This window comes from Myripristis murdjan, chromosome 9 (assembly GCF_902150065.1).
Source record: "Myripristis murdjan chromosome 9, fMyrMur1.1, whole genome shotgun sequence".
Lineage (NCBI taxonomy): Eukaryota > Metazoa > Chordata > Actinopteri > Holocentriformes > Holocentridae > Myripristis > Myripristis murdjan.
The window spans coordinates 28,154,248-28,294,752 of NC_043988.1; the positions used below are offsets into that span (position 1 = coordinate 28,154,248).

General features: G+C 41.3%; 13 protein-coding genes across 18 annotated transcripts in view; 4 read left to right on the forward strand and 9 right to left on the reverse strand.

Annotated features, from left to right (window-relative positions):
* The window catches only part of scarb2a (scavenger receptor class B, member 2a), a 14,378-nt gene extending 13,749 nt beyond the window's left edge, over positions 1–629 (reverse strand). For both annotated transcript variants that reach the window (XM_030060175.1, XM_030060176.1), the window contains exon 1: positions 108–629. In XM_030060175.1, coding sequence (XP_029916035.1) covers positions 108–230 — 123 coding nt within the window. In that variant the 5' untranslated portion in view covers positions 231–629. The remainder of the gene's footprint in view (positions 1–107) is intronic.
* Positions 630–18,907: 18,278 nt separating this feature from the next.
* LOC115365251 (coiled-coil domain-containing protein 158-like) lies at positions 18,908–33,096 on the reverse strand. Of its 3 annotated transcripts, none has more exons than XM_030060159.1 (23): positions 32,706–33,096; positions 32,468–32,528; positions 32,194–32,333; positions 31,804–31,991; positions 31,527–31,636; positions 31,105–31,210; positions 30,930–31,000; positions 30,145–30,226; positions 29,627–29,746; positions 29,097–29,294; positions 26,002–26,217; positions 25,652–25,888; positions 24,792–24,960; positions 24,179–24,331; positions 23,547–23,659; positions 22,168–22,326; positions 21,722–21,814; positions 21,371–21,493; positions 20,709–20,872; positions 20,292–20,360; positions 20,014–20,078; positions 19,655–19,819; positions 18,908–19,033 (listed from the first exon to the last, which is right to left on the reverse strand). In XM_030060159.1, the coding sequence occupies exons 1-22, from the start codon at positions 32,818–32,820 to the stop codon at positions 19,698–19,700; spliced, it is 2,874 nt and encodes a 957-aa protein (XP_029916019.1). In that variant the 5' UTR covers positions 32,821–33,096; the 3' UTR covers positions 18,908–19,033; positions 19,655–19,697. The 3 variants fall into 3 exon arrangements, with proteins under 3 accessions (XP_029916019.1, XP_029916018.1, XP_029916021.1); XM_030060158.1 differs by having other exon boundaries at positions 31,105–31,432; XM_030060161.1 differs by lacking the exons at positions 32,194–32,333; positions 32,468–32,528; positions 32,706–33,096 and having other exon boundaries at positions 31,105–31,373; positions 31,804–31,939.
* A 4-nt stretch (positions 33,097–33,100) lies between these two features.
* LOC115365268 (cyclin-G2-like) lies at positions 33,101–37,866 on the forward strand. Its single transcript, XM_030060189.1, has 8 exons — positions 33,101–33,317; positions 33,928–34,051; positions 34,173–34,310; positions 34,470–34,720; positions 34,865–34,943; positions 35,040–35,138; positions 35,737–35,939; positions 36,983–37,866. Exons 2-8 carry the CDS (start codon positions 33,929–33,931, stop codon positions 37,092–37,094), a joined length of 1,005 nt encoding a protein of 334 aa, XP_029916049.1. The 5' UTR covers positions 33,101–33,317; position 33,928; the 3' UTR covers positions 37,095–37,866.
* Positions 37,867–38,164: 298 nt separating this feature from the next.
* On the forward strand, positions 38,165–44,961 carry st8sia3 (ST8 alpha-N-acetyl-neuraminide alpha-2,8-sialyltransferase 3). The gene is made up of 4 exons (XM_030060188.1): positions 38,165–38,534; positions 38,875–38,997; positions 40,177–40,734; positions 41,814–44,961. Exons 1-4 carry the CDS (start codon positions 38,377–38,379, stop codon positions 42,094–42,096), a joined length of 1,122 nt encoding a protein of 373 aa, XP_029916048.1. The 5' UTR covers positions 38,165–38,376; the 3' UTR covers positions 42,097–44,961.
* Positions 44,962–45,480: 519 nt separating this feature from the next.
* Positions 45,481–49,148, reverse strand: LOC115365273 (ras-related protein Rab-27B-like). The gene is made up of 6 exons (XM_030060194.1): positions 49,055–49,148; positions 47,781–47,958; positions 47,342–47,427; positions 47,061–47,164; positions 46,479–46,602; positions 45,481–45,699 (listed from the first exon to the last, which is right to left on the reverse strand). Exons 2-6 carry the CDS (start codon positions 47,931–47,933, stop codon positions 45,507–45,509), a joined length of 660 nt encoding a protein of 219 aa, XP_029916054.1. The 5' UTR covers positions 47,934–47,958; positions 49,055–49,148; the 3' UTR covers positions 45,481–45,506.
* Positions 48,903–56,959, reverse strand: poli (polymerase (DNA directed) iota). 2 transcript variants are annotated; one of them, XM_030060167.1, is made up of 10 exons: positions 56,719–56,959; positions 56,352–56,483; positions 55,884–56,048; positions 55,557–55,703; positions 55,070–55,306; positions 54,556–54,734; positions 53,720–53,811; positions 53,495–53,628; positions 50,939–51,153; positions 48,903–50,677 (listed from the first exon to the last, which is right to left on the reverse strand). In XM_030060167.1, exons 1-10 carry the CDS (start codon positions 56,798–56,800, stop codon positions 49,841–49,843), a joined length of 2,220 nt encoding a protein of 739 aa, XP_029916027.1. In that variant the 5' UTR covers positions 56,801–56,959; the 3' UTR covers positions 48,903–49,840. The 2 variants fall into 2 exon arrangements, with proteins under 2 accessions (XP_029916027.1, XP_029916028.1); XM_030060168.1 differs by having other exon boundaries at positions 50,545–50,677; positions 50,980–51,153.
* Positions 56,960–57,199: 240 nt separating this feature from the next.
* On the forward strand, positions 57,200–65,132 carry LOC115365250 (RNA exonuclease 1 homolog). The gene is made up of 16 exons (XM_030060157.1): positions 57,200–57,415; positions 58,088–59,595; positions 59,685–59,780; positions 59,904–60,141; positions 60,556–60,896; positions 60,980–61,123; positions 61,232–61,346; positions 61,479–61,550; positions 61,657–61,797; positions 61,980–62,093; positions 62,303–62,376; positions 62,485–62,589; positions 63,127–63,242; positions 63,468–63,606; positions 64,669–64,789; positions 65,016–65,132. The coding sequence occupies exons 1-16, from the start codon at positions 57,262–57,264 to the stop codon at positions 65,105–65,107; spliced, it is 3,570 nt and encodes a 1,189-aa protein (XP_029916017.1). The 5' UTR covers positions 57,200–57,261; the 3' UTR covers positions 65,108–65,132.
* A 758-nt stretch (positions 65,133–65,890) lies between these two features.
* LOC115365261 (UDP-glucuronosyltransferase 2C1) lies at positions 65,891–70,071 on the reverse strand. Its single transcript, XM_030060177.1, has 6 exons — positions 69,354–70,071; positions 68,532–68,680; positions 68,271–68,402; positions 67,380–67,467; positions 66,984–67,203; positions 65,891–66,178 (listed from the first exon to the last, which is right to left on the reverse strand). Exons 1-6 carry the CDS (start codon positions 70,069–70,071, stop codon positions 65,893–65,895), a joined length of 1,593 nt encoding a protein of 530 aa, XP_029916037.1. The 3' UTR covers positions 65,891–65,892.
* A 7,636-nt stretch (positions 70,072–77,707) lies between these two features.
* tal2 (T-cell acute lymphocytic leukemia 2) lies at positions 77,708–78,046 on the reverse strand. Its single transcript, XM_030060199.1, has one exon. The coding sequence runs from the start codon at positions 78,044–78,046 to the stop codon at positions 77,708–77,710; it is 339 nt and encodes a 112-aa protein (XP_029916059.1).
* Positions 78,047–82,800: 4,754 nt separating this feature from the next.
* Positions 82,801–99,324, reverse strand: shoc1 (shortage in chiasmata 1). The gene is made up of 27 exons (XM_030059696.1): positions 99,301–99,324; positions 98,744–98,819; positions 98,502–98,631; positions 98,078–98,168; positions 97,758–97,951; positions 97,146–97,308; positions 96,488–96,593; positions 96,256–96,397; positions 95,588–95,708; positions 94,955–95,049; positions 94,544–94,801; positions 93,749–93,976; positions 92,806–93,009; positions 92,085–92,273; positions 91,746–91,838; positions 90,726–90,898; positions 90,392–90,464; positions 89,680–89,749; positions 88,988–89,163; positions 88,790–88,895; positions 88,244–88,355; positions 87,248–87,372; positions 87,062–87,149; positions 85,533–85,664; positions 84,494–84,643; positions 83,011–83,809; positions 82,801–82,886 (listed from the first exon to the last, which is right to left on the reverse strand). Coding segments are annotated over exons 1-27 (4,182 nt in total). The 5' UTR covers positions 99,303–99,324.
* Positions 99,325–102,359: 3,035 nt separating this feature from the next.
* Positions 102,360–110,006, reverse strand: krt1-c5 (keratin, type 1, gene c5). 2 transcript variants are annotated; one of them, XM_030060186.1, is made up of 8 exons: positions 109,608–110,006; positions 108,649–108,731; positions 107,691–107,847; positions 106,173–106,337; positions 105,913–106,038; positions 103,755–103,972; positions 103,417–103,445; positions 102,360–102,615 (listed from the first exon to the last, which is right to left on the reverse strand). In XM_030060186.1, exons 1-8 carry the CDS (start codon positions 110,004–110,006, stop codon positions 102,500–102,502), a joined length of 1,293 nt encoding a protein of 430 aa, XP_029916046.1. In that variant the 3' UTR covers positions 102,360–102,499. The 2 variants fall into 2 exon arrangements, with proteins under 2 accessions (XP_029916046.1, XP_029916047.1); XM_030060187.1 differs by having other exon boundaries at positions 103,755–103,967; positions 105,908–106,038.
* A 9,339-nt stretch (positions 110,007–119,345) lies between these two features.
* lhx6b (LIM homeobox 6b) lies at positions 119,346–133,426 on the reverse strand. The gene is made up of 8 exons (XM_030059697.1): positions 133,193–133,426; positions 125,196–125,333; positions 124,407–124,528; positions 122,209–122,429; positions 121,299–121,399; positions 121,110–121,205; positions 120,477–120,648; positions 119,346–119,591 (listed from the first exon to the last, which is right to left on the reverse strand). The coding sequence occupies exons 1-8, from the start codon at positions 133,424–133,426 to the stop codon at positions 119,509–119,511; spliced, it is 1,167 nt and encodes a 388-aa protein (XP_029915557.1). The 3' UTR covers positions 119,346–119,508.
* Positions 133,427–138,787: 5,361 nt separating this feature from the next.
* Positions 138,788–140,505, forward strand: part of ptgs1 (prostaglandin-endoperoxide synthase 1) — a 10,514-nt gene continuing 8,796 nt past the window's right edge. The window contains exons 1-2 of the mRNA XM_030059698.1: positions 138,788–138,794; positions 138,922–138,996. Coding sequence (XP_029915558.1) covers positions 138,788–138,794; positions 138,922–138,996 — 82 coding nt within the window. The remainder of the gene's footprint in view (positions 138,795–138,921; positions 138,997–140,505) is intronic.

Here is a 140,505-nt window from a genome sequence, read left to right on the forward strand (position 1 = left end):
TGTAATTCAAGGTTGAACATACATGTAAAATATATATATATTTTTAAACATGAGGTGTCCGACTGAAGTGATGAGGTGTGAGGATACACCCTTGAGGAGTCACTCACCTTTTTTAGCCGGCTGTCTATCATTGTTTGGAAGACTTGAGCCACAACCAGGGCGATCCCCACGATGAGGAGGTGAGCGCAGACGATTCCGGTGGCGTAGATGGCACAGGATCTCCGAGTCATGATGCCGGTGGGACGAGCTGTACTATGTGCTCAACAACTTCACTCAAGTACTCCCTAAATACCTCAAACTAATAAAAAAAAGACGGCGAGAACAGGACGTCAAAACCCCGGATAGATTTTCCTCCTTAAGCAGCTGCAGGTAGTTTCTCTTCCCCTCTGAAACGAGAAGGCTCGGCGTGGTCTCTCTCTCCCCCTCCGCGCTGTGGAAAGAAACCAAACAAACACAAAAAAATACTAATAATAATACTCTACAAAAACCTTGGCACTTTTCACGCCGCTGTAATTGTGGCAGCTGAAATCTGACGAGAGGAGGGGGAGGAAGGAGTTAGCTGTCCAGAGGCGGACGAGAAATAGCAGCTCTCAGCAACTGGGAACGGGCAAAGAAGCGCTGCGCTCTCCCCTCCCTCTCCACATTATAATGAACCCGGTCATGCGAACAGCGTCGTTTTGGGGCTGCATGGGCGGTGGGTGTGTATCTGAGAGTAGCGTGCTTGTAGCTGATGTCACCGCTTCAAACTCACAATAATAAAACAAGGTAAAAACAAATAGAATTAAGCGATCGATACACGCCAATCTTTGTGTGCTTTGGGGGGAAATTTATTTGTTTACTTATTCTTTATTAAACACACACACACACTTTGGTATTCATAAATATTGCTTCCTTGACATTACACACAGGCGCGCCACACATCACTTTACCTCTACTTTTATGTGAATTTACTGGCATTTATGAGATGCAACGGGACAGATAATTGTGAATAATAATTATGAATGAAATAGCAAAGGGGATGATCATTCACGTGGATGTGCCGGTGATATTTCCCCCTACCAGGCCACTTTGTGAACTGAGTAAAAAAAAAAAAAAAGCATGTGTTGATGGGACATGTAAGGGAATTATTTTTATTTTTCACATTGTTCTTGTAAAATTCACCCCTCCCCAAAAATAAAAGCGCCACTGTCCCGGTGGGTGCTCGCTCCGGACAGGCGCAGCCCCGTTACCTTATATATGAATTCCGCTATCTCACCTCATCAAGGCTCCTTAAATAAGCGCAGCGTGGACATGAATAATGCGCCATTCAGGGGACCAACGATAGTTGACGCGAGTCTTTTGTTCAGGGAATGGAGGCTCTGATTGGCTGCCGGCCTCCCGGACCACCATCTCGAGACCACCCCCACCGGCCTCTGATTGGCCAGACGCGGTTGAGTGTGATGTTGAATTTGATCGACTGATTTCGAGGCGTGGCTCCTATAAAGGGGGAACGACGGCGTCACGGAGTGGATGTTGAGGCAGGACTGCGGCGGACTGCACACAATTATCTACATGTGTAGGCTAGTAAGGAATAAAAGAAAAAAAAAAAAAAGAAAAAGAAAAAGGTGGCTGAAACTATGAGCTCCACTCCAGATCATCATGAAGGAAGCAGGCAGCGATGTTAAGAAAAATAAAATGTGTTTTCAGAAAAGTGTTGCTTCATAACTCTGTGTTCATTTTATTTACACAAATTTGTCACTAGATTATGTGATAAAAGAGTATAAATGTGTTCCAATAAGGGTTATGTCGTCCTCAAAAAGTGGGCACACCCTTTTCCTCGAAGAAAAAGGTGAATAAAATGAGTGTAAGTGGGGTAAACTCTCCATCTCCACTTTGGATCTGTCTGAATAATTCATATAGTTCATAAAACGCTGCTAAGTGTTATAGGAAGTGGACATTATAGTGAATATCAGTCTGTATGCAGCAGGATTTGAGTGTTAATTCTACACATTGTACTGTACTTTGATATAGGCTGCAGAGTATAGTGTGATTCTGGGGAGGGTCCGCTTCAAAACCGTTGCTTAGAGACAGAACTGTCATTTCATATCATCAAAAAAACACTGTCAAGGTTCAGGAAATGCGGCAGGAAACGGTGCCACCACTATTACGTAGCAAAGAGAAACAAAAATGGTAATCTGAGTGACTTCGCAACTACACCCACAACCCGCTTGCATCTGCCAAACAAACTTTCAAAATCTTTTCAAATCTCTACTGCCACACGGTCTCCTCGAACAAATCGGTCCATCTCAAACTCACCAGCAGGATTTTTTTTCAGTGCAGTGAAATGCTGTGGTATCAGAAAAGGTCAAAGGTGACATTGCAGAGTTTCTCCAGGCCTTTTGGAGACTGTGGCACTCAAAACATCCAGCGGGTGTAGGACTGAAATAGGACACCGGGATGGTGATTTTACACCACATTGTGAGCCACCGCCATTATTATTTACAGACAACACCTGCTGCTTTGCTCAAGGACGTGTATTTGTCCAGACGTCTCGTGGATCAGATACCAGGGATAGACAGAGGGCTGAGAGTGCTGATTAAATCGGTTTCCACTTTCCAGCTCCACTCGGTTGTCCACCTACTGGTTTTGAACAATCTTATACCTTCAGTGCTGAATCTGAATCAGGCGTGGGGATGCTATACTATCTAGTCAAGTTGTCATCTGTTTCTCATTGGCTTGATTTTTTATGTGGCTGGCTTTGTGGCCGACAGGTTGGCCTACATCCTGCTAAAATGGTTCAGTTCGAAAGGGTGAGCACGGTCATGCCGTAGCCTTTTGCCTGCAGACGTTTGCATAATCCATTCATAAAATAAAGTAAAGTAGGACAAAAGAGTGCAATTTTTTCCTCGGGGAAGCGATATACATCGTATCGTTTGATGTTGCTTACTGGAAAGGAACTGGCCGTGCTGGACTCTGACATTAATGTAATTGCGTGTTACCTCATTGTACTAAGCACTATGGCAATCCCAGGGGATGGAGGATGCAGGAGGGGGGCGGCATCTGTTCAAACAAGAGAAGTAAAAAATGCTAAAGAAAATCATCAGGGGGGAAGGATAACAGTCAAGTAATGCAGCAACATTGTTTCTGCCAAAGAAAGGGTGGGAGGGCGTAAGGGGGTAAAACGGTTCAACCTTTGTAATGGTCTCTTTTTATGTTTGGTCAGTGGAGCGACACTGATTTTTTTTTTTTTTTTTTTTTTTTTTTTGGAGCTGCTGGAAGCTGAAGACACCAAGCTTTGAAGGCCCACACAAAGCTATTTGATGACTTGAGATCAACTTTTTTGATGCGAATAAAATATCTTTATAGACTACATCCTAAAAGGGGTCCACTGTGAGAAGAAGGCAACCATTCATACATGCCACAACAAGGAGACTTTTATCCACAGGGTAAATAATTTTGAACAAGTTCTTCTGACCCATCTGGGTGTCTGTTGTCCCCACAGATCATTCATTGTGTTCCAACACATTTCATCCCCCACCAAAAAATTGTACCAATAGCCTTTGGTTTGCACTTTGGAGACATGATCCAAGTGCAACTGTGGCACAACAGCGAGCACATTTATTTGAGAACAATGTTCAGTCATGAGTTAGCAAATGAAATTATTCTGTGAATGTTAACATACATTCTGTGCAGTCAGCACTTTTGAGTCCTCCGGTGGAAAATGGGTCACGTGAATGGGAAATGTGGGCATTGACACTCGCTTTGTGATGTAAGTGTGATAAGTTTGATTTAAGGTCGCAATAAAAAATGCATTTCGAGAGCATTTTGCTTCCATAAAGTGATGGATTTCCTGTTGAAACCGGTTATTGGGGTGGAACTCAATGTGGAGAAGGATCATTCACAAGTGTACAGGAATGAGATATCAGTTCAGGGGAGGAAAGCAGTTTTATTTGATGGAGTGGTGGAGCAGGAGGTTGTTAAAATCTGAGATAGGTTTATTGGTAGGCATTTTTATATATGCCTGCTGGTACACAGAATATATATATATAATTTTAGGTGTATTTTCAGCATGTATTGTCAAATAGTTGATGCTTAGAAGAGGCTTAAAAAGTCATTTTTCATTTCAGTGGGCCTTTAAGGTCACCGTTCACACCTAATAAGAGGTCACTTGTGAGTTAACTAGTTGCTCACTAGTCTTTAGCTTGTTCGCACTTTGGCAGGAATGCCGCAGGGTGTGAGCTGCTATCCAATAAAAAAAAGTAGCTTGATAACAGACACTACTCTTGCACAATTTGCATAAAATTGTTAATGTCTTTCAGGCTGACACAGCTCTGAACGAATACCATTACCAACGCCCTTTCCAGTTCTTTCTTGCTTACAAAACCTCCTTGAAATTAGATCATCATGTGTTACACATTGCACCAGATTTTAACTGTAAAATGCAACAAGGACACCAAGGCCCAGGTTTGGTTAATAATATTATAATATAAAGCTTATTTAAAAGCATCAGGAAACCATTCTTTGAACGAAGCAAGTCTGAGTCATGTTTGTTTGCAATGGGGCTGCACCAGCTTGTACACAACTATGATAGGAATTAGTGTCCTGGCTCTTTAGTTGCTAGGTTTAGGAGAGAGCTGACTAGTTTCTCCCTTAAACCCAATGCTGCACTCTGCTCTAAAATCATTTGAAAACCTTGTAACTCCAAATTTGGTGATATGTCGTGCTTTAACTTAAGTGGAAATATGATACAGTTCTCCGTGCGCTGGGAAATCTGCATTACCATCTGCATGCTCATGAAGCAAATATCAATGCAATTTTTTTTTTTTTTTTTTCTGTGGAGCTGCAAGGTTTTCAACCAGCGGTGGCAACATGACGCTCAGCTTTAAGACTGAAAAGTCTGAAAACCAACTAGCCTATCATCCTACACACCAGTCACGTTCCCTCATTAGCCGGTCTAATCCGCAGCTCCCTCCTTGTATCAATACAACAGGAATAACATTAACACTTTGTGTAAACAGTGGTCCACATGGGTCAGGAGGGTCCTCCACCCCACAGGGGCTGCACCACAGTGGAGCCTGGTACCGAGTGTTCGTCACGGCGCCTTCGAGGCCAAGACAAGCTTTGTAAAGCCTGCGACTGATATACAAGCACAGCCGTGGGAGTGGAGACTTGTGAGGCGTGCCAGGCCTTTTCAGCAGAGGTGATTAATGCAACCTGAACCATTAAGTACCATAGGAGGTGTACACTGTACTGAATTTATTTTTGTGTTAGTCCATTCCGAGCTCTCCTTGGAGATAATCATAGAGGTTGGAAGAACTTGCCTTTTTGCAGCAGACAAAAGGATAGTTAGGTAATGTAATTATTTTAAATGTGCTATAAGAGCTTGAGCCAACCAGGAGAAATCGGGACAACTGTTCTCTTTTATTTATAATCATAATATTAGCACAGCACTGTGTAAAGAACAGCCAAGGCACTTTGTTTTACAGATACTATTAATGCTCTCTCTTGGTATTTCCAGTTTATTTACACAACAGCAGTTAAGTGATGGACTGGCCATACCGTTCCTTTGCCCACCTAGGTGGGGTCCATTTCCCACCATTGAACTGGGGTGTTTTGTAACAGGAGACAGCAACTCATTGTTCCAGCAAGTAAGCAAAGTGTTAATGTCCAAATGCAAGGAAGAGCGGATGTCTCACCATATGCTGATGGCAGACCAAAAAATAACCTCATTGATCTGCAAGTCAACAAGTTTTCTTTTGAAACTATGAAAAGTTCAAATTAAAAATGAGCCCCAGACATTGCAATTACTGTGGTGGCCTCAGTTGACCCTGTTGTTCCCAGCCTTGAGAGATGAGTTATGCAACAATGTGTGCATTGTTGATTGTGCATTTAGGACAGTAAATCATGCATACAATTTTTAGGAGATTCAAGTAAAAAGAAGGAAATCTGTCTCCTAACATTCGGAGTGGATGCACCCTATAAGCTTGAATAAAGAAATAATGAATAAAGAAATGTTTTCGCCCTGGCCAAAATTTAAAGGTTAATTTTAGTTTGTCTTTTATTAGTTTAACCTTTATTTCACTTCAGTTGCAGAGAGAAATCCTTACTGACTGAAAATAAGAGATCACAGTCACTAAAACACATAGAGTAAATTGAAATTAAACAAAAGTAATAGTCAAAATCATTCTATTTAGGTTTGGTCAAAGTCTTGCTTCTTCACAGACATTATTTTTTTTAAATTCCTAATGAGCTTTTGTGGGAGTTTTTCCTTGTTCATTGAAGGTCAAAGGTTGGGGAGCATCCTTTTTTGTTTCCTGACTCTGAAACTCTGAAACACACTGAGAATGTAAGTGTGATTAGGGGCCATACAATATCATTGATAAAACTCATCTATTGTCTATACGGAGATATTTTTAAGTATCTGATGTACTGGGGAAAAATGTACATCAGAGACTTAACAGCCTTGAAATAGAGAAAAACCTTGATAGTGGCACACCATTATTACATCCTGCACAGACAGTGTGCCAGCTTTGTACATCCTCCCTGCTTTATTGTGTTCTACAGTTCCTCAACATCCTAAAGAGTGTGAAAGCCCTAAAAATGCAGTAGGCCTCTTTTACATTGAAAATCAGCATGCTGCCAAAACCTCTGGTTTTACTGTAAACAAAAACATTTCCTGTAGAGCATGCCAGTTTCCCTCCATTGTCCTTGCGTTGTCAATTGCAAGTAGAAAGTCTCTGGAGGAAAATTAATATTGTCCTGTTGCTTTGGCTGCCCCCTTGTTTGTGCATGTGTGGAAATAAGCAATTGTTGGAACGCGCACTATCAAATAGAAGAAAATATACAGATTAATCTGATTACAAAATATAATAAGCAGGACAAATTAAAAATAGAACATAAGACCAGGAAAGTTATTTCTTGTTTACTGTTAGAGTTTGAGATTCATAAGTCTTAATTTGGCACTTCAAACATTATTAGAGTCTGTCACAATGCACTGAAGTTTGCATGTGCAAACTATTTGTATGCCTTGGAAGTATGAGCAATAGCCTTAAGATGCGTTTACCCATCTTAATATTTACTCCCCAAAAGGGGCTGAGCTTCAGAGAGTCAGGCCATCCTCGTGCAACCATTTGGAAAGCTCTTTGTAGACAATGAACATTTTGATAGGTGTCATATTTCAATTTTTCCAAATCAGGATACGTGCCACGGAAATCCGTTTGAAGGGGAGGAAAAAAAGCTTAGCAAAGCTAAGAGCACACAGAGTTGTTGGTGTTTGCTCACCATGATCAAGAGGGTGGATAAGAAAATGTGTTGAGCCACACATGCAAAAATGATAACCATCAGCTGGTGTTGTACTCCTTCTGAGCAATGCCCTACATACTGTGGTTGCCAGGTATAAACCTTTTTTTTCCCTCAAAATGTTAACTTTTCAGAGGCTAAGACAAGTGGTTCAGTACTCTTCACTTTATCCAATGAGAGCTGAAAACCCTGTGTGCCACACCAGTGCCAAATGTTGGTAGAACTTTCTCAACCCATGGTGCTTCATATAATACTTCAGATTAAAGTTAAAACATGAATATGTGAGTTATTCAGACAAATGTTCTAATTTGCATGAGTGGTGTGAGTGTGTGTGTATGTATATGCATTTGTGTGTGTGGGTGGGGTGGGGGTGGTTTAGGAACTTGCACCAACAGGCCTAAGCAGACACTTTCCCAGCAAATGCTCCAGCTGACACTTGACACTGATAGTCTTTACAGGTCATTATTTGGACAAAGGTATGTGGGAGAAAGCCTCAGTCTAGCACTTTTCTCTCTCTCTCTCTCTCTCTTTTTTGAGGTGGGGGGGTCACATGAGTGAAATTTCATCTACATTCTACAGTTGGAATTTCCTCAGAGAAATGGTGCCACATTGACGTAATGTGGCCATGACAACATGAGCCATTCATCGGGCCTTGTGGCTGCTGCAGCATGTTTTTCACCTAACCCAGTCCTGTGACACAGCACGAGGAGTCCATAGGCAAGAGGAGACATGGAGAAAAGTGCGGGCCTCAACGCAGCCAGGACAGCAAACAAACACAAGCCAGGCCTGCATTTACAGTCAACATCAACACGAGCGCCGACCTATAGCTCCTTCTGCAAACTGTAGTCGCTTTCATTGCTGTCTTCTACTGAATGTGGGATGCCTACACGTTACAGTTACAACCTTAATATGCACAATGAATACGCAAGGCAAGAAATCAAAATTAATATCGTAAAATATACGAATGAAAAAAAATAAAATAAAACTATGATTAAGTTTGAAATGTAAAAATCATGTCATACAGTTATCCATATTGTGATGTGCTGATTAAGAGTCTTCAGGGGACTTGTCCTTGAATGAATCTCACAAAGCTGTCCCTTGATAATCATCATCATCATCATCACCATAATTCTTTCATTTTTTCCCCCCACAAGTTGTGAGGCATGGAGTTTCTTCATCCTTGTTTTCAAAAGAATAGCAAAATGAATATGAATATGAATAAAAAATAAATAAATAAATAAATAAATAAAAATACTTCATTCTTTCTGGAATACCATCAACACAAATTCTCACTGGGAGATGTAATTGCTTTCAACTACTTCTTTCAAAGAGCTGATCACACAACTATTACTTGGCGATTTTAATTACTCCATGAACAAGCAAATGATGTAATTATGCAAAAGTTTTATGCAGAACAAATATTAACCCGAAGCTGTCTCAGCTCTGAAATGGATATTTAAATTGTACTGTTTTCATGGCAGCGTGTAAGCTGGCTGTGCACTTGGCAAGCAAACTGAAACATCACATTAGACAGTTCACTGACCACATTCAAACTATTTTCTGAGTTAGTTTGTTGCTATAAATAGGAATCAACAGTGATGAAAGAATGAAACAGTAGCCTCTCTGTCCCAGCAGTGTTTTCCTTGGCGTGTTTGAACAGCGGGAGAGTCTGGGGACCTGAACTACGGCTAATTAGCTTATTCATCAGTCCTGACTGGGCTATATGTGGACAAAAACAGTCAACAAGCACCATGCCATGCATTAGAAGCTGCCATGAATTGCTCTAATCAGTCTGCTTTTTTTTTTTTTTCCTCAGACATTATACTGCCGATAAGGTAATTTAAGGCAGTTATGATTCACACAGTTTCAGATGGAAACTACAGTTCAGTTAAATCAAAGAAGTGAAAGACCTGATCGAAACCACATAGATCAGTGTTAATTCCATTATTTCCTGAGACAGATGGAAAGGAATAGATGATGGTGGCTGCATTGCCCTGGCACTCACTTAATTCCCAAATCCACTGATAGTCTAACAAGGAGAGCCCTCTAGTGCTCAAAACTCAACAATGGCACACACACACACACACACACACACACACACACACACACAGAGGGAGAGAGAGAGAGGGAGAGAGAATTAGTGAGGGGGCGTCGTCCTGTTTGTGGGCATGTAAAGCCACTTGAGACAGGAAACAGTGATATTGAGCTTTAAATAAACTTGAACTTGAACTCAGAGAGAGAGAGACAGAGAGAGAGAGAGAGAGAGAGACAGACAGACAGACAGAGAGAGAGAGAGAGAGAGAGAGGTGGAGGCAGAGAAGGCAAGTTGAGGTTAAGTGGGTAGGCCTACACCACAAAAATCTATCACAAAGTAACTGAATTCACCAAAAATCACAGTTTGATGATATGTAACCAGGTAGGAGAATCAAAGGGTGTATTTTTCTTTTGGACCCACAACAGACAGGAAAGATGTAAAGGAAATAAAGATGGTTTATAGTTCCTGACAAACTTAACCTATAAATAATAGTCACAAAATGTATAATTTGAGCTCGTAACCTTATGCTCAAGAATATACTGTTGTGTTATCAAACACAGGGTATCCAACTTGTTATAATGGCATTCATTAAGCTCTAAATAGGGTGTGGCGAACCACAATTTAAATCAAAAACACATACATCGCCTCAAAACACTTACTTCACAGCTTGTAATAAAGCAAGAGGCAGACTGGCCTGTGTTGTATTATAACAACGAGCCAGAGAAGACAGAGAGAGAGAGAGAGAGAGAGAGAGAGAGAGAGAGAGAGAGAGAGAGAGAGAGAGAGAGAGAGAGAGAGGGGTGGTAAGTAGTCACAAGTATGCACAAATTATAAATGATACAAGGTGAGAATGACCTCAGTATGCAAATGGGTAGTTCTAGTCCACAGTTTGGCTTGCGTCCTGTTTTAAAGTAGTCTAGTATCAACACACCACCATGGCTGCAGAACAACAAATTCAGATATAAATTCAAAGTTGTTAAGACGCTGTTCAAATACTTCTCCCAGCTGAAGAAAATTCAGTTATTATCATCATTATTACTGACTAAAAATTCAAGATCGGCTGCTCCTAAAACCTCCTCTCTACTTGCTTTAAAATCAACTCTATACCACACCGATCTATATAAAACTGTTTATATATAGATCAGTGGTAAAGCGTGACCTTATGTGGCTTCCTGTTTCAAAAACTACAAGTACCATGACCCTCTGCTGTTGCCATAGTGACTCAACAACAAACACCTTGGGACAGCAGCCAGGCTTTTGCTGGTTACTAAACAGACATTACGTAGCACAATAAATGTAACTTTACAGATTAAAGGGATGCTTTTGTTTCCTGTTGCTTTTTTTAAGGACCGTTCTGTATGAGTGATATAAAAAAAAGAAAGAAAGAAAGAAAATATAACAAGGAGCCATGGAGAGAAAAAACGGACAGCCCATTTTCCCTTGGTGAGTTGAGTCTAAAACCTCTCTCTGGGTCAGGAATGTTTTCAGATTAGATCTACATTTTTTTTTTTTGAGTCCAGTTGACACATTTGAATATTCCTGTCGCCCCTCTCCTTCCACGCTCCATAATGAGCGCTGTCTGCAGAGATTTGCACTGCATGTAAGTGTGAGGTGAGGTCCATTTAGTGCTCAGAGCGGGCCGCTTCATTTTAATTGAGCCAGCTCCTGAATGCCGGGCGCATCAAGATGCAGACCAGACTGTGTGCGTCTGGCAGGGGACCTTGCCAAGAAAATTAAGTGGAATTTAATAAATTATGTTATGGATGATTTTAAATCAGTCAGCCCTGGTAGGCCAAAGAGGCGGGGTCCAGCCAGGAAACACAATGTCAGGAAAACACAAGGCAGGATATATGGTTATTTCATTTCCTCACTCTATGTTTTTTTTTGTCTTTTTTTTTTTTTTTCAAAGAAAGTCAGGAGGATTGGCTATATTGTAGGACACTAAAGAAAGCTCCATAACATCACACATAGTGTTTACATGCGTTAGATTTTGAATTTGTGCCTCCAGATATTTACAATGTATAGTCAAAACTCAGTCATTCAGAGTGGATTAGGCTTTTTGTGTGACATAATGATATTTGTTAATACATGCTATGTAGCATGTGTAGCTGTATCAACAAAGATGATGCGATATGGCATGGGGAAATATCAGCTTTCTACAAGATGACAGGTGAAATCATCCTCTTCTTAAAACAAACTGTGCTTAAAGTCAAGTTCACATCTAACAAACATAGAAAAATAGCATCCCATAGGCTGTGATGATATGAATTAGTGAGGAAGACCTAGAGGTTCAAGCTTTGATTAAACTCACCGCATCAGTTTTCTTTTACAGTAAAGACACAGATGAGGTGTATCAAATATCATCTTTCAAGTTTTATTTTCACTGATAACGCCGTTGTCTATTTATCTTTTGTACAACCTGAACTGAACCAGACGGAGGAGAAGAGGACACAGACAAAGAAAGATGAGGAGGGTTAGAGAGATAATATGAGGCAAGAGAGGAATTCAGCGGGAGAGGGAGGGAGAGACAGACTGCACTCTACAATAGATCACTGTAGTCTGCTGCTCAAAGAGTTTACACTGGTGCCTCATTTAGACTAATGTATGTTCAAGTCAAAGTGCAGCAGATGGATGCATTTTGAAAAGGGAGGATAGGATGCCCCCGGACCCCACTACCACGGTTCTTCCTCTTTGAACTAAATGCTGTAAACCCTGTGAGTTTACAGCCAAACAAAGAAGCAGAGAGAGAGAGAGAGCGAGCGAGCGAGAGAGAGAGAGAGAGAGAGAGAGAGAGAGAGAGAGAGAGAGCTGTGGGAACATGGGAGGCAGAATAACCCGAAATCCAGGTTTCTTGAATACAATTACGCATGCTAATAAGAAACTTGAAACAATTATCGAACGTCTTGAATAATTTCAGTGCTGTGAAGCCAGACGAACCACGGATACAAAACGGAGACACGTGGACGGACCATTTTGTGAATCTTGGCTTGAAAATTCAAAGAAATTGTCATAATCAATGGCAAAAGATACCCAAGACGAATTAAAGACATCTAAAATCCATTACCAACCAAAATCAGTCGGGTGAAAAACATCAATTCCTTGAGCCTAACAAAGCTTGCCGCCACATCAGAAACAAGACATTAAAGCATGTGTGAACTTAATGAGGCAATTCTAAGCTCTTCAACACGGCACTGAACTCGAAATGCTGCCCTGATAAATGGAGTGCATGGCTCATATAGCCTTAAAAGCAGAAACAAGTTTGACTCATGGGGAATTTGCATTAACAGCAACAAGGGGAAACTATTCTGTTTCACTCTACACTCACAAACGCCAAGGTGAAATTTCCAAGTGAACCAATCGAACAACACAAACACTTTAATCAACAAACCTGCTCACCAAAAGACAGAAGACAGACAAAAGACAAACTTGCTTGTTCCACTGATAGTAGAAAGACCCCTGCGTCTGGACGGCCACCACGGATTGATTTATAGAGCCGTCCAGAGTGGCACTTGTGGTAGAGGGTATGATTTAATCAAAGCTATGAACATCTAAAAGACACATCCTGTCAGAATTGTTTAAAAAAATGTTCAACTGTGTTTCACATCTACGCGATATGCATTGGATGGTCAGTTACTGAAATCTCACATGTATTGTTTGCTGATGACCTTACTAGACAGTCAAAAATCAAGGCATAACCTCAGAATGTTAGAGGACCAGTGCAGATATCAAAAATAGAAAGCAAATATTCTAAAAAAAAGAAAAAGAAAGAAAAATAAAAAGAAAAGAAAAAGCTTTACCTCAAGGGGAAAGTCAACAATACCACCACAGAACACACCCAAAAACATTTTTTTATTTAAGGCTGAGCACATTATCACGAGAGGCTTCAGGGCTGTTGGAAAAAGCAAGGAGCGGATTTGGATGAAAATTCCACTCTGAAAATCTGAAAACGTGGTCCAAGCGAATGTTTAACATCTACAGCATGGTGGGAATCATTTGTCTCGGTCATCGATGTTTAGCTGAATTTTGGTCTTCCCTGGTAGTTAATGAGTCACACTAAATGCCAAGAAAACAGGTCAGATGTAGCTCTTTAACTACCATCGGACGTAATCATAAGATATTTATTTTCTTCCATATTTCATATGTTAGTCATTAGATACTCCAGCGGATACCTTTTCCTTTCAGCCACAGCAACCACGCTGTCACTTGTGCTAGCACCAAAGATACACCAGCACTAACAAGCACAGCAGAGCACAGCTCACCAGCCAAACTCACACACACACTGCTTCCAAAAATTACTATTGGACTGTTAAACCAAAATGTGTTGCATAAAAGAGACAGACAAATCCAGACACTCATTTGATTCTAAGCACTTATTTGATACTGAAGGCATGCAAGAGGAGCTGCTAAGTCTCACATAGAGATAACACAGTCTCCTAGAAAAATTAGGATGGACACAACACACTCCACACGCTTTACGTTTATCTCTTGGGAACAGAAAAATCTGTGGTGGCATGGCCGCTTTAATCTCCAAGGGAATAAATAACAAGGTTTGCTCCTGCCAGACCTCAGCGCACACTGTACTATGACCTTACGAAACATAATGTGACATTGCGAGCAAGGGTCATCTTACAAAAACATGAAGTATCTAGACAAACATTAATATACACAACTAAGACAAAGGGAAACTGCTTTTAGAGTGCTCAAATGTAACGTAGTAGCAGTGGTGGACAGTAACGGAGTAAATTTACTTGAGTACTGTACTTAAGTACAGACTCTTTCTTTGATACTTATTACTCTTTGACTCACAACAACTCAAAACAAGACCGCGACAATGGCGGCAGCAGGAGAATAAAGTAAAGCAGTGATTTCTCAACCAGTGGTCCAGGGACCACCATTGGTCTCTGAGGGGGTTCCAGTTGGTCCCAAGCTAAATGATGGAGAGTTAGTTGGACCGGCGGTACGGGTCCATTTGGTTAAATTTTTCACTTAAGAGTTAAATGATTGTAAAACATCTGCATTACTTAATTAAAGAATTGTTATTTTTATCAACGTTTGCCTGTAATCTCCTATGGTACCACATCAATACAATAAATGCCGAATAAATAATGGACCTTGATATAAAAAGGTTAAACCACTGCTGTAAAGGAATTTCTTCACTGCTCCCCTCAGTGAGGGGGAGATAGAAAATGCCTTGCCTGATGTGTGTGTGGGGGTGTTTAATAAAACGTGAAAATGACAATTACTGTCCTCTTATGATCTCATTCATTTTATTTGTTTTTATAGGTGTTTCTGCAGGCTTTGTATAACATTGTGGTTCTACACGCAAGCGCATTAGTGCAGGTGGTTTCAAAGAGTTAATTCTCTGAAACAAGAGTTACAAGGTCCTATAAATTGAAAAAATTACAGTTATTCATTGATGTGAAAAATAAGAAATTTACTCTTACTTTTACTTTAAGTAAATTTAAAAGCATGTACTCTTGGATACTTAAGTACCTTTAAAAGCAAGTACTTTTTTACTCTTACTTGAGTAACATGTCGACTGAGCTACTTTTACTTGTAACAGAGTAAATTTTGACCAGTAGTAGTTTTACTCTTACTCAAGTACTGGGGTCGAGTACTCTGTCCATCTCTGCATAGTAGTGTTTATCTTTTAAACTTAAACTTAAAAGTCAAATCAGAGACAAGGATCACAAATTAAACCTTACATGCAATACAACTGTTTCACATTTTTAATATGCAACAATGTCTAATTATCCCGACAAAATAAAAAAAATAAAAACAAGTGATAACATGAAGGGAAAGTGTGTGCAATGATGGATATCTAATCCACACCAGCAAGATAAACCAAATTTGTAAACAAGAAAATGGCTCCTATTTTGAAACAGCATGAACAGACAAAACTCAAAGTAGAGCGATGTTGCTACGTGGCCCCAAATTACAGGATATAAACTGTCTGATCATTTTCTCGCCACCAGAGATATGACGCAGATACTGATCCTCACCAAGTACAAGCTCAGTGACTACCAATTGGCAGTAGATAAAGGAAGATATAAAAAGACAGGGCAACCCATCGAGGAGTGTATATGTGGTCACTGCCTGGTGGGGGAGGCTGAGACAGAGATGCACTTCCTCCTCTAGTGTGAAAACTACTCCTCAGTAAGAGGAGTGTTTTTCACCTAATTAACACCACCTTTCACTGTAATGATGAAGAATTTCAAATCTCACAGGGTGAAGGAGTCACAGCCCCTCTTGCAGCCAGATATAGCTCTGACTGCCACACAATAAAGGAAGATAATAAGATGACTTTAGTTTTTCTGCTTTTACTCTTATAAATAACAAATCTACCCATGTCAAACACAAATACTAAGTGCATACACTTTGTCTTCTGATGTGTTGCAAAGAGTGTTAAGTTGATTAAGTAAGGTTGAGTTTCAGTTCATTTATAATAGTATCTGTTCCTGTGTTTGAGGTGGTCAATACTATGGTATCGCTAGGCTATAATGTTCCTTATTTATCATTATCTTCTCTTGTAATGTATTGTTATAATAGGTTGACTCGCCTTCTTCTCTCCAAAATCCTCAGGTACAAAGAGAGGTTGCAAAACAAGTATCTAAAAGACCCAACAAACAAGCCGCCTTTGGACAGCAGTAGCTGGCATCTCCTAAATGCGGGCCTTGATGACTTAAGAGACGGCGGTCCAGTCCTGTCTGGGTCTCACAGGGGGGTCTCACCGATCATCTTCCGTGACACGCCGAAACGCACCTCCCGTCAAGCGCCCAAAAAACTGTTCTCTAAAGAGCAGGTTTGCTTCTCGAAGCAGATGATCCAAACGCAGATCCGCAGACAACATGTGGCTGCTGTGGAGGAAGAACTCAAGCACCATCCTCTGGCCTTGTACCCGTACTATAAGGATTACATGAACCCAGAGGTAAGTGGAATCCAGCATCACGAGAGATGACAGATATCTGGGTTATGAAGGGATTAGGCCGTTTGCCCATATATGAAACCCACTGTGACAGAACATTGACACCACCACCTCCAGTCACCAGTTTAGGTATAATAACTCCAGTGGCAAAAGTTAAAGGACCATACCAGTGTTTTTGAATGTTTGGCCCATTTGCCACTATTTGCCTACATTCTACATTGCAACAGACCATTTTGCAAATCGTGCAGGGATACTAAAGATTTCACAACATACATGTATCATCAAGGACCCTCCATTTTCAAATATGAAGTTTTGGTTGAAACAGCTACCTCATAATGTTCTGCTTCTGCGGCTAGCGAAATTGTTGCCATTCATAAACCGTGGAGCTAATAATTCGCTGTGTAAGGCAAACGTTTCCCCAGAGACTATTTCCAGCAAATGGACTGTTTAACTCCACCCAATTTTAAGCAACATCAAAACACAACAGCAATGCTGCTTTTAAGAAAACTAATGACGCTGACTTTACTGAGGTGATGGAATACTGGTGTGAAGTAAGTTCAAAGCCTCTGAAAGTTCATTTTCATAACCTATTAAAATGAATGGAAACCGATGGCTGGATAAAACGTAGGAAAATGATACCGGTGTTCTAAAATATGATGACTTGCTTTGGGAAAAGATTATGCTGAACATGCAAAATCACTTGCATGGTCCTTTTAAGTGGAACCAGATGATATGAGCGACCTGAATGGATGATTTGCCTAAAAGAAGCATAATGCATGCATTTAATCACTTGTTACAAAATATTCACGTGTTCTCATCTTTTCTCCCACAGTTATTTGATAAGGTGATATCTGTGTTGGACCCAGATATGTGCGTAAACAGTGCGTCTGCAGTTCCTACGCCTGCAGCAGAGCATGTGGAGGAGGAAGATCAGGAAAACTACTCAGAGCCAAGTAAGGAGGAAGTGGAACGAGTGGACCGAGCAGAACTGGGAACGTCTGCCACTGAAATGCAAGTACACTGGTAATGTGACTGCTGGTATGAAAAGCATCTACATTATTAAGGCCGGTTATTCATGCCATTGGCTGTATGATATTAAAATCAAGGAAATGAATATGTACTTTTGTAGGTGAAAAGGCTACATAATATTGCTTAAAATTGTTTGACAGCAACCCTGAAATTAAAAAGCCAAGTCCAAGGAATCCTTATAGAAGGATGCAAATAAGTGAGAATTTTACCAAGGAAGAGCAGAGGGCCAGTGTGAAACAACTGAGCTCCGTTTTCCAAGAAGACGACATCAAAAAGGTGACCAACCTTTTTGGAGACTGGTTTGCCTCATTGGTAAGAGCACATGATTTCAACTTGAACTGGAGTATGAGCCACTAAATCGGCTGTAATGAGATATATACTTTAGATTAATGACATAAAGGACCTGGGATTGACTCCTGCAGGGTGAAGAGACCAACATTGTTGAATCCATCATACTGGGTCATTTTGTCAGTGACGCTGAGGTGACAGCATTGCTGAGTCTTCCCTGTCAAGAAGGAAAAGCTGGCAATTTAGAGTCTGATGAGCGAAGGAACAATGCCACAACCTCAAGCAAGCAGGACAATGATGTCTTGAGAGTTGAGTCAAATACAGTCAAATTAGAGCATGTTAAAAAAATCTGAGAACCAAATACTATTACTGATTAACTGATAATACACATTTAATCATACATTTTTTTTTATCTAAAGTGCGCCCAACTTTTGGCTTGAATAGCTGTAATGTAAAACTTTTGATTGCTGTTAATCAGAGGAGACCAGAATCCCAGAAAACAATATATGGAGCGTGGGACCTGCATCCTAAAACTTGGAGGAAGAAACGGCACCCGGAGAACTCTTTGCAAGACCCAAACGAGGCGCTCGAGTTTCAAATCAGAACAAGTGAGAAGGTGAGGGCTACCATCTGGTGCAACATCTTAAGGCTGTCCCTGTGCTTTTATATATATATATTATATATTTATACATACATTTTAAAGGTGTGAAACAGTTTGGTTTGCTCAACAGGATGGAGAGCTGAAAGAGACATACGTGACCCAAGCTTTCAGGCAGTACATCATCAGCAATGGGCTGAGGATGCCACGGGTAAGAGGCAACAAGATGTGTTTAAGTGTAGGCTTGATTAGGCTTCAAAATATTACTCTATGGAGTCACTGTGCTCCCAATGTATCTCACACAAATGTAAGTAAAACAAAAATAAAATAGGACAAGTATGTCTAGCCAAAGTTTGTTTCTTACAGGAAGCCTTTTTCACGTTGCAGTTTCTGAGAAATCTCTTCTGAAGAGGAACAAGAAGCTCAGAAGAGGGTCTGACGCATTTGGCTCTGTTTCAGCATGGAAGGGAAGCATAGTCAATTAATAAGGACTCAGTGTAAGAAAAGGAACAAGCAGGTTTTATGATTTCATGAAGTGTCTAAAGTAAACCTGAATAGGAAATGTAGATGCTGCTGTGTGTACTGTTGATTCTGATGTATACTATCTGTATCAGGTTTGTTATGATGTTCATAAGTATCAGGCATGCATTTACGGTATCTTTCACAATGATCGGTAATTCAGGCCTCTTAAATGTCTTTTGTTTGGCATCCCTGACAGGAAATAACAACTCAGAAAACATTCGGAAACATGTGACTTTTATTTAAATAATCCATTCATAAATATTCACATTCATTCAGTTTAGGTTCTTGTTCTAGAACTTTTCACTGCTGTCCAGCTTTGTCATCTTACCCTCCTTAGCCTTTGTAACACAGGGGCTCTCTGAAAGAAAAATTAAACAAATTAATTCTGTGGCATGGGTTTACAAACAATAACATTAACACAATTTCATGTTCCTTTATTTTGTAACACTTTGAAGGAGTGGGCATAACAGAGAAATTGTACTGCTAACATACTGTAACTTTATTCTGACTGGACCAGTATGTTCTTCTGGGAAACTAATGCGTATACAACACATTGGTTTCTTTTGCCAAGAAATAATGTCGTTCAGCACTTAAAGAACTTGTTATGAAGACGATACAATATCTTTCTGTCCTATAAATCAATATTCATTAGCTGTAAATACTGAACAAATATAGCACGGAAGCTGTTCAGCCTTTCTTTCTGTCTGGCTATGTTACTTCAGCCTCCAGACTAGCCACTGAACAAACAGTTTAAAGCCAACAAATGAGTTGGCTCACGCTGATTAGATTAGATCTATTACAATCTCTTGGTAAACAGAGGATGTCAGGCATTTTATTAGGTCAAACTTTCATCTCATATTAGTGTATCAGTTTCCTTTAATAATGTTGATTTAACTCAAAAACAATATCAACATGCCAAGGACTGTTGTAAACTGTGTAATAAAGTGATACTCTGAATATACAGTATGTATAAACTTACAGACAGACATATAGTTGAGGGAGGAGGCAGCCTCAGGCCTGTGCTAGAGCTGTTTGCTGTTGGGGTCAGAGGTCAGAAGCGAGTACACAGGTGACCTGCGGTCCAGTGAAACTGGCTGTGGGGAGGTGTGCCTTGTTGGATTTGCTGGAGTAGACACAACGTGCCCTAGAATGTCATATTGTCTATGTTACACAGTTGAATATTTAGATTCGTGGAAATATACATTTTTCAATGTTGTATGAATCTATCTTATGGTGGATAACAGATGAGCGCCACTTTCATGAAAGGAGCAACTATAAAAATATGTGAGAAATACAGCAACTAGAAGACTGAGAAAAAAAAACAAAAAAAAAACTCACTCTCACTGAAGGTGTTGCTGAAATTGTTTCGATTAGGCTCAGCTGTCCTCAGGAGCTGCAGGTCACTGAACACAGGGTATACACATCCAGACATGCATGAGAACACAACTGACAATCTCTACTATCTGACGCCTTGAATGTTGCATGTTAACGTGGTGTGAGAGAGAAGTGGATGTAGAGATGGTCAGACCTAACCCATCGAGTGGCTTTGAGTCATGTTCAAAGCATTTGAACAAACACAAGAGACTAAGGCCATTAGGTTGGATTGCTCTCCCTACCTGCGGTAGGTCTCATTTGTCAATTTGGGACCAGCTGTTACTTCTTTTGCCGTGTCAGTCCTGTTGTAGCTGCAGAGGAAGTATTCAAAAACACTGTGAGACATTACACAAGAGCATATGACATTTCATAAGTCCATAGCTGAAGACTTGACTTTCAAACTGTGAGATCAAAAGCTGAAATGAGCACAAGCTCTGCGTACGCCCATGCTCATTCTTTGTTCATTACGTAACAATGTGAGCGGTGAACCTCAGTATGGTTGCAGAAGCCAATTACGGGGACTCACCCTTCAATACTTTACTCAATTCGAAAGGGGAAATTTGTTTGCCGAGTAGCATCACATGAGTTTCATGTGTTGCCTAACTTAGTGTAAGTACTAAGCTAATCCTTCCAGTGTGTGGGAATGGAGCCAGACGTACAGTGTGGTCCTTTGCATTCTCTCTGGTGCAGACCTCCTCCTGGGGAAGCTACTGTTGCTGGTCTTGCTGCTGCTGTGTGGTCTGTGGTTTTCCAAAATCACTCCCCGCAGCTCTTTGACAAGAGACCTCAGCTCAAGGGTTGCACTCTCCTGCAACCGCTGTGACTTCAGCAGCCAAAGGAGGAGAAAGATGTATCAACGCACTGCTGAGGTGATAAGGGAAATGGTTGTGATGAATAGATGGTCTGATCAGCTTGTATCCTGACAGAGAAACACAGGGAATTTTGGGGATTTGGAGTCTACAAAACAAAAGCTATCTAACACAACCTGTTTAGTGTGTTTTTGTGAGAACTGGCATATGATCTTACCTGCCCATGCTGTAAATCAGTGGAATAACACAAACCTGTATCACCACTGCTACACTATTAAATCTCACCATGCCCTGTCAAAACAAACCGCCACTTCACCTCCAGAGTTGAAATGATCTACAGCCGAGTATCTCTCCCTGCCACAGGAATGTGATGCAGAGTATGTTTCTGATTTAGAGACCAAGCAGATGTGCTGAGCTTATATCTCTGCAGCCAAATAAACACTGATACAGATGTGTGCTGGTAGGCTGGAGTCATGGGAGCTACACAGAATATAGGGAGTTGCTGAATGTACCTTTGTCAGAGTGTTGGAGGCCTGCTGGGAGGAGAGTGGAGCAGAGAAGGCTGAAGGGATGGTTGGCGCCAGGGCAGAGTGGGTACCACCCACAGCAGTACACCATTTCTGACCTTGGAGTTCCTATAGAACAGGCCGAGTAGTTACATTTTATTAAATAGGAGTTAACTACTGGACATGTAGAATGAAATAAAGCTAGACCAAGAAGCTCTGCATAAGACATTTAAATTAAATATAAGCACTTTTTTACATAAACACAATTTGTTGGGTAGATAAACCTAAGTCATTCCTACTTATGGTCCTGAACTTCTGGGTGAAGGAGTACAGGGGTACCCTTGTGGTGAATTATACCTTCAGGTCCAGGGCATGTTGGAGTTTGAGGCGGAAAAACTCCTGCTCTTGCAGCTGGATGAAATCCTGACAGTCTGCAAAGCTCTCAGTCATCTAGAGGAGAGATACATGACACAAAACCTTACAAATAGAGACAGTAGCAAGATACTTTTTTTACTTAAATATATTAACTCTCTCTCGCTGAAAAGTCATTTACGTGTTTTATAATATTTAATCACTTTTTAAGACTTTCTGACAAAATATTGTATTAGTTTGCCATAAATTCTTTTCTGTTCCATCAATTTCCAAGGAACATTTTTCCATAAAAATTTATATATAATGCTTCAGAATGAAACCCTTCATATGCTTTCTGTCTCCCATCATCCTCAACAGGGTCCTTTAAGACAAATACTCAATCTCCCCTGGTTGATATGGTGATTAAAACACAGTGTGTGTGTTAGCGCCACCTTGTGGAGAGTAGCCTCCAGCTTGCTGATTGTGTCCCTGTGATGTTTCTCCTTGGAGCGAAGAGCCTCCAATTCCATGGTGAGCTGTCTCTTCTCCTCCTGGACAGAGGCAACCTCCTGGACCTGACGTCTGTTCTCCAGGTCCTGGTAGTGCTTCTCCTGGACAGGGAGAGACAGTGGATGGATGAACACAGTGGCGGGGCTTGAAAATATATCAGAAATACACTTAATTATTTTGTACCATTGTGTAATGTCTCAAAATAACTCATTGGAAAGAAACAAAGACATCCCAGCCCCTCTTGTTCTTTGAGATGGATAAAGCAAAATATTCAAAAGTAAGTGAAAGCATAAAATCATTTTTATTGCTGTTTTGAAATCACCTGAATTGTGTTGAAACAAATCCCTGTGTTCTAGTTACTGCATAAACTATACCTGAGGCAGAGGTAAGGCACAAGTCAAGCATATGAAAATTATTCAAACAATATCATCGCTATAATTTCAGTATTCAGATTTTATAGGGTTTTTTTTTTTTTTATAATTGCTCAGAGGAATTAGGATCTGCATGACGAATGACTTCACTAGGGTGATGATACATAACATTGCACTCTGCAGAGAAATTTCTAGGCCATCACCCTAACCACCTCAAGGAGCCCAATTCACATGTCAAAAGAAAGATATACTAACCCACAAAGAGTGACTATAATTAGCATCAGGCTATACTGTTCTTAACATATAAACTCTGTTATAGACATATCTAAATGTTTCAGGGTTAGGTATGTGAGTGCAGGTATGTCACTGTTGCATTCACCATCACAGATGCAGTGAATTAGGCCCATGACACCCCCACTGTACAGGCCCCTGGCCAGTGTTGAGGAAAGTTACTGTTAAAAGTAATAATTTGCTTTGTTATTTACCTTAAACAGAAATTAGATACGTTACAAAGTTACTCTACTAACAGTAGCTTGAACTTCTTACATTAGCCACTTCAGGAACATGCCATAGAGATATGCCATGTTCTGCCAGGTTGCCAAGTGTGCTGTGGATCACCATTTCGAAATGGAAGAGGGCAAGACTATTGCTCTATTTTTAAAACAACAAGTAAATTCAATTGATATCAAGAAGTTATACTACATTTTTTCCCAGTTGTTGCATGTGGTCTGCAAAAACTGTCTTAAGATTTTCAGTCTTCTGTACTAACAAAAAATGAAATTATAAGAAAGAAAAGTAAAACAACATTATACAAGTATCTAATAATGTATTACAAGAACTGATGACGTAATTAGTTACCACAAAAAACGTCATCACACCTGCATTCAGATGACTCAGATGAGAGAGTTAGTGCCAGAGCTATACAAACCCTGTTGGTTTGAGTTTTTCACCTGGTAGAGCTTCTCCATTGTCTCCTCTAACTGTTGGATTCTGCCCTGCAGGGAGTCGATCTGATCCCTCCTGGCAGTGATCTGCTTCTGCATGCCCATGGCTACTTGGAGGCCTGAGATGGAGACACACCAAACCAGGAGAGAGAGAGACAAAGAGAGAGACAGAGAGAGAAAAAGAGAGAGAGACAGAGAGAAGGCAGCTGAACAAGTCAAACAGACCATCCTCTGTTTCAGATGAATTCACAGAACATAAATCAAGCAGTGCTGATCATCTTGGGCTTACATTCAAGGACAGGTGTTTACAGTTACACAGCTCAGATCAAATCTTGAAAAAATGGAATAAAGCAGAACAGGATATAAAGGAAATGCAATTCATTAAGTTTTCATTAATTTCCACTAATAAATCTGTTCTCCACAGTTACGTTTTGCTGGAATTTCGCCTTTCACAGATTTCATTACTTTCCAATGTAATTCACTGTTATCTGTCAACCTAATCAGTCCAATGAATAGGCTTATCTGATAGACAACAGATTCCTCTGCTCCACACCCAGCAGATGTTTCTTTGAAAAATTAGGTTTTTAATTAAAAGGGTCAACAGGGTAAATGGTGACATGTACATCTGAATGTCTGACCATGTCCGTCGGCTCCTTCTAGGGTCCGAAGGGTGCCTCTGGCCAGATCCAGCTCTGCGTGAATGTTCTTCAGCTGGCTGCGCAGCTTCAGCACCACACCCTCATGCTCCTCATTCTTACTGCTGTGGAGCCTTTGCAGCTCCTCATGCTCCTCTAAAGACATGTTTATACACACACACACACACACACACACACACACACACACACACACACACACACACACACACACACACACACACACACACACACACACACACACACACACACACACACACACACACACACACACACACACACACACACACACACACACACACACAGATTACATCCGCAGAGAGGAGCACACATAAAATGAACACAAGCACGAACAACAGGGCTTGGTTGACAGGGAAAACAAACCAAACATGGGTCTTTGTTTTCTCGACGCAGTAGAGCAAGGAGTTCATTGTATTTGGAAAAAAAAAAAAACAAAAGAGATCTGGCCTCTTTCTAAGAACAGCAGTGTGGTGGGCTGATATCTGTTCAATGAAAGGACTGGCTATAGCGTTCCACTGCTGAGAGAAGATCAAAGTCTCAGAAGCCATGTAAGCCATGTAAGTTAAGCTCAACGTACTGGTGAGGGTAAGAAGCTGCATGTGCTGCTCCTCCAGCTGGGTGGTGAGCTGCTGTTTCTCCAGGGTTGCCTCCTGGACGCAGTGCCTCTGCTTGGCCACGGAGGCCTGCAGCTGGTCCCGCTCCTGCTCCAAAGCTGCCAGGCCTGACTCGCACCGCTCCAGCTCACTCTGAGTAGCCAATGGCACAGGAGAGAGAGACAAGAGGGAGGAAGAGTTATTATGTAAAGAAGCTCTAAGTGTTAGTGTCAGTGATTCTTCAAGGTGTAATGTTTGGCTTTAGAGTACTTGAAAAGAAAAGGCTTTTCTACTCTGCCTCAAAGTAAATGTGAAAACACGGAGACCAACTCATCCACAGTGAGTTTGCATTTAAAGCAAAACGCATCAAAAGTAACAACAAATTTGTCTACTCTACCAGGCACTTTGGAAAGTAACCAACTATCATTTGGACATTCTTTTACAGAATATATCTAAAAACTTGGCAAGTGAGGCCGATACCAATATGCAATATCTTCCAACTTATAATAGACAATACTGATGCTGACACAAATATGCATTTTATAAAGTGTAGCACAACTGCAGGTTTAAAACTTGACCTTGACCAAAAGACCATGTTAGTTTTACTCTGCTGCTGATATTACAGTTATATATTGTGACACTCCTAGAAAAAAGGTCACAAGAATGACAATTCCACAATTAGTCAGATGTCGACAGTAAAGATAACATTGTACTAATACACACTGAGTGGCCACTTTATTACTGTAGATAGATAGATAGTGACTGTAATAAAACAGTGAAAGTAGCAGGGAAACATTGGAATAAACAAGTAGATGAAAAAAATGTTCCCTGCCCTACTCCTAACCTTGAGCTGCTGAATCTCCAGCTTGTGCTGGTTTAGCTGGTTGCTCAGGTGACTCTTCTCATGTTGGAGGCTGTTGATGGTGCGGCTGTGCTGCACTGTCAACTGGTGATTGCTCTCCAACTCCAACCTCAGGATCTCCACCGTCTTCTCTCTGTCATCCACCTTCAATCTGAGCATCTTAACCTCTGCGTGCAGCATCTGGCACTGGGCCAGGGCCTCCTCCAACCTTCCACAGGCCTGGGAAATTTGTTCGATTTGAATTCAATCAGGGTTCACGGGGGAAAAAAAATCAAAACAGGCAGATGGTTACAGGATCATCTTTCATCTCACATTTAGTGCTCCAGTGTTACCTGCTGGGCTTCTTGCTGCCTGAACTGTAGCTCCCCCTCCTTCTCCTCCAGCAGTTCCAGGGTTTTCTTGCCCTCCTGGACCCTCTGCTCCAGCAGATCTTGCAGGCGGGCTTCCCCCTCTCCAGCTCTGTGGAGCTGCTCCCTGGCTGCCTCCAGCTGCTCCCTCAGGGCCTTTATTTCCTCCCTGAGCTCCCACTGCTGCCGCTCATCACACCTCTGGAGGATTAGGCAGGAACCACAGAGGGCTGATTGTACTTAAGTCTACAAAACTGTCCCTTGGCAGCATCATTACCCTGGCAGGATTGACTGAGCGTGTATGCTCTTTTTTGAGGAATATCCTACTTGATGCCCAGTTAACCTACCTACACAAAGCACAATAACTAATGCTTTCACAAAGCCACACCTGGGACCTGTGGGTGCAAGCACAGGCTTCTACTGTTAGCACCAAGCAAAGCGTGATCAAGCATTCAGAGTTGAATGGCCTTGCTCAAAGGCGGCTTGGCAGTACTTGCTGAAGGAGAACAGACCTGTATCATTGGCTGGATCCAAATGTCAACAGGCTAGCCTAGCAGATTCAGTACTTGCAAACTTTGGTCTTCCATAGTGTGACATTGAGTGTAGTGCTTACCATCATTGTGCTAAGCTAGGTGACAACAGACACTGACTGGAACAGATTACAGACCTAACACATTAACACCATGGATACTAACAACATGAGAACTTGTAGATCTAACAGCCTTCATGTTTGATATGAATAATAACATAACAAATAATTTTTCCCTCAGTTCAATGGAGACTGTTTGTTCATCTGACCCTGCAGGTTGCAACATACAAGTCCCATACCAAAAAATTATTAAGCCTTTTATACACTATATTACCAAAAGTATTCGCTCACCCATTCAAATGATCAGAATCAGGTGTCCTAATCACTTGGCCTGGCCACAGGTGTATAAAATCAAGCACTCAGGCATGCAGACTGTGAAACAAGACATTTGTGAAAGAATGGGCCGCTCTCAGGAGCTCAGTGAATTCCAGCGTGGAACTGTCATAGGATGCCACCTGTGCAACAAATCCAGTCGTGAAATTTCATCAATCCTAAATATTCCACAGTCAACTGTCAGCTCTATTATAACAAAATGGAAGCGTTTGGGAACAACAGCAACTCAGCCACGAAGTGGTAGGCCACGTAAAGTGACGGAGAGGGGTCAGCGGATGCTGAAGCGCATAGTGCAAAGAGGTCGCCGACTTTCTGCACAGTCAATTGCTACAGAGCTACAAACTTCATGTGACCTTCAGATTAGCCCAAGTACAGTACGCAGAGAGCTTCATGGAATGGGTTTCCATGGCCGAGCAGCTGCAGCCAAGCCACACATCACCAAGTGCAATGCAAAGCGTCGGATGCAATGGTGTAAAGCACGCCGCCACTGGCCTCTAGAGCAGTGGAGACGCATTCTCTGGAGTGATGAATCACGCTTTTCCATCTGGCAATCTGATGGACGAGTCTGGGTTTGGAGGTTGCCAGGAGAACGGTACATTTCAGACTGCATTGTGCCGACTGTGAAATTTGGTGGAGGAGGAATTTTGGTGTGGGGTTGTTTTTCAGGAGCTGGGCTTGGCCCCTTAGTTCCAGTGAAAGGAACTTTGAATGCTTCAGGATACCAAAACATTTTGGACAATTCCATGCTCCCAACCTTGTGGGAACAGTTTGGAGCGGGCCCCTTCCTTGTCCAACATGACTGTGCACCAGTGCACAAAGCAAGGTCCATAAAGACATGGATGACAGAGTCTGGTGTGGATGAACTTGACTGGCCTGCACAGAGTCCTGACCTGAACCCGATAGAACACCTTTGGGATGAATTAGAGCGGAGACTGAGAGCCAGGCCTTCTCGACCAACATCAGTGTGTGATCTCACCAATGCGCTTTTGGAAGAATGGTCAAAAATTCCTATAAACACTCTCCTCAACCTTGTGGACAGTCTTCCCAGAAGAGTTGAAGCTGTAATAGCTGCAAAAGGTGGACCGACATCATATTGAACTCTATGGGTTAGGAATGGGATGGCACTTCAGTTCATAGTATGAGTAAAGGCAGGTGAGCGAATACTTTTGGTAATATAGTGTATATGTATGGAAGACCTTCTTTGGTGCATTTTCCTTATTTTTTTTGCATTTCTTGCTTGTTGTACCGTCACTTCCTTTTTGCTATGAATCCTAGGTAATCCCTGGAGATGGGCGATCTTTGATCCCACAACCCATACACATAAGCGGTTTTGAAAATTAATGAGAAGGAATGAATGTTATCTTTAACTGAATGCCAATACCAACATTGTGACAATATTGTGGGAATGGCTATAGACCTTTTTCACAGCCACCATTTTGACATAAATAGCAAGGTAAACACAGGTGTTAGTAATGACAGTCATTAGTCATTAGAAACACCTGTGTTTACCTTACTATTCATGTCTAAATGCTGTTGCTTTGAAAAGGCCTATTGGTGCTATAACAAAGTATCACTGCTAATGTGGATATGGTGACCAAGCAGGTAGAGGCAAGTAAAACAGCTAGGACAGTCTAATAAGTTCAGAAAATGTTTCGCCTTTATTGTACTGTAGCCTGTAATGTAATGTAGACAAAATGACACTTAAGCTATATCAGGATATTATGATATCCAGTATCAATGACGATCTCTAGTCTCATATTGCAGTATCGATATAAAATTGATATATTTCCCAGCCCTAGTAATCCCACTAGTGACTTCTGCAGCACAGTGGACTCTCTGGAAGGCCACATAAGCCCCCTTGTGGAATTGTAGAATTGGACAGGCCTTGCACCCTTAGACTTCACAGGAACACGCCTGTTAAGTTGGCTACTCTGCAAGTGCAGGTGAAGTCTGGACATGTGGATCCAGCCACTCACTCTGCTCACTCAGATTTATTCAGGAATTCCAAGAGCAACCTTATTGCCACAAGACTGTTTCCTTAACCCACCTGGCACAGATGTCTCGATTTACACTAAATGGGGGGTAAAACAGTAATCCATTTAGCATGGAAAACGCAGTGACAGTATAGTGTCTCTGCCAGTGTAGTCCATCCCCTTACCATAGCCTGTAACTGAGCCTGGCAGTCCTCTTTGACTCTTCCCACCAGTGTGTCCAGCTGCTGGAGTGCCAGGTTATGTTCCTCCTGCTCTTTACGTAGTGACTCCACAGTGATGCCCAGGCTGGTGATACGCTCTTGAAGCTGCTGCTTCTGCTCCCTCTCTTTGGCCAGATAATCACGAGCCTCACACATCTTCAACTAAAAGGAGGATAACACCACTTAACACACCACAACAGATTTTATGTTTGTAGTATTTGACTGACATGTAAACACTGATTACAAAAATAATCTGTCTGAGTAACAGAAATTTTGTAAAATGTGACACTTCTGTTGCAAGTTTAAATGCTGTAATGAGACATAAAGTCAAGAGGACTTGGCTTAATCCATGTCTGTGTATTAGCTGTATGATTATATTAATGCTGGTAACTTTGAATGAGAGAAATCAGGGAGCACAAAAGCATGGTCCGCTTGTAACTCTGGCAACAAAGAGTGACAAGCTTCTGGTTCCATGTGAAGTGTTGCCATGGTACCATGAGCAGGCCAAAGTGGGACTCCAGCTCCTCCACCTGAAGCAAAGATTGGTCTTTCCCTCTTTGAGTCTCCTCAACCTCAGACTGTGCCTCGGCAACTTGCTGGTCCAGGCAACCAACCTGCAACACCACAAAACAGGTGTTCAACCCCAGAAAACACGACAACCTAAAGTTCTCAACAAATCACAGAAAGAAAAGCCTGTTGTAGTTTTATGGCAAGGTGGCATGCTACAATGTGGAGTTTCCCTTTCATTACACTTTAAAGTCATTAAAGAATTAACAGTCATGGCTGCAATTAAATTTAGGCAGTGACTGGTAAGTCTGTCTACTTTTCGCCCTTTTTTCCCTTACTTCTACACCCTTTGGCAGAAAACTAGCCATTGTTCAATCTGCGATTACTGGGTGATAAAATAGGGACAGTAGCTGGATAACATCAGAATTTTCCAGCTTTTGTGGCACATGTACAAAAAGGGTAGCTTTCTTCCATGCTCATAATAATATTGTGTATTTATCCTTACCTTTGTTTTATGGATGGATAGGGCTGACTCAAGTTTTTTGACCTGATGCTGGGGCAATGACGCCTGTCTCTCTGCTTGTTGTCTGGCCAATGACATTTCAGTTTGTGGAATGACATTTTGTGATACACATACACACAATTAAGATATTCAACATTTCCTGATAACTAACTGCACAGGGATTGCTGACACTTAGATATTAATGGTCATGGCTGATGACTGAAAAACAGTACTAAATACAATACCAACTGAGAGTACATTATCTCTGCAGTAATTGTAAATCCTGGAGAGGAATATTGCTTGTGAACAATACTTAATTTATTAGCTCCAGTTTGGCACTTAAAATAACATTACTGCGTTTGGAGAAGCTACTTTTGTTGGTCAGTGTCGCCACCTCTTGGCCATACGTGGCAATGCACAGTTTTATTCTGGGATACAGAATTATACAGCACATGTAAGACTGTTGCTTACCTTGTGCAAAACTGCAAAGCATTTACCTGTAGCAGCTACATGTAATTATGTAGCAATAGTCCAAGTTTGGTTCCTGACCTGCCCAAAACAGGATGACCTAACAGTCCATAATTGGTGGGTTACAGGTGCAAACCCATGCCAGGGCGTTTCCAACACTTTTGAAGTGTCCTTAAGCAAGACTGTACGATTACTTGCTCTAGGAGTATCACAAAGATATCCTACTTAGAACTGTATTATTAGTGTAAAAAAAATACAGAATACTTAGTAACAAAGACTTTTATTATCAGAATTTGCAAGGACTAAAAGTAGTTATTTACCTGTCTCTATGTTTCTTTAACATTAATTCGGCTTTTTCTTGGCATTCTTCACTCCCCAACTGTTCCGCTACCTGATTTAAAAAAGGGCGGACAATTTAAGGAAGTCCACAATGTGAAGAACACCTGGGGAATTCTAAACTGTAAAAAATTTCCATAAGTGACTTCTGTTGCTTACCAATATCAATCTCCCCTGTGGCTTGGTTGTCTTGTTGAGATCCTCCACTGCCCTTGCAGAAAAGTCAGCCGGTGGCAGCTGCCTTGGTCCAGCAGCAGCATCAAGGCTAGTGATGGAGTTGTGTCCACACAGTTTATCATGAGAGACTAATGTGGGGTACATTTCTTTTATTGTCCGCTCCATTGCCTCTACTTTCCTACTGAGAAATATGGCCTCATGCTCTGTCTCCTGCAGCTTCTGGTCCCCAGACCGCTTGGTGATCTGAAGCTCTTCCAAAATACACAGCATTTGTTCCATCTGATCAACATGTTTCGTTGAATCCTTCATTCTTCAAATCAAAATATTTGTGGGTGAAAGTGGCTTTTTTGTGTTTCTTCTAAAATTATATGATAAAATGTTCAACATATTTAGCATGGCTTTACCTGAGTTCACAAAGTGCATCCCTCTCCATTTGGACTTCTTTTATCTTGGTCTGCAGCTCCAGGATGGTTTGTTGTAAGTGGGCCTTCTGTTGCTCATGTTGATCATATAACTGTATTTGAGTAGGTTAATAACATACTTGTCAGCAATACCTGCTCAGTTCCATGACCTGACAGTGAGTTTTACAGAAGATATCAATAATCAGCACACCCCAGCTTAAATTACCAAGACACGGGTATTGACAAAAACAATCAAACAAACAAAAGAAACGGTATGAACCTCATTCAGCTGCTTTTGCACGTCAGACACCTGCTGTGAGCAGTCCTCTGTCATATTTTCCAGACCCTTCTTTGGAGGACAACTGATACCCCTTTGGGCCACCTCTGGACTCAAAGCACCCAGATCAAAGGGGAGAGGCTGGATCCCTGCTTGGTGGAAGCCTGATTGAGTGTTTGAAGGTGAGCCACCTGCAAAAAAACAGTTATATCAGGTAGTGACACATACTTTGCTAAGGGTTTTTTTTTTTAATTTACCATATCATAATGTAGGCACTGTGAAGCTCTTTAAAATTGTACCTAATTGTAACTTAATTTTGTCCAGATTGTTTTTTATTTATCTGGGTGCTGTTAAATTAGCAAATCATTACTGGAGGACCCAGTTTGCACTCACCAGAGGTGGTGGGACAGTGCTGTGGAGATGTGCTGCTGATGCTGTATGCACATGCCATCCTCCCCAAGGCTTGTTTGGTTGCATTTTCCACCTCTTCTTGAAGCCTCTGGGTTTCTCTTGTGCGTCTATCAAGCTCCACGCTGTAAATAAATAAAGAATAATAGCAGAAAGAGATAGAATATCATCCTTGCACTAAAGCAGCTGCTAAGAATGTTGGATATACCAAACTGGCACATTAGGCCACTTTGACAAGGCATGAAATGAGTTTATGTACCTCAACTCATCCAGGCTCAGGCTACTGAATTTCAGGCGAGGGAAGACGGCGTCACGCGTCTCTGTAACGTGAAGTAACGTTAGCTAAGTTACGTTAAAATTGATTTGACCATACAATGAAACACAACTGAGACTCTTCGAACCACATCCAACATGAGAATGGGCGGCTGATACAGCTAGTCACCCAACGCTAACCAGATAACTTAACTTGGTCTCAACCCAACAAAAAGCTAGCTTACCCGTTATTTCTGTCGTTGGTATAACGTCCTCACCGTCTTCCAAATCAGTACGTTTAGCGTCGTTGTTGTGGTCTGAGAGGTCATTACTCGTAGAAACAACCGGTGGTACTGACATTATAGGTCACATTAGTCGTCTATCGTTAGCCTTGGAGGAGCGCACTACTGCTAAAACTTTCATCACCATGGAAACAGCTGCTGCCGTTCCTTGGATGCAGTCGAAGCGATAAATCTTTGTAGCCTGTTGCTAGTTAGATATCTGACTACCCCGTCACTGTGCCAGATACAGTTACTTTATTTATCCTGAATATAATACACACATTTATTCAAGCAGTCGTATTCATTTCAGAAGTATAAACTGGAGTCCCCGCCTTTTCTCTTCAGACTATGCGGCTGACGTTTTACAGCGGTGCATGATGGTCATTGTAGTTTGAGCGCAGGGCAGTGGTTGTTTGTTTACTCAGCGGGTCGAAGCGGACCCTCCTCTGTTGTGCTGTGTGCGGCAGCTACAGAGCTTGTACTCAGTTTTAATCTATCCATCCATCAATTTGTAAATATGAAGTACTGAGTATCTGTTATATTATCGTCGTGTACGCCGCCGCCTTCTGGGGCAAGGTAAGAAAACGGTTTCAAATCTCTTATGTTAACGCTAGCTAGCTTGCTAACGCTATTTGTGTGTATGGCAACCGTTGTTAGTAATGGCTGTTGTTGACCTAACGATACGTTCTTTGTATTTTGACTGTTTGAACAATCTTAAAGTGTAAATTTAAGACTGAACCTTTTTTTCTGAAATTTCAAATGCTGGCCCTGTTTGGCCAGAACAGTTGACCTAGTTTTTATTGCTCAGCAGACTCTGACCCCTTAACGGTGTCTTTAAAATTTTGTGTCCAGTTAACCCAGTTAGTAAATGATTAATTTGTTTTAGCTGGTGTCTCTTCGCTCCAGCTGTTGTCTGTTGATTTTGGTGTGTTATTCGGTTAAATACATTATGTTCAAAGTAATAACTTGGCATAATCATATATGATCAGGGAAATGTAGGTATTTTAGGGGTGGGTTACTTCACATGATACTGTACACCCAGTGGGTGTGGTTTAAGGGACACCAAAAGTGATATGCTCTGGTTCCTCTCGTTCCACTTCAACATAAGGAAACGGTTTTAGGCTTGGACTTGGACTTCCTGCACTTGAATGTCAACACTGAACTGTTGGAATATGTTGTTTTTCAGGATGAGGGACCTTCAGAGCATTGACAGCTTGCTCTTGCAAGAGCTGAGGTCATGTTGTGCTCTAGAGTACAACTTTCTTCCCAGGGAAACTGGCCTGAAGATGATTGAGTCTGCTCCCACAGAGGTAGTCCACTGACCTACTTTTGCGTTTTTGGCTGTCTGTGCAGGCGGCAAGCACATATGGTTTTGCAGTATGTATATTATTTTCAGGGTTTCCTAACTAAGCAGTAATCTTGTATTTTTAGAATTACAATGGAGTATCAGCAAAATGCAGAGATGCCAAGGTGGAGGAATTGTGGGGTCTCACCAACTTCTTTGGCTACAGCACCCAGACTTTTGTTCAAGCTGTCAGTCTTCTGGACAGATTCCTCACCGTTATGAAGGTATGATTAAATAAAACATCCACATAGGTTGTGTATTTTCAGCTAACTCGTATATTGTACAAATTAGCATTTTTATTATATTCCATTCATCCAATGACCTCTTTTGACACCGATTCATGGGATGTTGACTCACTTATCACTAATGTGGTATCTTAACAGGTGCAGCCCAAACACTTGCCCTGCATTGGAGTCTGCTGTCTCCACATTGCAGCCAAAATGGTTGAGGAGGAGTGCAATATCTCACCCACCCATGAACTCATTCGCATCAGCCAAAGCAAGTTCACTGTCTCTGACCTCTGTCGTATGGAGAAGATCATCTCAGAGAAGCTCAGCCTGGAGCCCAAAGCCGTCACAGCCTTAACCTTTATACACCTCTACCACTCAGCCTTCACATCCCTGTCCATCGAAAGGTAAATGGTTGATTTTCTTTTACTTATATTAAAAAATGTTATGACTGATGCATTTATCCCAGTTCGCATGGCATGGGTCAAATAGATTCTGCTTTGTGAGAAATATACTGGAGGATCACATGAAGATTCCCTCTATATTTTAAGGGAGGAGATCCCAAGCATTGGGAGACTGGAAGCCCAGCTAAAAGCCTGCTTATGCCGCCTTGTTTTCTCTAAGGCAAAAGTAAGGATTGCTCTAAAAGTAAGGATTTTGCAGCATAGCAACACTGACTTTCAAAAAACCCAAGACTCATGAGTGTATTGTTTTTTTCTCCCTCAGCCATCAGTGCTGGCATTGTCCCTCATTGCTCAGGAGTTTGAAGCCCTTCGGTCCATCAACATGTTGAAGATTATACAGCAATTCCAAAGACACCTAAAGGTAATAATAGTGATGTGATCACTTTCTCATTATGTGTGTTATTGTCACCAGTATTCTAAGAATAACGATCAAGTCCTCCCATCTTTCTCATGGCTTATTATCATTTAATGAGGCTCATATGTGTATCAGGTTTTTGTTTACAGTACACATTGGCTGGCAGATTCCAAAAATTCACCTTGTTATTTTCACTATTTTAGCATTCCCTCAGGGTGTTAGAGTGGAGTGGAATTTCTTAATGATGGCTGGTTCTCTGTCAAAGTGGCTGGTAGAACAAGTACATTTTTTAGCTGCAGCTAAAGTTTACCCACATTTGGCCAGTGTAAATCTCCCACTTTTGCACTAATGTGGTAAAAATAACTCATTTTACTCCTCCAGATTTAGAATTTGTCTCACTTATTTGCTTGTTTTTCTAAATCCCTATGTATAAATTAAACTGCTTTACATGGCATGATGGTACTGCCCCTTTAGCCAGCCATGTGCAGAGGCAGTGTGCAGAAACAACAACACTTGACACAGTAGTGACGGCATATCTTAAGACTATATTTGTCCTCTCCTTCACCGGCCTCTCAGATGTTTTTCCTGTTATTTTTCTTCACAGATCAGTGACAGCGAGCTGCTTCACTGGAGAGACCTTGTGGCCAAGTGCATGACTGAGTACTGCTCAAGTGAATGTAATAAACCAGACAACAAAAAGCTCGTTTGGATTGTGTCCAGGCGAACAGCACAGAACCTGCAGGCCAATCACTTCAGTGTTCCTGGCCTTCCTACCATTCCAGAGGGGAGCTGGGATGAGAGCGAGAGGTCAGTGGTCCATCTCCGTCCTTCTCATACTGAACTTGAAGAGCTTTAAAACACTGTGATTCTGAAACACTGACAGAATGACCACTCCTGATCCTGAGTGACATTGTACCTGTAGAAATAAATTAACTTCACAGGCCATATGGTTTGTGACACACAGAATTCACCAACTGCGTTTACTGATTCAGTAGTAATATATATTTCAAGAATATAATTGGACTTCAGTGTCTGGTTGCATGCCAGTGTCACCGGTAGAGTACACTGCCTTACACAGCCAAAATTTACCACTATTTGGATGAGTGTATGGCATCTTGTTTATTCCATTGCCTCATTTGATTTCACTTTGATTGTATTAATAGTATGTTTGAAGCTTAGTTAACTATCTTTTTTTTTTTTAAGTAAGAATGTACCCTAAAATGCTAAACATAGCTGTTGGCCATGTGGCTTGCATTTATGGGCCCATTTTGGTTTTGGTTGGCATGTAATTCTTATTCCTTTCTTATTTTTGTGAAATAGCAAAGACAAGCTTAGGCAATGTGACATCCTGTTGAGGTTGGTCCAGTACAGCTACAGTGTCAATAGCAGAAAATATTCAGCTATCTATGGGTTGGCATCAGATTTTGGTGTCACTTCCTCAGAATCAAAGCACGGGACCTTCTTTGTAGACTCACAACTTTGCAGCAATATTCAACAATCATACAGGGAAAAATCCATCATAGAAGAGGCAGACACTCATTTCTGTATTGAACAGTAGCGTCAGTAGACCATAATGCTATGCAGTCACGAAAAATGTTGCATTTTGAGTAAGGGGTGAAAGTCATTCTGGGAAATGAAGGCAGTCATTAACTGAGGTAGAACAATATTTAAGGCTCATTGAGGGAAAGTTGAAGCAGAAAATGGTAAATTCATCAAAAAAGATCCCAGGAATGCATTGAAAATGACAGATTGATGATGTATATCATGCAAGAGTATCTGAGGGGACATTTTCCCTTAAGTTAACTGTATCACAGGGCTTGATGGTTAATGATTTTATTTCTTTCTCTCAGTGAGGACTCCTGTGAGGACATGAGCTGCGAAGAGGACAGCCCATGTGGCTCTCCAGGCAGTGATGGAGAAGGAGCGTTTTTCCCCTGCGTCCTCCACAAAGCCAGAAAGTGATGCGCCCCTCGCTGTCTGTAGTGATGGACGTGCAGCTGTCCCCTCAGTTGTAACAGCTCTAATGTGGTCCCCATTTTTCAGAGCAAACTGTTTCCTTTTACTTAACCATATCATATGCACCGTAAGGATGCTAGGCAACAGGTCTGGGTCATCAAGTGCCTGTGTTAATCCAGTTTACTGTTTGCGCTTTCTTTTTCAAAACCTCATTGTAATCACATAAAAATGAAAATTGCAATATTCTGGCAGCTTGATGGCAATACGTCTGAATGTCTTTTTTTTTTTTTTTTTTTTTAAAGATGATCAGTGTGTCAGTCTGTGTTCAAGCTTGACACATTCCTGGAAACTTACTAAAGCACAAAGGAAACAGTTCTCTTATAGATGTCAGTCATAAGGTACACCAACTGTTAAATACTAGCATATCCTCAGTCTTTTTTTATCTAACAGTTTTTATACTTAAGGTGATACATATTGTGCAAATTTGTGTAATACCTACAAAATCTTAATGCGACGTAATACGAGATTGTAGTGTGACTTTACAGGACTGTATATGCATGAAGACATCGATGGAAGTATGTGATTGTGAATGGACATTGTTCATGTTATGCCAGATAGCTTACTGTAAAAATATTTTCAAAAAGTGTAAAAAAATGTACATAACATGTTAAAAAAAAGAGGAAAAAAATATATGTTTTGTGAATACTATATATGTTGTGTTGTGTATCAACATAATGTAACAAATGAATATCCCTCCAAATAAAAACCTCCCTTTTTATATGCCAGTGTGATTAATTTAGCATTTCATAGACTATTTAATTATTTAAGTATTTAATTATGCCAACGTCTTTGCGTTGCATGGGGAATTATGGATTATGGATATGGATTTTCAACCCATTCATTTTATTATTAGACAAGCGTTTCTTGATACCGAGGGCTGAATAGTGGGTTTGCTGGGCAGATAGGAGTGTATGGGGTTTGGTAGGGGAGGAGGGGCGTTTGCTGACAGAGTGCGTTAACACACATTTCTGATCCATCTCCTTGATTAAACTGGCTGCCGAGAGAGGAATTGCAGTGTGAGTGTGAAGCCAGGGGCTGGGCAGGGATGAGAGCGGCCGGAGACGCGGCATCACCATGCAGCCGACTATCATCTCGTCTTGCCGTCCATTTTACACCACATAGAATTATGAAATCTGCCGTCAGCTCGTGCCCATTTTTGCAGACAGCGACCTTCCCATCCCAGCGATGACAATATAGGCCGACTGTAGGGAATGAAAACGCTCCCAAGATGGTCCGCGTCACAAACGCCCTGGGTTTAGTTATTCTCAGCGTCGCTCTCTTCATATTGTCGCTCATCAGTTACGTGTCGCTAAGGAAGGACAGCTTCTTCACCTCTTCTAAATATGACATGGGAGGTCCGAGAATCATGTTCCATGCAGGATTTCGGTGAGTAAGCTCAACAGTGATTGCATCGTCTATAGCTGATTTGATATGCTGTGTGTAAATATAAGTGTGCCACATTCGGCCTGTGCGCCTTGCTGCAACAGAGGAGCCTGGCCTAGTGCGCATTTATCAAATCTAAACATGAGATTTCCCCTTATATTTGGCGCTACGTTGAATCGACAGTCTGCCATCAGCCTCCTTTCAATCAAACCGGAGAGCTGTCCGAGGTGCTGATATTGCTTTGTAGTCTGGGGTGCTGGCAGTGACCTAAATGTTGACATCATGTCATATGGCTTGTGTTGGTCAGCACACTTTACATAAGAGCACTGTGGTTGTCTCTCAGGTCTCAGTTTGCCATGAATTTCCTGAACCCGTCCTTCATCCCGTTAAGCAATGTGCTGAATGAAGAGCTTCAAGGGAAACCCTCTAAATGGAAATTCAACAGGACTGCATTTTATCAGCAAAGGTAAGATAATGCTCTTGTAGCCGTTTTCCATTTTGAGCCCCACTCTCCTAAAGGGTTTGCGTCCTTGAAGAATATCTCTCATCCTCAGGATATGACATATGCAGCCTTTCTGCAGGGTTCAAAGCCTATGAAATGCACAGTTAGGGCACAGCTATTCTTCTCTCAGCCTTCCCAGCATCACATCCTCGGTCTTGGCAAGCATCTGCCTTGCTCAAGTGTCTTTGAGCAAGGCACTAAATCCAGGGACTCTGCCCTGCTGCTGACCCGACTCTGACTTCATTAAGGGGGGAGACAGACAAAGGGAATTTCTCTATGAATATAATGAATATTGAATATAATCACAAAATATAATTATCAAGTATCCCATGTAGTATTAAATCTTAAAGGGAACATTTCTCCCTCAGATAGCATCCGTCTGTGATGTTTAATGCATCTGAATAGTTAATTTCTAATGCAGTGATGTTTCCTAGGAATAGTTGCCACCAGGGTAGCAACTATTCCTCCTGGGGTCCACATATAAAACATAACAAAAACACATAACAAACATGCATACGATTAAACATCATCCTACCTCGCACCCCTAAATCCCCAACCCTCCCCACACTAATTACCCTCAAAATTTCATCTCATAAATTAATTAATAAAGTGCAGTTACACCACAATACACTACATGGTGTAATACACCAATGTGGTGTACCCACTTTCCCTCAAACTGCCTCTACTTCTACATCAATTAGCGACTTCCCATAATTCCCACAATGCCTTTTATCAAACCTCAGAGACTTTCTCATGCAAGAAAAAAGCAAGTTGCTTGTTGCTTTGTTGCATTGAGGTCTACTGAGGTAATTGCCGGGGGAGAAACTGTTATCGTTGCTTCTTCTATGGTGTATTTCTCCCTGTATGAATGTTGAACATCAATGAAGTCTTGAAAGAGAGCTGTTGCTCTTTGATTCTGAGCTGTTGTCACAAAAAAACTCATATTTATTGTTAAGGTTTTAGATAGCTGAGGAATCTCTAACTCTATTGCAGCTGTGCTGCAAATATCTCCACATGACATCACATCTATTTTTGGCCAGTTATCAAACAACAAAATGGATCCAGTAATGTGAGGTAAGTCAGCAGTAGCTGTTGTTTTAAGCATTTCAGTGTTTTATGGTAGAATTTCCCCTTATCTTCCAGAAAGGAGATCTTCAGCTACATTGACATCGCCAACAACTTCTCCCTTACCAAGAATAGTGTCCGCGTGGGCCAGCTGATGCACTTTGACTACTCCAGCCACAAATATGTCTTCTCCATCAGCAACAACTTTAAGTCTCTGCTCCCAGACACCTCTCCTATTCTCAACAGGCATTACAATGTGTGCGCCGTGGTAGGCAACAGCGGCATCCTTACAGGCAGCCATTGTGGCTCTGAAATTGATCAGGCCGACTTTGTCTTCCGCTGCAACTTCGCACCAACTGAGATCTACTCTAAGGATGTGGGCAGGAAGACCAACATGACCACCTTTAACCCCAGTATCTTGGAGAGGTATTACAACAACTTGCTGACAATTCAAGACAGGAATAACTTCTTCCTCAACCTGAAGAAGCTGGAGGGAGCCATCCTGTGGATCCCTGCCTTCTTCCTCCACACCTCAGCCACAGTGACCAGAACCCTGGTGGACTTCTTTGTGGAGCACAAGGGCCAGCTGAAGGTTGAACTGGCCTGGCCAGGCAACATCATGCAGGATGTCAATAAGTAAGAATGAGGGATATAATGCCGACATGATTCTTAGTTTAGTTTTGGTATAAAATAATAATAAAAAAAAAATAGAGTCCAAACATTGCTTGCGTGCTGCTCAAAAACTTTATCACAATAACATTTGGCGCCCATGTTTACTGTCCTCTGTGGAAGGCACTGATCCATGCTCAAAAGATAAATGTAGTGAAGTTTTTAGGAGCATTAATGTGCACCATCTATTTTTCATTTTGTACAATCTTTCTGCCCTGCACCTGCACAGCTTGTTTGTGTGTGCTCTGCATTTTCTAACTGCATAGTTTAGTCTGTGTACAACTGGACTGGATGATAGAGTCTAATGTGCAACAAAACTCAACATGGTGGAAAACACTAAAATAACAGAAATGCATCATAGCAAGGTAAATTTATAAGAAATTCAAATACACCCGATGAAGAAAATGACAGTATATCATAAGTGGTATTGCAGTAGTAAAAAAAGGTTGCATTTCCAATGGGACAGATGGTGGAAAAGGTGCTCAAAACCTTTATGCAAGTAAAGTCGGCAATAGTAAAAGACCCACATTCAAAATGTTACTTAACTGTAGAAGTATTAGAGGTATAATGTATTCAAAAATGCAAAAGTGATTGTGAATAGTGTTAAATCACTTATGTATTAACCTGTATTTTAATTTTGAGGTATTTTAATGTTGTAGCTCTAAATGCTCCACACATTGTTGGCTAGTTTTACACTAACAATAATGCATCAGATTTGATGTTTTGCATGTATACGTTTATTTTGCAAGGTGACTAGTTACAGCCATCAGATAAATGTAGTAGAGTATAAAGAACAATATTTCCTTCGTGAGGTAAAAGTATTAAGTCTCACAAAATGGAAACACTCAAGTAAAGTGCCACTGTCTCAAAACAGGACAGTGGTTGACTAAATATGCTTATTTTCTGTCCATCTCTGTTCACAGTATTCTGCTCACAGTGTTACTCACTACCCAGAATGTTTTTATAGGGAATCCTGAGGTATTAACATTTTTTCATAGACTTCACATGGGCTTAGTTTCTGATTTTGATTCTTATCTGCCCTGCAGATACTGGAAGACTAAAAACCTGGCTCCCAAGCGGCTCAGCACTGGAATCCTCATGTACACTTTGGCCTCGGCCATGTGTGAGGAGATCCACCTCTACGGCTTCTGGCCCTTTGGCTGGGACCCCAACACAGGCAAAGAGCTGCCCTACCACTACTATGACAAGAAAGGGACCAAATTCACCACCAAGTGGCAGGAGACCCACCAGCTGCCCAGCGAGTTCAAGCTGCTCTATAAGATGCACGGGGAAGGCGTGACCAAACTCAGCCTGTCACACTGCACTTAGACATTCTGCTGGCGCCAGGCGTCGGGTGCGGACGGTTAACAGGTGACTCCAGAGACCGTGATCCAAATACATCAGCTCAGCTCAAACTTTTGTTGTGACGCAGACCTGCAATGCATGATAAGGCATTTCATGACACCCTCATTCTAGAAACGCACACACACACGACGCCAACACTGCATCTAGCCTCAATCACATGGTCATTCGCACGAAGCTGTCGGGGTTACACGGGATGTAAATTATGGACTTATCACAGCTGTGTTGTTACTCCTTTGGTAATGTTGTGTTCGATACTACAGATTAGACGTGCTGCTCACTTGCCTCCCATTGTTGTCCTTTGCATGGCTGCCGGTAGTGGCTGAAGAGCTTGAATAGAACAAACATCGTCTATCCTAACTGGAGTCCACAGGAGATTCAACTGTAATAATAAAATCTTCCCAATTCCGTTTGTGAGAGAGAACACAGTATTGATTGAGGTATAATGTTACCATTAAGCCTTTTACAAAGATATACTGATTCTGTACACTTTAATCACTGCCTAATCTCAGGGAGGGAGTTAGATCAGTGTTTTTTGCAATCAGATTCAGTGCCTCAGTAGAGGTGCAAATCCTGTTTTCAGTCCTTTTTTTCCCACTGGGTGTGTCAGTCTGCACTGCTCTGGAAGACGGCATTTGTTTACAATGCTGTGCCCTACACCTGTATGTCTTTTATTGCCCTGAGGAGGGTGCGCTTCAAATTTTAAGATTCTTCAGATTTGGAAAATATTATCAACATTCCTACAACAAGCCATAGATGCATCTTATTTTTGGTGGAAGTATAGTATCTTATCATTGTAATAGAGAGTTTTAGAAAAAGGTATAGGCCTAAATGAGTTTCTGAGACTATAAGACATATAAAAATATATTCAAAAACACTGCAAGGAAATACAGTTTATCTTACATTTTGGACACTCAGCATAAAAAAAAAAAAATATTTCAACTATACTAACTGGATGACAAATTGTTGTTCACTACTCTTATACTCTTATTCAACCACAAAAAATGACAGATTGTATCCAGTACATTAGTTATCACAGAGCTTTTGTTGACAAAGGGAAAATTTATTTATTAATCACATAACCATATCATAGCCAATACTTGACATAACTCCCAGAAACTCACTCTACATAACTATATCACTTCTAATATTACTTAAATCAGAGAAATTAACTGTTTATCTATTGCATCTTGTTTAAAGAGCATGATCCATTATTTAAATGGCAATGCATGCGAGAAGCACTAACAAATCTTTCAGGCTAGTTTTATACAACCTTTTTGAAGATTGTTTTGAGGGTAAAACTGAGTTCTTTGCTATTGTTTATATCTCTGATGATATTCCTTAGAATATCACTAGTGACTTTATATGAGAGATGTTTCAAGGAAAACAAATGAAAAAAAATATCTATTCCTATATTCCACATGGGACCAAATCTCTATTGCTCATTTTGTCTCAAACAAAACAGAAAAGAACAGACTTTATTTTTGTATCTGTAGATTTATCTCGGCTTCTCCAACAAAAGGCAAGCCTATCATGCCAAACTGAACTTGGGCTGGGCTCGTGGGTTGGGTTGGTGACGAAGGATGACTGGGCCCAAACAGTGATAGCCAGCCACATGACGGCCTCATGACTTGCAGCACGTGTTCATGCTGAATTTTAAGCTTAGAGGAGAGTTTTAACACACACACACACACACACACACACACACACACAGAGGGGTGCAGTCATTTCAGAAGAGGCGCGGCTTTGTGCTTGTTCAGCTTTAGCATGGTAGGGATATGAATCCTTGTCGCTCGTCATATCGTCTCACACACCTTTCTCCATCTGTGCTGGCAAACACAATGCACCCATCAACAGGAAAACCATGAAAAAAAAAAAAAAAACAACAAAAAAAATCTGACGTTAGTATTAATGGTTGAATTTTAGGCTATCTAGTTAACTGTCATGAATGTGTATATTTGAGAGTAAATTCTGTAGTCACACATAGAATGTTTTGTAAGTACACCAAAGAGCACCTGAACTGTTCAAAAGGAAGAAATGTTCATTTAACTGAATGTGGAGTAATTTTTTTTCGATTTTGGATGCTGTGTGACGACTAACATATTATTGTAGACGAAATAACGTTGTTCTTTAATTTGATATAGGATGTCAAAACTGTTGTATTACAAAGGGGAATTAGCTACTACGTGGTAATCCTTATTAAACATGTAAACTTTTTCAGCTTCATCCAAGGTATTGTGGTGGAAATGTACTGTCTGTGACCCCATGAATGTCTTCCTATCAATCGTTTTGTTCTTTGGCAAACACATCTTGGCACTGAATGCTGGACGATACATATCCCCTCTGAAAATGTTGTCTTTGGTTCTCAAAATCGATGCGTAGAACGTTTTGTAGATGAAAATGACACTAATGGGATCTGTGCAGATTGTAGTTCCATTCAGAATAACAATAGAACGTTTTGTGCATTATGCTTTTCCATGACAAGTGGAAGTCATTATTTAATCATAAAACGACTTTATTCAAAATGCAGCGTACAGCATCTGCTCTGAGAACCCTTTAACATTCTTGTATATTCTTCAGTCTGCATGGTAATATTGATCCATAATCCATAAAAAAAGCCTAGCTGCTTATGTACATGTCGTATAAAAGTCAGAACTCATGTAAGGGACTTTGCTATCTTGGTTGTTCTAACAAAAATTATCGTCCATATAAGAAATGTAACCATGACTTCAGTGTTTTTCGATTATACTCCATGATAAATATACGTTATGTGCCTGCATTTTCCTTCCATCAATGCCTCAATGTGTCAAATAAAACAGTATTTTTCTCTGATATGGCCATTTTGAAATTATAATGCATCTTTTTTTCTGGTGGTGTATTAAAGAACAGATACCAGTTGTTATGACAGGATCTCCCATGCATTTCAAGTTAGGGTTTCCAGATTTCTTTTTCTTTCCAAAAAAGAAAAAGAAAAAGAAAAAGAAATAAAATTAAATTTGCTACACCACACTGACATAAACTTGAATATGGGCAATTGAAATACACAGGTTGTGAATAAATAGCATTACAGTGCAGCAAATGAGGTTATACTCTTTATCACATGCTTTGACATTAATGTTTGTTAGGATACGTATCCTTTAACACTTAATGGACCAGTTTTCCAAAGCTGTATTCCTCTCAAATGTAGATCATATTTTTTTTTTGTTAATTTCAGCATCTCAAATAATCTTCTGCCTTGGACTGAGCAAGCTCCACCCACCAGGCACCCCAGACAGGCTCCAGCAAACACTAGAATCTCAAAATACAGTGCTGACCCCCCCCCCCCCCAAAAAAAAAAACAAAAACAAAAACATAGAAATGAAAAACATGTCCGCCTATCAGCAGGCACATCTCCTCTGGACTGGGGCCTCCGTCGCCACCTCATGGCTGGTGACGGGGCTGCCGTTGGGTTCGCAGCTTTGCGCCCCGTCCGAGCTCTGCTCCATCCTCTTCATCACCAGGTGGAGCAGGGTGGTCACCGCCTTGTCCACATCCACACCCGTCGCCGCACTCGTCTCAAAGTAGGGGATCCTGAAGAGCAGGAGGGGAGGAGGAGAGAGACGTTTAGAAAAGACGAACTACAAACTAGGGCTGGGCATTAAATCAATATCATCATATATTGTGTTTAAAACAGGTCATATCAGGATAAAATTATGATTGTAATATCATGAAAACTAATACTTACTTCTAGATGAATGATAAAAAACATATATAAACTCAAATTTCTTTTGCATATTTGAGGAAGTATTATTTCAGTCACACAGTTTTGATTTGATATCACACTTGACATCACCAGGCAACACATAAAGAATATCAGATGGTTTATTTATCATGTTTATTTCATACAAAAGAGAAGATGTTGTTTGACATATAGATATTGAAAAGATGTACCCGTGATTATCATGATAAATTACTTCTTCTGGATTGCCCAGCTCTAACATAATCTCATATTCTTTGTGACTGTGTGTTAAGTCTTGACCAGCCACAAAAGAAGCTCCATGTTCATTAGGAGAGTCAGCAGCAGCTCAGTGTCACCATCTTCTGGTGAAATGGTGAGAAAAGCTAAGTAATACAAAGGCAAACCTGTTTGGAGCAATGTGTGAGGCGAGTCCTGGCTATTTGTGTGGAATGACTCAGCCGAGGGAAATCAGTGCAAAGTCACACTAGTCATCTGCTTTCAGTCTGAAATACATCCACATGTGCTCGTAAAAAACCAAACGGGCCTATATTCATCTTCACAAGTTTCACATAGGCTCACACTTTGCCCACAGCATCTCACCCAGCAGTAATAACAGTAATTTATGCCTCACCCATATCTGTCTGCCAGATCTTTGGCTTGTCTGCCGTGGACGTCCCTCAGGTCCTGGAGGTCTGCTTTAGTGCCCACCAAGATTATGTCTGGGCTGTCACAATATGCATTGGCCTGTAGCTGACCTGCACCGACAAAGAGACAATCATTTACTCCCCTGTAATGCAAATGAATATGTATGACAGGACAAACTGACAAATTTAAACCTGTGTTTGCCAGTTAGGACACCAACCAAGAAACTGGGTGCAAATGTCAAGGTGTTGTAAAAAAAAAAAAAAAAAAAAAAAAGAGCATCTGTCTTTTTTGAGCCATCCCTGTATAAATAAGATAAAAATAAATAAATAAATAAATAAATAACTGTATTCCCATGCCTAAGCTGACAGTAGAAACTTAGCATCTTGTGGCATTAACAAGATAGATAACATTTTGAAAGGCATTTTCATAGTAAACTCTTGGATGATGACAGTCTGAAGCTGTCATAAAAGAGCATGTATGCTCATATCAGCCAGTTTGATGGAGCAGTCTGGCTGAGGCCAGGTCCCTGATCTAAAACACAGCAGGCTGCTAAAATGATGCCACATACTCATCCAGTTCCTGACGTTGAGGAAGCTTTGCTGATTGGTCAAGTCAAACATCAGCAGAAAGCCCATGGCATCTCTGAAGAAAGCTGTAGTGAGACTCCTGAATCTAAAAAAGAAAGGGAAAAAAAACAGCGCACAGCTATTATTGCACAACACCACTGTTTTTTTTTTTTTCCAAGTCCATCATAATACTAGTGGATATTATGGACAAAAATGAACAAGAGGATTTCAATGTGGAAATTAAACTGAATATTCATCTGTATTTGTTCATAAGGTGTGATACCTCTCCTGTCCTGCTGTGTCCCACAGCTGTAGATGGACTCTGAAATTTTTCTCGGTGGTCCCATCAGCGTCCGTCCCCGTGTACATCTGAACCAAACCACAGAGAATAACGCATCAGTGGTACACCCAAACCCAGAAAACATAAATTTAAAACACACACACATTGTATCAATGTTAAAATATCAATACTTCTTCTTAATAGTAGACGCTTTTAAGGCCTTACATGGGTTTTGTGCAAACACATTTAAGAGGTTAAATATGTACATATCCATTCTCTTTACACATTTAAGAGGTTAAATATGTAAAATAATGAATAATATAGTGTAATAAATTTAAAATAATAGTCTTCATCAAGTCTTTGAGGCAAGATATTACACTGGGTTGACTGGGTTGACTTTGTCTACATGAATGCTGTGGTATTTTCACATTGCATCACTCACCACCCTCTTTTCCCTGAAGTCAATCCCCACTGTGCTGGTGAACTTGCGGTTGAACTTGTTGTCGGTGTACCTGTAGAGGAAGGTGGTCTTTCCCACCCCCGAGTCCCCCAGTGCCAGCAGCTTGATCAGATAGTCATAGTCCCCATCAGCCATTGTGCAGCTGGGTGCTCAACCTGCCCTGGAGTTGAAGTCACAGTAAATGCTATGCCGATTTGATGCATCATGTACCAAAGTCGAAGCTGGAAAACGTTGCTGCAGGGCCGCTCATAAATGCTCTCTTTGTTCCTACAGTGCACAATTACCCCTTAACCCCGTACTGTGCTTTACAGTAAGTGCTTATATGGTGAATACACTTGGAGGAGAAAAAAAAAAAAAGGTGAAACACTTCCATCTAGGAGGCACAGCTGAAATTCTCACTGTGAGGGTGCGGGAACATCACACAGGCTTAGCGAGACGTCATAACTCCCCAGTCATTAGAAGCTGATCAGAGAGGGGCTAGCACATGACTGGAGCTGGCTTCCACATGAGCAGTCAAATGCCTCTCGAGAGTTTTCTCCGACTGCTGAGCAAAACATTGCCTGTTCCGCAGACAGAACTCCTTTTATTGACTATGGGCTATGGCCAGACAGCTCAACACAGCGTGACGCCACTCAGGTCAATGCACTGCCTCAGTTACACTTGCATCTTGTGAAAGGCATTTAACGATGGCATGGAAAATACAAAAATCGGTTCGGAAGAAATCGTTCATGTCCCTTATGGGCAAGGAGAATCTTAAAGAATGTCAGTCTTCATTCATTCTTTAACACCGTTAGTCAGGAAATAAATTCTGTCATGCAAGTCAGATTCTATTACTACAGCGATGACAGGATATGGGATACTCAGATGAAATGTGGTGTCATTCCCCAAGTGCCTGATTAAAGGTATTGGATTCTATACAATCAGCAGAGCTAGGACAGGGAGGGGAGAGGCTGAGTAAACAGGATGACAAAACTCCTTAACTTGCACTAAGTAATACATGCATCCGACACCATCACTTCCATTCTCTTGAGTAAAAAATAACAAAAAAAAAACAAACAAAAACACAGACTTGAATCTCTCGCAAGCAATCAAATTTAGACCACCTCTAAACATAACCCCACGCAGGAGAATCTTTTTTTATTTTGTAAAGCAAACGTGGACCCAGCATCCAAATGATAAAAGGACATCAAACATGATTAAATCAGCAGTGCCACAGCTCCCCTGAGCAAACAAGAAATAATAACCATCTACCTTACCAATTTAGCCGGAAGAAGTGCCAACTTCCATTCAGAAGGAGCTGAACTCGCCCTGGTTAAGTAAAATAGTCACTATCATGATGCGATTGGACATACTATAGCCTAAACCTTTCCCCTTCTCACATGTGATCCAGGGAGGAGTTTCAGACTAAGGAGAACCAAACAGGGCTGTGTGTTCACAGACCTTGAATTCTCTGGTATTTCTCATGAGGAAAGAGGCTCTTTGAAAACTGGATTGGGTCCCTGTCGACAAATAATGTGTGCCTCTGTGGATTTCAGTGGAAATCGTCCAACTGGGAGCCGGCCCCTTTTCAGAGGCTCAGGGAAGTAATCCTGCTCCCCAAAACATTGTTCCACAAAAAGAAAACGGCAAACAACAGCTTAAGGGTAATTTTAGATCTTATTAAGACGAGGGGATACTTAATGCCATTAGCCAGTGTAAAATATTGTAATCATAATGTCTTGTTCAACTGTTCAACAGCAAACATTGGGATTATGAGGAATGACATAATAAGGCCAACTGGAGAACTGAAAATTTTTGGGGAGACGGACTCCGTAAATAATGTTCAGTACATGTGCAAAATCATGCAGCTTTTTAGTAGTCAATTCAGTATACAGTTTCATAACAAAATCTTTTTTAATTTCCAAAAAAAAGGCAACAAGATTGAGAGATGACAGAGAGAGAATAATAAGAACAACAGACCAAAATAAGAGTTTTCGTCCACATTTTTCACAGTCTTAAACTGTCTTGAGCTCTACTTTGCATTCAGTTCACAGTGGGAGACTCTAATTGGGTTTGAAGTACTTCAGCAAGTTGTTTGCCTGGCTGCTTTTTCCTGCAGCCTTTCTGTCTTTCGTCACTGAGCCCCTGCCCTGTTTCCAAGAGGAGGGGGTCTTCAAGACCGGCCTCTGCTGCTTCCATGTGGACATGAGCTCCCTCTGGACATCAAGCGGAAGCTCGGAGAACACTTTAGGGTCCACGTCTGCCGGGAACTCACAGTCAGAAGACCACGTTCTCCTCTCTTCCATAACTGTGTCTCCTGCTGCTGTTTTCAGGCCCGCGGGCAACTGGAGATTCACGGTGGTTTCTCTGTCAGACGGATCCACACTACTTACAGCGTCTTTTTTGTCTTTGAGATTATGTGAGTCACTGAATGACCATAAAGCAGTCTTGGAGGCGGGCGGACATTGCTGAGGGGGATTCTTAGATATGCGGGGGCCATCAAAGGCTGCTACTGTGGCAGCCTGGCTTGTGGAAGGTGTGAGGGGGCTTGAGAGGGAGTTTGCATAAGCGTGAGATAACAGTTCCCTCTGGATCTCCTCAGGAAGGTGCCTGAACACGTCCGGGTCCACGTTGGGGGGCAGCTTAGGTGTGTTATTGGTTTCATCGGGGTGTAATCCTGATGTGCAGCTGGACATTTTCTGAGGATGTGGAGCCGCTGCAGAAACAACAGGGCTCTCTTTTGTGGGCAGGCCAAGCAGACCTCTCTTAGCACTGGGAGGGTTTCCTGGGGATGCTGACATTTGTGGAGTATCTTGTGTAACCATACCCTGTGTGCTACTGTGCTCCATGTCACATCCAAATCGATGATCCATGAAGCGACCGCTTTCAAAGAAATCATCCTATTGGAGAATAAAAAGGGAGGCGTATGAATGATTCCCAGAATGTTTGAACAGCTCAAACCAAATAATAAAAATAACTAATTTATGCATCTTTGAAGGGAAAATCATTAGTCATCATGCAGCAGGGCTTTAGAACATTCCGTGCAAAATTCAAAGTATAATTTAAAAGAATGTTAAAAAAAAAAAATGGAATGAAACAGTATCTGAAAGGTGATGACCAGCCACATTATATTAAATTACTTGACAGTTAGACAGAGTTACCTGATTTTGTGCGGAGCTCTGTGTTTTTTTGGGAGACGTGCCTTGTTTGAAGAAGGAGGTTATGGAGCCCTTGCTGCCGGCTGAAGCCGCCCTGGACTGCAGGTTAGCGAAGCAAACGTTTATGAGCGTGAGGTGGAAGGCTGTGTTGGAGTCCACCATCTTGTGGAAGAGCTTCATGGCCATGCTGACCAGCTGGACCAGGGCATCACCGCTGCCTAAGGAAGACAGTACATTCATACATTAATTGTGAATTCAGAACATGCAAACTCTAGGGATGACGATAGCTTATCCGAATCCTTAACCCTCCTGTTATGTTCAAATTTTACTAACATCCCTTATGTTTGGGGTCAATTTGACCCCAGCAGTTTAAACCTCAACAAAATTATTATAATTAAAATTGTTACCAAAGTTTATGTGTCAGGTACTTTATGTTTCTTTGTTGACTACCTAAATAGTCCTTTGAATAAAACATAACTCCCCCCCACCCCCACTTATACATCCAGTATTCCTGTTACGCGACTATGGAAAAATATGCAAATCACCATAAAATCTCACTGATTTACCTAAAATTGGAAAGAAATATCTTTTTGGTGTTTTAATGGCTATATATTATTTCTAAGAACAGATTTTTGTTATTTATAACATTTGGAAAGAAAATCAATTTCTATTATCAAGGATAGTAACATGTCTTATGTTCGGGGTCAATTTGACCCCAGGAAAAAGAAACACAACTTCTGAGTGAGTAACCCAATGTAGACCTACAAATGGGTCACATCCAAGTCTTTCCAGCTGTCCCCATACACACACCTCCCCTCTAAGTTTGTCATCACAAGTATATCCCCACCTGATGGTGTTACAAAGAGCTCAAATGCTGATTTTATGTCTTGGACATGGCTGACAGTGTATCTGCTGGGGCCTGGAACCATTTTGATGACATTAGCAGCACCAAGTCTACCCTATTGTTCATGTGGGGAGAGGGACCATGATACCTCTCCATTTTTGGAAGGTAACGTGTCTGCTGCTGGTTGAGAGACAACAGGAGGGTCAGAACTGAGGGTTTCATTCTCATCAGAGGATGCCTCATAACCAGGGTCCTCCTCAACATGATCCTCTGTCTCAGACACGTTCTCCTCTGTGTCACTTTCACTGTCAAAGAGCTGTGACAAAACCTCACTGGCAGAAAACCTTTGCTTCGCGTTCATATTCAACTGAGAGAGAGCAACATGTGATAGTACACAGCGCAACAAGAGAAATTATTTAGAAGGCTGCTGTGCAAGATTCTATATGTTTGCCCCCCCCCCCATGTGGTGGGAACTATCAATGTCCTCATGGGAACCATATTTCCCCACCCTCATAGTGCGGGAAATATCAAAGTTCTTGTAGGTATTATGTTTTCCCCTCCCCAATATCTCCCCCCATATCCACCAATGTCAGTGGTTCCCGTACTACTTCAGGTATGGTTATGTTAGGTTAGGGCCCTAAAGCAGAGGGAAGTTTTTTGAAGATTATCAAATTGCATGTTACAGTGACCTCATTTTCATCCAAAACAACCAAAAAAAATTGTGTAAAACGGTGTTTTATACAGCTAAAACAGCCTGGGGTCAAATTGACCCCAAACACCACCGATGCGTACAAAATGCGTACAGGACACTGAAAACATATCATCATGTTAATTTCATGTTTACCTGGTAGTATCCACTAAATTAGGAAAAGTCATAAAATATGAAGCAAAAAAAATTATGTTAAGTATGTATTTAGAGACGTTAAAAACTGAATGGGGTCAAATTGACCCCAAACATAATAGGAGGGTTAATTAATTATTATTATTATTATTATTATTATTATTATTATTTTTTCACTTTGAGCGGAACTGCATTCCTTGAGACAGTAAAAAAGCAGTGTAACAGTGTCCCACTCTCATTCATATTCAAGGACTTATCAATTACTTTAAAAAGTCTGTCTTAGTGAAATTCACGTACTCAAAATTGGCATGTTTTGGGGTAACACTGCTCTTGTCACTGATGGTCCTCTAAGACCTGCTGGTTTTCTGTCCTACCAGGCAGGTGAATACATTCCCAAAGCATCTTAGATGTAATTCAGTCCATCATCAGATGGCTACATTTAAAACCAGCAAGGCTCTGAGTGCAGGGATTGAAATCCACATGACCTTGAACAAAATTCTACATCACAGAAGTGTAAATATTTTCTCATGATCTGGTCAAATCAATGAATCCTGGTGAAATCAAGCTAACTGCCACGATATCAAATATCCACCATCCATATTCCTCAGTATGTGATCATGCTAGGACAGAGGACATCCAGACAGTTGGAGCATACTGATCAATTTGGGTGCCGCATTACAATAAACAAATCAAGTGGGCCAATTTCAAGGCCCTCCATTCAGAGAGAGACCGCCTTCATTTATTTTCGAAAAGGCTTAAGTCCATATTTTATTTTTCTCAAATCCACAAAAGATAAAACCTCCACATATACAGACTTAGACTCAATGGACTGTGCCTACATGACAGGCAGCAACATTATACTTTACAAGCCTACCGGAGGTGATCTTATGGCCGATGTGGTTGGGGATGGGACACTGGCGGCTCTCCCGACTGAACCACTTGTTGGTCGCCGAGTATCTTCGAATGGTCAGTCTGAAGGTTTGCGGCTGCCTGCCATCTTTGTGCATCCTGGTTTCCCAGCAAATTCAAACTGGTTAGATTTGCTGGCTCGTGTCAAAAAGACGGCAGTGACAGATCGGAGTCTGTAAAACTGGCCCACCTGTCCACTAGACTGCTCAACAGGTCTTGAATCTTCTGCAGAACATCTTTAGTGGAGGACATTTTCTTGAAAGAGTCTTCATCGCTGAGAGACTGAAACATAGTGGAAATAACATGAAAGACAAAAATGTCATGAACAATTACTTTACCAGATGCAGATATTTCAGTTTTTTAAATGTAATACTTGTCTGATAATCTGTTTTAGAAGAAAAGTTTAAAAAAAGCAAGTGACATAGCTACATTATTATTATAGTAGTATTCTCATTGTGATGCCTTATATTTCTGTATGTGTCTCTGTTCTAATTAAATAACTTACTCAGCACTCGTTTGAAGATGTGACTTAACTGACTTAACCCTGCCAATTCTGTAGTGTAATTCAAACAGACAGGGGGGCTGTGGCATTTGGGGATCAGGTGTGGATATGTGCAGCAAGAGGCATTTCATTTTATCAGTGATGTCATTTACATGCAAAAATATTCTGTTTTTTTTCCCTTATTCTGAAAAAGACAATATTCCTACTAAGCTGTTTACATGGTTGCTTTGATTTTATTTATTTATGGCTAGAGTTAAAACAAATCCAAAGGATGACATGTAAAAGTGAATGCACTTATTTCCAACATGGTCCTTAAAGATGTAAACACATAAGACAACATTTAACAGGACACAACCTCTAAACACATATAAACACACACAACATCTCAACATCCGGAAACATAACATTCATTAAATCAAAATGAATGAAATGAATATCTGACTAATATTTCTGTTAACAGTAATAGTAGTAATAATTTCCGTTATAGTAATAGATTAATAAATTCCCCTGCAGTGCTGCCCTACCTGTGGAGCCCCAGTTGGTGTGACTGGAGTATCATCTCTGCCCAGGGCCAGATTCCTCAGGCGCTGAGCGCTGGACGCTCCAAACTCTTTCACCAAATCCGCCAGTGGGAAGAGCTGCAGGTCCTGCACACTGACCACTCCCAGGGCTTGAAGCCTCTTAGCGGTTTGGTGTCCCACTCCTGAGAAAAACACAATTGAACCACAAGTTTAGAGGGAGGGATAACTGCTATAAATGCAAAGTGTAGGTTAAATATTGTTAAACTAAAAAAAAATGTAAACAAAAAGGGAAGGGGACAGAAACTCGTTGAAATAACTGAGGGAAATGACTTAAGCATCACTGGAAAATAAGTGGAAAGTCTATCATTTAAAAGTGTCATTTTTATTTAAACTAAACCTAAATCAGTGTAAAGGACTTTAAGCTTTAAGGCAAACACACAAAAGTAGTCACTGCTGTTTGCTTTTATATCGCAGGATCCATACATCACCTGGTGAAGAACTGTCAGAGTTTCTTTACCTGGTACTTTACGGATCCCGCTTAGACTGCTCATGATTTCGCTGATGTCCTCCGACAGCAGGGTGGTCTGCTGATTGGGTTTGAAGCTGCCTGACACCAGTTTGGCCAGCAGTTTACTGGTAGCGATGCCAGCACAGCCTGTCAGGCCCAGTCTGCTGTTGATGGCCTCTCTCAGCTCTGCTGCGATGTGTGAGCCTAAAGCCAACCGCGGGTGATCGCCGGCTTTGGCATCTGCACCTGAGCACCCAAAACACAACAAAAACACTTTAACAGATAAGATGTTTTTCACTGAATCTGAGATGAACAGACACTGGACATCTTTCAAAAAAAAAAAAAAAAAAAACCCAATGCAATGATGGACATTTCCTGCAGTGGGAAACTGAAAGCCCAATGCAAATGCGTCACAATTTTAGCCTCTTTGCTCGTTTCACAAGCCATTTCCCGGTTTCCACGAGCCAGATGCACGGCTAGAACCACAGTGACTTACTCAGACGGTTGTACACGTGGCCTTTAAATGAACAGCTGCTCGATTCTGGCGTCTCTTTCAGCCTTTTCTCTACCATCTCTGTGACGTCCACAAAGTTCTCATCAAATCCCAGCCTCTCTACGAGTGGACAGCTGGACATCAGCAGCTCTGGATGGAGGACAAGACGAGGCACATAAAGGTCAGCGGCTGCTTCTCTCACAAAACTAGAAAGGTTGATTTTGTAGTCTGTAGTTTCGTGTACCCGATATATAACAGTAGTCAATTAATTCACATTTATCTAAACAGACGGTGCTGCAGGATGCCCCGCTTTGATGTATTTGATCCTACCTGTGACTTTGTAGGACATTTCCCTGTAGTGTGTCAGGTCCTCTCCTTTCACCAGCACCAGCTGAGGGCATTTCTCCTTTGCATCCGTCACTGACATCAGCTTGGTGACACCGTGCTCCCTTGCCACATAGTTACACGTGACTATGATGTACTTCTGCTGAATACCTAACGGATTAGAGAAGAGTTGCAAAGATTAGTGCCAACACATACAAGAACCACCTTTTTTTTTTTTTTTTAGGGGTTCAGTGATTCCCATCAGTGATGTTTGTGTCGCCTTGCCAAGCAAACATGGGACAAATTCAGATTCAAGACACAACTTGTAAAATAATCACATCATTTTCCTGCCCATACATGAAAGGTCTTCAGAAGGTGCAACCATCTCTGCCCCTTCTTACAGATCTTGTCCATATTTTCCTCAACTTTGCAACAGATTAGATTGGATGAAACAAATGAATTACACCAGTTTACCTAAGGGGACACTCCTCAGAGCTGGGTTTCTGATCATTTCCACCTGGGCATAGAAGCAGTCCAAGTCGAGATGCAGGATGACTCTTTGTGCAGGTGTTGGTGGTGGTGTCTTACTGAAGGTGGACCCTGAAACTGAAAACAATATCAGAATTAATTAGTATCAAGCAGACACACTAATTAAATGCACTGACTGACATATTATGTGGGCCATGCTGGGTTTGTTTGACTTTATTTTGTTATGTTTAGCCCTGGATTTGTGTTTTCTCCTCTTTGCTGTGTAAATGCAGCGTCGTTTATGCACTTTGTTCTGCTCTTCGTGTTTTTTACTACTCATCGGCAGAGGTAAATAAGGGTCCTGTTTGTTTACCGGAGGCTGTGACTTCAGAGTCCGTGAAGCTGCTCCTCCACTCCGTTTCGTCCTCGTCGACTTCCTCGTCGCTGTTCTCCATGCTAACACGGCAACACACAGATTTTACGTCTTAACACACACTACTGACACGATACTGTTGACGCTGTCTGTGTTTGGGTGCTGCTGTAGGAAAACATGTGTAAAGCTAGACGCTGTCCTGCAACCCTGCAACTGCGCTTTCCTGGTTGACGCTGGCTCGGTTTTGTGAAACACTGCCACCTGTCGCTTGGAGGGCTTACTGCAACACGACAAAACACCGGTGAACTTGTGGAGTGTTGAATTAAAATTCCCGTACACAGCTATTAAAAAGTTAAACAGTTTACCTTAGCTGAGAAAAATGCTTTAACATTTTAATTTTTTAATTAATTAATTTTAAATAATTACCACATTTCTTGCGCGCACCCTGACTCGGGGCTATAAAGGTGAGCTTGACGTCAGGTTCATTTGAAGCGTCTCCACCTGGTAATTAGCGCTGCGCATGAACATTGCGGCTGTTTGCTGATGTTACCGTCGTCCGGCCTGTTTGCTGCTGTGAGTTGTCCTTACCTAAAGCGTGGGTTTTGTGAGCGGCCTCACTGTTTGTACAAACATGCCAACAGAGTGCGGAGCGGCGTGTTTGGTGCCTCGAACAAATCACCGGTAGCTGATTTTGCAGGTCAGTGCTCAGTCCTACGTTCAGGTGTGCATTTGTGGTTTTGTCAGACTCCAAATGAAGGGGTACTTTTGGGCCATAACTCAAAATGTGCGCATTTCATTCAGTGGTTCACCAGATTACGCGTGATTTTTTTTTTTTTATGTTTACCAAACAACATTTTTACCACTTTTTTGACTGATAAAATAGACCCTACGCCTCTAGCATTGCCTACATCTTTGTATCAAAATGTTGGGATAGAAAATAAATGGAAAACTGACATACTTGACGTTTGTTAATGTGCCTTTTTTTTTTTTTTTTTTTTTTTTTAAATCACAACTGGTGTAAATTTGTTTGGAGATGGGGATAGACAAGTTTCTCTTAGTGTAGAGGGATGAAAAAGGATGAAATTTGCTATGGAGCCCTTTCATGCGTGCCTTAAACTTTAAGGCTTAAAGAAATTACACCACCTTCATTTTGTGATAATTGTTTGCCCTTAAGCTCAAGACTTCAGTTTAGCAATGTCTTACTGTATTTGTCATTGGCCAGAGATCCAAAATTTATTGGTGAATTTCACAGGAGTGACTTGTGTGTCTTGCCCAATGCTAAATAGAGACCCATGCCTTTGTTTAGCACAACATAGTTGTGTAGGCTTCTACTCTAAGCTGCTATTTCATGTTTTATTTCTATGAACAGGGGTCCAAAATGACTATGACTTTACTGTCGGTGGACTGCTGATGACTGCTGAGACCAAAGACGACTGCCTCCAGGAAATCGAGCGGATCAACAAGGAAATAGAAACTGTAAAGCACGAAGTGGAGAGACAGCAGAGGACTCTGTCACGTTACAAGACAGTGCAGGACGACAGTAGGAGCACTGTGTCCGAGCTCGCTGTCTCTGAGCCTGAGACAGCAGCTAAAGGCGGCTATTATTATAAGCCTTCTAGTTTACCTAAACCTTACTCCCAAGCAAAGAAGTACGTGGTTGACAACTCCAAACCAAGGACTGACTTGGAATATGACCCTCTGTCCAACTTCTCTGCTTACTTATGGTCTTACAACTCAACGCGTAAAGACCAGAAAGCTAAAAGTGGACAAAGTGTGAGAAGAGCAGGGGACGCTCTGTGTATCGATCCAAATAAGACGTTGGTACATCAGGCCCCGCTCAGCAGGTCTCCCTCTCCAGAAGTGCTTGATGACTCGAAAGAGGAGGGGGTCCTCGTCATCGACCTTCCTCCCTCGCCAGACAAACAGAGAGGCCGAGCTCAGCAACCCTGTGGTGCAGATAGCAAAACCGAGGATATAGAAGAAGATCTTATTTTAGTTGATTCTCCACCTGCAAACCCAGAGGTGTTCAAAGGCAAATTTGCAACTATTGAAGCAGATAAAGCTGTTAATACTACATGTAGTGCGGAAAATGCTCAGGCGCCCTCTGTTTTCTCTGTGAGCCAGGAATGTGAACATAGCTCAGTCAGTGGAAGTGTGTTTGCTGACTTATCCAGGCGTTTTGAAGACGTGAGAAGTGAACATCTGAAGATAGGTTGTCCCCGGGCTGCTGACTGTGTTGTAGATAGCAGCCCTGAGCCTGGGAGTCTCCCTCAGATGTCAGACTCCCTCCAAGATTACAATCAAACAGATCTGGTGGTGGTGGAGGAGGAGGTAAGCTCCTTTTTGGCTGGACTGCCTCAGTGCGAGCTGCCCTGTGGTGTTGAGACAATGAATCCAATGTGGCGACATAATGTTTCCCAAAAAGCCACGTTTCCTTATGAGAATGCAGGCGCTAACTTGTCAGAAGCCTCCAGCCAAGCCCAGTATCTGCCTGGGTCTCGAATGCAAAATACACCTTCAGTGCTGCCATACGGCCAGAAAATGCTAAGCCGGATGCAAGCTGCTGATGACTATGCTTCACCTGCAAGCCACCTGCAGCACGAAGCAGCAACTTCAGGTGGCAGCCAGTGGGAGGATCAGCATGTTGGAGCTTCTGCCAAATCACACTCGACTGGAGCGGAATCGCTCCCAAGTGAAAAGGTTTCTGTGAAGGCAGGCAATCAAGACGTTATCATCATAAGCTCCAGCTCGGACGAGGAAGAGTTCAACTACTCTGAAATGGAGCTGTCGGACAGTGACCCGATGGAGGAATGCTACAGGATCTTCATGGAGTCAAAAGAGGAGCAGCAGGGAGCTGCAGAGCCGGCTGCTGCACCAGTGAGTATGCTGTAACACTCCAGCACTGAGTTGAAAAGTCTTGAACTGCAGAATACAGACTGGAACTTTTACCTTTCCATGTGATTCAGGTGGGAGAAGTTGATGTGGTGATGCCAGAGGTAAAAGTCACACCCAAAGCTTTGCCAGGAGAGAAGAGGGTGGCTCATGTAGCCAAACGTGCAAAGGTAAATAGATGGTGAATGATGGCTTTTAATATACATGACACTTCATATTTCAAATTAGAAATGTAATTACTTTCAAGCCTTATCTGACTTTTTGTTTTGTTTTTGACTTCCCTCATTTGACAGTTAGGGGAGAGCAGCAGGCCGCAGCCCCAGGTGCTGGTACCCCTGCGGGGCCCAGCAGCACCAGGATCAGCCTCCCAGCTCTCTGTCACCTCCAGAACGCAGCAGAGAGCCTCCACGCTGGCAGCCTCTGTGAACGGAGCCCAGACCTTCATCTCCTCCACCTCTCAGAACAAACCAGAGATCCTGACTCCTTTTCCATCGCAAACCACAGCGATTAAGCCCATCCCTGTGGAAAACAGTAAGTGGTTGGTCCAAATGAACTTAATTATGGCATTGGTTGGAGATTAAACAGTGCAATATATATTATCTCAATAGATTCTGCTGGAGATTTGTTACTAGGAAAACAGCACTATCTGAAACTATATTTTAAAAAAGTAAACCAAAACAACAGTGAAGTGCTGCTGGTATAAAAGCAAGACTTTTTTCTCTCTTGTTTGAAGAGGAGGTTTTTTCTTTGTTTTTTCTTTGTTTTTTCTAGTAATAAATCTTCTGTATGGATAATTAGGCATACGTGTCCCTAATGAGCAGCTGTCCTGCCTTCTTATATTGAAGATCCTATATTTTTTTTATAATGCATTTTTTTTAACTGGATTTCTGATCTTGGTGCATGTTGGCGGTTGTGCAGCAGAATTCAGTGTTTTTCCTTCCCTAGGCTATATGAACTGCTTGCCAGTGGGAACTGCTGTGATCGAAGTGGGCAAAAACTTGCACTTGATCCTGCCCGAGGGCACCTACCCCCTGCCCGTCACCTCCACTGCCAGCCCTGTTACTTCAGTCCTGACCCCGATCGTTCCCGTGCACATGAGCCCAGTCACCCCGATACATGCATACCATGCAGACCCGGTCATCCCTGTGCACAGATACCGCCCAGCCCCTCCTGCACCTATTCCTGCTCGGGGGCGTAAATCCTTATCGTCCTCTGTCTTTGCATCATCACATTCAAATCCAGCTGCTCCCCCGACTCCACAAGCTGCTGTTCACGTTCCTGCTAAGGTAGGAAGCAAACAAAACTTTGATATGGCAATTTTTAAAACAAAAACTTGAAGTACATATTTTTCTGGCTTTGTCGTTGTTAGCCCATCTCTACTAAACGTAGAATGAAGCAGCGTCCTGAGGAGGCCAAAGACAAAGTGCCGCATGACGTCCGTCAGCGCTACATCAACATGTTCACCGAGGAGTTCCTGAAAACATCGGCCTCTGTTAACGATGCTTTTGAAAAGGTGGGAGCTAGAGCCAGCCATCCTCCATCCGCTCAAACATCAACACCTTGACTGACAAATAAGGCGCTGGCTATTCAGTTTCCCACCCTGTTATGTTATTGTCAATAGGCGCTCGCTGAGGAGAAGACGCTGTACAATCGCAGTGTCAACAAAATCAAATACCTGAGCGTTGCGGTGAATGCACTGAAGAGGCTGAAGAACCAAAACGCTGCTGCTGCTAAGGGTGAGTTTTTTTTTTTTTGTGGTTTTAAATGCAGGAAAACTCACTTTTTCTTTGCCAAACGTATGTGATGCTGATGTTAGGCATTGCTCAACTGAAAGTATCTTAAGGTACACTCAAATTGCTCCTGTGCAGGTGAAAATGAAGTCGGCAGTCTAAGAGCCAAAGGCAGGATTCCACTCAACTTGAAAAAGCTTAAAGGACATGGTGAGCTCAGTACTTCCAAACACACCTCTAATTTTAATCAAATGAATATCGAAGCCTTTTTTGTTTAATGATGGTGCTGTTTTTCTGGTTTTCTTTACTCTGGCAGGCGATGTGGCATTGTGCCAGAGCTTAAAGGAATATGTTTTGACTGAGGAAATGTTGATTGAGAGCAACTTTCCCCTCCAGCACCCAGAGAAGCCGGGCAGTGCTGCTCTTTTTGCCGACAATAAGAAAGGCACCGCTGACCGTAAGCAAATGTGTAAAGGATTTACCATGAAAGCCACAGTAGATGGGCTCTAAAAATAAATAAATAAATGCATGCTTTCATAGTTGAACAAATAATTCTATGCTTGCATCATATCACTAGAGGGCGTACTTAACCTTTTGCTGCACTTGGAGTAAGGGTTTCCTTTTTGTGTTTGGTGAAAGCCCTCAAGAGGATCTGCTGTCGGTGTGGTGCTACATACGCTGTGAGCCAAACTGGCAAACACACACGCAGGGAGGAGTGCACTTACCACTATGGGAAAGGAGTTGAGAATAGAGGTGAGTGCGCTATACTTTTGATGTATTTTGACTTTGATGTACAAAATAACTAGAACTAGAGGAATTCTGAGGCACACAAGAGGGAAATTACTTTAAAAAGCCTTTAAAATTGAGGCCTTCATCAGGGCAAGTACAAAATGGTCACCCTAGGACTGTTGTTTTTTTTTTTTTTTTTTTGTAAAACACTATATATTTTTACATATTTGCAGTCCCAGGTGGGGTGGAGACCCGCTACAGCTGCTGTGAGGGAGTCATGGGAGCACCTGGATGCCAAGTCTTCAAGGTAGAAATAAGAAGAGTGAGAGGTTTCCATAACTTGTTTTTTTTTTTTTTTTTTTAACTTATGACCTAACAGAACTACATTGTGCGAGTGTGTTTCTCTCCTCTGCAGCTGCATGTGCATGATGCCGTCAGCCTGGATGGGTTCGTGTCCACCCAGCCCAGACCCCCGTCAGATCACAGCTGTCCCGGGGTTTACTCTGTGGACTGTGAAATGGTGACGTCACCCCTATATGGGCACACATTTAAAGTCTCTTTCTCAAGACAAGCACCAAATCACAAATAATGTCCCCACACCCTGCATTAGTTATTGTTATTTGTGTTTTCAAAATTCCCCGTGTTTCACACCCTCAAGTTGACATTCATTAGGCCACAGACTCTAAGTTGGAGATATGTTGCTGATTTGGGGATAAAGCAAGTTTAGATGTCATGCATATGCTGAGAAACAGATTCATAGTGGTGAGATTAAAACAGTAATTGCTAACATTTTTATTTTTTGTATCACTTGATTGTGAATTAAATTATTGCAGAAATTAAGTTCAAGAGCCGTATCAGGCCAAGCGTTTGAAAACTGATACATAATCACCAAAATGACTGATACAAAACTAAACTTCATTCTTAGTTGACAAAAAGACAACAACACACCAGACTCTTTTATTCTGAAGATCCTGAAAAATGAACCTGGAGTCTGAAATATAACAACAGCTATTTTTCTGTTTTGAAAATGTGTGCTGTCCTTCTTTATACCTCGTAGTGCTACACTACTCAGGGTCTGGAGCTGTCCAGAGTGACTGTGGTCAACTCCAGTCTGCAGGTCGTCTACGACACCTTTGTCAGACCGGACAACGAGGTCATCGACTACAACACCAGGTACATTTCGATGCTGTCCTTTCCCCTCTTGGTGTTAACCTGTGGTCGAATATGGAAACAAACTGCGATTGTGCTTCATCCCTCGTTGGGAAAAGTCAGATTTTGCAAACCCAAATGACAACCCACCCTCTTTTGTTTAAGAATGGAAGGTGCAATGAAGCCTTGTATGTGTTTGAAAAGACTTTAGTGCCCTGCTGATGGCCAGAGTGGCATTCACCCATTTAGGTTTTCAGGCATCAGTGAGGAGGATATGGAAGGCATCAGCACCTCCATCAGAGAGGTTCAAGAGACCCTGCTGAGCTTCATCAGCGCTGACACCATTCTGATCGGACACGGCCTGGAGACAGACCTCTGTGCCCTGAAGGTGACATTGAACAAGTTTACTTTGTGGTTACATCTCAGCATTACATTGTGTCATAGATATTTATATTAAAATGTAATATTTCCCTGTGGCCTATCTTTGGCACCCCTGTGGGTACTAGATAAGATAGTTAAGGTTTCACTTTCCCCTTACTGGCTGGTCAATATGGACAAAATCAAATATCTATTACTATTTTTGACCAAACGGCTTGTGACAGTATTGTAGGGCTGTTTATGCTTCTGTAAGATATTCACACACAGGTTTTTGCTGAAGAGTCATGAGTAATGTGGATTTGAACACCAAGCATGTAGAGACAAATTACAGCCAGAACAGTCTAACAAGTTCAGAAAATTGAATCCCTTTACTGTAGTGTAATGCAGCCTTGAAAACCAGGAAAAGACGCCGCACATGCCATATCATATTACTTCATCCAAAATCTCATACAATATCTCGCCTCATATCACAGTATCTATAATACTGATATATTGTCCAGCCCTATCATGGCCAATGGGGTCATGTCATCAGTAGTAATGGAAAAGTGGATTTATTTATTTGTTTGTTTTGCAGTGACATGAAAAGCATTCACACATTTAACTTTTTGGAATGCCCACATTCAAAATAATCTGTCATTATGAGTTTAAATTTACCATGAACATACTGGAGCAGATATTGCTACAAAAACATTAATTCACTCAGGCGACTAAGAGAGAGATATCAGTCTGTTTTACATAACCATATTCACAGTAAATACAGTAGACTGGGGCGACGTGACTCAGGAGGTAGGTTGGTCGCCTGGTTCGATCCCCGGCTCCTGCAGAGAGCGTGTTGAAGTGTTTTTGAGCAAGACACTGAACCTCTAACCGCCCCTGATGGGCAGCTTGGCACCTTGCACGGTAGCCTCTGCCATCAGTGTGTGAATGTGAGGCAAACACTGTAAAGTGCCTTGAGTGGCTGGTATATAAAAGTGTATTTAGTGTCTATTTACTGTTTAAATTCAACATGAACATGTCATAAAAAGGCTGCTCCCGCTGACTAGAGCCTTAGATGTTGTCCTGTTCACTGTAGTTGCTCCACGGGACAGTGGTGGACACCTCGGTGGTCTTCCCCCACCACCTGGGCCCCCCTCACAAGCTGAGCCTCAACAGCCTCACCGCCAGCTACCTCAGGAGGATCATCCAGGAGAGTGGTGGGTCACGGACAACTACAACCACCACACAAGTGTTTATTATTATTATTTTAATGTTCATGAGGTTTAAAGCTCTATTATCGGTCTTTTGAAATAAAATCTTACCAAATAAAGGAATAAATGACAGTTGATCTAGAAAATCTGATTGTAACCGTAAAGAGAGTAATAGTAATGATTTTAATGCTGTTGTCTGTGCGTGTGTCTAATACATTAATGTCCCTCACAGTTTGTGGCCAGGACACTGCAGAAGACGCTGCTGCCTGCATGGAGCTCATGTTATGGAGGGTTAAAGAAGATCGCAAAGCCAAGAAAATGTGATTGGAATAAAATAAAAATAATTGTCGTCTGCGGTGTTCATACATGATAAAAAAAGAAATGTTCTGTATTCATGTTTGAATATTATATTTTTGCATGAAGCTGCTTCTTGCTGGCTCAGTAGTTAAGGAAGACATGGGAGAGCTGTATTTTGTTTGTTTACTTGATCTGTTGACTGAATAATTTGCCTTTGTTGAGTTTTGATTTGCAGTCCATTCTTGCATGCCTTCTACATGAATATTTTTGGTTGCACTGTATTGTGTGGTGGGAAAACTATGGTTAGTCGTCTATGTTTTCAAAGTAAAAGTGCAGAATGAAATCCTTTTGTCTGCCTTTTTATTTCAACCAACCAGTGACTGCCTTTCATCTTCAGTCTGTCAGGTGAACTGACATGCACAGGTGTGTGCAATTATGCAAATTAAGAAATCTTAAGTGTGCACCTGTTGGCAGCTGCAATCACTGCATGAGATGATGTAAAGAAATCAGGAGGAAAAATAACAAATCCCTTTGTCCAAAAAGCTGAAGTGTTATATTTGCCTGTAGAGATGCACAATAAATGTTCACTCAGATTTATAGTACAAAGTGTAGTGCATAGGGTGCATAGTGCTCAACAAGTCTTTTTTAAATGGTGTGCAAAGTAATCCTTGTAGCACCTCTTTCTTGCATGTTACAGTGGAATCTACACAGACTGGAGTTTTTGGAGAACACTATAAAATGCTTTTCTTTTCTTTTTTTTTATTATTATTTTTTTTATTAATTAAAACAGTTTTTTGATACCAAGCCTCAGATCACTCTGCCTTGGTCTTTGTCTTTCCCTTCCTGCAGCAGCACCTCCGGATGCAGAAGCTGCAGGTCTTGATGAAGAGTACGGTGATGAACAGAGTGACTGCGAGGAGGAACGCGAAGACATCCAGGCTGTGGTACTGGTACCAGGTGAGCTCGTGGGTCTGGACCCTGAGGTGCTTGGCTCCTTTGTTCCTCATGGTGAACTCAACCCAGAACACGGCTTCATCAAGAGGCTTGATGGGTCTGTCGTGGTGGATCCTGGACAGCCGCATGGCGTTCTCCTTGTACCTGTAACCGTGGTTTTGTTGTGGTGAAAATAGGAATAGAATTACATGCAAGACATTGAGCATTTCAAATTCTGAGGCTTGCTTGTTTCTTTTCTAAGTAACAATTCCATAATGCAAAATCACTCTGCTAAAACTAAGCTCCTTCATTTCAAAATGGTACTTAAAGGCATCACATTATTAGCAGTAAAATGAAAAGTAAGAAACATAAAAGTACTCGTGAGGAATGTCTCAGAGTGTTGAATAATTGCGTTAACCTTTAAGAAGTATTTTAATGTTGTAGCTCTAACTGTTCTGTGTCCTGTTGGTTTGATTCAACTCCAACAATGCATCATATTTTATGTTAAGTATTGTAAAGCTCATTCTGTAAAGTTACTAGGAACTGTGGCTGTCAGATGGATATCGTGCAGAAAAAGCATACACGCTGACCAAATGGAAATACTCAAGTTAAATGTCAGTGCTTCAAAACTGGACTTAATTACACTCCTTGAGTGAATGTAAATGTGTAAACCTCCACCTCAAACATCTCAGTGACATATTATAATTAGGAAAAATGCCATCCAGACTTGCTGTAATCTCTCAGTGGCCTTGGAGTGTCATGGTGACTTAACTGTCAAATATGTTTACTATTTACTGTAACTGAGGCACCCTGGCTTTGCGTTTGGCCCAGGACCTTTGCTGCATGCCGGCCCACAAAATTTCTTGTTTGTTTCGACTGTGAACTCTATTGTGAAGGCAAGGTGCCTAATATAATGTTATGTCATCACTTAATGGCCCATAACAGATTTAATTAATCTAAGCCAACTCACGAGGGCTCATTGATGACAGCCTTGAGTGCTTTTACAAGATCCTCGGTCTCCATGAAGTTGAACTCCATGATAAGTGCAGCCCCCTTAGCCTTCATATGGACCATGTTGTCCGGCTGGTCGGCGAACATGGGGATGCCCACCATGGGAACACCGTGGTAGATGGCTTCGTAGATCCCGTTTGTGCCACCGTGGGTGATGAAGGCTCGGGTCTTGGGGTGACCTGATAGAGCCAGAAAGATACAGATATTAAGATGAGAGGTGATTTACCTTTTGTGAGCCCCTGCTTTTCTGTGGTCTTTCCCAATAATGAAAAAACATGTAGCAGGATGGAAAAGTAATGATCAGTGGGACTATTTTGAAGGCCCGTTCATTCGTTTTTAAGAAAGCTTCATGTACCCAGCAGGTCATTCTGAGGGATCCAGTCGTAAAGTTTGGTGTTGGCACCCAGAGTCTTTGGTTTTTCTCCACTATATCTCCACAGCACCTATTAACAAGGAGGAAACACATTTAGATTTCTCATAGTGCAGCTGTACACACTATTGCCTTGGACCTCATGTTTGCTGAACTGCTTCCCTGCTCTGGCTCCATCCCCAGGAGGGCATATTTGCATAAATCAAAATTTGCTCTTTCTTTTGCCATTATTTATTTGAAGATACCAGGAATAGCCCGGTAAATTGTAGGTTAAGACATACTACAACTTTGACTTACAACTTGCAAATTTCTAACATGCTCTAATAATTTGCAACATCGAAGAAACAACTGTCTGCAGAGTCACTGTATGACAGATACAGCATAAATACATGAAATGGAGCATCGACAGTGGTTTCATCTGTAAGGTCGGCTAGAAAGAAATTCTAGCCGTAGTGAGCTGTCGTAGAACAATAACAATGAACCATGAAAAGAAAAATGACCTCTTCCCCTTATTAGGTAATTTGACTTAGCAATAAATGCTTCATCTTTAATCCCATAACTTTACTTACTGTAAAATAGTGTATCTCCATCCAAAACACCATCAGACATTTTGAACATTTCTAAACTATCCTCTAAAAACACTGTCTTCCTCTCCCCAAAGGATTTATCCAATTACTTTACAGATTTGAATAATCCCACCCCAGTTTCCCAGAAAAATGTTACATCATGGAAGCAAGATCCACTCAAAATGCTGTTTCGTTGTGATTTCAACTCAAATCCAGAGCCGGAGGTTAGCCCTACTCCTCAGATATATAAGCTGTATACTTTAGGTCATTTAAAGCCCATTCGTTTGGCCTTTGAAGGCTGACATCTGACCTTCTGTGGGATCTGAGCGAGGGCAGACGCAATCATGTCCCGTCTCTCGGCGGTCATGTTCGTGACCATGGTCCCCAGGGTGAAGACCACGATGCCGGCATCTCCAGAGCTCTGCACAAACTCCTCCAAATCCTGGAAGAAGAACAGAGTCATACCAGCGCAAACCAGCCAGCACTTTCTTTATTCACCTTATTGACTTGTCCTTTTTGGTTGTGTAGCTCTAGGTGTAATAAAAGAGTGGTACAAGTTATTCCTGCCTACCTCTGGTAAAGGTTTGGCAGGTTTGCAGTGGATCCCACCAACAAACTTGAAATTGGGGAGGAAAGGACGGGGAAAATCAAAGTCCCAGTAGGTTCGGATCAACCAAATCTCTGCCTTGCCCATCAGCTCACAGGCACTGGTGGGCTTCCCTGGCATAATGCAGAACAAACAGATGACAAGTACGAGATGCCAGTTACAATGGGTAATGATAAAGTAGCTGAGAAAACTGATTTTCTCTCTTTAACTATTGACCACAAACAACAAATTGTTGATAGAAGTTATGTCATCAAAAGGCCTAAATTGGACAGTAAAGATGGGAATTGGCATGAATCTCCCAATATGATGTAAGTCACTATACTTATGGTGGTGAATATAGATTTAAAAAAAAAAATGGACAATGGAAAACAGCTGAGTCAAGACAATTACCATGTGTACATCAGTCAAATTTACTGCTTTTAACTTTTATTGCAGGTCTACAGTACACGTAAAACCTGGCGAGCACTGCAAAAAATGTGATGTTTTTCCCTGAGTCATCTTTTCCTAACATGGGTCATATGAGCTTTTATGTTGGTCCCGCCACAATACTTTGATTTTTTTTTTTTTTTGTGGCACATTTTGCACATAGCAATACTCAAGTCTGACTCATCTTTACCTTCTAAATATTAAAATAAAAATGTTAATTTTTTTTTTCAGGGTCAGCATGGTGATATAAAAATAGCCAAGCAAAAAAAAAAAAAAAAAATGTGATTTGTAAGTGATTCAGATTGGACAGTAAGCGCCCCCTTTAAAACTTACTGCTAAGCATGACGCTGGTTTGCTCACCTATGAAATCGCTGAAGAATTTATCTGTCTCTTGCCAAACATGATAGGCAAACATGTCCTGAGAGGCGTAGAAAAGGAAGTTCCACAGTCGGTCCATGAAGTCCATCTTGTCGGTCAGTTTGCTCATGGCACCGGGGACGTAGGAGGGCGGGGCGGGGAGTTGACCGCACAGCCTCTCCCAGGTGTGAGCAATGGAGAAGCGCAGCGTGTACACCAGGGGAAGGTCCAGCACCTCCGCCACCAGCTCACTCCCAGGGTAGATGGGGTCGGCCAGCATGAGGTCGAACTTCCCCTCCCTCAGCCTCGCCATGGTGTCAGACCTCACCATGCTGTCCAAGTGCTGCAGAGTGAACTTAACTTCTTTCTTGGCAATTTCCAGGAATTTGATGTGGATTTGGATGTAGCTCAAATAATCCATCTCGTATATGGAGAAGTGTATGAACTCTTCTATGATCTCCTCCCAGACTTCAAGCGGGACGGAGCTGTTGAAGGGCTCGTAGTGGAAGCGGGAAGGCTCGCTGGCGTTCATGAATAAGGACGAGCTTGGAACCAGCACGGTGACCTGGTGTCCCCTGTCGATCAGCGCCTCCAGCACGGGCTTCAGGTTAATCCAGTGGCTGCCCTCAGTGAACCAAACCAAAATGTTGCCACCGTTTCCATTCCCTGCCATAGAAAGCACCAGCAGCACACACACACACAGGCACCGTCCCGGCTTCATGGTGTCTGTATGCCAGGGAAAGTCCTGTTGTGGCTTGAACGTTTCTGAAGAGCGCTAATATACAATAAATTATTAACTCTATAAATCTGATTTCACGTTTGTAGTTGCTCTTTGTGCTTATCATTCCATGAAAGAGTCCCACCCCTTAGTGCTGGAGGGTTAAAGGTAAAGGCTGTAAAATAAACAGCATGAATATCCAAGGTTCAAGGTCAACTTTATTGTCCCCAAGGGGCAATTTGTTCCACAGACAGCAGTAAAAAACAATGAAACACAGTGTAATACGACAACAATCATACATAAAAAGTCATACATAAACACAACAATATATAATAATATAATTCAGATAAAATATCTGAATTGTGTGGAGTTGCACCAACACCAAATCTGTCAGTGCTGTAAATATTGCCTTCAGAGCAAAAATAATGCAGTATGGTAGCTCATGAAAGGTGCAGTAAAATAAATGAACGAGTAATGATTTGAGATAAATAAACTTTGATACACTTACATAACCTCAAGATGTTGCGAGTACAAGCTTGAGCACACATTTCCCTGCATACTATTGAGAGGTGTGTTTGCTGGAGAGAGAGAGAGCGGCATACTTGTGATCTCTAAGGGTGGGCTCGTGGTTGGTGGAGGTACAGAGAAGTGCTGCAGCTCTGTCATTTCTCGCAACCTCTGTATGCCAAGTTCACACCAGACAACTTGTTGACTTGAATCAGGAATCTAAGTCATTGTGGTTTTTCACAAATGATTTTTCACCAGGAGGAATCCAAAAACTGTTTTGTCCTGAAAACACACACGCAGAGGTGGCATGGGAAATCAGTGGGTGTGGGAATGACTTGGGATATGCAGACAAATCAAAACACAGTTCGCGGCCTGCTTGTATTGTTGATCTGCAAGGACGACAAGGTTACACGAGTCAGATAGACAGGCCGGTGCAAGCCCATTTTAGAAACAATCAGAATCAGAAATACTTTCTTGACCCTAAAAGGACTTAAAAGTCTGCTCTGGCATGAACTGGGAGCCAATGAAGGGAAGCCAGGACAGGCCCTCATCTGATCAGGTTTGTGGCAGCAGCATTTTGGACTCAGCTGAAGACTTTTGGCGCTAGAGGCAGGCAGACATTACAGTAGTCGAGGACATGACAAATGCATGAATAATAGTCTCTGCATCAGCTAAACTTAGCATGGGCCTAATTTTGGTGACGTTGCGGAGGTGATAAAAAGCAGTCTTGTTGGTGTTTTTTATGTGCGTGACTTGCGAGAGGCTGGGGTCAAAGATGACACCAAAGTGAGAAATGAGGCAGTTGTCAAAGTTTTGGGTAAGATCACTAAAAACATGCTTATGCATAATGGGACCAGCATTTCAGTCTTCCCAGTGTTACACACCAGGAAATTTGAGGGCATCCAAGCTTTAATAGCACACAGACACGCCTCAAGGTTAGCCAATGCAGAGCAGTCATTGTGCTTGATGGGGATAAAAATCTGAGAGCCAGTGTCAGATTTAAGTGACAGATTTGAAAAGATTAAGCATTACTGGTCTGAGAAGTGAAGAAAGCTCTATATAAAGTTTAACAGCTAAGGTCTCAAGGTGACAAGAGGCTGTAAGCGAGTAGTAGCTGTGGAGAGGGCACGTTTATAATCTACCAGGCTGGCATGCCAGGCGTGGTACCAGGCGTGCATTCCATGCCTGTTTCAGCACATGGGTTTCATGATTAAACCAAGGAGTTGAGTTTTTTTTTTTTTTTTTTTTTTTATATCTACAGTACAGGCCAAAAGTTTGGACACACCTTCTCATTCAATGCGTTTTCTTTATTTTCATGACTATTTACATTGTAGATTCTCACTGAAGGAATCAAAACTATGAATGAACACATGTGGAGTTATGTACTTAACAAAAAAAGGTGAAATAACTGAAAACATGTTTTATATTCTAGTTTCTTCAAAATAGCCACCCTTTGCTCTGATTACTGCTTTGCACACTCTTGGCATTCTCTCGATGAGCTTCAAGAGGTAGTCACCTGAAATGGTGTTCACTTCACAGGTGTGCCTTATCAGGGTTAATTAGTGGAATTTCTTGCTTTATCAATGGGGTTGGGACCATCAGTTGTGTTGTGCAGAAGTCATGTTACTACACAGCCGGCAGCCCTATTGGACAACTGTTAAAATTCATATTATGGCAAGAATCAATCAGCTAACTAAAGAAAAACGAGTGGCCATCATTACTTTAAGAAATGAAGGTCAGTCAGTCAATTGCAAAAACTTTAAATGTGTCCCCAAGTGGAGTTGCAAAAACCAACAAGCGCTACAACGAAACTGGCACACATGAGGACCGACCCAGGAAAGGAAGACCAAGAGTCACCTCTGCTTCTGAGGACAAGTTCATCCGAGTCACCAGCCTCAGAAATCGCAAGTTAACAGCAGCTCAGATCAGAGACCAGATAAATGCCACACAGAGTTCTAGCAGCAGACCCATCTCTAGAACAACTGTTAAGAGGAGACTGCGCCAATCAGGCCTTCATGGTCAAATAGCTGCTAGGAAACCACTGCTAAGGAGAGGCAACAAGCAGAAGAGATTTGTTTGGGCCAAGAAACACAAGGAATGGACATTAGACCAGTGGAAATCTGTGCTTTGGTCTGATGAGTCCAAATTTGAGATCTTTGGTTCCAACCGCCGTGTCTTTGTGAGACGCAGAAAAGGTGAACGGATGGATTCCACATGCCTGGTTCCCACTGTGAAGCATGGAGGAGGAGGTGTGATGGTGTGGGGGTGTTTTGCTGGTGACACTGTTGGGGATTTATTCAAAATTGAAGGCACACTGAACCAGCATGGCTACCACAGCATCCTGCAGTGACATGCCATCCCATCCGGTTTGCGTTTAGTTGGACGATCATTTATTTTTCAACAGGACAATGACCCCAAACACACCTCCAGACTGTGTAAGGGCTATTTGATCAAGAAGGAGAGTGATGGAGTGCTGCGGCAGATGACCTGGCCTCCACAGTCACCGGACCTGAACCCAATCCAGATGGTTTGGGGTGAGCTGGACTGCAGAGTGAAGGCAAAGGGGCCAACAAGTGCTAAACACCTCTGGGAACTCCTTCAAGACTGTTGGAAAACCATTTCAGGTGACTACCTCTTGAAGCTCATCGACAGAATGCCAAGAGTGTGCAAAGCAGTAATCAGAGCAAAGGGTGGCTATTTTGAAGAAACTAGAATATAAAACATGTTTTCAGTTATTTCACCTTTTTTTGTTAAGTACATAACTCCACATGTGTTCATTCATAGTTTTGATTCCTTCAGTTAGAATCTACAATGTAAATAGTCATGAAAATAAAGAAAACGCATTGAACGAGAAGGTGTGTCCAAACTTTTGGCCTGTACTGTATAATTAGTGGTGCTACTATATCCAATGCATTTCAGAGCGTCCGACAAGACCCAGGCTGATCAGTGAAAGAGGTGAGGGCAGTAGGAAGCAGGGCAGTGAGTGCAGCAGCTGTAGAGGCATTACTGCGACGACGGCTATGAGTCAAGACAAGAGATGGAGAGAGACCGAGATAGAGATATGATAATACTGGGTTCAGGGATGACAGCAGAGGAACCACGCGTCCTGCGCTCCCGTAGAAATGCATTGTCGATGCATTGATGAGAGTCCCGGCCTGCATCTTTGAACAGTTCACACGCAGCGCTGCAGCACTGATTTTTTGCGAATGCCGAGCCGATTTGCCTCTGATCCGGGGCTTCCGTCGGCGAGCTCCAAAAACCATCGGCGAGCGGAAAATCAGGGCTAAAATCGTGTGGCGTGAACTAGGCATTACACATTTACTTATGATTCAAAGTGCAAATACATTTAGCTTGGAATGCACATCTCAAAAGCACCAGTACCCTTATAAATTTTTCCCAGTTCTGCTTTTCAGAGAAGTGTCTACCAACAGAATGAGGCAGCTGATTTCAGCAAGGGACCGGGGCCACAGGGGTCAACGCTGTGTGAATACTCGGGGTCTATCAGCCTTTAGGAGCCAGTGGTATTGTGGCTGTGTCGTTCCTGGGTGTCACCTCCGACGGCAGGGACGTCTAAATCTTAGTCTTGGCACTTTGGCCCCCTCATTAACATTGTAGATTCCTTTTGACATCGGACTCAGGAGCGTCTGGAAAAACAATAAGCATTTGAATACTGAATTCAATGCCCTGTCGAGGGAGTCAGTCGCCATTCATGCGACGTTAACCATGCACGGTGTCCAAAGACCTCCCCCGGTGGTGCACGAAATGTGAGAGACAGGATGTAAACAAACTTTTGTTGTACACTGAGAGCTGATGAGTGAAACGAGTGTGTGCCGGTTGCATACAGCAATGCAGAATCTTTGCATAAGCCTTAAAGATGCCCAAGAATATAGAGTACGATCTGACTTTCTGAGGAATTCAGCCTTTCTCTTCTTTCTCTCTCTCTCTCTCTCTCTCTCTATTCCCAGAGCTGATCTTTCTCGTCGGTGCTTCCTCTCCCTCTTCCCTCTTCCTTCCTCCTCTCTCTTGCTCTTTCTCCACCACAGGGTAAGGGTTACAGCGTGTTGCTTTTTGAAGTAGATATTTGCATAATCAGATTAAAATACGGGATTGTCAGTGGGCTCCCCCATCAGAAAGTGCTCCAGAGGAGAGAGGGTGCTGTCCAGCCCAACAATAGAGGACTCCCCTCCTCTCCCACCCGTCCGACCGGCCTGCACCTGCATCCCACCCACCCAGGCTGCAGGTCGGCTCCGACAGTCTACGCACGGAGGGAATGACTGCGGCGATGGAGGGCGCAGAGAGGGAGAGAAAACACGAAGGAGGGGTTGGAGTGCAGGACGGGAGTGGGAGGGCAGGGGTTGAGCTGAAATATTTAAACATGCAGAGTGTGAATTGGCTTTAAGGGGATAAAGAGCTCAGGGCCTATCGGTTGGCACCCAGCTCCAGAAATTCTTTTTCATGGGCGCCTCAGCCGGGAAAACGAGGGGCTGCCTGCACTGATCTGGCCCATTGTGATAACAGATTCAGACAGTGTGCTAGACGCTGATAAGGAAATGTGCTCTCAATAGACGATTACCCACGTACTTGGGAGAGAATAGTCAATCAGGCAAATATACTTGGCTGAGGAGATGAGAAGCGTACAGATTTGTTGTTATTTTGAATGCAGAGTTTCATAATCCTGCTGGAAGTTGAGGTCAAAGTAATGCTCGCACTGTGATTGGGTGGTTTCTGTAAATAAGGTGTATCAGCAAAATGACAAACGGGCGACGATGCATTTCACAGCTTGACAAGATGCTTGCCAAAGCTGTCACATGCCACCATATCCAATTTCAAATGTCAATTATTTGAACATTAGCAAGCCCAAATTACACTGACACGTTCACTCAAATACAAGCAATATCCATATTACCATATTCTTCTTTTCATCGTGCCAGACTACCATTAAGTCGAGCATGGCATGTTGCGTTTTGAGTTTGGGTTATTGCAATTCACCATGAAATTGCACAAGGGGTAAATACCTCCCAAATACAGATCGTAGGAGAAGCAGTGGGTTGTACAGTGGTGTCATTCTCCAAAGTACAATATGATTAGTTTTGTGTGTGTGTGCAGGATTACAAGGAGTCACCTGTCCGCTCCCACAGGCCTCCAGTGTGTCCAGCTGCCCTTTGCTCCGTTTACACACCATTAGCCCGTTTAATAGCCGGGGTGAAAGCACCCGAAACCGTAAACCAGCTCTCTGTTTACTCTTCAGCTCAGTTAGTTGCACAAAATGGGGCACATTTCCACAGCCACAATAGGCGATTAGGCATATAAATGTGTGACCTCGGTGTAAACGGCTCTTTGCTGATGACATCACTGCCTGCGGGGAAACTGATGCAAACAAAACACGGTCGCCATTTCCTCCTGCTGATTTTGGCACAATGGTTGGTTTGCAATTGCTCCTAATGCAGTATACGGCATTTCCTGCTGTATATATCCATTTTATTGCAAAGTAAAGTACATTCATAAATCTAGTTTTAAAATGTACACGGGTTAGGAGAATCCAATAGAAGTTATTTGTTTTGGTTTCTCAAAGCCATTGTCTGATGTTTGTGCACATTTTTGATTTGTGTTTCCTCAGTAAAAACTTTTAAAGGAATGATGTTCATACTATTAGTGTATCCAGTATCTGTTTACTGTTATGAAATGACATTTTCAACCAGCACGAACGCACAGCTCCGTTTGCCTTTTTGGTGCCGGTGGTCAGTGTTTGACTCCAGATCGACCTTTGACCCCCGGGTCACAAGTTAAGCTGTTCCTTTCTGCTCCCCTCTCTCTGTCCTCTGGTCAGTGGACAGAGTGCAGAGGTCGGCCTTGTGTCCACACCGTCATCACAGCACTTCTAATGGCCGAGTATCACTGGGCCCATTGAGCAGATACAAAGAGAGTCTACACACAGGCAGCAGCTGCACTCTTCACCTCCGCTCTCTTGTTTCTCATATGGGGTGAAATAATTTCATTACAGAGTCTGAATTAAGAGGGGGAATCAGGCACTAAAGGTTTTATACTGTAATAAATGTATAATGGGTAGAGTGACTTTGTTTTCATGAAAAAAATTGCTTGAGAAAATGGTTTATTAACAAATCATTTATTAAATAAATAGTTCAAATAAATAACATATATTCACAGGCAAACAAAAATAACTTACAAAAGAGGTATTAGAAGATAATTAGAACAATAGTCTTGACAGTAGACAATCAATTCATAATCTTTGGCTATATGACATGCTTATTGTACAAAAAGAGCAACTTAATATACATTTAAATGAGGAGATAATATTGCCCTATGAAGCGTACAATTATTCAAAGAGGATTGTCTGTGTTGCTTGGCCGAATTCTGTGTATCACAAATGGATAATCAAGGAATTACTGAAAACTGTTAGATTAAAGGGGCGAGACACAGTGTGTTAAATGGTACTTTAGAAAAATGTTTTCCCCTAACAGATTGGTGTAAATGAAAATAACCTTAATAAGTAAGGATAAATAAGAAAGGTTAGATTTAGTCTCCTCTGAATGAACAACAACAGCATGTCGACTTAAAAAAAAAAAAAAAAAAAAAAAAGTGCCCCTGGCTATTTCAGAGCGATTGCAGTCCGTGGTGAATTGGGTGAGCCGTTATCTATTCAAATGCCTTGGTGAAACTATTGCTTGAAATGAGAAATTCCTTAATCCCCTTCCAATTTCATCAGTGGCAAAACGCCCTCTTATTGCAAAACGAAATTAGTTCCAGCCGGGCCAGCAACACGGAATATTAACATGAAGACATGAAGGGAATACTGTACATCCAACTTTTACACATCCATGCAGACTACAAATTATTTTTCACCTGCAAATAAATATTTCAACACTGATCGGCGTGGCAGCCGCATCCACATTGTCAGCCGAGAGTGCACCGTTGAATCCATAAACATCACACAATGCTGTATCCTCTGCACTGACACGGCTCAGAGCCACGTGACTCAGGCAACGGTGATACAAATGCAGAGACAAAATGGGAGTCTTGGGACGGGACGGACAAGTTTTCACCCCAGGACGTGGGTAAGAGTGAGAGGGTCCACTCCAGGAATCGGCAGGTTTTTTTTTTTTTTGGCTCTGGTCTACCAGGCCTCAGAGCTGTCACAGCTGGATCCAGGGGACGGGGCCTCGGTGTCACTAGTCAGGCCCCAGGGGTGGGGAGAGGAGTGCAGGCGCTCCACGTTGCCCCTGAGGAAGGTGAGCAGCGCCGTGGGGGAGTGCGAGGCGGGCTGGCCGCTCTGGCTCTCCAGCAGCTGCACCAGGAAGTTGATGTAGCGCATGGCCAGACGCAGGATCTCGTTCTTGCTCAGCTTCTTCTCCGGAGGGTGGGTGGGGATGAGCTTGCGGAGCTCGGCGAAGGCAGTGTTGACGTTGTGCTGGCGCCAGCGCTCCCTGGTGTTGGTGAACACCTTCCTGGTCATGGTGCTTCGGTGGCTGACTGTGGACATAAAGCACAGTGTCAGTGTCTGTGATAGGGAGCCTCAGGTGTGAGCACCACAATGAGAAATACTGTTATGATTTTTGTGTGTGTGTGTGTGTGTGTGTGTAATGCACCTTTGCACTTGCATTACCTCGGCTTTTAACTTTTAAAATCTCTTTATTATTACTATCTTATGTCAAGTTACTTAGGTCTTTAAAGCTGTTTGTCATTATGTTCTTGGTGTGGCTGAAAATTTCCACTGGTGTCGATAAATTAATAATTAAGCTGTATCTCATATAATTTCATTTCATATGAAGCTGATAAAATCCTACAACTGAACTGTTCCTGTTTTTGTATTTTTAGTCTTCTGCAATCTACAATTACAATTAATTATTTTGTCATGTATTTCTTTATTCTTTCATATTTTCTCCCTGTACTACAATTCCCCATCATGATGTATTTTGCCACTTGCCAAACAAGATTTTTTCTAACTGGCATGCCTGGTTAAATAAAGGTTGTAGAAAAGAAAATTAGCATTGTTAACATTTAGATCTTCCCTCACTGTAAAGCCAGGGCTGTGTGCACATCGACATTTATCTCTGCTAAACATTACATTGCAAATGAAGGAGACAAATTAGTGACATTTGCCCTGATTTACATGCCCTTGTAAAATAACCATATTTTACATTGCCTCAAAGCAGAAATAAAAACACAACTCACACCTATCTCTTGGTATAAAACTCTCAAAAACTGCCAAACGACAAAAAATTCTCACCTGTGTGTGTGGGAGTGTGTGTGCAAATGAGCAGAAATATCAGTAGCAGAGTGTGTGCCCTCTCCAGCTCATCAGTGTCCACTGCTGCGGTCGTCCAGGAGTGTGTGTATGTGTCCACTCAGGCTCGTCTTCTCATGCTCGCTGAGAGATCCTTGTGTGTGTGTGAGAGAGGGAAGGAGAGAGTGAGAGAGAGACGGGGGAGAGAGGGGGGAAGACTGGTGCATGCTCGCATCTCACATTTTATAGCAGGGTGAACCCTATTGTGTGACGTGTGCTGTCGTTGAGCCTCTGCGCTCTGTTGCATTGTGTGAGGTTGGTGTTAACTCGAGAGTGATTGTTAACACCAGACCAAGGTGTCCCCCCCCACCACCACCACCCCACGCTGCTCAGCAGAATGTATTTCTACACAAAGAAATAATCTAGGTGGCTCGGATGCTGCAGATAAATTGCCAGCCGAAATGATTTTCCTGCGTAATTCTGCTTCTTTGGAGGTATTCGGGATATTTCAGCAGCTCTCACCATCTCAAACAGCCTTTTAAGTGACTATTTGTGCAGCTTTTATGATTCATTGCTGGTTTAATCCTTGAAGGTTAGCATTAAAGGTGACAAATAAATTCCCATTGAGGTGAAACTGAGACGTTCACCTCTCTGATCCTTCCCTTACTGCGTTGGACACTTGTTCCTTTCTACGCCTCTGACATTAGCCAGGAATAACCCCCCTCCCCATGGTAAAGACCTTGATATCGCTGGCTGCAGTACTATTGAATTCAGCCTGATTGGACCACAAAAGGTAAAAATACCATATCCAGATTGACAGTCGAACAATATGGGTTTTGTTATGACTATGGTAATCTTGTTGAGCCATTCCAAGGGCCACACATAAATTACAGGCAAAATGGGGAGAGCACAGGGTCCTGAGTTGCAGGCGACCTCTCTCTAACCACTCCTCGCCACTCCCCACCTCTCTTCCTCCCTCCCTCCCTCTCTGCCTCCCACTTTCAACCTTGGTTCAGATCAAAAAAATCCAACGTCTAGTTTAACCAATTGTCACTGTTCTTTTTACACCCTTCAAGTGTTGTTTCAAAGACGCAGCCTTCCATAAAAGTCTCTCTGTGTGGAGTAGGAATTTACATAATCCGATTAGGGGCTGGGATTAGCCCCGGGCCTGGAGAACAGGCCCGATGGGGGCTGTTTCTGAATCGGCCATTCATGGGCCTTGCTGCACGTCCAAGGGGCTGCACCTGCAGGCCAGGCGCCATGGCTCTGTGGCTCCATCAGGCCTCCACTGCAGGCATCAGGCCCGCAGACACAAACTCACTGCAGGGTGTTTCAGACAGTTGCCCAGGTGAAAATGACAGCTCACCTGCTTTGATTTCTCTGTTGTGGCAGTGGGGATTTAGTAAGTCATTCTAAACAATGAACATTATAAAGCCCCATTTAGACATATCAAATTTAGCAAGGCTTTTGATATACAGGCAAGTTGTGAGTGTCTGTGTGACAGGAAGAGCCTGTCAAAAAGCATCAACAAAACAAAATGACGCTCATCTGTTTAAGCCAGCCTCATAGAGAATAGAGAAAGTCTGGAGGCAAAAAGCTTGGATGTCATTGGTAGTTTTTAAATTAGTAATTAATAAATTAATAACATCATTATGTCAGTATATCTGGGCAATATATGGACACAGAGCTGGTGCAATAGCTTTCCTGGGTTATAAACTGTGTATGGAGCTAAATGTGATTTCTCCTTTTCTTACAATACACAGTCTGCTGTAGGCTTTCTATTCAGGATGGGAATCGTTGGCTTAACATCAGTTCAATTTGATTCACAATGTCTTAGCTGTTAATTTTAAGATTTTTTAAGAACAATTTTTATTTTTTTGGAATCATTTGATTAAATTTGACTTAGTGAATCACAACTGCAGCAAATGATTCAATTTAGCACTTTTAGCCATAATTTTATTTCCATTGCTAAAGATCTGCAATAATATATGATGCCCTTTTGTTCTGAAATGTCAAAAACAAAGTTGTAATTTATAGTAGTCTTTTGTTTTTTAAAACTCATAAATGATTCAAAGCTTTTCATATTGATTCAGGCCAAAGCCAGAACAATTCATTCTGCTCATTTATTTAAGAAGGTTCATGCCCAGTCAGCAGAATTTATAATCAGTGCATTAAATGAATAATTTACACCTTTATGTTCTCCTATTGCTTATTGGGCCAAATGTTAGCTGGTATTTGTGTGCTGTTGATTGGTCAGGTGATTGTACAGGGCATCTTCTGTTTTAATGAGCTTTTCTAATGAGCTTTTCTCATGTTTTTATTGTGAACATTTGTTTTGATGATGATGCATCCATGTTTTGGCTAAAAAAAAAAAATCTCTATCAGGGTCACAGGAATAGTCCTCCATTGGGAAACACACAGGTGACATACAGTTGACTGCTGCCTGTGATTACAGATAACAGCAGTGTGACCTTTTAAGTGCAGTAGCCAGAGGCAGATTCAGCTCCAAGGATGGCTTAGGTTTAAACAGCCTGTTAATTCCCACAATATGTCTTCTGTTCTTTTCAATCTGTGGCTTAAGTTTATGGCATGGAGGCAGTTTCTGACCCAGCACACTGCTGTTTACCTAGCCTCCATGTGGGGACTCCTTTAACAGTCTTACTCACTGCTTTTGTTCCTGTGCCATTTAAAGACAACCCGTTTTGTTTTTTTGTTTGGCCAGTGCTTGTTAAATGGCACAGAGGCCAGAGAGAGAGAAGATGTGGCACAAAAAAAAAAAAAGGCTAGGGGGGTTACTGATGGTGGCTAGCCAGCATCGGATACGGATGGCCAGAAGAGGGGAGGCAGGGAGTCGATGTCCCCGGGGCTGCCTTTGTCTGGGGATCATTCCTGAGGGAGCGGCCTTCACTCTGCTGGCTCGTGAAGATAAGCACTCTCTCCACATGCTGAGAGACGCCGATAAGGGGATTGCTTCACTAAAAAAAAAAAAAAAAAAAAAAAAAAAAAAGTACCATTTGAGCTGCTAAAATGAGAGACTTTATCAGCATAGCTGGGAAAACCCCACTCTCATTCCCCCAACCCCAAATCACAATTATAATTTGTTTTTCAATATTCAGCATGCTCTTCATGAAAAAAAGTGCACAGCAGTTATCTTCAAGTTTAATCTGACCTTGTTGGTAGAACAACTAATTTGGATATAATTAGTTATTCTGAAGTATAACTGTATGCTTATTGTAAATGTACAATAAGCATAATGCCCATAATAGTGCCTATTATGACATAAAGAAATTTCTTTTTGAATATATACTTCAGACTGCTAAATATGGTTTATTATATTGTGAATTAACGCTCATTTAAAACATTACAGTTTTGTAAAAGATTTCCTTTGGTGTTGTAAAAGACTGCAGCAATGCAGCATTTTCCTCCTGACTGTCAGAAAACAACTACCCGCTCTTCATCACGATTTAGTTTTCGTTACAGCATCCATGTGCTTCTCTCCCTGAAGCCTGGCAGGTGAGAGAAACACTGGACTGGACAACAGCACAGATGATTGCTGGAATTAGAATCAGTGCTTGTCTAAAAATGTTGCCACTTATTTAAAAAAATGCACAGACAAACGCCTTCGTATGGAGAAATTTTTTCCCTTTGGCACACAGACATAGATTTTAAGCACCGCTTACAATCTCATGTTATCACGTTTCTGTAATTCTGTAATAATAATAATGATTTATGTGAGAATAACAACGGAAACAATAGTAACAAAAATTATTTTCATGAAAATATGTATTTCACATTTGGAACTGCAGGAGGGGAGGCACCCTGGTGCCCTTAATGGACCACACACCTGTGGACGAATGAAAAAAATGTAACTTCATCTCAATAACAAACAAACTAAAAACTTTTAAATATTTAACTTGAATGCATTTCAAAGTACACCATCTTCTCGTATTCATGAAAAGCCCTCAGGAACATGGCAGCCCTGCCTAGAAAAACCTAAGCCTCGTCTGTCCATCACTTCTGCCTGGAACTCGCTCATAGCTCAGCTTGGCCTTCTTCAACTGTGCCAGCCCTGCAAAACAAACACAAATGGATTCATTACTCAGCAACAATCACCTCTGCTTCTTCTGTGCTTGAAGCTTCAAAATCAAGCAAAAACAAGACACTAAGCACACTTGAACCTGACTCTTATTCACCTGTGCCACCAAAGCCTTCAACCTCTCCCCTCCTCTTCCTCTCTTGTCCCATCCAGTACTTGGAGCCGTAGTTTGGGCGACAAATTCTTGTCGTCCCTGCACCGCTGCAGGGGCTGCCATTGTCACTGTGGCCTCCGCCCCATGGCCCTTCTCCTGTAGGGGAGCTGAGGCCGTGGGCAGCGTTGTGGCTATTGGGAGGGTGGAGATCAGTGTAGACTGACGTGTGGAACATCTGACTGTCACTGGAGTAGGCTGGCTGACTCAGGCTGGCATGGAAAGCGGAACTGGAAGCCGACTCCATTTTGAAAGGATTGTCGTCGGTGGTGTGTAGGTACTCAGTGTAGGTGTCACAACTTGTTGGTACCCTCTGTGTCCATTCATCACTTCCTTTTCCTACAACTTTTCCCACCGCTCTCGCAGTTCTGCTCCAATTGGCAACCTGCATCCCCTCCCTTTCGCTGCCCTCCTCTTTCCATGGGTCACTGTTGGTCCAGCTCTTGTGGAAAAGTGTGTTTGAACTGCTGAAGGAGTGGCTCAGGTCAAATTGGAAATCTGCCTTGCCTGGCTCTGGTTCTTTATAGAAGGTTCCTACTGGACTCTCAGCCTGAGACAGGAAGCTGGCGGTATGGTCAGTACTGAATGTTTCTGGTTGGGTGTTGAAGTGTGTGTGCTGGAGGTCTGTACGGGAGCTCCAGGGGCTGTTTGGGGGACTGTGGTCTCTCTGGGTGAATGCTGCCTCTGACTCTGGCTGGCTGGGGACTGTGTTCACATTGTACAGGGAGGTGATGTCACTGAAGAGCTAACATGATGAAGGGGAAAAAGGCCATTAAATGCTGCACTGCCTCTGAAAAGCTCCTACATGATATAGACATTTCTTGAGAACTCAAGGGGGTCATGTGAAAAGGCATGATTTTACCCAAATTTGGAGTATGTCACGGTTGCCTGTATGACTTACTGTGTCTGGCCTTAGCACTGGCTCATTTTTTGCAAACATGTTGATGGCTACCACCAACCACACTATCATTTCACTAAGTTCCCAGACTACTCAAGAACTGACTAAACATCGCAAGAAAGTGACAATTTCTCTTAAAAACTAGATGAAGGCTCTCCACTTTTTCTGCTCAGGAGCCCTAAAAATCTGTTGTGTATATGCTAAGAAAAGTGACTTTGATTTGTATGTTCTGTTTTATTTAATTATGAGAACACTTTTTGAGACTGCAGATATTCATTATCCCAAAAAGAAAGGGAATTCAAAATTAAAAGCATGTTGAATTACAACATTACAACATAAAATGTATTCATTTCACAATCCCCAAAAACAACTTACATCTCCCTGAGGTGGTTTCCATCCCCAGGTAAAGAACCACTGACACTAAATATATCTGGTCATTATTAATATTAGAGGCAGAACGGTAGAAAACACTGTAGTGCTGGACATGGCGACACTGAATGACAATAAGTGTGGTTTTGTATCCCAGCTCACCTTGAGGACTTTATGTGGCACCTCAGGGAGCAGCTCCTCCAGCTGAGAGAGCGAGGCCCCCAGGAGCCACTGGAGGGACGGGGCCCTTCTCAGCATGAGCTGACTAACCAGAGGGCTGATACATGGAAACTGCAATAAACACTCTTCTTCCTAATGGAAATAAAAATAAAAATATAAACACCTAGAAGCACATAAATTAATATCAGTTTTGCTTAACAGTTTTCGATATTCAGCTTATCACCTTTCAAACACTTCACTGACTGCAGGGTTAGACCGATTTACCAATATATCAGGCTGGTATCTGCCTTTTTTTTAAATGCTGGATATTTACATCTACATTTTCCATTTATGATACAAAAGGTTATTCTATAGGTCTTTCTTAAAATATTTTATTATGATTGATAATATTGTTTGACAGAATCTCTTTATTTTGCATTTGCAGTATAGTCTTTGTACATTTTATTTATTCAAACATTTCATCAAAAGGAGATTTGCACTAGTAATTCTCTTGTTTATTTTTTCTATAGTAATTTTCAAATTTAAAGATACTAAATACTGGCAGAAAAAAATTAGCTACTGGCACCTTCAGTTAAAAAAACAAAACAGCAACATTATTGGTCTTAAAAAAAATTGAACCCTCATTGCCGCCGACAATGGAGGTTAGACGGAGTTATGTTTTTGCCTCATGCTGTTTGTTTGTTAGATTTGTTATGGTAAGAACAAATCTGCATCAAACTTGGAGAAAAATTTGGTCACGAGGCTAGGAAGACCTGATAAACCTTTCAAACCAACTGGCCTCAGTGGGTGTGGCAGTGGGTCCGATTTTGGTGAAAATCCAATATGTGGAGCATGCTCTACTGAATTTTTTTCTAGTTGAAGTAGAAGAGGTGAAGTGGGATAAGTCAATTTTCTCTATACTGTTCAAAACAGTGTTCATCTTTTGGGGTAAAAACACAGCAGTATATAGCAGCCATGCTATAAAAACATTTCTAAGGTGTTACTCTGTTAAAAGGCTTTGTTTTTGTGATGTGCTGGTCACCTCTGAGGGCATCACAGCCAGCCAGTCTCTGTCCAGGTAGTGGAGAGGGTCTCTGTCACCGGCTGTCAGGCTGTGGAAGCAGATCTGGCTGATCCACTTGGCTATTTCCTGCACCTCTGACGCTATCAGCACCTGACAGACAGGGAAGGAAATTAAATGTTTTTTGACTGGAAGTGCGAGTGGATGATGCATCATGAAACTCACAATAACAGAAATATACAACTGTAACTGTTTGGCCATGGTGTATTAAAATGTTCATACGGGGGGGAAACTAAAGTTACTGTTCACTAGTCATTTATATGGTGCCTTTGTGGTTAGAATGACGAGCCTGCATCTGAAAGGTTACGGGTTCCTTTGAGCAAGGCACTGCACCCCTATCTACCTCCTGAATATCAGCCATAAATGTTAATTGTTGGTTTCTGCCAAAAGGTACCAAGTCACTTCCACTATTATACAAGAATTTTTTTCCTTTCCAGTTGAAAAGGATGTTTACATTTTGGTTAAATGGAAATATCTAAACACTTATTTACTTGAAGACAAAAATTAACCACCACACACTGAAATAACTTTTGCTGTAACTTTAATGGGAGCAAACAACGCCTTTCGCCTGGTGCTTCCTCAGGTTCATTCGACAAAATTACATCGTCACGGGTGTGATAAATGGTCAGGTCATGACCAGTCATCACATTTTATTTTTTCAAAATATTTCAGCATTTTTATATAAAAGGTAAATCATATTAGGGATTAGTGGCTCATCTTTCCTGAGAGAGAGGAGCCACTAGATCCCCTGGCAGTCACCTTCCTATCTAGTGTTGTAGAGGGACAGCGGTCAGACATTTATCATTCTCATGAAATTTAGCCCATCCTGTTAATCCACCCAGTTGTAGCTGGTTAGGTTCATTATGCTGAGGGTTTGTCAGTATTCTAGTTAAACCAAGGGAAATGGAATAATTCCTGTATCTCTGAAAAATGTTAATTTGTGGAACAATGTAATGGGCTTTTGTATTATGATTGACCTTTTATATGAAAATGCTGAAATATTTGAAAAAATGAAAAATGTGACAACTGGTCATGTGACCAATATGTATTTATCACACCTGTGATGTGTTGTTTGCTCCCAATAAATTTACAGTATACTTGTTTCAGTGTGCGGTGGTTAATATTTGTCTTCAATGAGATGTTCCTGTGACTCACCAGCACCTGATTGCGAATATTGGCTGTACACGTGGAGCCCTGGTTCACTGTGTCACGCTTATTTATTTGACTTGTGGTAATAGTGGAACAGTTTAGATGGATGGAAGCAAACAATATGAGGGTACGATAGATACATTAATTGAAAACATACATACATAAAGGCTTATTTGCTGCCAAAGTGGGTAGTTAAAAGATGGTCTAACCAGCCACAGCTGAAATGTACCAGTGTGTAGTGTGCAGTGTGTGATCATATGATGACAAAGATACACAATAAAAACAGAAACAGCTCTGTTTTAGTTCTCAGGACAAGAAAAGAGGCTGTAGCTGTGCTGCACCTTGACATTTAAGTCCTCTGTCTTCATGCTGAACAGCACTAGAGATGAGTACACCAGCACGAGGTTGCTGAAGGCTTCACTGGAAAATCTGCCAGCACAGAGAAACAAGAAGCAGTGCTGTGGCTCTGGGAACACTTGTGTGCTTGTGTTCGTGTGGAACAATAATGTCAGCTTTTCTGCATGGACACTGACCCTCCTTGGCTGTCTGAGCAGTGTAGGACAAGCCAGCAGCAGCTGTACTGCAGAGACAGAGCAGACAGCCTCATCGCCACTCCCTCACAGGCCCGCTCCCTGCATAGCTCCTTCTGCTCCTACACACACACACACACACACACAGCGCTTAATAATGACACTGGAGATTTTACTCAACGTTTTCATACAATTCCAGTGAAGATCAGTAGAGGGAGACAGAGTGAAATAAACATGTAAGAATCTATAATTTTGTAGCCAGCATTTTTTGCTTTAACTTTTTATTTAACTATTGAAGGACTATCTCTTTCAGCACTTCCCTGCCTCACTCTAAAGGAGCTGTATGTTGGTTTCCAAGTGGAAAAGAGAAAAGTGATGCTTTCACATGCTATCAGAAAAAACAAACAAACAAAAAAAACAACATATTTCCTTCTTGGTGATTACATAACTTTTTTAAAGCAAGAAGACACAGAATGCACATCAATGTTCACACAATGTTGCTCATGTTTGCTCATCATTTGTCTTGAGATTTTGATTTTCCAACCAAGCAGCGCATGAATGCAATGATGTTTGGCAACCAATTCTGAATTTCTGGATGTCAGAGCTTCCCATAAGTATGCAAACATACCATGAAACAGTGTGTTTACTCAGGCAAGTTTCAAGTCTCTGCAAGTTGGTTGTTGTACCAAACTGAAATGATAGTCTGCCTGGAATCTAGGAAAAATGCATTCACACATCTTAAACAGAATGGTATGCTTTGGGAAATGGTCACCACTAATAAAAAGTATATGGGAGTTGTAGTAAATTGGCTACAATATGCAAAAACTGTACTGTATGATCTTTTAAAGATTTGTTCAAAGGCACTTTGCCAAATATTTGTTTTGGGAGGACAGAGCATTTCTCATTCATGTTCACACACCCTGCTGATTTGGTTAGAGACCCACTCCTCCAAGCTCAGGAGAGCTTGGAGGAGCACCTTTGCTCCTCCAGTACCTGAATGATGATAGCAGTACTCTCATCCACTGTGATCACAGTGTAGTGATGTGTCCCTCCTAGCATCTGCAGGGACGGAGAGTGGCTCCTCTCCAGCACAGTTATATTAAACCTATAAAACAACACACATAAATTCATCTAGTTAGTTTTATATAAGGAAGGCATTATTATGTATTATTTAAAAAGATTGTTTCCTTTATTGGACAGTTTGCAGAGAAGAGAGAGGAGGCTGATCAGACCAGAGTCAATCACTAAGGGTAATTTCAACACTGTAGGTATGTTTTAGCCCTCATCTAGCTCAGCTCTAGACCATGGAGCAAATACATTATTAGATGGAAACGTAAAATAGTAAAGTTTAAGATAATGCTTTACTTATGCTGTTACATTTTTGTCATATGGCCCAAAAGATGTAGTCTTGAGACCAAGACATCCACTTAACTTAATTTCAGCCTGGATGTATATAACAATTATACATCTTTCTAACAGCCAATAAACATAAAATTTCTCAGTCTGATTAGATTTGACTGAAAGAAAGGGAAGACTTACGTTGACTCCAGTATCTGTAGCAGTAATGGACAGCTGAGAAGCCCCTCAGTCACAATTAACACATAGGGGATGTTGTCCTCCAGGCACCAACAGGCTGTCTGGGTCTCTTCTGGAGCAACACACACACACACACATATAAAATATCACTTTACTCTTCAAAACAAAGATTGTTAAAACTTGTTTAATCTAACATCTGACCAGCACTTGGGAGGACTGTCTGGAAGGTGAGATGGCTGATGCTCCTGTCTCTGCAGACAGCAGCCCATGGAGAAAGGCCTGAGTGGTCATACTCCACCACCAGGGAGAAACACTGCCAGGGGAAGTCAGCGCCTATATGCTGTCCACACACCACCACACACACACTGTTGTGCACGCTGGTGAGAGATGGGAGAAATGGAAGGCTTTCTCAAAGTGACCGCAAAACTCTCTTCAGTATCAAATCACGAAAATACTTTGCTACAACATGGCCAAACAATTATCATTTAATGAAAAAGGAGAGCAATGCAAGGCACTCTTTAACTTCTTCATGCAGTGTGGTGAAATGAGGGTCACAGCATGGTTGAAATACATTCTTTTTAACTACCAATACACTAAAGGTTTTTTGAATTACTGTTTGATGAAAGCCTTGGAACTGCTTTGTTTTGTCAATAAGCAACAACCCCAAACCAAAGAGCTCTTTCAACGGATGTCCCCACAAACCAAAACACTCTGTTTTTTCTTCTTTGAATCAGAATTTCTTGTATACATCACTTTAATGCCAAAGAAGAAAATTACCAGCCCCCAGCCCCCACTAATAGTATAAGAATGCTGCATACAATACAATCTGCAGTGAATGCAGACACTTTGTAAACAATTATACATTTTCCATGATAGTGACACTACAAACCCACCTGCTGACCATCCTGGCACCATTCAGTTTAGTCTTGGTTTCATCGGGACACACTGCAGTTACAGCTGTGCCTGAGACGAAAAACAAAGATATTTATTTAACTACATGACTCTTATGATGAAGTGTTTTAGCAGGTGAACTGTCTGAACAGATTTCAACACAACCAGACTGCAGCTGCTGTGGGTCATGACAGGTTATATGGGGCAGGTTATACCGTTGTTTATGAGAACATGATTTGTATTCCAAACTCACAGCTGCCATTACAAACTTGGGCCCACCAATACATTTATTTGTAACGCCCTTATCGACATCTCTGCTGTCTTCCCTGGGCTTCATGAACCTGCGGTGCATCCTGTGGGTTGCAGTGCGTCACTGTAGGCTAACGAGGCTCACTTTCGGCGACACATGGAGCGCCTGATTGTCAACACCCAAGTCCCGCCCCCGCCCTACTTCTGAATGGCTAGTAGGCCTATTGTTAGTGTGGTTGAGAACGAAAGCTGCACTTCTATTGGATCCAGAGACATGTCTGTTAGATAAATCTAGGCGGAATACTATCAGTCCTGTATACTGTGACTCATTGTGGAAGATGGAACACATGTATGCATACACACTAAGATCATATGAAGTCATCACCCTATCAGTCATTTGTGCAGTTGAACTGGTGTGGAAAAGATACAGATCCAGTGACTTTACAGAGATCAAAAGTTGCTTACCGGTCACTTGGCTCAGGCCTTCGATGAGGATGTTTCTGGCACTGTCAGAGTCAGCTGTTATTATGACTAGAACCTAAAACAAGGCACATCAGCCGGGATCCCAGTGGGTTTTTTCAAGAATAAGCAGAAAAAACATCATGCTCACTTCACTGCCCTTTTTTGTATTTTACAGCAATATTCTTGACTATTTTACTGTACACATTTTAAATGAAACAAAATGATTCAATATCAGCAAATTACATGAACTAAAATCATAACACAGTACATGACTACACAAACTGAACTGTCAACACACAGGGTGGATGTAGTTTTTGGATTTGAAGTGAACACTGACTTTGTCCATCATGTTTTGTTGCCTCCTGCTGTGTAGCCATGTGGCCAGCTGGTCCTGCAGCTCTAGCAGTTTGACGTTGGGCTCCTGGTTTCTCTGACTGAGGTAGAGGAGGATCTGCAGCCTCCTCACCAGCTGCTGCAGACTCTGCCCTGCACAGGACTTGGCCAGGTAGGCTACTCTTGGTGCAAGACCCCAGATGCAGAGAGGACAAGGCTGTAAGTATCACTATAGAGTGTTTATGTTACAGTCACTGCAAGAAAACAGTATAGGCACATGCTGATAAATCACTGTGGTAAGGTTCTAGTGCAGCCACAAACACTTAATCCTAATTTAATTAAGCATGAAAAGACCTTCAGGTGCAAAATAATGATAATGTGATTCTCTGTTAATCCTTGCATTCCTCCTCCCACAAACACACAATTTAAAATGTTAACAAATCTAATCATGTTTGTAGAACATGTTCTCAGCTATCAAGCAAGATTTTATGATTTTAAAATGTTTTCCACAAAAATGCTGTTGTTAATCTTATGTCAGCATCAAATATAACAACATCAAAATAAAAAAGCATTTTATGATTGTTTTGCCACAGATCCTGAATCTTCATTTTGCCCCATCATTACAAATATGTAATATGACCCCAGAAAGAATAGTCACTACTGAGGCAGTGACTAATGGGGATCAACAATAAACAATAAACATATGTGGGATTAAATGTTGTCCATAATACTATCCTATATCTCTGTTAAAACTGTGACCTTATGTGTAACATTTTGTTTAGTATTCAAAATATTAGACATTGAAAAGTATGCTTCAAAATTCAGCAAGCTAAATGCTTAACAAAATTTGTTCTATCTTTGAGCATGATTACAACAGGTTGTTTATAGTAATTATGTTAACCTCTCACTTGATTCTTTTTCAATCACATTATGTAAAACCTTCAACATAAATAAAAACATGAGAGCCTTCAAATCTGTGATTAACATGTTGACGTGTCAGCAGTGGGTACACACTGTCACTGACCCACAGCGGTGCTGAGGTCACACTTCAGGAGCAGGTCCTTGACTGTCACCAGGACGTGTACCACAGCCACCTGGTCAAAAAGAAGCTTCTGATCTGCAACACAACAAAAGGACAGCAATGTGATTTTACATACTTTGAATGTGAATTTACTGGATTAGTAGTTGCATACTTAACTGTTAAAAAAACTGTGATAAATACAGTCTATAGGGACAGAGTATACTGGATTTGGAGGACAACAAACAGTGGTAGGACAATGCACAGGGAGACAACTGACTAAGAAATGGAGGATCCAGCAGTTGCTACAACTGTGAATATGCATCACAAAATGACACCCCTCACCTCTGACCAGCTCCTCGCCACATGTCCTGTAGAGCTCTACTTCCTGCTGTTTGAGGAGAAAGTGTGTCTGATCTGGATCTAGGCTGCTAAGATCTCCCCAGGCTGGGTGGGTGAGCCCCAGCTCCTTTGCCCTGCACAGATATGGCTGAGCAAAGGCCAGCACTTCACAGTAGGCATGCCACTGGGTCTCTGCAAGGGAGCAGGGAACATGGGACTTACAAACACAAACTCCCAACACCATCAGAATTAGGACTGTAAATGATTAATCAATGACTGACTAATTGGAGTTCAACTGTTGATCTGTCAATCTGAACAATATGCAGTCTGCTGCTGGGCTGCCTTAGCGGTTTTTAGTGATGTCATTATTTAACTTCAACACATGGGGGCGCACAGTAACCATGATGGAACCGGCAGGCTCACAGCAGTCTCTACAGAGGCTTCAGATTTAGCAAAATGAAGCCTTGTAAACACTTCAGTGATTCACGTAGGTTTACATTTTGCTGTGTGAATAGTTTATAAAATAAATACTTTCAAATGCTTTTATTGTGTCTTACTATTATTGGATTTTGATTGCTGATGATAATCAGTCAAACAAATCATTTAAAACTGACATCCCTCATCTGAAATTATCCATCCTTTTCCCAACAGATGCTGTCTCATTTGAAAAAACTTGTTATATTTGTTTTGTAAGTAAAGTGATGGTGTAGTGAGTACACTTTACCTGTTGCCTGCACCTGTACAACTTTATTGCCTGGTTTGTCCTGAAGGTCAGGAAGACAGACAGTCGGACTGTCTGTCTGATAAGCTGGTTTCTGCTCTCTGGTAGCATGTCCAACGACAGCACCACTCATAGGTCCTCCATCTAGGTGTTGCATCTCCTCTGGAGTCGGCTCCAGATCAGGATGTGATGCTGGTTGCTTCACCTCTGAATCCGATAAACACAGTGCAGGTTTAGGTTACATGTAACAATACACATCTATAGATTTTTAGTAGCTTACACCTACAGAACAAAAAGTTTTGTTTGAGTGCTGACACTCTGACCATGAGTTGCTAGTGTTATAAAGTCCATATAAACTAAGCCAATAAGCATGGCAACTAGACAATATTTCAATATCATCTTTGATCGTCTCTCAGTGAAATCATATTGTGAAGAAACAAAGATACCAAGTTACTGTAATGTAGAATTCTGTCAGTTACTGTAGTGATGAAAAGCACATGCTAAAATGCTAACAAAAAAAAACTAAACAAATAATTTAAAAAAAAGCAGCTCAATGTCATGAACATCAGTTTGACTAAACCATGTGGTTTTGCATATTTCAGCAGATGTTGCCGTATCAGAACTGAAATGTCTTACAGTTATGATCATAGTCATAGTGTCTGTATGACCAAGTACAATTTTTTAAAATGAGACAATGGGTTTAAACAGCATAATGGTGCAATTCTGGACAATAGCTTTGTAGGCTTGCAGGCTTGCTGCAATACCTTAAGTTTACTTGATGGATCTGAGCGCAGGCTCTTGACTAGCACACTGAAAATGCCAGTGCAGTGGCAGGAAAAATCTACAGTACAACACAGAGGTAGCTGTGGCTTCAACCAGCAAACAATACACCTACTGAGTCATCTGAACCAAATTAGCTATATCCACACGCCACACCGCAGTCTACCTGGAGAAGTGGCACAGCTCTGAGGGAAGACAGGAGAAGCATCTCTCAGCTGGGTCCTCAACATTATGAAGGTGGATAGAGGGTCCAGGTCTTTGTTTGGTGGATGCTTGGCTACTGGGAGACTCCTGTGATTATCTCTCACACTGAGTCTTGGCAGGACGGCCTGCCTGGGGACAAAGACACTACCACCTTCATCTCTGCCTGTGTGGCTCGTCACCTCGTTAAGAGCTGTGGACGCCGCTGGACGTTCTGAAAACATCTTTCCAGAACTCTCTCCTTCAGTATCAGTTGTAATATTAGCTACTGAAAACACTGAGGCTCCAGTTTTTTGTTTCTTATTGTTTGTGGTTGTGGTATGAGCCGGGAGGATGCTATGAAGCGTATCGCAGGCAGCCTCTTTTTTGTGAGGGGTAGCATTTGTAGCAACTTCAGTCAGAAAAGCCACATTTCCGGATTTGTTTGGGCGAGATGATGAAGTAGGGCATGAGGAATTCTTCAGGATGGATCTGACTCTGACCTCAATGACTGGAGCTGGAGGCAAAGGAGACAAAGGCATAGAAGTGTAAATGAGAAATTTTCTGAAACAACTGCAATCAAAAGATTTTTATAGTCCTAAGCAGGAGGTCTGGTTTGAAGAAGAGCATAAAATGTCATAAAAAAACAAGTGACAGAAAATAGAACAGAAAAGAAACTAACAACCTCTTTTTACCCTAAAATATACTGCAATGGATTCCATACAAATTATCTTAAGAGATAATTGGTTCAACAGAAACTAAAACATCTGACGGTACTCACATTCAGTTTCGTGAAGTGACTGTTTGGTGAACGCTTCCATCTTCTCCTCCCTGGCAGAGGGAAACTCAGAGCTCAATCTCTCTGTGAACTCACAGCAGCTGGACAGATACACCTGTGGCACTCCTGTCTCCATCTGCGACTGCAGTTTGTCACTGAAGCCATCACTGACACTGGCAAAACTTTCTTCACATATATTAAGTAATTTAATGGTTTCAGACAGAGGCTGGAGCTCGACAGCTGGTTCAGCTCTTTGGGGCTCTGTTGGAAAAGAGACAAGCTTGGATTTTTCATGGCTCAGTAAGTGGTGTACAGAAGATCAGAGATTAGAGGCCACAGTACAATTTGTAATTTGCTGTCAATAACTACAGTTGCTACATTCATACAAACTGTATGGCTAAACTTTGGTGTTACCTGCCAATAGCAACCTCAGCATAAAGTTTAGGTGCTTCTCTGCCTTCCAGAGTGCCATCTCCATCTCCTTTTGATCTCTCTCTGATACCAAATACCTATATGACAGTTATTAGTATCAGAAGAACTTGTTTTTCTTCACGATACACAATTTGCACCTCTTATGCATGTATCAATATCCTCTCTTTTGTAGTGTTTTGTCGTAACAACTTTTACCTGCATTTGTTAAGAGACAACAGGGCATTTTGCTTTAGGATGATATCCAGGTTTACTTTCCATTCTCCTATGACTGCATTCTTCTGTCTGAGATTCATTTTATTTACCACTGTCTTATACATTTGCTGTTCTGCTGTTTTCCACCTTGTTGCATTTTGTTGCAATTTCAGTTCTGTTCTCCAATTTAACTCTAATTTTTAAACTTTTTTCTTTTTTTTTTTCATTTGAGGTTAGACTTTTTCTGTGTGCGCCTTTTGTTTTTCTGTGTTGCCTGCACACAACTGTGTTATTTTCATTGTAGAGCTAATTTTTTTTTATTGCATCATATTTTATTAGTGTGTATCACTTCTTCGTTTACATTTACACAGAAAATAAGCTACACTTAACAAAATCTCCACAAGGTGACCTCATATTACTCACTGTCTGCAGACCGGAGACAGCTGTTCCTCTTGGAGATCAAATTTGGACAAACATGTTTGGGTGAGGCTGGACCTGGGAGTTTGAGTCAGTATCACGTCCAGCTCCATTTCAGTGGGAAGTCCTTGGAGACAAACTTAGCTTAAGCATCTCAGAGGTAACAAATTGGAAAATACCTCCAGCCACTATTCAGATACTTGGCTAGGGAGTTTGTTTACTATACCAGCCACTCTGGGGGATAATTATTTGTTGTTTGGAGGTCTAATTTTATTGTAGAAATCTAGCTGGCAGGTAAAACAGTAAAAGTGACTGGTAAATTTTGAGATGAACCAGCCACCAAGGCCTCTAGACAGAAAATTAGTTTCCTGTCCTGAGACTAAGAATCATGATAAACAGTTTGTTCACTAAATAACACAACTTAACGCTGCATTAAGTGCATGTTGACTGTGAGCTGTACCTGCAAACTGGGAGTCAAACAGATCTCCATGCATCTTGCATTCAGATATGGTTTCCTTAGGCATGTCAAACTGGGAAATGTCCACCCCCAATAATGCAGCTGAAGGGGAGGCTGAAAGAAATGTGACTGTCAGTTTGTTTGTTTTTTTTTTAATGTGGTGCTGCTCTTTCCCATTTGTAATTTGCTCTTAAGAAGGTGATTCCATTCTTCTCACCTTTATGAAGCACATCCAGGACTGGAGGCTGCTTGTCCAGCATTTCAGGAGAAATATTCATGACACCCCAAATGCTTGGAAACAGAGTCCAGTTGTCTCTGCTGAGTTTGAGGGTGTCCACTTCGACAGGTAACAGCAGAGACTACACAGAAAATGATCAGTGGTACATGAGGGTCATTTCATGCACTACCAAATGATTTGACCTTTATAATATCAGTTCTGTCTTGATTACCTCTTCGTTTATTAGTGTCTCTTTGCCAAACTCTTCATAAATCTTTGAGCAGGTCTGAATACCACTGGTGTGTACATCAGGAGGTGCTTCAAAGGACGCACAGTGCCTGAAGAGTGGTAATCCAATAAACTGCAACATTATTCTTAACCAAATGTAAGGAAATAATGGGACAATTCAGACTGTAAAGTAACATGTTTGTCCACTGGTCACAGTAGCAGGTGGATTACAAAATACACCAGCAACTCTAACCAGCAAACTATAATAATAAGAGGAAAATTGGATGTAGTGTCTAAATGGTGGCTGGTTATCTGACAAAGTGGACAAGTAGGTAAACGTGCCCACAGTCGAAATGTAATTTACACACAAATGGGAACTGTTGGCCATGTTGTACCAAAATATTCATAATGACATACTGAATGCACTGCAGCTGCTTTAACAGCCCTTCACATCTCTCTCACTACTTTAACAGCCAGCTATGATACTATATGAATAAAAAATCCAGGGTTTCCACTGCCAAATGTAAGATTCCCAGACTTTACCATGACTTTCCCTGCTTAAACTGTTGAATTTCTATGATCTATCCAAAAATATATATATATATTTTATCTTGACCAAAATTTTAGATACTTCAGGATGAACACATGCAGCCAAGTTTCACCTCAGTATGGTGTCTTCAGAGAGGGTTTCTCCTGTGGAACTGAGAAAAGGGTCGGCCACAGGCAGGTTTCTGAGCCTGGACAGCTTGGCCTTCAGCGTGGGTAAATGCCTTTTAAACTGTGGCAGGTGATCAACAAGGACAACCTCTTCTGGCAGGAGGAGATCTACAAAAAATGTAATTAGTCCACATGTCTCCTTTAAGTAAGACACATTTCATCAGTAACATCAGTAACGTATTCCATGATCATGCTTTCAAAGTACTACATTAAATGTGAGATTGCTAGAATTAAATAACTGAAAGATCCCCTCCACTCAAAAATGTGTTTTTCTTAAGTTTATGTGCCCTAAAATGTTTGAACTTGACTATCCTAACTTGTATCTGTGCAAATTTTGTCACTGGGAAAGGGTTTTCACATTCCTCCTTCCTGAAATGTGAGATTCAGACATACCCCTGGCCAGTTAGATTTAGTAGAACAGAGTAATATCTAAGCTGTTATAAGACATAATTTTTTATGTTTTCTCATGGAAAAAAATTGTAAATGTGTAATACTGATGAAAAGAGAGGTTTTCAGGGGTTTAATCAACAGCTGGAGTGGGACTTCTCTTAGCTTACCCTTGTTCTGATATTTCTCATACATCTGGTCAGTTAGGTATTTGGAAAAGGATTCGTGACATGGATCACGGATTTTTGACTCTTTTAAGAGGGAAAAGTATTCATCCAGGTCCAGATCCTCTTCAGAGTTAGGATTTGAACTGGGTACCATCTCCAGTGAATGCCCTTTCAACTGGCTCATGGTAATACCAAAACTGCAATAAACAAAAACTTCTAGTCAAAATTACTAGATTTCAACTATCAGCAAGCCGCTTTATTATATATTTAACATAATGAAAGGAAACAGGTGTGGTGTAACTCATGCTTTAAAGTGACAGTACCTTTCCAGTGAATTAATGGGTTGCTCTTTTCCTCCTAAGTCGTCTAGTACAGATCCACCAACAAACAGTTTGCAGGTGGATATCACCTTACCTATCAAGCACAACAGGTATACTAAAGAGTTGATGTATTAATAAATGTCATTGGATGTGAGTTAAATGCAGTTTTGCTGTACACAGACACAGATTGGTCAGAAATAAATTCTGTGTACCAAAAAACAACTAACAAGTATCCCCATATATCCTCATACAGATTGCAGTATAGTATGTATGGTTATAATTTTCACTGAAAGTCAAACCCTTGTAAATACCTCTGACCTACAAAACACAGAAAAACATTTCCCGCTGTCTCCCATTGTAGGGCTGACCTGTAATTAACATTTAAGACACTCATCATCTCTGAAGGTGATGCAAGTGATCGGTTCACCTCTGATCCACGGTGTCCTGTAGGCGACCTCTGGGACATTTCCAGTGTGGGGGTAAATGTCACTGCTGCCAGCCTCGTAGGGCATCGGCAGGGCCAGCCAGCTCATTGTCACCTTGTGATTAGTTGTTGTCTGAAAAAGGACACAGAGCAAAAGGGGCTGAAGTGGTAGCAGAAAGAAGCCACAAGGCAGGGCAGATTTGTGAACTAAAATTAACTCTGAGGTATACTGGATGGAGACTCACCTCACAGACATAATCAAAAGCTTTATATCTGATGGCAGAAAAAAACTGTCTTGAACGAGAGTTGATATTGTCAGACCTGGAGAGCATACAGGAGAAAAACATGGAATGATGAAGGAGGAGAAAGGTTTGTAAATGGAAATTAGAGTATGACCTCTAGGTGGTGGTCATTAGTCGGCCCTGATTTATCAAACAATATTAATTTTAAAATAAAAACATTAATTTCTCTTGGAAAAAAGTATCCTGTGACTTAACCTACACCTACCAGATGCTATTAAGATTTATGTCTACCTGAAAAAAATAATTATATTCCATAAATCATAAAATGTTTGAGTATAAGACCAAGCTAAATATCATCTAGCTTCTTGTTTAGCTAAGTTAGCTAGTTAAGAAAAAAAGGCTAGCTCGCTAGATTAACTTACAACGTTAATTTATATCATTACTATATTTTTTTTTTTTCTCCTGAAGACTTTCAACACTAAAAAGATTCTTACACAAAACCTTATGGGCGAAATTTGACCATTCAAAAACTAAACAGATTTGAACTTTAGGAAACTTACATTTTGTCATCTGGCTAAATAAAAATAAATCTTTTCGGATCTGGACGGACAAACCGACAAACTGTGGCCTGCGCGCGCCGGGCAGGAACATCAAAGATCGTCTGTGTGAAAGAGAAGAATGAAGATGAGTCACTCAGCAGTGAAAAGTAGGTATAAATGTGAAGCCGTCTGGCATGGACTCTCCTCCTCCAGCCCCAGATTTATTACAGGTGTATGCACACAGATACAGCACAGTCAGCACCGATGGAAGTAGGCTATAATATCAAAGTATGTTGAAAAGCTGAAAAGATATTCAACACTGAATTCCATAGGACCTTATCTTTGATTGTTGTTATTATTTTTAAATAAAACAACAAACAAACGAAAAATCCAAAAACTAAAACTCAAATTCAAAATTGCTTTGAGCTCAAGTATAAAATGTCATTCTAAAGGGTGCGAAAATAATCTGATTAGATAGGCTAATTAATAATATGACAAAGATACACTATGCAAAAAATCAAACCTGCATCTAAATAAGCCACATAAAGAAATGGTGATTTAGTTGTTGTATTTATGAAGACAAACCAGCTCACACATCCACACTGGAGTGATTCAGTTAGTCTTTTATAAACGCCATTTTCCTTACTTGAAATTTCAAAGGTTTTCCTCTGCAGATGCTTATTGTTTGCATTCAACCACAAGGTGGCAGTATTCAATCAAAAAATAAAGAGTCAATTATGGCAACAAAATTTGAGTGTCAGTCAAACGCCATAAGGTAACTCATTTTCCTCCTACACTGAATAATGTGAAGGTATTAGGCCAGTATCCAGAGGTTTAATAAAATAGTTTTAACTACATATAGGGTAATTAAATATCATATTAGACATGAAAATAGGATAAAGGGTGCTTGTTTTACAATTTAAGATTCCTAAGTGAAAGAACATCAAATAGCTTTGTTTTCTTTCTGAAAGTTGAGTGTAGATGTTGTAATTGTTGTTGTTGACATGTGTGTCATTTATGAGTGTGCTTGTAAAGTGTGTGCATGATCTCATTGCACATTTCTCTTAAAACAACAAACAAATGAAAAAACTACAACTCAAATTCAAAATTGCTTTTAACTCAAATATAAAACATCATTCTCAGGGGTGCGAACATAATCTAAGATGGGCTAATCAATAAGATGCACCAAACAAAAAAAAAAAAAAAAAATAATAATAATAAAAATAAACCTGCATCTAAATAAGTCACATAAAGAGATTATGATTGACTTATTTTAAGTAATCAAAGGCTGTTCCCAAAAAGCTGATGAAATAGTTGTGGGTGCTTATGAGCTTTATTAGCTTTCCATTAAGGTGACAAAAAAGAAAAACATGGAAAATGACATAGGACGGTGTGTGTTTTAGGCCTCTAGACGTCATCATTGATGTCTGAGTCTGGGAATTTTTTTTTTACTGGATGACAGTAAATCTTCTCGCACGGGAGTGAGGACCTATAGCATGGATTCACACTGACATGCAACTTCATCTGACGAGCTCTAATGAAAGCAGCATTTTCTCTCCTTCTATGGAAATCACATACACAACCCAAGGCACACACACACACACACACACATGCATGCGTGCACATACATATACAACCATCAACACACACACACACACACATTCCCCTCTGTAAAAATTCCCACCAGGAAACGCCTCACTGGTCAGGTATAAAACTCAAAGTGGTTGAAAATCCTCAAATGACAGAAGCACACCCAACTTAAATGGAGCACATTCTCACTCAGGTGACGATCAAGTTACCTGTGGGGGATTGTTGCAAAAAGCGGATTGAGCTGCACAATGGAAATCACCAGAATCAAGGTGACGCCTAGAAATCTTTTCGCAAAAATCTCAGCTGGAGTACATACAACTTTTGACTCAATTTTCAATTTTTTTTTTTTACCCCCTTTGTGTTTATTGTATTCTTACAGGCCTGACATCTGACCTAAGCCTGTATCACAGTAACCTAGAATGACAGGACAATGGCTTTTCATCATGTTGGTATTTTGGTCACACCCTGCTGAGATCGACAAGATTGTCATTGCTACCACACCTCGTGCACCCGTGCATCTGTTCACCCATTTTCCAGAAATAGCAAAAAAAAAAAATCTAGAAATTACAAAACATAGCAACACTGAGTGACTTTCATGCTCCGCTGCGGTTTTTCATCCCCAAGCTACTTGTACATTTGCACACAAACACACACAGAAAGGCACAGAAACCACACACACACACACACAAAGGTCTGTTATCTGAGAACAGTGTATTTGGGTCACCTGAGGTTTTGTAGTTTCTGCCCTTTTGGTGCAGTTGAGAATTACACATTTGCCTGGTTTCTCCCTCCTATTATGTCCCTGGTGTATCAGTCCAAGTTTCTCAATGGGGTCAAATCTCACCCCTTTGCAGTTTTTACTCGCTTTGGTTTTCTTTCTTGAGATTGTGTACAATGCAACTGGTCTTTTGCTGCAGCATCAACAGATCCTCGAAATGTTTATTAGACCTTTTTTTTTACTCTGAAGAAAAATTCCAGATAATGCAAAAACTATGCGAAAATGTCAGTTTTTTAAAATAGTAATACCAAGGAGTGTAAAATATCCATACACACATTTAATGATTAATCAATGTTTCAACTATAGGAGGTCTTTTTTAAGATTTTGCAAATGAAAGAAATTGGAATAAGTCTGAGGCTATCTAACTGTTTTCGCTTGAGGACATGGTCTTACCCATGCTAATGTGTGTTTCACCTTTGCATCATATTGATATCTTCTTTTTAAACACTGACATAAATGTGGTTCTTGTTCAATTCATAATAGTCTTGCACAATTCATTAATAACCAGCACAATCAACAGTTGTTTTTTTTTTCTGTAATTTATTGTCAAACAGCCCAGTAAATCATTTCAGAGGATGATTACATTTATTTTATGAATTCCTTCATTCATATTCTAGAGGCTGTCTACAATTTTCTTCTGTACAGAAACGTGATATCGCTGACAAAATGTAGACTGTTGCACTTTTCTCTCTTCTCCCTTTTCAGTGTTTATTTTCTCTTGACATGCTGGAGTAAAGGGACAGACAGACTAATGAAGGCACAGGAGAGAGGGCCGTCGCACATGTTGACCCACACGTGACTTTCGAGGCTGCGGTCGAGACTGCTGCTCCGTCTCTGCACACACACTCTGTCTCATTTCTTGCGCTCCTCGATCTGCTCCACCTCGCTGGACTCATCCACCACCTTGCCGTTGATCATGGTCTGAGTGACGACTTTTACAATCTTCCTGGTCCTCACGTCAGGTTCTTCTATAAAACAGAATACAGCCAGGGTTATTTAGCCTGCCGTTGTCCACTATAGCATTTAATATACAGTTTGTGTGCCATCACACAGTGGTTCCCAAATTGGGGCATGGGGACCACTTGGAGTCCTTGAGAGGGCCTTAAGGCTTCCCAAGCAAAAGCAAGAAAAGTTGGTTTTATGGAGGAAAATTTATAAGACTGACTTTTCTCTAATTCTACATTAGGCAACACTGCAGAGTGGCAGCAAGATGTGCAGTAACTGTGTAAAAATATGGACATCAATAGTGAACTGCACAAAGCACACGGGTCTGTGATGTTTTATCAAAGAAATCCAAGAAGAGCAGCAAAAGATCTGTGGAGTCCAGCTTCCTCTGGACAAAGAGCCCACTCACTGCTGTTCGGGGACAGTTTGGCCTTCATACTTGAGCTGTGATTTGTCACTTTCTGTGGGTAGAGAAGTGTACGTACCCAGACACAAAATTTCATTTGGGCAAGTAAGGAGAATCTATTTGATCTCAATAAAGCAGGATGGGATGGGCTCCACTTTATTGCAGTGCTTTTTTGTGATTCAGGCTGATAAGAATGGTCTATTTTTACATAAAATCCATGTGCAGCATCTAGGGACCAATATAATACATAAATACTGTGGGGAATATGTAATATAATTAATATATTAATTTCATCAGATCAGTATCCGGCAAGAGATGCCAGTTTGCCAAGTAGAAAAATAACTTGAGAAGGAGGAATGTTTTAGCCGTTCATGTTATTTTGTCAGTTAATTCTACTGTTAAAATAATCTGCACTTACTTTTTGGAGGTGGAGGTGTTTCCTTCACCCTGTGGGACAAAGCAGTAAAACAGCTTAATCTCAGAGAGCAAAACATCAAACAGAATTTTTTTTTTCAATTTCCATGTATATCTGCTGCAGGTCAGACACTTTAAGTTTTGCTGCATGATCACTTTGTTTTTTTCCAAATGTCTTCTAAACACACTAACGTCGGACACTTCACATACTAAAATAATCTTCAGTCTAACAAAGAGGGTAATTCTAGCATTGCATGTACTTTTGATTAAAGGTTGTTGTTGTTGTGCCAAAACAAATTCCCAGCCCATCCCAGTTCCATAAGGCCTTAGGAAGCCACTCACACTTCCTCTCCTTCCAGCAGCCTCCTGTAGGTGGCGATCTCCATCTCCAGGTTCTGCTTGATGCGCAGCAGCTGTTCGTAGTCGGTCTTGTTGCGCTGCATGTCCAGACGCAGCTGAGACAGCTCGTCCTCCAGCTGGGTCAGAGTGGACTGCAGACGATCCATCTCCACGGAGTATTTATGCCCGGTCTCTCCCAGGTTGCCCTCCAACACACTCACCTAGGAACAACACATACAGGTAAGACAATAGCATTCAGTGCAAATGACCACTAAAAGTATTAATTAAAGGTCCAACATGGAGGATTTCATAATCTGCCTTAATTACCATAAACAAATTAGACCATTCCCAGAGAAGATTGGCAGCTTCTACTTGTGTGCTACCGGGACAGATTTCACTTCAGCGCAAAGGAAATTTGCACTGATGAACAAAAAATATTTGTACGATGCAAGCACATTATTCCAATTCTAACTTTGTGTTCAAATCCATTCATAATGCATATTTGCTTTTATCAAGGACAGGTGTTGCTTTAATCCTTTTTGTTCTTCAACACAAATAAGCAGAATGGGGACAAGAGGTAACATCTGAAGCAGCACAGCTTATTAGAAATATGATATATTTTCAGAAACATTTGCCAGACAAATTCCCAACTATGGGTTTCAATTTGTATCATATTTGGCACATCAGGCAATTGTGCTTGAATTTTTTAAAAATAATAATTCCAAACATATAAAAGAACACTTTTCCTTCCAAACACAGAATATAACACTTTTTCCATTATTTAGTATTATCTTTTTATTATTTTGACCAATTTGGTGAAAATGACCTCAATATACCTGCTGTGTTAAATTTGAGACAGCCATTTTCAACACGGTTTTACAAACAAAAATGTTATGAAATGTTCAGTAATTTCACTTTGCATCAACTCAGTAATTTTTCCTATCGATGTTTCAGTAAAAAATTGCTGTACAAATGTACAAGGCTGAAAACAATCATGTCTTAAATATGACACATGCGGCTTTACAGGGTTAAAGAGTAACTAAACCCCAGGTCTAAATCTCTCTGAAGCCTGACCCCTAAAGGTGGAAATAGGGTGCCTGGTATTTAGTACAGAGTGATGTCACCGTCCATAGAGAACAACTGGTGGTGACGTCACCGTGCAAAGAAGACCACCGTTAGAGGTCAGGCTGCACTGAGGTTTTGTTTTGGGGTTTAACTACTCTTTTTAAGCAGTGTCACTGTCAGTGTGGTGTAAGATGAAAGCCCACAGCTTAGCTACAGACTGTTCGGACAGAGCTTATGCATATATCAGTTTGGAGAGCCTGTTAGGTCACCAAAAAAAGTCAACATTATTCAAACAAGCCTCTGTAAATTTGACATGCGATACATTATTTGCATCCTCTAATATTTACCTGTGAAGCTCATTCATTTACAACCCACAATACCTCAGCAATTGTGGGGACTGTCAGCACTACAATATCTCTCTGTTCACTGTTGTGGGTTAACTATCAGATTGAGCAAACACACCGTCGGGTATTTTTTGTCTCTGCTGGCTACATGATCTGATTTCACTCAGCAGACTAAACCTTTGCTTGTTTCATTCTGGGTGCTCTAGCATTGATTGATTATAGAAGCAGAATGGAATCAGTGTGTACACTGTATCGCTATTAGCTCTTTGTTGACAAAAAGAAAGCAGCTGCTACCTGGCCTGGCATGTGTACAGAATATAGAGGGAGGGTGGGGGTGCACGGGGCTCCAAGGAGGTTATGTACCAGTAGTTAATGTGAAGGGGATTGCTGCAAGGAAATGTTCTTTCTACAGGCCATTTTGGAGTCAGTGGTGGTTCAGTGTCTTGTTCAAGTACATTTCACCTGAGTGACTGGTTGCAGCAGTTTGAACCCAGTTCCTCTTGTCAAAGGATTCATTCTCTAATCACTACACAACCACTCTGATGTTGATTAGGAGGCTATGCTGCATCCCCACAATCATACCATTACATTACCATCCAGTAAAGTAGTATCAGTCAGTGGTAATGTGGCAAAGTGTTTGATATCATCCCCAGGGAATGAGAGACATGGTTAACTTTACGTACATGCGCTCCTCTGCTGCCCCACAGTGTTGGTGTGTATGTGTGTTTGTGTGTATGTGTGCGGTGCTGTACCTGCTTACGCAGACTGTCCAGCTCGACCTCCAGAGCCTGCAGAAAGCGCCGTCTCTCACTGAGCTCACTTTGGGCACAGCGCAAAGCCTCGTTGCTCTCCTTCACCTCTGACTGCACTGCCTCCAGCTACACAGCACAAACAGACACAAACCCGGTCTCTTCTACAATAATATACACCTTCAAAAAATGCCTAAAGCCCCAAAATAAAGGATAACAAAACTGGAGCTACCTGGGACAGAGAGATTCGAAGAGTGACTGACCTTCTTGAGGTACCAGGCTTCAGCCTCCTCCTTGTTCTTTCGGGCGATGCCCTCATACTGGACCCTTAGCTCGGCCATGATGGCTCCGAGGTCAGGGCCCTGGGCTGCGTCCACCTCCACATTCACCTGCTCATTGGCAAGACGTGTCCTCAGGGAGCCCATCTCCTGCACAGCATGAACAAAAAGTAAACTATCTTCAGCACTCTACACTTTTATTTTGAACCTCACATTTTTGACACCAAATGCATCAAAAATGTGTTCATAGCAAAGCAAATTTTTGTGATGGAGGCCATATTGGAGGTCCACTGTGCTGCTTTTGCCTGGGAACTGACCTTTCTGACACGGATAATTCTGATTGTTTTGATCACATCAGCTCGCTAACCAGAAAATAAACGGTCAACTAACCATCACCCGTGCTGTTTTGCACACTAGCTAACACAGGAGCTAGTGTCAACAGTGGAAAGTAGTTGCATGTTTACACTAACAACATTTACTTTGCTTGCTGGGTAGTTATTTAGCTAACAACTCATTACTAGGTTTGCTTAGATGAGCTGACGTAAGCTGCAGTTCAGTGTTTTGGAGCAGAGACAGCTTGCCGTGTCACAGTAACCTACATTGGAAAACACATCTACCTAATCAGACAATCTGTATTCACATGCAGCTTTAGAGAACTGACCCACACCCCAATTATCTTTGTGAGACAGATCTGTTTTTTCTTAGCATAGTTATATATTTACCTCATATATATTTGCATATTTACCCACGTACAATTCTGTTTTTTTCAGGATGAGACTGCAAAGCAATCAATTTGGTGGTGGTGGTGTTTTATTTTAATCTTGTTTAACTGATTCTTTAATTTTGTTTGTTTCATTTGTTTGTTTGTTTTTTAAGTGGTTGATATTTGATACATGAAAAAATCTTCAGAAAAACTTCTAACCTGGTACTCAGTCACTGCTAGAGAGTTTCGAGTGGTGTGTAAATATGTCACGTGAGAGGCTGGACCACATCCTGGACACCACACCTGACTGTCTAAACACACACACACACACTGTTGGCGGATGGGCTCAAATAATCTTGTTTTGTGTGTGTGTGTGTGTGTGTGTGTGTGTTATCATGGTATTGGAGGCATAGCAACTGTAAAGAGTAGGGAGTTGCCCTACACTTAAATGTTCATGTTTCAGATACTGAATATTGTTCGCTCTTCTGGCCTGAGTGAGCAAACACTGACACACCGCTGGCTGGCCTCTGTCAGCCTATTGTTTCAGTTGTGCTCTTACATTGAAAACAAATGTACTGGAGTGTATAACGACGTTGTGGTTTTTGGATGATAGCAGGTTGAAGTGAGCGAACAGGCTGCCACACAGCTCAGAGACCCCGCTGTAGTTCAGTCCCCTATGCAAAAGCTTCCCACTTTTCCACCGGTAGCCGTTTGGTGACAACTTGCAAGGTGATTAGGCTGACGAGTAAACACTCATTGATCACATTTTGACGTGACCTTCACTTTGGCAAGGATCTCACCTCCTCGTGATTCTTCTTGAGGAAGTAGAGCTCCTCCTTCAGGCTGTCCAGGTCTCCACGGAGAGTGGCGATGATCTGGTCATGGTCAGACTTGGCTCTCCTCAGAGCCTGACAGTCCCGCTCCACTGACTGGCACAAGGTGGCCTCCGCCTCCCATCTGTGTACACATGTATTGGGGAAATGGAGCAGGAAAACAAGTTTGCCAACGATATGCACAACACATATAAACAACACTGCAAAAAATCATAAAAAAGTAAATTAGGCTCATATTAAATCTTTAAAATCTTGCTTTTCTTAAAACAAGTGAAAACAAATCTACCAGAGGAATAACATAATCCCAATTTGTTTCCAGTCAAGTTTCACTTGTTTCAGATGCAGATCAGCCCTTCAATATCAAGAACGTGACACTTAATTTGAAAAAAAAACTGGAAGACTTCTATTAGTGTTGGAAAAGAGAGGGATTAATTCATCCTTGTCAGATTTTTCACTTGTTTTATGAAAAACAACATTTTAAAACAGAAGATGAGACTACATTGCTTTTTTTTTTTTAAACAGACTTTTACACAGTGAAGCACAATACCGCTTAAAACCACTCTTCACAGATCCAGAATGGATATGTGAATATGTAAAATTTCATCCAAACAGCTAACACACAGTTACAGGAAGCACAGACGCAGAATCGGACTCACACACACGCACAAGCACACGCTCACATTGCTGCTAATAGCTATAAATCACAGCCAATTGATATATCACTCCTCCACAGCATACCATCAACACATTGTGAAAAACACAAGCAGTGGGTGTATCTCCTGCGGGTGCGTGAGCACCGTGGGAATGGGGATCTTATTCCACAGCCTGCCAGAAAGGTCATTTATTCACATTGCTTTGCAGTCTGGCGCTCCCATGCGAACACTCGCAGGCAAGTAAAAGAAAAGAACTTCTGTTTGACACTCACTTGACCCTGAAGTCATCAGCTGCCAGCTTGGCATTATCAATCTCCAGCATGATGCGGGCGTTCTCCAGCGTCTTCTTTCTCACCTGAGCAGGGCAACAGGGACAGGTTGGAAAATCAATACAATCTGTAATGGAAGATTAGAGATGATATGTGCTTTCTCAAATGCTATACAATCCTGTTTACACTGTAATTCTCTGACAGAAAATCACACACAACACACGACACAGCACAAAACCTTGACCACCCACATCAACCCATATTTCACCATCCTGCCAGATGCTGGATCTGTAAAAATGCCTTGCACCTTTTGCTGTCATGGCCCCCAACAAACTGCCTCAATAACGACATGGATGACACCACAAAAACAAATCTCAATTTTAATACAAATAATTTAATCTCATAGTGTTAAAAATCTTGTTTTTCCTAAAACAACTGGAAAAAATTCTGGCAGTGGGATGAGGTAATCCGATTTGTTACTGATGCACCGATGAGGAATTTTTCTGGGAACAAGTACAAATATGTCATAAGAACACAGATCATCCCTCCAGTGACAAATGACACTTGTCACTTGTCAAGAAAATTCATGAAACAAGTTGATTAGCTTTGAAAACAAGTGGGATTATCTTATCACATTGATAGATTTTTGTCATTTAAGAACAAGTGAAAGTACAAGATGTGACTCTCAACATGAGACTAAATTGGACTGTTTGTGAAGACAGAGTGTTTTTGCAGTGTACTTGTGGTGTTTTTGTCTCTCTCTAGTGCCAACAGTCTGTGCTGTGAACTCCATGTACAGGCAGTGAAAACAAATTACTGCTTACAGGACAATTAAGTATATAAAATAAGGAGGGAGGTAGCAGACATCCTTGGTTTATCACACAATCCTTCAGTTTATTTTTTAATTGGGAAATAAGTTGCATTTGAGCACTAATAACCAAGAGTTCATACTGAGCACTGACCTCCTGCCCGATGGCATGTGCCTGGGCCATCATGCCCTCAATGTCGTGACCTTTGGGTGCCCTCTCCAGCATCAGCTGCTTGATTTTCACCTCCAGTTCAGCATTGGATCTCTCCAGCGAGCGCACCTTGTCCAGGTAGTTGGCCAGCCGGTCATTCAGGCCCTGCATGGTCTCCTTGTCACTGGTCCCCACACCGAGACCGTTGAAGGAGAGGCTGGAGCCCAGCATGTTGATGCCGTTGCCCACTGACAGAGAGCGGGAGAGAGACAGGGTGCTGGCGGAGGACAGGGTGGAGACGGGCGGCTTGGCGCGGATGCTGCGTCCACCGTCCCTCAGAGACATGCTGGAGAAGGAGGGCTGGCGTACCGAGTAGCTGCGTACGGAAAGGGTGGAGGCCATGGTGCCTGCTAGAACAGAGATGGATTTACAGATTTATCTAAGTACAGCGCTGTTATGAAGCTACACAAGTACGTTTCTGAAGCAATATACAGATATTGACAGTGGAAATGTAACTTTTTTTGTCAACTAAAGAACAAAACTAAGGTCAAGACTAAGAATAAACTAGAAGGATCTACTAGAAGGAACTAGAAGGTTAAAATGCAAGTTCTGTGGTAATAAATGTTAGTGTGAACTTATATTCTCAGTTTATTACTATGACAATGCATTTTCAAAACATGCAAAAGAATATGAAGAATTTTTTTAGCCTTACAGCTGTTTGTTCCTAAAATCATATCTTTGTCAGAAAAGCAGTGAGTTTCCAATCTAGTTTCTTTTGTGTAAAATTTGCAAAAGGTTACACTCCCACATACCATCTGCATGATACCATTTTATTTCTAAACATTTCATAAATAAACTGAAACATTTATGCCATTCTCCCAGAACCCTTCACTCAACTGTGTATTAGAACCCTTTTTCTTCATTCCTGTGTAAAATTGAAAATTTACAGCATAAACAGTCAGAGACATAAAGTGGTTATTGGAAGGGAGGGGTTGAGACAATAGAAGAGCAATAAATAAAAGGTAACAGACACTTACAGGGAGCTTTGTTCTCTGCTAGGTCTTCAGTGGAGATGTCCCAGCCGGGGTTTGACCCTGATGGTGCAAGTGACTCTTGTTGCTGGACCAGATTTCACAGGTGAGTCTGGCTGCAGGGGCATGACTCTATTTGTGGGGTGGAGCTGCGCTTGGTGTGTCCAATCAAACTGCACAAACAAGAGACTGCAATGTGACACCTTACAGAGGAGTGAAAAAAAAAAAAAAAAAAAAAGCTGCGGTGCACAATGACTCAACCAGTCAGTTTGAATGTGTCTTATTTCTAAATAAAGTGGCTTATTGTTTGCAACCACACAGATTTACAAAGGCAGCTGTTAGTTTAAACACTGAACTATCTACAATCAGTGCTTCTTACATCTAAAATGTGTGTGCAAATCCGTTTATTAATGTGCTGGAGTAGATTCCCCTGTCTTAAGTCATGAGTTTTATGTAAATGTTAAGGTAAGTAATGCCAAAAATACCAATAATGGAAGAGTTGTTGCAACAATAGTAGCAGCAATAAGAATTATAGAGCCAATGAAATGATTAACAGGACCACAAAAAAGTGAAAGTGTTAACTGCAGTGACAGGACCATGAGTCACTACTTCTCTCTATTATGTTGTAAAACAGAAGTGCAGGAGCGGTGTGTATGATCCCCACCACTCCTCCACAGTACACAAACTGAGCCAAGGGTTGACAGATTCAGAGCTGTGTTCAGCCTCCTATCTCCGCACAGTGACATCAACCTCCTCCACTGTTCCTCTGACCTGATTGGCTGCGACCGGCTGCTTGCAGCTGGGCGTAAAACAGGCCCCCGCTGGCTCCACAGTGATCCTATTGAGGGTGGACACAATGCAGAGCAATGTGAGAAGCCAGCTTCACCTGAGGACGGCCTGGCGGGACAGGGAGAAGCTGGAGGAAGCAGGAACAATGGAGGCAGAGAGAATGAAACGAAAGGAAAGCCCCCTGAGAAATGCAGGGCGTAGGTTGGAAACTGAGCTGGAAACCTGGTTTATATTCACACACACACATACACACACAAACACGCACACGTAGGCCTACATACCTGCTTTTTTATATTCAAAAAGTCTCCATTATCTCGCAACCCTCCCTCGCTGTAACGCTTATCATTATAATCCTCTTAAGCTGCATGCAATGTTTCAGCAACAAAAACTGGGATGCATGATTCCTCTGGTCAGTATTATTCCCACTGACAAGGCAGATCAGACAGAGACACTGACCCGGCTTAGTATCATACACGCCTACACACACAAACACACACGCAGAGCGAGAAAGAGAGGAAGAGCTCAGTCCTGCAAACAGATGAGACTGAAGTGATCAAAAACAAACAGGCTAGATTTAATTTCAGGGTTGCTTGTTGGTTAAATTCCTAGAGCTTGTGGCCTATTCAGTTCCTATTCAAAGATGCTATCGTACTCTGTAATGCGGATATAGCAGCTAACACTCCTTTTTGTTACTGTATTTATTGAACACTTTCAAAACCAGAGTTACAAAGTGCTTCACAACAAGGTGAAAGTATGGAATGAAACATAAAAACAAAACCAAGAAAGTTAAGTAAACCAAAAAACTAAAACTAAAAAAGAAACTATAATTTTAAAAAAAGGTTAAAGGCCACAAAGTGATGCCATTCATGCAGAGAGATAAAAGACACAGAAGGAAGTTATCACCTTCATCATTTATCCTGCAAGCAAGACAGCCTCAGTTTCTGATGATGTTTATACAATAGGGTTTTATATATAAAGGCAAATGTACACCCAGTGGCCACTTTATTGGGTCCACCTGTACAATCTAATACAATCCAACAGCTGTTCTGCCATAAAGTTGAGTTTTCTTGTGCCTGTCATGCTCAGGTTTTCTTTTTGTCACAGTAATAGAGGTGTTCATTCAGTTCTATGTTTGGCATTGAGCTCATAGTTAGTGCTGCTGTTGGACTGGACTGCATTTTATTGAGAGGTGTTTCCAATATTCTGTCCCCCCTCATGTGTATAAATGGGAAGGACAAAAAATTAGAAACACCTCTCAGTATAATGTAGTCCAGTACAAGACCTCTGCAAACTACAACCTCAGTGATAAACGTAGAATTTAAATTGACACTTTCTCCACGATGTCAACAAAAACTGAACATCATAAACTTTCTTAAAAGGTTGAATTTATGGCAGAGCTGCTGCACTGAACTGCATTAGACTGTACAGGTGGACCTAATAAAGTGGACACTGATTGTAAATGTTTATATAAATATAACAAGCTGTTTTCCAAAGTAATTCCTCTCAAGCCTAAACTAAAAAACAGGACTTCTGCAATGGCCACATACATCTGTGGCTATAAATGCCATCAGATGAGCTCTCTTGGAACTCCAGCTTGTCACCCTCATTTTTCACAAGGAGCTTTAGCCATAAGGATGCAGCACCCCCTTGTGGACAGCAGTGGCACTACACTATAGACCTCACCATATCTCAGACTGAACAGGAATAAACCAAACAATCTGTTCCTTTTCAAGTTATTGCACTGAACCAGTTTTATCACCTCTAAATTTAATGGGGGGTTTTTCCACCTCAAAATAAGGAACTTTTCTTGTAAGGCATTATGTTTTTAATGCCTTACCAGCAAAATTTCTTAAACATGTACAAAATGAAGAAAATAGAGTTGAAGATAAATGAGAGCCTGCATCTGTATGAATTTCTCCTGGGTCCTGTGGGTCAGTGTGTGATGCTCAAAGTTTTATATGACCATGAGCAAATGGATTTCCTGCAATGGATAATAAAGTTAAACTTGACTTGCCTGGACCCTGATCTATATAAGAATATGAGAAACATAAAAAATGCCAGTTAAATCACCAGTTTAGATATAGTACATTCTTAAAAGCAATCTACCATTTTAACATCTCTTTAATACATGGTAAAGTGTGTTAGATTTCTCAAGACACTCGAGATCTGACACAAGTAATATCCAAAAATCATGTTTGTACTATACTGGTACCTACAAATGTGTGTTTAACCAAAAGGGATCCACAGATATCATAAAAGTGAAACATCCATGTGAAGTACAAAAAGTTTTTATCATATTTTATCATATTCTTATCATACTCCATTATCAATGGAGAGTATTGACCAAGCAAAATTTGTCTAGTTTTTCCTTTTTCACACATGAGGGGAGAAGTGTGGAGTGGTCTAAGTTTTCTAAATGATGCATCACACTGACCTAGAATTGCAACTTTTCAGTCAGCAGTAATTATTGCTCTATTTGTCCCAAAGACTTTTAGAATCCATAATCCTGATCTAAAATGTAAATGTAAAAAAATATTCAGGGCAGGCTTGCCGAGCTAATGTGGAGATTAAATCATTTGAACAGGATGCTCTAAATCATTTTAATACGACAAACAAGAGTGCTAGATTGAGCTTCCTCCATGTTTTTATAATTTGTTTGATCAGGCAGGTTGATTAGGCATACTGGGACACCAGGGGTGGTAAAAAATAAAAGCAATAGCCAATCTTGATAAATATGTATTAATACTTACTTTTTTTTTTTTTTTTTTTTTTTTTTTACAGCTTTTCTGTTCAGTGTTTGGTTTTGTTTCCCATGCAGTAAAAGTATTTTGTATTACTGCATTTACCTTTGTGTATTGTACTGCTGGTAAGACAAAAAGATTAACTGAGTACTAAGCTTCTCTTTCCCCTTAGTAACATGATATAAACCAAATTACATACAGCAGAAAAAATAGTATGCAAATATATACTGGACGTGTTTAGATCTAGAAAATATGCGGAGCAGCTTCAATATTTGTATTACAGAAAGATCAGTTAATATCAGTGGGGGTTTTTTCTCTGATTTGACCCTTTGGAAAAGGCCATGTGCACCAAAAATATTTGGAATAACCAAAATAAACCCCTGTCTCAAACAGCATGCAGCAGACAGGCAACACCGCCTCCAAGATGCTTCAGACAGTGATTGGGATCCCTGTCCAGCTTATTATAAATCAAACTGAAGTGCTGTAATATTTCAAGGGTTTTTGTCGTCCCCCCAAAATAAACACATTTTGGGAACCTGCTGCAGAGCCCCATGTTTATTTTTGCGTAGTGCTCGGTTGGCTGTCAGCCTGGGCAAAGTGAATCATATGTTTGAGCTGTTTCCTCGCTTTTTTGTCAGCTCCTCTCCTCCTGCGCTCGTGTGCTACTGTAAGGGCCGTAGTTTACACATGAAAAGGTTTCCCTGTTTATTTCTTGAGAATTTCTATTGCACACTATGCCCTGGCCCTCGGTCCAGAGTCAAATAAATTCATTGTAGCTTTGCCTTGTTTAGAAACTTGATACCGCATTGAGTTGTGCGCAGCCTTTATGGTTGGGGTTAAATGTTAGGCCTGCGCAGTATCCACATTTAAACATAACACCCTAAGCCACAAAGTGAATTCACTGTGGTCAACTTTGCCTAAATAAAAGAAGTTCCACCTAAAAATGCAGCGAAAACCCTTTGCACTCTTGCTCCGGTTCGTCTAGTTTTCTACTGAAGCTGCAGCAAATTCAGCCAACCTCAGTGCAATAAGAGGTCTGTGAAAATCTCCTCAAATAGCCAGTTTCATCTGCCTCATGTCACAAAACTGCTGATGAATGACAACACATTGCTAGGTATATTTTAAATATGAGGTTAAAGTGTTTCCAGAAATAACAAGCTGTCAGCGAGGGAACACTTAACCCTGCGTTTTGCAGCCGGGTGCCACAGCTGTTTGTTTGAGAAAATGCTTGAACACCCAAGGAAAGATGTCAAAAGTATTTTATTCCTTGAGGTAAAATCATCATAATATTCCTAAAATACTGACATCGAGATTCAACATCCCTCTGATTCCTAAAAGTGAGCTTATAGAGCGACCTAAACGTTTTATTTTAATCTCCTGTGGTATCAGGAAAGCAAAAATTTGGTGTCGAGGGAGGCTCAAAAAGACTGGAAATCATTATTTTTTGCAATGTGATTATCTCTTGTGGCTTTCCCCTAATGTTCCTGTACCAGCTTTACTATATTTGTAGGCTATAACATTTTTTTTTTTTTTATTACATGATTACTAGTTCTTTTTCTAGAGACATTATCACCAGTCATTTAGATGGCATCATCATTTCACTGAGATATCCTGAAGTGATGCAGTGAAAAACAAAGTAACTCACTTCCAAAAAAAAAAAGAAAAAAAAAGAGAGAGCGAAAAAGAAAAAAACATGAGAAAACCCTGCCAGCATATGGCAGCATCTGAAATAAACTTGAGGAGGAAGAGGAGGAGGTGGAGGAGGAGGAAGATGGCTCACATTGCAATCCTTCCATAGAGGTTTTGTTGACTGTTGTGCAGAGGAGAGCTCATCAGCGCGAAGAGCAGTAATGTGAATGTACAGAGACGAGGGGCACTGCAGTGTATCTGCTCATTAGTCAGGCGACGGTGTAATTCAGCGAGCGAGCGGCTCTGCAATCAGGGGCCTATTCATTAGCATGGGGGGCCGCTTTCATCTGCAACCACTTGAGGCTGCCAATCACCGAGGCGGACGCATGACATTATGACAAAACGGGGCGGCTTAAATGCTCGGAGATGCTTGAGCATGGAGAGAAACATGCCTAAACGCTGCCTTAAGCGCTCCTATCTCGGAGAGACTCTAATGGGGAAGAAATCTGCGTTTTATAGTGTTGAGTTGGCAGGTGGCCCGAAATGTGTCAGCCTGATAATCATCACTCAGCTCGGCTTGATGCAGCATGAAGACAGCTTTTGTTCTTGGATTTCACAGGGAGTGTCGTCTCGCTGCACGGGTCCTCCGCTTGGATTTGATTGATTGGAAGTTATTGATTACAGTTGGAATTAATGCAGTTTGATGTGAAGGTGCTGGTGAAGTGCAGGAGGAAATAGATGCATGTGCTGAAGGCTGGAGCTTAATTTAATCGCTCTTATCTGAGGTCCACAGTTTGTGTTTTGATGTCTTAAGTAGTGTTCTGCTATACTTATTCCTTACACACACACACACACACATATACACACACATACACACATGCACAGAGAAGAACATACACACAAAGATGCATGCATATATGCACACATAAAACAAAGACAGAGACGCAATCAAACACACACAAAGACACAGGTACACACATGAACAGGTTAACACATATATGAACACACACACACACACGCACATAAACACACAGACATGCACGCAAAAAATAGACAAAGATACAGGCACACACCTATAAACACAAACACACACAGAGATCACACACATACACAAAAACACAGATGTGCACAGAAATACAGACAAAAATGCATAGGTACACAACCATAAAGTACACACACACACACACACACACACACACACACACATGCACACATAAAAGAGACAAAGATGCGGACATTCACATTAACAGGGAGATGCACACAGAGTATATACACACACACATACACACACTCACTGTCACACAAACACACACAGAAGGACAGATACACATGCAAAGACTCAGATACAGCTTCACAAAAAAATCAGACAAAGACATGGACAAAGACACACAGACCCACACACACACACCTGGCCCAGTCACAGCTTGGGCATCTTTAATTAAATCTCGGGGCGGTATAAGGGAGCCATTGTGTGTGTTTTTATCTGCAGTCGTTGATGTAGTTGTGCTGTCGGTGCGGAGGCAGCGCCGGGTCAAACAGCCGTCTTTCTAACATTCCTGCCCCTCGACGAGCAGCGTTGCTTCCACCTGGAAACTGCAGGAATCCAGCCACCGTTTCCACATCTTCATTTTGACTGAATGTCCTTCATGGAAGAATCACGTTTTATTTCCAGGGGGCCTGTGAAACCCATTCAAAATGATGCAACTTTTTAAAAAATATGTGCCGCTGACCTCAAAGTAAGGCTTTTCCCCTAGATCTTGAAAAGCTGACATAGCAGAGGATTTTAACTATTTGGGCAAAGCAACAACACAGCCTAAAGCCTTACTGCCTTTCTGTTTCTTCACTCCAAAGCACCTTGATTATAAAGAATAAATAGCCTTTTCATAATAAATTCTCCCTAATCGATAAAGGTCATGTTGACTGGAAAGCATTGAGTGTATGAACATTTTAAAGAAGAGATTTTCAACTTTTTTATGTTCCAGCCCCCCAAGTTGACTTCCATGTAGCTGCAGATTTAAATCTGAAGTGATTTCTCTCAGAGTACCTTGATGTAACAAGATAATTTGATTAAATAATTTATAATTCAGACTTGATCACTGATAAATGGATTCAAAGCAGTGAGATTAAAGCAGGATGTTAAAATAATCTCTCATACTTTTCTGTATCATAACAATTTGACTTGATTTAAATTATAGCTTAATTAAACCACTCTTCATTTTGCTTGGGACACCCTGGAGAAAACTCAAGGATGCCTAGGGGTCCGTGGACCCCACTTTGACAACCACTTCAACCATCAACTTGCCCTGAGTCGATTTAACTAATTCTGCTGTTGCCAAAAATTGCTTTTGAACGTTTTATATGTTGCTCTGTGTTACAGCGTAAGCATTTTACAGTCTAAAATGTTAACATGAAGAGGAGTCAGAAGGCGGGAGTGAATGGGATTTGCGTGCCGAACTTAGAGAGAGAATTTACATCTGTGGTTAAAAAAATTGATCCAAGTGTTGGAAAACTAGACATACAGATATCCTCCAAACAGAATGATCGCTGTCGCATTGACTTCGTTCCTCCCTTCAAGTCACATTGGCAGCAGCCTGAGTGCTGCCAATCAATGTAACAACTGTAGATAATCTGTGTTAAAAGGCCTCAGAAAACACCAACAAACTGCCAGATCAATAGCCAGGCATTGAGTGGAAAATACTCATAATGGTTTTTGCTGCAGGATTGATCACATTTCCCATTAAGCAGAAATGGTAAATTGGAGACAGCCTGCAGGTTTGTGGCAAGTTTTGCTCTCCGTAACAGGTTATAAGAGGTACTTGACCTCTAACGGGCGACCTTTTGATTTACTAGCTTTGAGTGTAAAAATAATGTGCTGCTATAATGTGCCTCTACCCATTTCTCTGTCTCACACGTACACACACACACATACACACATACACACACAATAAAGCTCTCTCCTTTTCTCCCTTCATGAGTCAATTGTGATAATTCACTCACTAATTCTACTCTAATCATTTCAACAACAAACTGTTTCACCCTGATCTCGAATTATTTCAACGCTAAAAATACTCCCATAACCATTCTGATACATTTTATTAAACCGTAGCAGTATTTACAATGTACAATCACTGAATTATTCCATTTCAAGACACGTTCAAAAGTGCTTGTTGTGAAGTCTCGTTCTGAATAAATAAAGGAGTTTCTATTTTCTGACAACAGTACAACAACGAACAACAGTAAAGCTGCAAAATGTGCTCACCACCAATAATAAAAAAAAAATGCTGAGGTTTAAATACTGCTACAACATTCTTGTTTTGTTTTGTTTTGTTTTTTGTAATCTGAAAGCTCATATCGGAGTCTTTGAAATACCTTGTATGGGTGGGTAAACAATAGGAAAAAATCCAGACCTGATGTAATGTTAAAAAGTAAAAAAAAATAAAAAATAAAAAAAGAAGAAGTGGTCATTTTCTCTTTCTTGTCCAAAAATTAGTCCCATGTTGGCATGGAGGTGGGACGTTTCTCCAGTCACCATGGTCCAACGTCATCAAAAGACAAGTTAGCTCGGCAGTCTCACCATTAGGAATCCAAGAGTTTGCGAGCCGATGGCTGAGGTCCTGTACGGGGATTAGACTCCCAAATAGAGCAGATTACTGACAGAACGTCCCGGGATCCAAAATATCGGCGAGGTGATGAGGGGAAACTAGTTACAGGAGGTCAGCGGCTGATGGGAAGCTGCGGTAAGGAGATGGACGGATGGGCCAAGTGGCTGGGGGCAGCTAGCACTGAGAAGGGATGACCTGCATGAAGAGCACAAGGCAGATAATATGAATTTTAGTAACATTAGCAATGATTAGGATTCACCTCAACAAGACATTATCATTCAGGGATGAAGACACTCAAAATGATGGCTGAAACTAAAAGCCTGTGAGATCTGTGATTTTTTTAAAATATGATTTTACATGTGTTAAAACATAAACCAGTGGGGAATAAAAAAGATATGAAATGATAAAGTAGAAAACTAAAGGCTGCTTGCTGTGCTATGTCGCAGATTTCAGAAATTATTTTACAATGTTTCAGCCCTGGGTCTTCAACGGGTATATCAATCACAACAATGATACTTGCTGATATCGGGTTGAAATGTTGCAAAATAGTTTATAAAATAAAAGAAGCACGGGAAAAAGTCTTTACTACTCTCATTTTTCATGACCCCTGGCCGGAAATCTAATATGTGAAAATATATTCCCCTATACTAGATAAATGTTCTATGTACAGGATAGTCATATACAGGGAAAACATATGAACCCCCTCTGGATATGGTGATATATGTGTAGCCCAAGTATAAATGTAAAATATGCGCACATATGTCCTTAAATGTTCATATCTGTGCACCCAAACCAGCACAACATAGGTATGTTGACTCAACAAATAGAAGAGGACGTATGTGTTTGTAATATTTGTTTGCTGTATGTCCATATATGAAAATGTGTCAAATTCAAATAGATTTCATTACATGGTTCAAACAGTATTTGCCATATATGGAAAACCCCTAAACATGCATGTATTACATTTCCGTATGAATTTGCAAGCTACCACTAAGAAAAGTTCAACTTCTTATTTAAGGACAAAACATTGATCCTTGAGCGCTCCCTCATGTGCATCGACTCAGACAAGCTGACACTCACTGTCCAGGTATCCATGCAGGGCCAGCAGATGCGGCCGGTCCGGGCTGCTGAACGGGGAGTAGTGGAGGTCTTCTGGCAGCGAGGGGGGCATCCTGGACAGTGGTGCACTCTGGGAATAGCCGTTCTGAGGTGGGTGCTTTTTGTGCCGTGCACGACAGTTCTGAAACCAAACCTGGGAAATATTTCAGACAACGACGTGAACACAGTGAAAGCAGGTCAGATTATGTTTTGTATCTTTTGTCTCGTCTTGTAAAAATCAGGGTTGGGGTCAGGCTGTTTTTGCTTTGGTGATCAGAGAAATTATTCCAGTATGGTGTTGGAGGATTCAACTCAACAACATCGGGGCTGGCTATCTTTAAAACCTGCAGTGAAAGCTGCCTTCCTCACCCTGCTAAACCACTTCGAAGATTTTCATTAGTTTTGGTCACAAGGGAGAGTTTCAGTCTCTCATTATGGTCTAAATGCTGTGTCAGAGAACTTTCCACAATGACAAGAGCAAAATCTGAGGGCAAACTGCCTGAATTTGGCGATTTTTTGTGTGCAAATTGTATCAGCCTTCAAAACAATGATGTATACATTATAAATATGAATTAATGATGTTTAAACATGGTGTTACATTTGATCACTACTTACTTGTATGACCCGTCTGCTCAGTCCTGTCATTTCTGCCAGTTTTTGTAGAGTCTGGGCGTCAGGGTTGTTGTCCTGGGCAAACTGGGTCTGCATCACCTGCAAAGAGGAGCTCGTTAGACCTGAGCCATGAAAACCGAAGACACACACACACACACTCATGACTACGGCCATCTCAGCAGCAGTATCTACCTGCAGCTGCTCTGCGGTGAAGGATGTCCGCGCACGCTTGGCTGGTTTGGGCTGGCAGTCCTGATCAGAGGGCAGCGCCCCCTCCAAAGTCAGGCCTGTGCCTACAGAAGCACATTAGTAACAGGTTGTTTGAAATTTAAAGGGATAGTTCAACCCATAGTCAATGTCTGCTCACCATCATGTCCTTTGAAACTCCATTTTTAACACCCTCAGTTTGTGCTATATAATTTAAGTGTTTTGTATCCAAGCGATTGCACTGTCAACCCAGAAGTTCAATATTTATCTCTTTATCACCTATATTTTCCTCCCTGCCAGTGGTCGCCCTGCACCGTACAGTACAGAAAACAATTTTCCTAAGAAAGTTGTAGCATGCACATGGACAGAGCATTGTCGCTGTGAAAAATATAGGAGATAATTAGGTATATATTGTATTTTTGGTAACAGTGGAATTGTTTGTATGCAAAACACTTGGGCTATGATGCACAAAGTGTTTTGAGAAATTTCACCGACACTTAATGGTTTTTTTGGTGTTGCAAAATCCCTGTAGTGTTAACCTCCGTGGTTTGGGACGATGCTGAGGTGGAATTATGTGAGCTAACTCACTGTTTGTTTGGCTATCCTTTGAATTTCAGTGGAATTATACTACACACTATTGTTTTAAGACCATAACATATACCCCTATCCTTAATGTTTATTATTCTGTCTGTATTTTTTCTCTTGCACTTCTCGCTCACATGTTTATGCTGTAGGTTGACTAGAATATTTTGTTGTGCCCCTTATAATGTTACTGTGAATCTTGCAATAGTTACTAAACAGTTGCTGGTGATGCTGGTAATCTATGAATGTAAGCTTGTTTAATTGGATCACCAGATCAAACTGTCATCTTGTGGGTGTGTCTGAATGTGTGTACCGTTCTCGGCGGCCCTGCGGAGGTTGTCCAGCATGATGTCGTAGTGGCTACGGCACAGCACCCTGCCCTCCACCAGACCAAACTCCTCCCCGGTGGACAGCTGCCTCTTACAGGAGAAGCAGGCGAAGCAGGCCAAGTGGTACACGCTGCCCCTGGCCCGCCGCACCCAGTCACTGGCGTACACCTGACGCCCACACTGGGCACACTTGGTGCCAAACCTACTGTGGGACAGAATAAAACAGAGCGGCTGGAATTAAATCAACCTGTTTGGTGGTGGGTTTTCAGTTTTTTGGAGCTGGCACACTCTTGACTGGAGAGTTATTTGTTCAGTCAGAGCTAATATGGCCCTGCGGCTGCTGTGCAGCAATATCTAAAATCGTTTAATCAATTCTGATGGGTGCTGACTTACATAAACAGTGGGCTGGTGTTGATTTTTACACTCTCAGAGTTATAATAACACTGAGATTTTGCTGTGATACGTCCAGAAGACTGAACACTGCAATTTGCATAGACCCTTTCACTATTAAGAAAACTGTGTGCCCTTTATTTCCCCCTGAAAACCGAAAAGGCAAATCATGGGCAATTGGACATGGCATTTGTCATAATTTAACCTGAGTGGAAAATTTAATCTTGTAGATTAAATCATTGTAATGGAGAGCAAAGATCAAGCGAAAATCAGCTGATACAAGCAGGTCTTTAAGGGGTTTAGGTCTGTGGAGAAATGCAGTTCTTGAGCCAAATGTGAGTGACAACCTACGTGCGCGCGCATGTTTGATGAAACAAACAAGAGCGCGCAAAGTCAACACCCCCCACTCCCTCACCCCTCTCGAGAGCATCTGCACAGCATCGGCAAGACGAGAGGGGAAACACTGTCGGAGACACTTTCCCTTCAGAAAGAGACAAAGTTTTGTTTTATGAGGCATCCAAGTCTCATCCAGTGAGGGGGTCGATACCGTGATGAATTTATTTTTCTTTCGCTTTCGCTTTACAGTTCAAAACGTCAACATGAAGTCTAACATCACAGAAAATCTAAATCCCCGTAATTGCAGCGATATTTACGGTAATACAATGGCAGACAAAATAATAATAATGATAATAATAATAATGATAGAGATAGCAACAACAACTAGGCTATACTACAACTACTGCTACAGTAGTAGTAGTACTACTAATTATAATAATAATACAAATAATACCACCACCACCACCACCAATAATTAAAATAATAATAATGATAATAATGAAGTGCTATAAAGTCAGTACACAGCATGGGCGCCACGCACGCACGCACACACACACACACACACACACACACACACACACACACACACACACACACACACACACACACACACAGAAATCTGGGGTGAAGTTTCGTTACTCTGATACAGAGTAACGAAACTTCTAAAAAATGCTGATGGAATTTGCAGTGAAAAGAACTGAAATTAAAAGTATCAGGCTATGAAACCTATACAGTCTGTTTTGCATATATTTTTTTCTATTTATTTTGCAGGACGCATGAAACACATGAGCGAACAAAGATTGACAAAAAATACTTAAAACAATGTCGGTTTTAATAAACTAGAACTGAAAATCGGAATTTGCTGTTGTTTCAATTTATTTAACCTTTTGTCGATTTCACTGTAATGTTCAGATTATGGTAAAACTATGTAAACTTAAAGCTAAGCATGTATTGACAAAAAAAGATTTTCGTTTCATAAATCAGTGATTGTTTTTCAAATTTCTGTGTCAAAATTCTTTTTACAGTATAGTTTATTTTCTGTTATTTTTTTAGTTGACAAAATGTGCACATTGTGCCACAATGGATTCTCCAAGATATTGACATATCAACACAGAAAAAAAATATGCCAAGTGAATAAAGCCTTGCGGTGCTGTCCAGTGAAAACCATGTAGCCCAGCTGCAAAATGTCAGCTTCTGAAAACCTAAGAAAAGGCGTCTTGTTTTTATCTCCATATTACTTCATTTTTTTTTTCACTTTAACCCATTCGCAGTTTCCATGGGGTTGTCGCATTTTTTGAACCTACAGAGCAGCAGGTAAAACCTAAAATTAAGTTTAAACATCAAAATGACAAAAATTGCAGATACTTGGTTTGTAACGCAGTAAAATGACCAAGCCTTAATTCACTCAAAGCAGGAATTAAATCGGTGAATGAACAAAACGCAGCGCTTGTCTTACCTGAAATAATCCAGTTTGCAATAGATTTCTTTGTTTTTGACGTAGCAGCTGTTGTGCTGGCGCAGCGATGCTCTGCAGACGGAACACTCCAAACATCCCAAGTGCCAGTTCAAGTTGTTGACCTGAGGGAATTAGGGAATTTGGTCACATTTATGCCGGCCAGTGCAGGTCTGCTAGGCCTGCAGGCACTATCACGTTTTGATGCTACCCTGCGAAAAACACCTAATTAACAAATCATGTGGGTTAGGAGCTGCGGGTCCTTAAAATCTCGTTTTTCTTAAAACAAATGAAAGGAAAAATACGTCACAGGGGTGAAAATAATATAACTTCTATTCAGTCCTGAAAAGAAATTAAATTTGTTTGGAGACCACTCTTGAAATAAGAGTAAATATCATGAAACAAGGCAACGTGAATCACTGCACCAGTGCTGAGAAAATACGACTTGATCAGTTATAGAAACTTCTTGAGGTGAACTGAGTTGCACTGAATAGGCCCTGATTGAAATTATCACCCCGTTTACAGATAATATTTTTTCTCCTATTGTTTTTTAAAAATAGGAGGTAAGATCCTGACACTCAAAAGACTAAATTCAGACAAATACATTTTGCAGTGCAGCCTGGCGCATGTTTGAAAAAGAGAGGTCTAAAAGGGGGAGAAAAGCAGCGCAGGCCACCGGCGCATGAAGGGATGAACATGGAAAAATGTTAGTGTGCCTGCACAGGTTTGAGCTATAATTCATCTTTCCTCAGTCTTACTCTGTGTTATTTAATCCCAGTCCTTGATTCTCACCTTCAGCAGGTATCTGTCATGGATTTCCATGCCACAACTCGCGCACTGGTTCTTGGCGGAGGCCACCGGAGGAGAGCAGAGACACGCAGCGTCCGCCGGACTGGCCTCACTGGACTCCTTCTTCACCTCGGATGCAGACTGGTTTAAAAAGACGCGTTTAAAACCCGAGAGGAGACTAGTGCGAGTTTGGATGTGAAAGAGGAATATTACTACTGGACTAGTGAATTTTATTGCCACTAATGTGGTGATAAACAGAAAGATCTGGTCGGCAAATCATCAATAATATAAATAAAATCATTTAAGCCCAAGTTGTCAGAATATCTTTAATTTATTTCCCCCTTAAATGGCTCTATCCAGCACAAACTATATCAGTTTTACAGTTCATAGCCAATCATTATTTCTACTCTGAATTCCATATCATAAACATGCGTGTCAGCCTAAATATACTTACATGAACTCTAATTCCGCAAATAAAAAGGAGGGTAAACTGACTTTTGATGGGTTTTCCCTCCACTACAACCATGATTATAAATGTAAACAGCCTCTAGTCAGAGCTGTACAGTGTGAGAGGTAGAAAAATTGCAATACATGTGACAAAACCGATATAAATCGCACATAAACATGATGGCATAGGTTATCCTTGCATGCAAAAACTTTTGTACCAGGAAAGCGAGGCGAAATTCGCAAAAATTACCAGTTATTTCAGCAATCAAAGAAACCTCAAAGATACACAAAGACAAAGAAATAATGAGGTTGCAAACCAAAGTCGTCCAGATGTTTGTGACTCACCATTTTCGGGTTTTGAACGCTGCCTATTTGGAGAGAAGATGGAGCCTGCTCTGTGCATTACGCATCTCTGCACCAACCCACACTATATCCGGTCCAAAACAGCGAATAACAGTTTCTCCTGCATTTAAACCCTGGCAACAAAAGACAATTTTGATGCAATTAGAACAAAAAAAATATATATCATCGATCATTCCTCTTGTGCGCAATAGGAGGCTATATTCCCGTGCAATCAAACGCAGTGAAAAGAAAGGATGGGACTATATGTGCAATTAGTGATGGCTTGAAATGCTTCGAAGATAAGAGGCAACCCGAGTGTCAATTTCATCTGTCAATCAAGAAAAGGCAACCGGGCCACCACGAAAAAAAAAAAACAACAAAAAAAGAAAAAAAAACGCCGCATCCTAATCTCAATAGCTGCATAATCGAAAATCGAAAAATCTCCAAAGTGAAGAGGCTCAGTTGGAAATCGGTCTATTCATAACAGACAATGTGCAGAAGTTGCAGCTGATCTTGAAACATAAAGGGGCTTGATTGTCTCTCTGTCATGATAGACCCATTTAAGTACTCGAGGCTCCCTTGGGTGATTACAGCTGTATTCATAAGCTGCCAAAAAATCTGCGTTTGGGTGGCAATTCGGAGTCCGTGTTGTCCTTAATTTCAACGAAATTAGCAGGAATGCGATATTATGTTAATTACCGGCTCTAATATAAATATTGGAATCAGAAAAAGCTATACAGTCCGGGCCTATATGGAAAGAAAAGAGAACGCATAGTATGGCAAACAGCATTTACATCCCGCAGCAACTACCTTCTCAACGAAAACACCGTCCAATAAAAGTTTTTCCCTCTGGCGAATTTTCATTTTTCCACAACATCACAGGCAGCCGCAGAATATGTCCAGATAATCCGGTTGAACGCAGGTTTTATATAGCCTGCGGGATTTTTTTCCCCTTCCAGGTAAGAAAACTTTTTCAGCCCCTTTCCTTCTTCGAGTATAGTCCAGCTTCATTAACTTGGCAGTGCAGGCGATCCCACCAGTGGCACCAGTGTCCCTCCCAGCCAGGCTCCCAGCAGGTCCGCTGCCTTCTCCCCGCCTCAAATGAAAGTTTACACCCCGTTTAGTCAGAGAGGATGTGATGCTGCCCTTTGAGTCAAGATTTTGGAATGGGACTCGGCTTACCCACCTTTTTGTTTGCGGAATAGAGATTACGCACCTTTTATAGGCTGACATGAATATTTATGGCACAAATGTAAAGGTAATAGTGAACTCATGGGAGTTATAATGGGATGGAAGCCGGTATCTAAATGGGAAAATAACCTAAATTAATGCTTCTTTCTTAAAATATCAAAGCCTATGATGATCACTGACTTAGAGGCCATAATAACCCTATCAACTGCCCTTTTTTATTATTCACATAACTACTGACTGGAATGGCAGAGATAAAAGCATGTAATATTTCCTTTCCTGTTTATCCCACCCTGTGCTGCAGTGTGGTCCTTGTGCAGCAATTTCAGATGGTGTATGGGTTTTAATGGTATTTCTACTATCTAATCCACTTATGCTTTTCACAGTTTTCATGGTTTTGTTTTCAAATATAGTGTGGCTCATACAAATGATATTGTTTCTGTTGATGTTTAACCAGTTAAACAGTGATTTAGTTACCTAAAAGGGTGCTGAATGAATAAAGAGCAGTGCTGATTCACCTCATAAAGAAAAAAGGCAAATGGACAGGTGACATCTTGTTGCTCTAACTAGGAAGCAGTGGTGTGTTAACTCAACACTCACATCGAAAATCATTTTTATTTGTGGATTTCAAACCAATAAGCGAGTCCCAGTGGATACCTCATGCATGTTTATTGGTTTATATCCCCATTATCCGTTACCAATAGCAACAGCTGCTCTTCCTGGGGTCCACAAAAAACAAGACATAAAGGTTTATCAAACTAGTGGGTTGATTGCACAAGCAAGAATAAATCTGCTAATTTGGATTTTTCAGCTATTACCTTTTCTTCATCACTCAAACCAATTTTAATTTTGAGAAGAGCCACATTACTTGTCTTTGATCACATATTTGCACAAGCAGTAGGAAAATGTAGATTCTGATTATAGGGCTCCTTTAATGCTTCGTGTGAAGACTCATCTGATCATTTAAAGTCCAGACACCTACTGAGAAGAAACTGGATGCCTTAAAGTAAAGGTTTCCATGAAATCAATGACACTTTAATAATTATCGAGCACATAAAAAGCATTTGGCCTCACCTATAACAGCGGAACTGCATTGTTTCAGTCACTTGTATTGTCAGTGTAATGCACTTCAGCGGCTCAATGCATTACCAGTAATTGCTGGCAGGGTGCAGGGTCAACTGGATGTGGGCTGGTCCAGATGCAAGTGGACTTTAATGAGAAACAGGGTTAAAGGGTGTTATTTCACCACTATTATCACGGCTCTTCGCAAATAGTGAGGATGTGCACTTGTGAGGGTTTTGAGTGTGAAATGTTTGGCTATTTGGAAACCAGGAGAGGTGAAATACAGAGTGAGGGCTGGCTCTGTCGCATTATTATTTATTATGACCTTTCAGAGTCAATACTTTTCCAGCCGTGAAGAACAAGACAGAGTTCGACCAGTGTAGGTTTTACTAGGCTGATAGCTGACATTTTTTATATTTGACCATTTTAAGGAAAAAAAAAAAGGAAAAAAAAAAAAGAACTGAAAATACAAGTATATAGCATTTATCCCAAAAATGTATTCTTGGCAAGGTCAAAACTCTGAATTAGCCTTTAAATCACTATGAGATGCTAAAACTCTCCAATTAAACCCAGATTAACCTGAATGAAATCTTTTAATTCCTGGTTAATAGCACCTTGAAGCCGGTTGAGGCAGATTTCATTGCAGATTTGACACATCTAAAGAACCAAAAAAAGAAGAATCACCTTCATATGGGGTAATGAAATCTCAAATCAGCTCAATATATCAGTGTAAATCCAATTAAGCCAATCTAAACTTGCAAAATACTTTGTTCAAACATCTATAGAATTACTAACCTTTAATTAAATTGATGAGCATTATTATGCAAATGAACTCCACTTTATTTTGATATTGTCTAAAAATATCAGTAGATATGTTATGCAAATCTCCCAAGGTGTTGTGTTTTTTCATAATCTTGGTGCGTGTCATGTGTACTGAACCTCCCTCCCAAGTATTTGGCCACGTGAATTGCATCATAACAGAGCAGTAACTCCTCCTGACAATAGTGACAGATGAGGATGAGGATGTGTCACCTGTTGCATCCTGTGCCGCTCTGTGGATGTGTGAACGTCAGATATTGGCACAGCACTGCTACCGAGTCTGCGTCTGACGCCTCCATCCTGCTGCCCTGCCCTTCCTTCAGGCACGGCACAGCTGTCCAGGTTCCACACAAACAATAAGGCACCAGGCCCTCGCCACAATAAAAACAAACCATAGCACATGCTAAAGCAATTACACTCATCCAATGAGCCCCAGTGGACACTTTGATGCTCGGTATTCCAACAATGTGTTACGTGTGTCATCCGCTCACTGTGGATGTGTGAGGTGTGTGAGGGGTTCATAACAGGGCGATATTATTTACCGTGTCTGTGTGCTGTGTGTGTGTGCTGCGGCGTTGAGGTGTGGTCCCATTGTCAGTTCTGAACAACACGGCTTGCGTCACATGTTGACCTTCACTCTGTTCACCAACAGCAAGGTTACAAGTTAAAGTCACACCAAACAATTTCAACTTGCTTGATGGTACAATAGCACACTATCCGGGCTCCAGTTCCCATTCAGAGGTTTAATTTGGATTATTATATAAAGCTGCATAGCTGAAAGAATTAACTTGAGAGACATGCGGTCAAAAAATGACTTGTTTTTCTGAGCTGTGCATTTGCAGAACAAGCCCTCCTCCTGCTTTCAGAGGTGCTACCATAATTTTTGTGAAGCACTTTCAATACATCTTAATTTGATTGGGACAGAAAGAAAAATATCATGTGAATAAGGCTGGCCTGTCTTGATAAAGTAATCTTACAGCTGCTGTTCTTTGCAATGAGTGCTTTAAGATAAATTTTTGAGTGTGGTCCCCTTTTTGTTTTGCTCTGTTGTTTTTTTTCTTGATTTTGTTTGAGTGATTCAGTATCAAGTTCAACTGCTTGTGCGTAAAGACCCCAGCACTTCTTGGCTTGTCTTAATCAAAATCTGCTCTCGGCGGGCTTTAGCTATCACTGATACTTTCTTCAAAGATCTACCACTACTTTTGTGCTGCAGCTTTCTGTACGAGGCGTATTGTCAACTGTGCGTGGATTTTTTTTTTTTTTACTGTGTCTTCCCGTGAAGTTGAAGTCAAAGCTCTCTGTAGTTCTTTTTGTTATGGGCGAGGCACAGACAAAACGCCCTGATCATGATTCAGCCCTCTTTTCCCCCAACAGTCTCAGCTTCAGAGAACCAGCACGCAACACAGAGCCAAGCACCAGAATGAGCGATGCTCTTCTTGGCATGTTGGCTGAAAGAAAATGTTTGGGCAAGGGTGGAGCGAAGCCCAAACTCAACATCGCAGCCTTATCTTGTTTCTGTAGAACCTCTGACACTGTGGTCCTGTGACTACTTGTGAATGTTGATAGGATGGTGGAGATAATTGAGTCTTTGTGTGAACGGGATGTGATTATATTCATTGGCCAGACTACATCTGCAACCAGACATACATATTGTAGGTTTGTTGACCCGCAAGGTGATCTACAGTAGTCAGCATGCACACATGTTAACAATGCATGCACCAACTGTAAGGCACTCTGGATAAAGCCGTCTGTCAAACGTGTTAAATACTGAATAATAATGTGTGTGCGACCAAAAAATGAAAGGTTTTATAACAGAGGAAGTGACTTGTATCATGTAAACAAAGAACATGATTAATGCAAGGAACTGTGAGTGGTCGGTCGCCTATGGGAACTTGTTGAAAAATCAGTTTGACTTTTGAAGAGTCACCGTCCAGTACCTTCCAACATGCAACTGGCTGCATCTACTCTGAGATCAAACCCATCTAGATTACAGTCCTGCAGCCAAGCTTTCAACAAACAAAGGAAATAGCACATTACACCATCCCTCTCTCTGAAAAGTTGCATTGGAGAAAAAAAGCCCTCTCCAGTTATTTAACAAATACAAGTTTATTTGAAGTACAGACAAGGAAAAATGAAGGGCTTTTTTTCACTGCTTGCACTCCATATGACAGCAATTTGGGGGTATTGTGTATTTTGGCCCGAGCGTGTGGTCTATGATAGATGACAGGAGAGAAAATCACGAGCCGCTGGCTTGAGCACAGACATGCAAATTGCTTTCAGCTGATTGCCTTATTCTGCTTGATATTTATCAAGTGGATTACAGTATGCCTCTTTATTTACAGCCAGGAAGCAGCTGATCAATTCCGCTAAAGGAGAGAGGAAGGAGAGCTGAGGTTTTTCCTCTGCTGGGTGAAAATATATACAGCCTTGAAGCAGCCACTGTAAACATTGTGGAGTTAAGTGTTTAATTTTTGCAAAAATCTAATGCAGGTATCCTTGAGGTCTCTTGATTTTGCATATCAGAGGAGAAGATGTGCCATTCTTGCATTTGTTTGCCCTGAGATGTAATGAACAAAGTATGAATATGACAAGATAAAGTGGCTACAGGCAAATGTGTCAAGAAATTAAGCATCATTTTCCACACTGTGCTGCTGAACATATTTCAGTTAGTCATACATATTTTTAATTGTACACTTAAATGTTGTATAGAACTGATAACTTTAGATTAATGCCCTGAAATACCCTTTTTAACATAAAGAAAACAAATGCATCAGTGGTATAAACCTTCTGCAAACAGCAACAATTCTATCCCTCTATACCAATTTTGTATATACTCTAATGTCTTTACAAAGCACTACCAAAACTCAATATTTACCGCAGACGCTGAAATGCAATGGTCTCCCTTTGGTGTGGGCTGCGTTGTTATTAAAATGAAATTTAGGCATACATGCAGTTTACACACAAATGTGAAAAACTGGAAAGAAGAAAAAAGAGTTTCATTCCAAAAGTGAAAGAAAAGAATTATGACGGGGACTTGAAATGTTTGCCACAAACAGAGCAGCTTTTCCAGTTCTGTCTTATGGATGTCTTCATGCTGCATTCAAGGTCACATTCCAGTTAGAAGATTGAGTGTTGGCGCAAAGTTGAATAGCATTTTTTTTTTTTGTTTTACGCTTGTACTTGTGATTTGTAAAACATGTTGTCTTCGACTCCCTGGTAGCGTTGCAGTTTTAGCGAGTTTTGTAACCTTCTTAAAAATCCTACACATGTATGGCTTTGTTATTATTTAATTATTGCCCCTCTCAGCATGTGTTTCTTCTCTGAATGATTCAAGCTATTGGATGGCAGTCACAAAGTCAAAGTGCCCATCCGCAAGACACTGAATCCCCCCAAGCACCAGGGTCACTGACCTGTTGCTGATCCTGACCTCTGACCTTTCTGTGTGGGGCTTGGAGAAAAGCGAAAGGATCAGTAAAGTAGCACATTATTACTTGTGCTCACTGTTGATATAACTGGTGATTCAGCAGAAAGCGAACAAATGAGTTTACTTTTCCTTGTTAGAAATTATTCATGAAACCAAACACCCTTGGTAATGACAGAAGACAGAAAAGAGAAAATAACAACGAGGAAACAAGTATAAAAATAAATTTGAATGAGGTCAGTCTGGTTCCTACTGCACTGGACAAGCCCTGTAATTCCACAGCACTCAGCACAACAGCAACAACATGGCAATAATACACAAGAGGTACAATTACATGTGCAACATTGTAGCTCTTTGTGATTTAATCTCGCCCGGGTCCCGCCTCAGATCACAATCCAGCCCCTTGCCTCAGCTTCGGATACGTTTGAGGAGCTGGGTCAGGGTCAGAGATCAGCTACTTACCCAATCAGGCAACAAGCTCCAGGAGGAAAATTACTTCCTTCCGACCACTTGCACTCACCTGCAGTGACCCCGAGCAATCAGAGGTGAAGCGGGCTCCCAATCATGGAAAACCCTTCGGGTCAGCGCACGCACCCCGCCACGGCCCACCCCCTTTGCATCAGGCCAACTCTGAGTTCAAGTGTTTAAACTGTCACATCAAATAGGCACGATGCAGAGATTACTTGAGCAGGAGGCATTGTGTGTTTAGTTTGATGCCGACTGCAATATCCTGCTCCTCTGCTGATCCTAGCAGCTCCGGGTGTAGAGCAGAGCGGAGAGGTGGCTGGTGCCCGGCACGCTCGCACTCTGATGACCCGCAGGAAGTGCAGAAGGTGGGACGGGAAACGGAGGGGTGTTTTAGCAGAGGGCGCTGGAAAGGATCCATAATCTGGGCCACAATCAAGACTCCTTCGGTGTTTGTTTTGATAAAGGTACCTCTGGCCACAGGGCACATCGCGTAGGAGAGCATGACAGGGCAACCTCCTTCAGTGCCTCAAGTTAAGAGGACTTTCCATTGGGGTGAAAATGGTGCCCGGCAGCTGATTATGAAGTTACAATTTCATATAACAAGCAGTAGCATCTCGTCAAGTGATGCTGACAAATGGTCGGCTGGAGCACTAATGCAATGTGCCCTTGTGTTTGTGTTCTATGTACCCTTGACTTTCAAGGGGCGAACTCTAAACACATGAGATGGCGAACACTTAAAATGCGGGCTGTGCGCAGCAGAGTGACTACATTACAGCGAGGGGACGCCGTGTTTTCCTACAGCGAGCTGTGCCAGCTTTCTGACAGCTGATGAATGACTACAAACCTTGCTCCTCCTACAGTCCTCAGATCATTTGCAGCGTGTACTGCAGGGGCCTGAGCACTGGGACTAGCTAACTCCTGCTCACAATGCAGTGACTAATGTAAAGTATATGAGCATTTGACTTTATGAGCAAATCAAGCTCAGCCTGTATCAAAATAGCCTCCGACGGATATCAAAACAAACGCTAAAATGACCACATAGGGAGGCGTGGCAGTTTCCTCCCCTTGGATGATGTAGATGGACCACCAACCACATGAGATATCCAAAATCTGCAGGAAAGTAAAAGAGATAAATGTGTGTGAAAAGCAGCCCTCATTTGGAATCAGCGGCTTCTCCGCCTTTGGTTTAACAAATGATACTTGGAGGGTTTTTTTTTTTTTTTTTATGGACCCACCGCCGTGTGGTTCTGTCAAAAACCCCATCTGAGATAATGCACGATGCACCTCCCCTGTACCCCCTCGCCGTCCCATCAGTTGGACCGGCCCGTTCCACAACTGGACAGGAAGTCTGCTAATCTGTAATCCGATCCGGGGGAAGGAAGAAGTCAGGAACCAGCCTTCAGTGCTTTCACCAATCGTATTCATCACCAGAGCGGGACCTAGGCTCATTAAGAGCGGGAGCATGGCTTAACTAAACATCTTCTCCATAAAATAAATGCTTCCAGGTTACTCCCAGTCCAGGTTCCACTCAGAGGCGCATCTGATCTCAATTACCAGGAATGCTATAGGAAGCAACGAGCCTCAGTCTCCTGCCTGCGCCAACAACACCATGGCAACCAGCAGCATGTCTACCAGCTCCGTGCAGATAGGAGTGCTTTTCAGTCACTTGTAAGGCGGGAAATGATTATTTGATAATTAGTTCCTGATGCCTCTCATTCTTTTCCATATCAATCATGACCAACACGACGAGGAAACAGAATATGATATGAATGCAATTTGCATTCTAAAGCAGCAGCAGCAGTTGCTTTGCACACTGTACATACATCCATAGAAGATTGATGTATGTATGCTCACAGTCCACTTCTGAGCCAATAGTTTTCATGGTTATGAAATGTTATCAAAGGACAAAAAAAATGCCACAAAAACTAGTTACACATTGGGAGGGTCAAAGACAATATACTGAATATACTGAATATACTTTGCTGCAAGTGGTCCTCATTTGCCCATGCTTCTAAGCTCATATGTTTTAATTATGACGTATTATTCATCTAAGCAGCAGGTGTTTTTGTTTGGAAATAAGAACAATATGGGTCACAGAACAAAAGTTGATACAAAAGTATTTTTGAAGGTGACTTATTCTTTGCAATAGGAATCGAGATGCAGAGTGCTACTTTGTGCTGCAGGTGGAGAATTTAGAGCAGATAAGCCACATCAGGCATTTCATTCCAAACAAAAAATACATAGCAATTTAAAGCTGAACAAAAACATGTGGGAATATAAATGTACAGCAATATTAAGTATTAACTTGAGATGCCAAATATTGACGTGTAGAGGTGAATTATATTATCGATACCATCAGTTATACATGCACTCCAAACCACAGTTGTTCATTTACATGTGGTATTTTGACAGCATTTTAAAGGTGCACTATGTAAAATGGCTGAGATTCAGTTGAAGTGAAAACTTTTGGACTCAGCTGACAGAAAACATGGGAAAAGTATGGGCTCATGATGAGAACCATGTAGACTGAACCATCAAATTATGTGCTTATTCCATGATTTTGTCAGTTTAATCTAAAGTGTCCTCACTTAAGTCGGCCCTTTGCAATTTTGCATAGTGCGCCTTAAGGCATTATTACTACTTAAACACCCAGCACCCATCACACACACACACACACACACACACACACACACACACAGGCAGTGATGTAAAAACTGGCAATTTTCTTCAATTTTGCCATTTTTTTTTGTTAATCAAATCATCAGTCATATTGAAATATGTAAAGCCATTCACAGATTCTGAATACATCATTTGTTAAGTTCATTTCAACACACACACACACACACACACACACACGCAAACACACACACACGCGATATCGATGGACACACTTCCTTAACTCTTAACTCCCCTGGATGCCCAGTATGGACTCGGAGTGTGTTGTGAGACCAGCTGGATCCTCTCCCACATCACACACACAGTAAACTTGGCAGGCAACACAGTACGGTCATACCCTTCCCTGACAGCACTCTCTGCAAAAAGCTGAGCTCATACGGCATCCCATGACAGATATATTCCCTGAAGACGTCAGGATGTGGAAAAGTAACCTTATCACTGCTGGTGCGGTTTGTGGGTGGAGGAGCCGGCTCACTTCCACCCAACACACTGCAGGTCTCCAGCTGCTGACGTGCCACCGGGAATGATGACATCACAGCCGTGACAGGCAGTTTTATTGGATAAATATTAGGCAGTGTTATGGAAGAAATAATGAGCTGCCACTCCCTTTACAGAGCAGCTATTTAGGGCATGAGACACTGACAAAGTCTGAGAATGATTGTGAAACTAGCCAACTAACTGGAATTACACTGGCAGTGGTGACAAGGATGACAATTGTTTAGGTCATGTAGATGATTATTTTTAGTCCACATCAACCTAATTTTACAGTGGCTGTGAAAACAAAACAGTCCCAAAAACAAACTGAAAATTTGGGCAGGAAAGCCGCAGTTACACAGAGGTACAGCAGACAAATGAGGTAAATACGTCTTGATTCATGATTTCATGATGAATTTACTTCTAAAATCAATGAAAGCCACATGAGGACACACAAGATGAATTGGTCACGAAAACAGTTACAGTGCAGATTTACTCAGTTACTTCAACAAGAATGATCTCAGATTGTCACCTACAGACATTATCTGAATGCAGATAAAGTCTGTACAGTGTTGGGGAATAACTAAGTACATCATGTAACTAGTTACATGTAATTACACTGCAAAATAAATGTCATTTGTAATCAATTACAGATAAAAAATGTTGGTGATAACAAAAGGGTTTCCATCAGAATATATTATTTTTGGTAAAAACATTTACATGTAGAATATAACATTTATTGTGTGCCTTTGCATCTTTCCACTGTGCAGGAGTTCCTTCTTTTGGCATCCAGCGGGCTCTATTTATTGGGCAGGATGTGCTCAAATTTTGAACGTTGTTTTTGATTGGTGACCCTGTTTGAATTTGCACCGCCTCTCATCTGCAGCCAGTCTGCCATGTCGACCACGTCAAGGTGGTTTGTTGTTTGCGATCTACATGTTTGTGGTTTGTTCAGGTGGTTGTGCTCAAAAATACAAAAACAAAAACATTCTGATCTTAATTCAAACTGTATTGAATGACTTTTAATAAAAGTTTGACAGTCATTGTTGAGTTCTGTTGGGAGGTTTTTCTCTGCCTGGTGTATGTTTTTAGGACTTTTCAGCTTTATTACATTTGTTATAGAAGAAATCTGCAACCTATTCTATTTCAAAAATAACCTTCCCAACACTGTGTGTGTAGGAAGGCCGTGTGCTCAGCAGCTGGGCTCAAACACACACCTGGCACTGCTGCAGAAATGTCCTGGCACTGGCCCTGTCTGTGTGGAGTTTGCATGTTCTACTTGTGTTTGCATGAGTTCCTCTCATTCTCCAAAGACATGCAAATCAGATGGAGTAATTCAGTGGATCAACTCTAAATTGCCCGTCCGTGTGAGTTTTAATTGTCTGTCTGTGTCAGCTCTGTGATGCTCTGGTATCTGCTAACGTTTCCTGCAGCACCTTCTGGGTCCCTGAACAGAATTGAGCAGGTTAAGCAAATTAACGAGCTGCCAGCAGGCCTATGGAAACAGGCGACTTTTATTTCCATGAGCAAAAAGATCAGTCTTGATGAGATAAAATATTTCAGGCCTGTGGCATTATACACACCTGGCAATGAGGCAAAACATCTGAGAAACTGATAATATATTGTGAACCACAGTGTATCAGCATCTATAGAAGAACAAGCCCATGGATGTGGCTCAGGCACACTCGCACACAGCAGGAGGCTTTATAAAACACCTTAATGATTACACGAGCATATCAAGATGAAAATCAGGGTAGAAAAAAAAAATGCCTGAACATGGTGATCACTTTTGACCAACACTGGATCTTCTTCAGGGTGTGGCTGGAAAGAGATGACTTTCTCATCAATAAGTCATCAATAAAAACATTTTACTAAACCTCCTGCTTTGGGCTCATTCTTCTATTGATGTGTATTTCAAGAGTCTTCAAGTGCAGCTTGCATGAACCTGGAGTTATAACCTCCAGAGCACCTGTGAGGTTTTTTTCTCCTGTCCTTGTGTCAGTATCTAGATTGTGCTTTAAGAATTAAAATTCAATTATCTCACATTACCAAAGCATTTTGAGTGGTGGTTGTTTCAGTTTTCCGCCAGCAGGTGGCGGTAGATCCTGCTGAAGTCCGATGCCACACGCAGCTGGTTTGTTGGGGTTTTCAATTAATATAAAAACAGTAAATATTCAATATGTGAAGGCAGAACTGGAACATGTGTGGATCCACTAATTGGGATTTTTCTACAAGACTCCACAGAATTATTTTAGCATTCAAAAAACCTTCAATTAAATTTTTGAGATTATTTTAAGTTTATAGTAAACTGTAATTTTAAAGTTTATTTCTGTGTGGGTGGTTTGGCTGTGGCTGTAGAGCGCAATTACAGGATCACTTCAGAAACTGCCCCTGCAACTTCGGAGAATTTGCAATAGTCTACTTTGGATACTTTGAACTTTATTAAAATCGCCCCAGTACAAGGAGGGAAATTTTGGTTACCGCCCATTTTTTGACGTATTTATATTCTCTGTACGAGTTAGGATTAATGCCATGCATGCAGAGCGTGGTCTCGCTTGCTAGATTAATTACTGAAAACAGAATGACACTGGATCCCTGAAGATTTATTTGTGATATTAAAAAAAAAAAAAAAAGTTTCTCAGAGATCTCTGCTTGCACATCTGGCACACACAGAGCGACAGGTGTTTTCCAGGGAACCATGAAGGGTAAGTCAGTCGTTCCTCTACATGGATTGTGTAAAATTAAATATATGAAATGGTGCTTTAACAAAAATACATGGTTTAAAAATGCAAACGTTAAACTGAGAGAGGAAAAAAATGTTATTTTTTTCAGCGTTTAGCCTGGTGTCCATCTTATTTATCCTTCTACTGCTGCTGGGGATGTCATCATGTACAGCTGAAAGTGTTGGTAAGCAGATTTCGCTTTCCTTTTTTCTTCCTTTCGTTTTTTTTTTTTTTTTTTTTTTTTTAATATCCTCATGTAGGCTATCTGCGCGGCTCGGCTCGGCTATCATCTACTGTCAGGTGGATGGTTTAAAATGCCTGTATTTTGCTAAATTCATTACATCAGGACAGACAGGAGCCAGTTTCACAGTCTTACTTGAAGATCAAAGCCTTGATTCTCCACTTTGATCAATATGATGTAAGACAGTCAATTAAGAGGCTTACTGTAATAATTCCCATTTTCAAATGAGACTGTATGCTGCCACAGGCACATTCAGACTATAATTTATGCAACAATTATCCTGAATTGCACGTGAACTCAGGTAAATCAGTCAATTTACACAACAGGTAAATTTAGACATTTACATAGCAGGACTAGTAGGGGCATTTGGTTCTGCTGCAGTAGCAATAAAAACAACACAGGGTGGGAGACACAAAATTAAAACCACACATACATAAGCACACATGAATAGGAAAACACATAAATGCAGGAGTAAAAGATGAACACATGAAGTACAAATGTTAAAATATTAGTTGAAACAGATGAGAGAAACGGGCATGGTTGGAGATATGAGGGTGGTTCCTGTTCCTTTAAGAGCTGAGCAGTGAGATTGTAGAAATTATGAAAGAGAATTTGTATCTCTGAGTCTTGGCAGATGCTTTTCTGAGGTGGGAATTTGAGGTCAAGTTGGTGCGTACTGTCAGATACAACGGATTCTGCTTTCTTCAACAGCTGTTTGTTGTACAGTTCAGGTAGACTTCTCAGCTGAATTATTTTGTTGCTGACTGTCATTGCCCTTGTTAATGAGTTTTTCCTGTTTAAGTGGTGCATAGCAGTGTATAAAAGAAAAAGTAAAAACTGACTCAAGGAAAGTTTTATGAAACAGTGTCATCAGGGATTTATCAACCTGGAATTTGGCTAGCTTCCTCAGACAAAAAAAGGTAATCTTATTGCCAATTATAACAATCATCAACATCTTGACAGTTTATTATAGTGTTTGCAGGAGTTGGGTGGTGACATCTGAAATCAATGCACATGTCAAACGTCACACAGTGTGATAGTTGTCGAATTCACTATAGTCAGTCTAGAGAGTCCTGTTCGCGAGGAAGCCAAAAATCCAGCCCACGATGTTAACATCCAACGCAAAGCGCTTTGTGAGCTTCTGCACCAGGAGGGGGAGCTGTGTGGTGTTGAAAACATGAGAAGTCCACAAACAGCAATCTAGCATGGATTTTAGCTATGCTCTAAGTGCTTTTATATGAAGTTGCGTGGATAAAGTAAAATGTCGCCTCGCTGACTTTTTTCATTGGTTATCTATAATCTTGAAGTCTTTAGATTAGTCGAAAGGGTCACCCCAGAGGATGGGTTGAGGTCAAAGGTCACCATCCATCATTTTGACAGAAACTACATTCTATGCTCTCTCCGATGAACTCCCGTGCCATCGCCATGTCTGATGCGAAGGCCCCTAAACCG

Coding starts and splice junctions, on each gene's coding strand:
- LOC115365251 (XM_030060158.1), bottom strand. CDS start 32,820: ATGTCAGTACCACCGGTTGTTTCTACGAGTAATGACCTCTCAGACCAC. Junction 32,529..32,705: donor ACCAACGACAGAAATAACGG/GTAAGCTAGCTT, acceptor TTCACGTTACAG/AGACGCGTGACGCCGTCTTC. Junction 30,227..30,929: donor TTAAAGAAACATAGAGACAG/GTAAATAACTAC, acceptor GTCATTGGCCAG/ACAACAAGCAGAGAGACAGG.
- LOC115365268 (XM_030060189.1), top strand. CDS start 33,929: ATGAGGGACCTTCAGAGCATTGACAGCTTGCTCTTGCAAGAGCTGAGG. Junction 34,052..34,172: donor TTGAGTCTGCTCCCACAGAG/GTAGTCCACTGA, acceptor TTGTATTTTTAG/AATTACAATGGAGTATCAGC. Junction 35,940..36,982: donor AGCTGGGATGAGAGCGAGAG/GTCAGTGGTCCA, acceptor TCTTTCTCTCAG/TGAGGACTCCTGTGAGGACA.
- st8sia3 (XM_030060188.1), top strand. CDS start 38,377: ATGGTCCGCGTCACAAACGCCCTGGGTTTAGTTATTCTCAGCGTCGCT. Junction 38,535..38,874: donor ATGTTCCATGCAGGATTTCG/GTGAGTAAGCTC, acceptor GTTGTCTCTCAG/GTCTCAGTTTGCCATGAATT. Junction 40,735..41,813: donor ATCATGCAGGATGTCAATAA/GTAAGAATGAGG, acceptor TCTGCCCTGCAG/ATACTGGAAGACTAAAAACC.
- LOC115365273 (XM_030060194.1), bottom strand. CDS start 47,933: ATGGCTGATGGGGACTATGACTATCTGATCAAGCTGCTGGCACTGGGG. Junction 47,165..47,341: donor GACACAGCAGGACAGGAGAG/GTATCACACCTT, acceptor TTTCTTTTTTAG/ATTCAGGAGTCTCACTACAG. Junction 46,603..47,060: donor CAACGTCAGGAACTGGATGA/GTATGTGGCATC, acceptor TTGTCGGTGCAG/GTCAGCTACAGGCCAATGCA.
- poli (XM_030060167.1), bottom strand. CDS start 56,800: ATGGAGAACAGCGACGAGGAAGTCGACGAGGACGAAACGGAGTGGAGG. Junction 56,484..56,718: donor CTCTGAAGTCACAGCCTCCG/GTAAACAAACAG, acceptor TATTGTTTTCAG/TTTCAGGGTCCACCTTCAGT. Junction 53,812..54,555: donor CACCAACTGGGGCTCCACAG/GTAGGGCAGCAC, acceptor ACTATGTTTCAG/TCTCTCAGCGATGAAGACTC.
- LOC115365250 (XM_030060157.1), top strand. CDS start 57,262: ATGTTACCGTCGTCCGGCCTGTTTGCTGCTGTGAGTTGTCCTTACCTA. Junction 63,243..63,467: donor GTCATCGACTACAACACCAG/GTACATTTCGAT, acceptor TCACCCATTTAG/GTTTTCAGGCATCAGTGAGG. Junction 64,790..65,015: donor GAGGATCATCCAGGAGAGTG/GTGGGTCACGGA, acceptor TGTCCCTCACAG/TTTGTGGCCAGGACACTGCA.
- LOC115365261 (XM_030060177.1), bottom strand. CDS start 70,071: ATGAAGCCGGGACGGTGCCTGTGTGTGTGTGTGCTGCTGGTGCTTTCT. Junction 68,681..69,353: donor ATTCTTCAGCGATTTCATAG/GTGAGCAAACCA, acceptor GCATTATGCCAG/GGAAGCCCACCAGTGCCTGT. Junction 67,468..68,270: donor TCGCTCAGATCCCACAGAAG/GTCAGATGTCAG, acceptor CCTTGTTAATAG/GTGCTGTGGAGATATAGTGG.
- tal2 (XM_030060199.1), bottom strand. CDS start 78,046: ATGACCAGGAAGGTGTTCACCAACACCAGGGAGCGCTGGCGCCAGCAC.
- shoc1 (XM_030059696.1), bottom strand. Junction 96,594..97,145: donor TCTGAAGACACCATACTGAG/GTGAAACTTGGC, acceptor ACCACTCTTCAG/GCACTGTGCGTCCTTTGAAG. Junction 94,802..94,954: donor GCTGAGGTTGCTATTGGCAG/GTAACACCAAAG, acceptor CTTTTCCAACAG/AGCCCCAAAGAGCTGAACCA.
- krt1-c5 (XM_030060186.1), bottom strand. CDS start 110,006: ATGGCCTCCACCCTTTCCGTACGCAGCTACTCGGTACGCCAGCCCTCC. Junction 108,732..109,607: donor CACATGCCATCGGGCAGGAG/GTCAGTGCTCAG, acceptor TGCCCTGCTCAG/GTGAGAAAGAAGACGCTGGA. Junction 103,973..105,912: donor TGGACAGTCTGCGTAAGCAG/GTACAGCACCGC, acceptor TGTTGTTCCTAG/GTGAGTGTGTTGGAGGGCAA.
- lhx6b (XM_030059697.1), bottom strand. CDS start 133,426: ATGTGCCCTGTGGCCAGAGGTACCTTTATCAAAACAAACACCGAAGGA. Junction 122,430..124,406: donor TGCAAACTGGATTATTTCAG/GTAAGACAAGCG, acceptor TCTGTCCCACAG/TAGGTTTGGCACCAAGTGTG. Junction 121,400..122,208: donor CCGCAGGGCCGCCGAGAACG/GTACACACATTC, acceptor GTGCTTCTGTAG/GCACAGGCCTGACTTTGGAG.